Raw genomic sequence first — 144,179 nt, forward strand, 5'->3', positions numbered from 1 at the left:
ATTGATTATAATTCATTTTAATGAACATCATCTTCTCCACATTTTCTGGAAGTAACCTCGTACGCCGATTGCTGACAAGGTGAGCGGTGGCACTAAACACTCTTTCGGAGTACACACTTGTGGGAGGGCAACTTAGGTAGAATAAAGCCAGTTTGTGCAAGGGCCTCCAAATTGCCTCTTTTTCCTGCCAGTATACGTACGGACTGTCTGACGTGCCTACTTGGATGCGGTCACTCATATAATCCTCCACCATTCTTTCAATGGGGAGAGAATCATATGCAGTGACAGTAGACGACATGTCCGTAATCGTTGGCAGGTCCTTCAGTCCGGACCAGATGTCAGCATCAGCAGTCGCTCCAGACTGCCCTGCATCACCGCCAGCGGGTGGGCTCGGAATTCTGAGCCTTTTCCTCGCACCCCCAGTTGCGGGAGAATGTGAAGGAGGAGATGTTGACAGGTCGCGTTCCGCTTGACTTGACAATTTTCTCACCAGCAGTTCTTTGAACCCCTGCAGACTTGTGTCTGCCGGAAAGAGAGATCCAAGGTAGGTTTTAAATCTAGGATCGAGCACGGTGGCCAAAATGTAGTGCTCTGATTTCAACAGATTGACCACCCGTGAATCCTTGTTAAGCGAATTAAGGGCTCCATCCACAAGTCCCACATGCCTAGCGGAATCGCTCTGTTAGCTCCTCCTTCAATGTCTCCAGCTTCTTCTGCAAAAGCCTGATGAGGGGAATGACCTCACTCAGGCTGGCAGTGTCTGAACTGACTTCACGTGTGGCAAGTTCAAAAGGTTGCAGAACCTTGCACAACGTTGAAATCATTCTCCACTGCGCTTGAGACAGGTGCATTCCACCTCCTATATCGTGCTCAGTTGTATAGGCTTGAATGGCCTTTTGCTGCTCCTCCAACCTCTGAAGCATATAGAGGGTTGAATTCCACCTCGTTACCACTTCTTGCTTCAGATGATGGCAGGGCAGGTTCAGGCGTTTTTGGTGTTGCTCCAGTCTTCTGTACGTGGTGCCTGTACGCCGAAAGTGTCCCGCAATTCTTCTGGCCACCGACAGCATCTCTTGCACGCCCCTCTCGTTTTTTAAATAATTCTGCACCACCAAATTCAAGGTATGTGCAAAACATGGGACGTGCTGGAATTTGCCCATATTTAATGCACACACAATATTGCTGGCGTTGTCCGATGCCACAAATCCACAGGAGAGTCCAATTGGGGTAAGCCATTCTGCGATGATCTTCCTCAGTTGCCGTAAGAGGTTTTTAGCTGTGTGCGTATTCTGGAAAGCGGTGATACAAAGCGTAGCCTGCCTAGGAAAGAGTTGGCGTTTGCGAGATGCTGCTACTGGTGCCGCCGCTGCTGTTCTTGCGGCGGGAGTCAATACATCTACCCAGTGGGCTGTCACAGTCATATAGTCCTGAGTCTGCCCTGCTCCACTTGTCCACATGTCCGTGGTTAAGTGGACATTGGGTACAACTGCATTTTTTAGGACACTGGTGAGTCTTTTTCTGAGGTCTGTGTACATTTTCGGTATCGCCTGCCTAGAGAAATGGAACCTAGATGGTATTTGGTACCGGGGACACAGTACCTCAATCAAGTCTATAGTTGGCTCTGCAGTAATGATGGATACCGGAACCACGTTTCTCACCGCCCAGGATGCCAAGGCCTCAGTTATCCGCTTTGCAGCAGGATGACTGCTGTGATATTTCGTCTTCCTCGCAAAGGACTGTTGGACAGTCAATTGCTTGGTGGAAGTAGTAAAAGTCGTCTTACGACTTCCCCTCTGGGATGACCATCGACTCCCAGCAACAACAACAGCAGTGCCAGCAGCAGTAGGCGTTACACGCAAGGATGCATCGGAGGAATCCCAGGCAGGAGAGGACTCGTCAGAATTGCCAGTGACATGGCCTGCAGGACTATTGGCATTCCTGGGGAAGGAGGAAATTGACACTGAGGGAGTTGGTGGGGTGGTTTGCGTGAGCTTGGTTACAAGAGGAAGGGATTTACTGGTCAGTGGACTGCTTCCGCTGTCGCCCAAAGTTTTTGAACTTGTCACTGACTTATGATGAATGCGCTGCAGGTGACGTATAAGGGAGGATGTTCCGAGGTGGTTAACGTCCTTACCCCTACTTATTACAGCTTGACAAAGGCAACACACGGCTTGACAAATGTTGTCCGCATTTCTGTTGAAATACTTCCACACCGAAGAGCTGATTTTTTTGGTATTTTCACCAGGCATGTCAATGGCCATATTCCTCCCACGGACAACAGGTGTCTCCCCGGGTGCCTGACTTAAACAAACCACCTCACCATCAGAATCCTCCTTGTCAATTTCCTCCCCAGCGCCAGCAACACCCATATCCTCCTCATCCTGGTGTACTTCAACACTGACATCTTCAATCTGACTATCAGGAACTGGACTGCGGGTGCTCCTTCCAGCACTTGCAGGGGGCGTGCAAATGGTGGAAGGCGCATGCTCTTCACGTCCAGTGTTGGGAAGGTCAGGCATCGCAACCGACACAATTGGACTCTCCTTGTGGATTTGTGATTTCGAAGAACGCACAGTTCTTTGCTGTGCTTTTGCCAGCTTAAGTCTTTTAATTTTTCTAGCGAGAGGCTGAGTGCTTCCATCCTCATGTGAAGCTGAACCACTAGCCATGAACATAGGCCAGGGCCTCAGCCGTTCCTTGCCACTCCGTGTGGTAAATGGCATATTGGCAAGTTTACGCTTCTCCTCCGACGATTTGAATTTAGATTTTTGAGTCCTTTTTTTTACTGATCTTTTGTGTTTTGGATTTTACATGCTCTGTACTAGGACATTGGGCATCGGCCTTGGCAGACGACGGTAATGGAATTTCATCGTCTCTGCCATGACTAGTGGCAGCAGCTTCAGCACGAGGTGGAAGTGGATCTTGATCTTTCCCTATTTTTGGAACCTCAACATTTTTGTTCTCCATATTTTAATAGGCACAACTAAAAGGCACCTCAGGTAAACAATGGAGATGGATGGATACTAGTATACTTATGGATGACGAGTGACTGACGACACAGAGGTAGCTACAGCCGTGGACTACCGTACTGCGTCTGCTAGTATAGAGATGATAATGATATAAAAAATATATATATATATCACTACTGCAGGTATATATAATATAATATAATGACGGACCTGCTGGACACTGTCAGCAGACTCCTAAACTACTACTATGAAGAAGATAGAAAAAAAACCCCCACCACAGGTAGGTATACAATTATGGACGAGCACTGACGACACAGAGGTAGCTACAGCCGTGGACTACCGTACTGCGTCTGCTAGTATAGAGATGATAATGATATAAAAAATATATATATATATCACTACTGCAGGTATATATAATATAATGACGGACCTGCTGGACACTGTCAGCAGACTCCTAAACTACTAGTATGAAGAAGATAGAAAAAAAAACCCCACCACAGGTAGGTATACAATTATGGACGAGCACTGACGACACAGAGGTAGCTACAGCCGTGGACTACCGTACTGCGTCTGCTAGTATAGAGATGATAATGATATAAAAAATATATATATATCACTACTGCAGGTATATATAATATAATGACGGACCTGCTTGACACTGTCAGCAGACTCCTAAACTACTAGTATGAAGAATATAGAAAAAAAAAACCCACCACAGGTAGGTATACAATTATGGACGAGCACTGACGACACAGAGGTAGCTACAGCCGTGGACTACCGTACTGCGTCTGCTAGTATAGAGATGATAATGATATAAAAAATATATATATATCACTACTGCAGGTATATATAATATAATGACGGACCTGCTGGACACTGTCAGCAGACTCCTAAACTACTAGTATGAAGAAGATAGAAAAAAAAAACCCCACCACAGGTAGGTATACAATTATGGACGAGCACTGACGACACAGAGGTAGCTACAGCCGTGGACTACCGTACTGCGTCTGCTAGTATAGAGATAATGATATAAAAAATATATATATATCACTACTGCAGGTATATATATAATATAATGACGGACCTGCTGGACACTGTCAGCAGACTCCTAAACTACTAGTATGAAGAAGATAGAAAAAAACCCCCCACCACAGGTAGGTATACAATTATGGACGAGCACTGACGACACAGAGGTAGCTACAGCCGTGGACTACCGTACTGCATCTGCTAGTATAGAGATGATAATGATATAAAAAATATATATATATCACTACTGCAGGTATATATATAATATAATGACGGACCTGCTGGACACTGTCAGCAGACTCCTAAACTACTAGTATGAAGAAGATAGAAAAAAAAAACCCACCACAGGTAGGTATACAATTATGGACGAGCACTGATGACACAGAGGTAGCTACAGCCGTGGACTACCGTACTGCGTCTGCTAATATAGAGAAGATAAAGATGATAGAGATGAACAAAAAAAATATAACACTACTGCAGGTAAATATTTATATAATATAATGAATGACGGACCTGCTGGACACTGTCAGCAGAATGCGTTTATAGAATAAAAAAAAAAAACACCACAGGAGTGTTTAACTTTTTCAGGCAGACAATATACTGGTGGTCACTGGTCAGTCACACTGGCAGCAAAAGTGTGCACTGTACTCCTGCTATAACTGCACCCCAGTCTCCCCCACAATTCAGCTGTGTGAGCAGTGAGCACTCAGCACAGTCAGATATACATAGATATATCATGCAGCACACTGAGGCTGAGCACAGATATGGTATGGAGCGTTTTTTTCAGGCAGAGAACGGATTAAAAAAAACTAGCAAAACTCTGCACTGACTGTACTCCTCCTAACAGCTCTCCCCAATCCTCCCCACAATAAGCTAAGCAGCAATCAGATCAACTAACTACTAACAGTAACTATAAACGGAGAGGACGCCAGCCACGTCCTCTCCCTATCAATCTCAATGCACGTGTGAAAATGGCGGCGACGCGCGGCTCCTTATATAGAATCCGAGTCTCGCGATAGAATACGAGCCTCGCGAGAATCCGACAGCGGGATGATGACGTTCGGGCGCGCTCGCGTTAGCCGAGCAAGGCGGGAAGATCCGAGTCTGCCTCGGACCCGTGTAAAAAGGCTGAAGTTCGGGGGGGTTCGGATTCCGAGGAACCGAACCCGCTCATCTCTAGTTAAGAGCAGAGCTCAATAATGATAAATCCACTCACCTGCCCGTATAAGTACTGTAATTAGCCACAGCCCATGATGCCATGGAGGTAGGTACACATATAGCAATCCGCATCCCTCACACACCTCCAGTCTTTGGTCTTTAATGGCCACATGGACCTGCAGCTGAAAATGTTCTAATGCCTGTTGTGAGAAGCAGAAGAGGTGAACCTAGTGCTGTGTGGGTCCGGCCAATGCCATGTAGGCACGTACACCCCATACACTATCAGCCCCAATGTCTCCCTAAATATGTAAAAGTATACAAATTACACCATTTTGTAAGGAAAGGGAAATACAATTGTAATACTAGTGATTTATGGGTGACCATGTGGTCAGCAGGTGGCGGGTCACCTTCTTGCTGTCATAGTGATGGGCCTATCTTTATGTGGAGAGCTGGAGTTCCATCCACCCCATTGTTAATCTGGCGCTGCTCATAGTTTCTTCCCTACTTACACATGGAAATTCTTCAATGATCAGGATTAGTGTTTCCACATTTTTGGATTTTTTTTCCCTTGATCACAGGACATATGATACTGATCAGCAGAGGTGTCACCGGGTGTGGTGATGCCCGGTGCGCACCCCTGATATTCCAGCGCGCCTCCAGCGCGCTCACGGCAAAAATAGGGCGTGGTCAAAAATAAAGGGGGCATGGCCTCATGGGATCATCATTCCGGCCTGCCCCCGGAGACTGTCTGCAGCGCTGTCAGCTCCTCTTCTATGACAGGTGCTGTAGCAGACTTTCACACTGCAGCACCTGGCTCCTGTCACTGCGGAGGAGCCCACAGATTGGTGTCACCCAGGGCCGGACTGGCCATCTGGCACTTCTGGCAAATGCCAGAAGGGCCGATGGCCACTTGGGCTGGTCCAGCGGTCACTGAGACACGCTGCCGCTCAGTCCGGCGGCAGCATGTCTCAGCTGTCAGGAGAGGAGAACGCCCGCCAGCGCGGCTGTGTCTGGCGCGGCGGCGTATAGCGGACTTCAAACCAGCCGCCGGTTCGTGAGCCAATCAGAGCTCGCGGACCAGCAGCCAATCAGAAGCCGCCGGTCCGCGAGCTCTGATTGGCACACGAACCGGCGGCTGGTTTGAACGAAGCCGCCGCAGCACCAGACACAGCCGCGCTGGCGGGCGCTCTGCTCTCCTGATTCACCCCCGTCCCCCACAGCCCGGAGGAGCAGCAGTAGCAGTGCAGCAGCGGTAAGTAGCTGCAGCACTGGCTGCTGTGGGGACAATTGTATACCTGGCACTGTGGGGGCAATTGGCTGGCACTGTGGGGCATTTGTATACCTGGCACTGTGGGGGCAATTGTTTTTCCTGGCACTGTGGGGGCATTTGTATACCTGGCACTGTGGGGGCATTTGTATACCTGGCACTGTGGGGGCAATTGTTTACCCGGCACTGTGGGGGCATTTGTATACCTGGCACTGTGGGGGTATTTGTATACCTGGCACTGTGGGGGCAAATGTATACCTGGCACTGTGGGGGCAATTGTTTACCTGGCACTGTGGGGGCATTTGTATACCTGACACTGTGGGGGCATTTGTATACCTGGCACTGTGGGGGCAATTGTGGATCTGGCACTGCACTATTGGGGGCATATAATGTAAATTTTGGCTCATACTGGGTGCTATAATCTCAATTTCGGCTCATACTGTGTGGTATAATGTGAAAGAGGCACCAGTACTAGATAGTATAAGGGGTCCTACTATTGTGGTGCATAATGCGTATAAGGGGTGTATGGTGTGGTAAACCACACTGAAGGACACGCCCCCTTTTGAGTGGCCACGCCCCCTTTTCCGGAGCGAGCGCGCCTTCGGCGCGCGCTTATTTACAAACTTCACATTTACATACCCCCACTTAAAAATTTCCCCTTCAACCACAGGTTGTGTGTATTTTAATAGAAAATGATGTACGCTTGTATGTTGTTAGAATATTAATTATATTTGTAAGAGTATAGACTAATAAGTGGGAGGAGTCAGGAATAGTAAGGGGAGGAGTCACAGAGGTGGGCCTGTGTGCTTTAAAAATGCCAGGGCCTATTTTTAGTCCCAGTCCGGCCCTGGTGTCACCCCTTCCAGCCGTCACACCCGGGTGCCGGCCGCACCCACCTTGTGACACCACTGCTGATCAGGGTGACATTTCCCCTATCTCTTCATATTTGATATGATACTTCATAATATTTTCTGCGCTTAGTTTTGTTGCTGTCCTGTTATAAATATACCACAGCATTTTAAATGCAAATTTTGACTAGGAAAAAATACAGAGAAAAATAAATCTGGTAATATGACAATGGAAGCAGGGCACGTACTGTACAGTGTGTCTCTGTACTCAGAGCCGGCCCTAACCAATATGATGCCCTAGGCAAAATTTTGTCTGGTGCCCCCTAGCACCACCGCTGGTTCCGCCTCTGACCTTGCACCTCTTTCCCAGCACCATCACCCCTTACCCATAGCAGTCCTTATTTTGGTGTTTGTACCCCCTATATTTTAAATAGGAACAGTTCGCACATTTGGCGCACAGCCCAAAAAGGGGTGTGTTTTTGCTGGCAAGGGGCATGGCCACACAATAGTAACCCCAATTCCAATTACGCCACACAGTACTGCAACTTTATTCACATTTGATCATGCGATAGTGTCCATAATTCATATTACATCCCACAGTAGTATCACTTTACCTTATAAACGTTACTCCTCACAGTAGAGCCCCTTATTCACATTACATCACACTGAATTGCTCATTATTCACATTACACCACACCCTATTGCTCTTTATTCACATTAGATGACACAGTAGTGCCCTTTCTATATGCAACGCCACATAGTAGAGCACCTTATACACATAATGCCACACATTAGTAATGCATTTATACACATAATTCCACACAGTAATGCCCCTTACACATATGAGACACATTATTAATGTCCTTATAAATAGAATGCGCCTTACACGTTATGACAACCTTTATTAATGCCCTTTTACACATAATGTCCCTTACACATATGCCGCACATTATTAATGCCCTTATACACATAATGACACACACAGTGCCCCCTACACATTTGCTGCACATTATTAGTGCCCCTATACACATAATGATACACATACAGTAGTACCCTGTTACACATAAGCCGCACATTATTAATGCCCTTATACACATAATGACACACATAGTGTCCCTTTACACATATGTTGCACATTATTCATGACACACATAATGCTCCTTACACATATTCCGAACACTACTGCACAACGTACCCACTCACATGCACACAGCACTCACACTGCCACTAACACTGTGACCTCTGCCTCTGCTTGGATACAGATGTGTCCTCATAAAACTTGCCTCAATGCTAATGTTGGGCACCTTTTTTTAATGAAAATGCATCTTATTTGCATTGCTATGTGGTTAGGATGCACAAGCAGCTTCTGCTGATTAAACTGATATGCAGCATGCCAATATACTGTGTGAGACCGTGGCTGTATCTGCATATGAAATGCTACATACAGAATATAGGCATGTCGCATATCATTTTAATCAGCAGAAGCTGATGATGCCCCTAGGCATATCAAATGCCCTAGGCAATTGCCTAGTTTGCCTATGCCTATGGCCGCCTCTGTCTGTACTACAGCTGTTTTCCATTGCTGTGATATCACTTTTGATTCCTTTTGTACAGGGTCGGACTGGCCCACAGGGGAACAGGGGAAACCACCGGTGGGCCCCACTGCCTGTGGGCCCTCCTCCTTCTCTAGGGATCAGGTCCCAGACTCTATCCTAGTGCACTTGAATTATGCTTATACTTATGTTACATTATACTTCACAAGAATATGGTTTATTATATATTTACCAAGGGCAACAGAACATGTACTCTATAATGGTTAGCCAAACCTCTGTGGTGGCTGGCCACACCCTTAAGCATGGGCCCCTACAACAGCATCCCCCCTGGTGGGCCCTTCATGGCCCAGTCCGACACTGCTTTTGTACATGTTGTACGGGGTTTATACCAGTGCGCATACAGTAGATTTGCATGACAATATTGTTATGAATAACAATCCTGAGATGGAGATAAGAGGGCTGCAGTAGTACATGGATGGCTGTGATCCTTCTTAAATAGGTTTCCCATACTTTGCATAGGGAAGCTATCGCTGGAGGTAACAAGCGAAGGTTGGTCCTTCCAATTCACAATAATAGTTATTGCTCGCTGGGTGGCTTGTTAAAGAGATATAACCCTTGACAAAGATACAGCTGGAGACACAAAGAGTTTATGCATTATTTTATTGGTCCCAGTTACAGTATATAGGGCAGGTTGTTCTAAAAGCATAATGCGACCAAAACTCTGAAAACAGCAGTTTTATGAGTTTTGACCACATTCCCCATGTGTACCAAGCTCTGGAAAGCTTTCTGGAGAATGGACCCATTAGGCAATGGCATATATCGGATCCCTCCTAGTGTCCCTCGTTAAATGCGTGTCATTTGGCACAGGTGCAGAGGGAGTCCCAAGTCATAAACCCGGAAGTCCTACCATAGCATAGGACAGCTCTTTTCGGAAATGGACATACTGGCATTATTAATGCCTCTATGCAACCAATAAGAAGTAGCGGGATGTACCATATCCAAAATGCGATTCATAGTACATCCCGCCATTAGTGTTTTATAATTTCTCGAACGTCCTAGTGGATACTGGGGAATAGTATATTACCATGGGGTATAGATTGGGTCCACTGGAGCCTGGCACTTTAAGAAATCAATAGTGTGTGCTGGCTCCTCCCCTCTAAGCCCTTCCTAGCAGACTCAGTTTAGAAAATGTGCCCAAGGAGCCGGATGCATTCTGTTGCTCTCCAGAGAGTTTTCTTCAGAAATTTCTGTTGGTTTGTTATTTTCAGGTAGTATTGGTTGGCAACCAGTCTGCCTGCGTCGTGGGACTTAAGGGGGGGGGGGGGGGGGGAGAATCAACTTCCTAAGAGTTAATGGTTCGTAATCCCAGCTCACAGAACACTGAGCTCCTGAGTTGATGTTTCTCACACTCCCAGAGTGTGAGCCCACGCCGGCAACATGCCGCCACCTCTTAACAGATGCCGAACACAGACGCAGTGCGGTGAGTGTTACATCGGGTACCTGCTTAGCGGGTCCCCGGTGCAAATTGGTGTCAAGAAGGGACGGTGATCAGCCGGCTATGGGCCGCAGTGCCCACTGGGAACCCAGACTGGCAACATGGTAAATGGGGGTTGCGGGCTCTCGTTTTACACTTTAAATGGAGAACACCAGTATAAAGAAAATACAGGGACCCTGCGCCATTATGGGGGCGGGGCTTCCCGGAGAGCGGGACCAGAGGCTAAACAGTGCTAGTTCCTGCTGCTGCTAATACAGGCTGCATGCGGAGACTGCTCTTCCACAGGATCCACTGAATCACCATTGTAACTGGTACCAGGGGGTTATAGTGAAGGGGGAGTGCATAATCAGCGGTTATCCCGCTGTGTGAAAAATTACACATTGAAGACACCCAGCGGGGAGCTGCTCGGTCTGTGGTGTAGTGTGCTGGTTCCAACCCGCTCTGTATCGCTCCATTCAGGTTAGTCTTGGATAAGTGTGCATAGCTCACTAATACTATACTGTGTTATCATACTGTGTGTTTTTTCCGCTCAGCATGTCTGAAAATAAGTGTGTGTGTACTTTATGCAAGGCTAGGATTACACCTTCCTCACAGGGGTCCCTCATGTGTACCCAAAGCTCAGTTCCTTCACAGGGTAGTAACGTGCAGGAAACTGAGTGGATGGAATCATTTAAAACTATGATTTACAGTATTAAATCAGAGTTACTGTAGCTATGGCTAAACAAGAAAGACAAACCCTGAAACAAACTATGGGCACATTTATGGTTGCTACTGCAGACCACAGACAGGCTCTTCAGCTCCCTCTGTTGGTCTCTCACAAACGCACTCTCCCTCAATTATTACAATCTGACTCTGATTCTGAACTACCAGAGTTTGATGAAGTAGAGGCTGAGGTGGACGAGGATAATTCCCTGTCCCCAGGAGTTGAGGCCCTCATTTATACCATTAGAGAGGTGCTCGATTTTCCTGATAAGGAGGTAGAACAGAGAGAGGAATTGTATTTTAATGTGAAACCAAAGTCCTCGGCAACCTTCCTGGTTTCTAAAGAATTCGATTCCCTGGCTAAGGCAGCATTGATAAACCTTGACAAAAAGTTTATTACCCCTGAACGGGTGTTAAATTCTCTCCCTTTCCCTACAGAGGATGGGAAGGTCTGGGAAACCCCACCAACAGTGGATACTTCTGTGTCCAGGCTGTCACGTAAATTGTTTTACCTGTACCTGGGGCTGTTTCTCTTAAAGACCCAGCTGATCGCAAAATTTAAACCACTCTTAAATCAATTTACTTGGCAGCAGGCGTAGCCAAACACCCTACCATTGTATGCGGCTGGATTTCTAGAGCCATGGTAAAATGGTCTGATGAGATTCTGAAGTGGCTGCTCACACTACCTCAGGAAAAGATAGTTACAGTACATTGCTCCATCATATCCAAGATGCTGCAAACTTTCTGAGTGAGGCTGTCAAGGAATTTAGTATCATTAACAGCCGTACCATTGCTATGGCAGAATCGGCTCATAGAGCCCTGTGGTTGCGACAATGGTCAGCAGATGCTGATTCTAAAAAAGGGGTTGAGAACCTTCCTTTTACAGGTGATGCCTTGTTTGGGGAAGAGCTGAACAAGTGGATATCTCAGGCAACTGCAGGTGAATCTACATTTATTATTTATTTATTTTATTTATTAACAGTTTCTTATATAGCGCAGCAAATTCCGTTGCGCTTTACAATTTGAAATAACAATAACAAACTGGGTGATAACAGTCATAGAGGTAGGAAGGCCCTGCTCGCAAGCTTACAATCTATAGGGAAATAGCACCTTTCCTTGTGTACATATGCCTATCTATTGCATAGAATGAGAAGACGTGAGGATATGTGTGGACTGTACAGATTGGATGCAATTTGATAGGAAGGTTTATGAAAGTTATGTGGGCGGTTCTGGAATTTAATACGCTTGCCTAAAGAGGTGAGTTTTCAGGGAACGCTTGAAGGTTTGGAGACTAGAGGAGAGTCTTATTGTGCGTGGTAGGGCATTCCACAGAGTGGGTGCAGCCATATGAAAGTCCTGCAGTCGTGAGTGGGAGCGAGTAATGAGTGTGGATGAGAGACGCAGGTCTTGTGAAGAGCGAAGAGGTCGGGTTGGGAGATATTTTGTGATAAGCGAAGTGATGTATGCTGGTGTAGTTTGGTTAATGGCCTTGTGTGTGAGTAAAAGTATTTTATATTGAATGCGGTAGAGTACAGGTAACCAATGGAGGGACTGACAGAGTGGATCTGCAGGCGATGAACGTCTAGTGAGGAAGATAAGCCTCGCCGCTGCATTCAGAATGGCTTGTAGTGGTGAGAGTCTCGTTTTGGGAAGACCAGTTTGAATGTGGGGAACAAAGGACAGATCAGAGTCAATGATGACACCTAGGCAGCGAGCTTGTGGGGTAGGGTAGATAGTTGAGTTTTCTGTCATCTGCCCCGCCACCTGCCAGGTGGCCCTACCCTGGACCCTCCCTGCAGTCCTTTCGGGTGGCCAGATTCAGAGGCAAAGCCAGAGGTGCCTTTATTGCTGCTAGAGGAACTCATGGTAAGTCCCGGAAGCCAGCAGCTGCTGGACCTGCGGACCAGGCCTCAGGATCCTCTGCCATGAAGCCCTCCACGTGACGGTTGGCTCCAGCAGCAAGGCGACTTTCAGGTAGGTGTTCGCCTTCAACACTTCGCCCACCTATGGGCAGAGTCCTGCCAGGATCCTTGGGTGAGGGACCTCATATTCCAAGGATACCGGCTGTAATTTCAGGAACTCCCTCCTCTCAGATTCTTCAGGTCGGGCTTACCAGCTTCACAGGAAGCAAGAGTTTCCTTACAGCAGGCAGTGCAAAGCTGCTTTCTACAGGAGTTACTGTTCCAGTACCTCCTCAGTTACACAGAAAGGGGTTTTACTCAAGTCTCTTTGTGGTTCCGAAACAGGATGGCTCTGTATGACCGATCTTGAACCTCAAATCCCTATCTTCGGGTGTTCAAATTCAAGATGGAATCTCTAAGAGCAGTGATAGCGAATCTGGAGGAGGAGGAGTTTCTGGTGTCCCTGGATATAAAGGATGCATACCTGCATATCCCAATTTGGCCTCCTCACCAAGTGTTCCCCGGTTCGCAATTCTGGACCAGCATTTCCAGTTTCAGGCCTTACCCTTTGGTCTCTCCACAGCCCCAAGGGTATTCACAAAGGTCATAGCGGAAATTATGCTACAGCTGCGCATGAGGGGTGTTCAAATAATTCCGTACCTGGACGATCTACTGATAAAATCAGTGTCCAGGGAACAGCTGCTGCAGAGTATAGACTTGACTACTCGTTTGCTTACGGATCACAGATGGATACTTAATTTCCAGAAATCTCACTTGGAACCGTCTCAGAGAATTCAGTTCCTGCGGATGATCCTGGTTACAGTGTCTCAGAAGGTTTACCTTCCCATGGACAAGGCTTTGACTATTCAGTCTATGGTCCGGTCGGTGCTGAAACCTTGCGTGGTCTCAATTCATCTGTGCATTCGCTTGCTGGGCAAAATGGTGACCTCCTACGTGGTGATACAGTATGGCAGGTTTCATGCGTGACCGTTTCAACTGGATTTGTTGGACAAATGGTCACCGAAAGCTTGGATATCCCTACTTTGGTGGCTACAGGTCCCCCCATCTGGTGGAGGGTCAGAGTTTCAACACACAGTCATGGACATTGATGACAACAGATGGCAGCCTCCAGGGTTGGGGCGATGTGACTCAGGGAGCGTAGTTCCAGGGGACATGGTCGATTCAGGAATCTGCTCTTCCGATCAACATCCTGGAACTCAGGGAAATTTACAATGCTCTAATACAGGCCTAATACCTCCTTCGGAATCAGGCCATCCAGGTGCAGTCAGACAATGCCACGGCAGTAGCGTACATCAACCGGCAGGGAGGGCTGCAATGCAAGAGGTGGGCTGCAATGTGAGAGGTGTCAATAATACTCCTCTGGGCGGAAGCCAACACAAGGGCCATCTCATCCATTTACATTCCAGGAGTGGACAACTGGGAAGCGGACTTCCTGAGCAGGCTTGACCTCCATATGGGGGAATGGGGTCTCCACCCTCAGGTGTTTCAACAACTTGTTCACCGGTGGGGTTGTTCACAGATAGACCTGATGGCTTCTCTCTCAACAAAAAGCTCTGTCGTTACTGCTCCAGAACGAGGGACCCACAGGCGATGGCCGTAGATGCTCTGACGACGCCTTGGACTTACCAGTTCGTTTACCTGTTTCCTCCAATTCCTCTAATCCCAAGAGTTCACAAAAGACTCAAAAAGGAAAGATTTCAGGCAATTCTCTTTGCTCTGGATTGGCCTCGACGGTCCTGGTATGCGGACCTCCTGACCCTGTCGTTGGAGGATCCCTGGTCTCTCCCACTTCTCAAGAACCTTCTTCAACAAGGACCGTTCATTTATCCAGACTTACAGCGTCTACGTTTGACGGCCTGGAAGTTGAGAGGGGGATCTTGACCAGGAAGGGTCTTCCCTCCAAGGTGGTTTTCACTACCATTCAGGCCTGTAAGGTTGTTCCCTCCAAACATTACCACCGGATTTGGAAGAAATATGTTTCATGGTGTGAGGGTCGAACACGTTCTCCTGTGGAGTTTCGTTTGAGCTGGTTTCTTCTGTTCCTGCAAGCAGGAGTGGATAAGGGCCTAAGGTTAGGCTCCATCAAGTCCAGATTTCGGCTCTATCTTTTTCCAGAAACAACTGGTGGTACTTCCTGAAGTACAGATCTTTCTAAAGGTGTTGCACATTCAACCACCCTTTGTTCCTCCCACTGCTCCGTGGGACCTCAATGTGGTATTGACCTTTCTCCAATCAGATTGGTTTGAACCCTTACATACAGTAGGGTTGACTTAAAATACCTAACTTGGAAGAATGGATGTTATTGTCCTTGGCTTCAGCTCAGCGAGTGTTGGAATTGGGGGCCTTGTCCTGAAAGAGCCATTCTTGGTGTTCCATGAGGATAGGGCGGAGCTCAGAACTCGCCCACAATTTTTACCGAAAGTGGTGTTGGCCTTTCATGTGAATCAACCTATTGTGGTTCCTGTGTTATCCGACACTTCTGTTGCTCCAAAGTCCTTGGACTTTGTGAGGGCTTTGAGGATTTACATCAAATGGACTGCTCGTCACAGGAAGTCTGACTCGCTTTCGTCCTTTATGATGCTACAAAAATTTGTCATCCTGCCTTCAAGCAATCCATTGCTCGTTGGCTAAAATTGACTATCCAACAAGCCTATACTTCGGCGGCTCTGCAGCTGCTGAGTTTGGTTAAAGCCCACTCCACAAGGTCGGTGGGTTCTTCTTGGGCGGCTGCCCAGGGCATCTCGACCATACAGTTGTGCCGTGCAGCTACATGGTCTGGTGTGAACACGTTCGTTAAGTTCTACAGGTTTAACACCTTGGCCAAGGATGACCTTCAGTTTGATCAGGAGGTTTTGCAGGGGTCTTAGCACTCTCCCACCTGTTCTGGGAGCTTTGGGATGTCCCTATGGTAAAATACTATTCCCCAGTATCCACTAGGATGTTAGAGAAAATAGGAATTTAATACCTTCATTTTCCTGCTTACCTGGTTGTAAGTGTTATGGTTGGGTTTGCTGTTGCTTTCCCTGTTCCATGTTTGATTAGCCTTGCTATCCTTCTATAGTTAGCATTGCTTTCCTCTGTTCTGGTTAGCTCTACTATCCTATTGTTTGTGTGTTAGTTCATTACCTCACCGCTTTGTGTGTTATATCCTTCTTTCAAAGTATGTCCGTCTCCTCAGGCACAGTTTCCTAGACTGAGTCCTCTAGGAGGGGCATAGAGGGGAGGAGCCAGCACACACTATTGATTTCTTAAAGTGCCAGGCTCCAGTGGACCCGATCTATGCCCCATGGTAATATACTATTCCCCAGTATCCACTACGGACTATGAGAAAAGGAATTACTGATAGGTATTAAATTCCTATTTAAATTCAATTCTAATGCTCCTTCTATTATTCTAGTATGCTGTAATTATGGTCTTTATTGTATGTCCTGGCAATATATCCCTGGCCACAGGGGCCACTCTGTATCACGTGACCTAGACCACCAAAGCCATAATTATTAATTTCTTTTATTTATATGGTGCTACAAGGTACCTGCAGCGCTGAAGAGGGTTTAACAGTACAACTGAACATATAGCAAAATGATACAACCAAACACAAGGATGAAGTAACTGGAGAAAGTGAGCTACAGGGTCGATAGAGCCACTCATTATGGCTAGTGAAAGCAAGTACTGAGCGTTAGCTTGGGGAAGTAGGCATTAAACCACCATTCATTAAGCCTGTATCCAACAAGTTTCTGTATACACAAGATCAGGGTCCCTGCTGCGAGATGGGAGGCAGGTGAGATGAGGCACACTGACTGCTGACAGGGATAGTGATTGTCCAGCTCAGCAATGTACCTACGGGGTAATTCCAAGTTGACCGCAGCAGGAACTTTGTTAGCAGTTGGGCAAAACCATGTGCACTGCAGGGGAGGCAGATATAACATGTGCAGAGAGAGATAGATTTGGGTGGGTTATTTTGGGTGGAAACTCCCACTGAACTGGGAGAGGAATTTTCGAATAATCTTGGATGACTGGACGGCAGTTGTCATATATTACATTGGTTTACACATGAGAGAAAATTTCTGCAAATAATTATACTTTTAGTATCTGCTCCTGACCAGAACGTGTACAATTTACCCTACAGCCGTACCGATGCTGTTCACATTAAGCTGAGTACACACTGGCAGATATATTTGCAGTTCAATCGATCTGCAGTTATATCTGCCGATGGTGGTTGTTCATACACACAGAAAGATGCGCCAATATATCATAAAGATATATCCGCTGTTCACTCTATCTGCAGCTATATATGCAGATGGGGGGAGTTCATACACACAGAAAGATGCGCCATCTGCAGATATATTGGCCATCTACTGTGCTGTACAACAGATGCAATATATCTGTGAAGACGTCTTTCACAGACATATTGCTTGTACACACCTGCAGATCGGCAAAAGATATTTTGGCCGATCATAGATTGGCCAATATATCTGCCAGTGTGTACCCAGCATTAGTCTGCTGGATTTATGGTTCCATCTGAAGTTTCATCTTTCCTTTTTATTCAGTCGTTTCTTCTTTTTTTTTTTTTAATAAACAGGCGGCAGATGATTGATGTTGTGGGAGGAGGCTTTCCAGTTCCACCCAGAGGGATATGAGTCTACTGTTTGCCCTGGAAATCAATAACAGCAGCACAGCAGTATAGAGGCGGATAGACAGGGTATCCCAGGAGTGTCTCCCAGCTGATACACTAATCTAGCAAAATTGGAGTTTGTGTAGGATGCATCAAGAGTCTGGGAATACCCTTTAAATTACACACCCACACATTCCTTTCATAGAGAAACTGGTGCATGCATTTTATGTATTTATATAATCCAGAGCAGACTGTTAAATCCAGTGCTCTTTATATCTGTAGCATACTGCCCTGCTACAGTAACTACTAAACTGACACTGCTATATTCTCAGGGCACTTTTTGGGGGCTAGTCATCATTGTGGGGGGGCAGATTATTAAGTGACCAACTTGCGAGCTGCAGGGGTAGATACTTAATTACCTTACTAACCAGTAAAGACCACTAAACTCAATTGATAAGTATGGATGTAGTAGACTCTAGTTAATTGTGTTCATGGGTCTGCTTGGCATGCCTTATATCACCGTGCACACAGGACCACCAGTGGTGCATACATTCATCACAAGGCAGAATAATAGTTTATATAAGGTCACATTAACTGCATTATGTATTTTGCTCGAAGGTATGTACTTGCTCTGTAAACCCTGACCCTATAGAAAGTTGCTTTATTTTTCCTCATTTTCATTTACTGAATGGAATAAATTGATGATGTGGGGAATAATTATTAATGGTATTAATAATATATAAGTGAAGCATTTACTTTGCCGCAATGTGTGTATATATATATATATATATATATATATATATATATATATATATTTATTATTGGCAAGGTAAATGACACCATATGTCTTTGGACTGCATTCACTTATAAATGCTGTTGGTAGGCTACATGGTGCAATTGCAATAAGTCGAGTCAGACAGAGAACCTGACTTATCAGCTTTATATAGGGCAGACATGAGCCCTCAGACACAAAAGAAAAAGACCTGATTAGAAATTACCAATTAGAATAATGATGAGCTTTTGAAGAGATGCTGGTTGCTTCGGATGAGTCGATAAATACAGGCAATTCTGTCTGTCAGTTGGACTGTGTTCGTTTAGTGCTAGGGATTGTGAAGACAGACGTTTATGTGAAAGTTCTCTGCCATTCTGTCATTTCAAATTTACCTTGTGAGCATCATTTTAAAGGTGTCTGTGTTACAATATACTGTATGTTGGTATAATCCACAGCTTTTCCCCCAGAAGTGTTGGTAAATCCTAGCTGCCAACCTTGGTATAGAAAGAATGTTGCAGCGGAATCGGTATGGGATCCCGATGCATGGGATGCCATCTGTCACTATACCGACATTGGCATTCCATTTGCCAGAATGCTGGCAGTGGGGCAAATGCATCGAGGCCCCTTGCGGGCTCACTGTGCTCGCCATGCTGCACTTGCCACGTTGCGGGCAAGGTGGCTTGCTTCGCTCGCCACAGGTTCTATTTTTCCTCTATGGATGTCAGAGAATACCGGCGGTGGCATTGTACCCCCATCGGGATTTCAGCATAGGTATTGCGACTGCCGGGATCCCATTGGTCGGTATATTAAACACATACCATTGCAGCTGTGTATTCATTTGCATAGAAGCATGTAATGCCATATGGCATAACTGAAATGATAAATATGGGTCAGACTGTGGACAGTAAGAGTGGAATGGAAAGATCCTCGCCTCTCTATGGTAGAAGTCAGTGAGTAAGAAAACAGTCTTTCTGCAGCTTCACAACTGATCACGTACAGTATTGTTACTATTCTGATGGAGCAGGTTGCGGTGGCACGCACGTCAGGTTGGATGGGGTGGGTTATGCTGGAATGAGTGCCCTCCACTCTGGGTTCACTTTGATTACAAAATAAATGAATGTTGTACAATGGTTGCTATAGTTCTTTATTTTATTGTTAGGACACAGTCCATCAAGAAGAATGGCTAATTACTGGGGGCGTCCCAGCCTCCCTTTAGTCTGATCTCATCAATAGAGTTGAGTATCACTTAGACCACAAATAGGAAATGTACACACTTACAGCTTTATGTCAGGAAATGTACACACTTACAGCTTTATGTCAGGAAATGTACACACTTGTACACACTTACAGCTTTATGTCAGGAAATGTACACACTTACAGCTTTATGTCAGGAAATGTACACACTTACAGCTTTATGTCATTCTTGGTACACCTGTGCTATGGACTTGAGCATCAGCTCCATTTCTTCATGTACTGTATGTATTATTCAGAAATGAACATCAGTCGCTGTTAGTTATTTACCAGGCTTACTGTTTGTGGCTGTGCATATTGGTGTCCCCTTCGTGGCACTATTTGGACATTTCTTGTTGATGTTAAACCTTCTAAAGTCTCCAAAGGTCCCATAAGCCAGAAACAGTGTACAACAGATTTTTAAGAAAGTGAGTCTATATTTCTGCTTTTATTTCCAGTAGTTTATGTGAGCATAGTAAATAGTGGTGTATTTATAATGGGCAAGGTCAAGGGTGAGGTCACACACATCCTGCACCTGGAATAGAGCCTTCAACTTAATCTGCAGGTAGCGCCATCTGCCAGGTGACGTGTTCAGTGGCGTTCAGATGTTTCTTCATTCACTGGGTGTATTCACGCCATATAATGTGAGACGCCCGGCATGACTGAGTCACTCTGAGAGTTGTAGATGTATTTTTCTTTTCATGTTACATTTTCGTAGTAAGAATACAAATGTGTCTTCTAAGGTAAAAAAAAAGAAAAGACAAAAAAACACTTTGATGAGTCAGTCTCACAGAGTACGCTCTGCCTCAGTCACCTTCTTTATCACAAACAAAACAACATACAGTATATATTATGGATGCCATAGTTTAAACAGGAATGCATCTGTGGCACCTCTGACACCTGAATCTCCTTCCATACTTCTGGGCCACATAGTGGGTGATCGGTAAGTGTCAGTTCCTCTCCACATTCATTCACTCTCTACATTCAAATTCCTTCCTGATATATCCGTCTTCTCTTTTGTATACCTCGTAACTATTTAACAAAAAAAGGATCTTACGCAGGGATGTACTGTAGTTGGGATCCCGGCGTTCGAGATCCCGACTGCCATAATGCCGGTGCCGGAATCCCGACACCTGTCAGAATACCGACACCGGCATCCCAGCTGGCAGGATCTTGAATGTAGGTATCCCAGGGAGAATAGGCTACAGGGGGAGGGTTAGGTTTAGGCTGCTGGGGGTGGGGTGGGGGTGGAGATTTAGGGCTATACTGCGTAGTAGGGGGGGAAAGGGTTTGACTGCAGGAACCGAGGGTTATGTTTAGACTGTGGGGGGGTAGGGTAGGGTTATGGTGCGTAGAGGGGGGGTATGGGTTTGACTGCAGGAATCGAGGGTTAGGTTTAGACTGCAGGGAGAGAGAGTTAGGCGGAGAGAGGATTAGGCTTAGCTCACTTCTGCACCCCTGTCGACATTTAAAACAGTCGTGCAGCTGGGATCGGTATTATGACCGCCGGCATCCCGTACCCAACCCGTGGGAAGTAGGAGACAGAAAATAAATGTATCAGCCCAGCCTCTTGCTGCATGATCACTCTAATGGTGCCCATAAACTTGTGCGATGCCCCACGACGCGACATCACAGGGCATCGCACTGGCAGTTCAGGTGCGATTAAATCGCGCCAGAACTGCCAAAGTGATTACCATGTGATCATGCGATAGATCGCATAGTAATCACGTGATAGGCACATCACCGCCAAGTGCCTATCGCGCATCGGAGTGCAATATATCGCATGTGTTTTTAAAAACACATGCGATAACACTGCGATGCGATAAATATTAAGTGCAGCACATACTATCATGAGATGCGATATTCGCGCAGTGTGCCCGCGCATCGCGTCACATGGTACCTTAAATGTGCATATAATCCTCCCATTTCTCTCACAGATGCGGTCGAAATCGAAGGATTGTACCTAATATCTCACAAGTGTATGGGCTACATAACTCAGACCACCTTTATTCAGTATCACACCAACAAGTTATTAACACTGAAATGTAATTACAACCTGATGTGTGAAAGGTTTGGCTTATTATTAATCACATTGTCAAAAAGCTAAAGTTATATATTGTGCAGTTACTAAGCTACTGTACACATTATGGCTGAGTTTTATTTATAGTTCTTATGCTGCATAGTATCTGTTTTTACTATGGTGATGATAACTAAGCTACAAATAACAACCCAGCACCATGGACAGTTACACATTTTGTGTACCATTGAAAGTTAATATATGCGGATTATACACTGCTCAAAAAAATAAAGGGAACACTTAAACAACAAAATGTAACTCCAAGTCAATCACCCTTCTGTGAAATCAAACTGTCCACTTAGGAAGCAACACTGATTGACAATCAATTTCACATGCTGTTGTGCAAATGGAATAGACAACAGGTGGAAATTATAGGCAATTAGCAAGACACCCCCAATAAAGGAGTTGTTCTGCAGGTGGTGACCACAGACCACTTCTCAGCTCCTATGCTTTCTGGCTGATGTTTTGGTCACTTTTGAAAGCTGGCGGTGCTTTCACTCTAGTGGTAGCATGAGACGGAGTCTACAACCTACGCAAGTGGCTCAGGTAGTGCAGCTCATCCAGGATGGCACATCAATGCGAGCTGTGGCAAGAAGGTTTGCTGTGTCTGTCAGCGTAGTGTCCAGAGCATGGAGGCACTACCAGCAGACAGGCCAGTACATCAGGAGACGTGGAGGAGGCCGTAGGAGGGCAACAACCCAGCAGCAGGACCGCCACCTCCGCCTTTGTGCAAGGAGGAACAGGAGGAGCACTGCCAGAGCCCTGCAAAATGACATCCAGCAAGCCACAAATGTGCATGTGTCTACTCAAACGATCAGAAACAGACTCCATGAGGGTGGTATGAGGGCCTGACGTCCACAGGTGGGGGTTGTGCTTACAGCCCAATACCGTGCAGGACGTTTGGCATTTGCCAGAGAACACCAAGATTGGCAAATTCACCACTGGCGCCCTGTGCTCTTCATAGATGAAGTGGCTAGAGTGTGTCAGCAGTTCCTGCAAGACGAAGGCATTGATGCTATGGACTGGCCTGCCCGTTTCCCAGACCTGAATCCAATTAAGCACATCTGGGACATCATGTCTCGCTCCATCCACCAACGCTATGTTGCACCACAGACTGTCCAGGAGTTGGCGGATGCTTTAGTCCAGGTCTGGGAGGAGATCCCTCAGGAGACCATCTGCCACCTCATCAGGAGCATGCCCAGGCGTTGTAGGGAAGTCATACAGGCACGTGGAGGCCACACACACTACTGAGCCTCCTTTTGACTTGTTTTAAGGACATTACATCAAAGTTGGATCAGCCTGTAGTGTGTTTTTCCACTTTACTTTTGAGTGTGACTCCAAATCCAGACCTCCATGGGTTAATACATTTGATTTCCATTGATAATTTTTGTGTGATTTTGTTGTCAGCACATTCAACTATGTAAAGAACAAAGTATTTAATATTAATATTTCATTCATTCAGATCTAGGATGTGTTATTTTAGTGTTCCCTTTATTTTTTTGAGCAGTGAATTTATGTGCTATGGGAGCAGTAATTCAGGTTCTTATGATCAGTCAACACACTGGACAGCTACATATTGGGGGTGATTCAGAGTTGATCGTAGCCCTGCAAAATTTTGCAGGGCTATGATCACGACCATAGACATGCAGGGGGATGCCCAGCACAGGGCTATCTCGCCCCGCATGTCAGTGCCGGCCCTCCCCCCGCAGAAGTGCGAAAGCATCGCACAGCGGCGATGCTTTTGCACTTTAGGAGTAGCTCCCAGCTAGCGCAGATTTAGCGTGCTGGCCGGGAGCTACTCATCACTTCCCGGCCCGCAGCAGCTGCGTGTGTCGTCACGCAGCCTCTGCTCCCGCCCCCCGCACGGTCCGGCCATGCCATGCCTGCGTTCTGCCCCCCCCACAGCGACCACCTCTGCCTGTCAATCAGGCAGAGGCGATCGTAGCGCAGCGACAGCCTTCAGCCGTCTGGCATGCGCCGGCGCATGTGCATTTCTGATCCGATCGCACCGCTGCGATAAACTGCAGCGAGCGATCGGGTCAGAATGACCCGCAGTGTTGCTACAACATGTGGCCGATTCTGGGTTGGGAGCAAAACAAAAAAGAGCAAGTAACTTTGCACCTTGGTAAAACTATTTTGAACTGCAGCTGGGGCACTTTTAAAAAGTGCAGAACAATTCAAAGTTGAGAGGGGAGTATCCAAACTGAGATCTAGATCATAGTGTAAAAATAAAGATGTCCTACAGTATATGTGTGGGCTACATGCAAAAACAGCCAGTATTTACCATGTGTGCAAATATATAAATAAATAAATAAATAAATAAATGTATTTGCACCCCTTACATTGCAATATGGTTTGTTCCAGATACAAAGTGCTTGCTTTTTTATTTGTTTCCAAACTCAAAATCTGCCCCTATGTATCATGGGAATAATTACTAAGCTACAAATACACACCGTGACGATAGTTACTAAGCAACATACTGGGGTAAATTTACTAAGATGGGAGTTCTATTTAAGATGGGATGTTGCCCATAGCAACCAATCAGATTCCAGGTATTATCTTCTAGAACAGCGGTGGCCAACCTGTGGCTCTTGAGCCACATGTGGCTCTTTCTTTACTCAAATGTGGCTCCCAACACTCAAAGTCACGTGGCCACAACAGATACAGAAACCGCTGCACTCCAGCCAGACACGCAGCAACACTACAGGGACTGAAAACGGACGGAGCCAAATACTATAGGTGGCAAATAGAGGACACATAGGGGGAGCTGAAGTGTATTATGTGAATCTGGCTTTTTCAATATATTTTATATGGATTTGGCTTTTTCAATTATTTTATGTAAAAGTGACTATTTCAATGTATTTTATGTTGGATCTGGCTTTTTCAATCAAACGAGCCGCCGGTTCGTGAGCCAATCAGAGCTCGCTGACCACCAGCAGCAGCAGCTCCTGATTGGCTGCTGGTCCGTGAGCTCTGATTGGCTCACGAACCGGCGGCTGGTTTTGAGATCCTATCCGCCACTGCCGGACGTAGTAGCTGCGCTCTCCTCCCTGCTCTAACAGCTGAGACACGCCGCCGCCGGACTGAGCGGCGTCATGTCTCGCTGCCAAACAAGCGAGTGGGCCGAAACAAACGGCTTTGCGGGCCATATACGGCCCGCGGGCAGGAGGTTCCCCACCCCTGAGTTGAAGGAATGTAAAAAAACAATCAAACTTCCAAATGAAATGTTATTACAACCTAACAGGTTGCTCATACACACAGAAAGATGCACCAATATATTTGCAGATATATTGGCCGGGAGGCATTTGATATACCGGCTGTCGGGATCCCGGCGCTCAGCATACCGGTGGCGGAATGCCGACAGCCAGCATACCGACAATCCACGACCCCCCTGGAGGTAGATAAATAGTGGCACCACCGTGCCCGCAAGGGGCTCTTTTGTGCTTGACCCGCTGTCGGCATGCTGGTGGTCGGGATCCTGAGCGCCGGCATACCGTACTAGACCCATATTGGCCATCTGCTGTGTTGCACAGCAGATGCAATATATCTGTGAAAGACGTCTTTCACAGACATATTGCTTGTACACACCTGCAGATTAGCAAAAGATATACTGGCCGATCAATTGATTGGCCAATATATCTGCCAGTGTGTACCCAGCATTAGCATCTAGCCACTAGAGTACTGTAATAAGAGTTTTAATAGAAATCAATTTAATTCTTTTTTGGGAATGTTTTGTGATCTACAGCAGTTTTTGATCAGTCCAATTTGGGAAATGTGTGTGTGGTATTATAGTTGATTGGGAATAGTGCTGCATGATCCAGTAGATCTTCCGCATAGGAGGGTAATGTGGATAGCACCATGGGAGAGATTTATCAAAGCTTGGAGAGAGATAAAGTGCCTACCAATTGGCTTCTTACTGTCATTTTTAAAGCACAGCCTGTAAAATGACATTTAGAAGCGTATTTGTTAACACTTTATCTTTCTCCACTTTATCTCTCTCTTAAGCTGCATACACACGGGTAGATTACAGCCACGATGTGGGCGTGCCCGATCAGATGGAACGACACATTGTACAAATCGGTCCGTGTGTATGACTGAATGCAGCATGGCCCCTGCTCCCTTCCTTCCCGCCGTTTGTAGGAGCCAGTATCGGCGAGTGTGTATGCACTTGCCGATGCCGCCCCTTGCCGGGCACGATGTGTCATCATGCCGTGTGCAGCTACCTTAAGCTTCTATAATGCCCTCCCCATATGTCTAGAACAAACATGTTCCAACTGACCACAGAGCCCACTTCTTGTGATTCTAAAGGTGCATACACACTAGGCGATAATACTAAACGACATTGCTCATTTTGCCCTTCCTGAATGACGTTGTTTACCGCTGCCGAGTGATACCGCCACCACCAAGCGAAGCGCAGCCCCGCTGGTCATTAACGACCCTCGCTGTTGGCCGTGCATGCAGCTCAATTTGGACTGTCGTCCAAAAGCTGCATGCACGGCCCGGCCGCAGCTGTTGTCATCTTGCTCAGTGTGTACGCACTGCCGCCGACCGCCCTGGCAGGGAAGGGAACACACTAGGCAATGTCACTCATAGAGCACATCGCCTAGTGTGTACATACCGTTACTCCCAGCCTTCCCCTAACAATAAATATTGAATGTGGGAAAATGAAGACCTGCAGAACATGATGAAGTTGGTTATTGATCATATCTTCTTTATTGTACAAGACAAGATGCATATTTAAAATTGAATTTCACATTACATATAAATGTGGCAACTGTAACTTGACTTTAACTTGGATTAAGAGCTCTTCATTTTCTAGGTAACACAGGGGGTAATTCGGCTTGGATCGCTCCTGCAACCCTCAGTGCAGTTTCCCGATTATCAGGAGACTTTGTATGTGCAGGACCCGTTCTGCGCATGTGCAAAATAGGTCCTGCAGTCGCATCGCAGTATTGCGAAGCCTCTGCATGATTGACATACTGGGGTGTTCAGGGGGAGGGGCAGCAGACATTGCCGGAAACGGGGGCATGTTGCTCCCGTTTTCCAGGAGTGGCGAGGCCAAGGACTGCATCAGAAGATGCAATCTCCTTGGCCTTGCAAGCCGCCCCGCAATGGCCAACTTGAGTAAGCTGACTATCGCACCAATGGTCGCAAGGTTTGATCCAAGACTGCGACACGGTTGCAGTGCTGTGATCGCAAATGAAGCAAGGAGGTGTCTAACAACTACTGCATTTGCATTGCTAAGGATCGCATTTGCAAATGCGATCCATGCTGTATTAATCCCACAGTGCCCTGTCACAACTGAGGGCCTGAGCTGACGGAAGGCAGCCTCAGTTGTAGGGGCTGAGATGTACCGGAACCTGGGAGGTTGTATCAGACCCCTGGACATGTAAGTAACATGAATAGAAACCGCCCAAAGGCGTGACCACGACAACTTGAGTAAAAAGTCAATGATATTTATTTATGACAAACTCCATGCATCACAGTAGCAGTAAAAGGAAACCTAAAAATCAGCAGAGAAATAATAATACAGTTCCTGGGTACTACAGGGTGGCAGGGGCCACAGAGCTCTGGTGGTATGAGACAGTTCTTATTATCTGCAAGTTGGAAAGTCCTTACCAGGCTCAACTGTAGCAATGAGGAAAGCCCAGGGTCGTACCAGCTGGTGTTCCAGGGAAAGCTGGACTGCTGTAGATAAAATGCTGCTGTGGGTACTGGTTAGAACCAGACAGGTGTTGGCACGGAGTGGATACTGGCTGGAACCAGTTAAATAATAAATAAAGCTTGAGAGCGATGCAATATAGATGAAATGTAGAATTTGAGAGCGGAGAAATAATAATACCGGTGGAGAGTGGTAAACTGCAGAAAGGACACCGGCCCTTTAAGAGAAGCTGTACACTGTTGGAAGCTGAGCTGGAAGCAGGTGATGTTGTAGCTGGAAACAGGTGAGTCCAGAATGGATCGGAGAGTCAGGCTACACCGCAGATGGAATGCTGGTGCGGGTCTCTATAGCAGAAGTCTGGTGACAGGAGCTGGAACCTGGAAGACAATCACAGGAGAGAGACAAACTGGAACTAGGTTTGACAACCAAAGCACTGACGCCTTCCTTGCTCAGGCACAACCTATTTATACCTGCAGCAAGGAAGGCATTGGCTAGGCAATTATGCAAATTAATAATACTGACAACGGATTGGTAGGAATGATCAGCTGACAGAATCCAAGATGGCTGCGCCCATGCAGACACTTGGAGGGAAGTTTGGATTGTAATCCATGTGGTCTGGAAAACAGTAATGGCGGCGCCGGCCACCGTAGACAGGAGACGCCAGGCTGACAGATGCACATCCGACCACGCGGACACAGCGGAGGCCGCGGCTGACGTAATCGCCACTCTGAATGCAGAAGCTCAGGGACGGCGGCGGAGGCCGCGGGAGACGCCATGCCAGATGTATAAGGCGTTACTGTGACTGCGTCCAGAGAGACAGGAGAGGATGCGGGAATGTGCACATCAGGATAACAGATGGGATCCGGTCCTGGAGCGCTGAGCCAGCCTTAGGAGGCATCTGATAGGTAAGAAATGGCGTCCAGATACCCGGATCGTGACAGCACCCCCCCCTTTAGGAGTGGCCCCAGGACACTTCTTTGGCTTTTGAGGAAACTTGGAATGGAATCTCCGGACCAAGGCAGGAGCATGGACATCAGAAGCATTGGTCCATGAACGTTCCTCAGGGCCATAACCCTTCCAGTCAATAAGATACTGAAGTTGACCGTAACGGTGACGTGAGTCCAGGATCTTGGCTACTTCATACTCAACACCTCGTTGAGTCTGGACTTTCGGAGTTGGAGGAAGTGAGGAATGAAACCGATTCAAGATCAGCGGTTTCAACAGGGAAACATGGAATGTCCTGGGTATTTTTAAGAAGGGAGGCAACTGAAGTCTGTAAGCAACAGGATTGATGACTTGATCAATTTTAAAAGGACCGATGTAGCGAGGTGCAAACTTCATACTGGGAACTCTTAACCTCAAATTCTTCGTGGATAACCATACCCGATCACCCACCTTGAGAGCAGGAACTGCTCGACGCTTCTTATCCGCAAACTTCTTGTACCTGAACGATGCCTTGAGCAGAGCTGATCGTACGCTCTTCCAGATATTGGCAAACTGATGCAAGGTGATATCCACTGCGGGAACAGAAGTTGCTGGAAGCGGTTGGAACTCAGGGACTTTAGGGTGGAATCCAAAGTTGGTGAAGAATGGTGTTGAAGAAGATGAAGAATGATACTGGTTGTTATGACAGAACTCGGCCCAGGGAAGTAATTGAACCCAGTCATCTTGAGAGGAGGACACATAGATGCGGAGGAAGGACTCCAAGTCCTGATTCACCCTCTCAGTTTGACCATTGTTCTGAGGATGGTAAGCCGTGGAAAACTTTAGCTTGACTTGGAGGACTTGACATAAACTTCGCCAGAATTTGGCTGTGAATTGAACTCCTCGATCTGAGATAATTTCTTCTGGAAGACCGTGGAGTCGAAAGATCTCTTGTATGAATACTTGAGCCAACTTGGAAGCTGACGGAAGACCGGTGAGAGGAATGAAGTGTGCCATCTTGGTGAACCGGTCAACTACCACCCAGATGGTATTAAACTTGTTGCACATGGGCAAATCTGTAATAAAATCCATCGACAAATGGGTCCATGGTCGACGGGGAACAGATAGTGGAACCAGTTGCCCCGCGGGCGACTGGCGGGATACTTTATGTTGAGCACACTTTGGGCAAGATGCAATAAACTCCAAAACGTCCTTTTTCAGAGTTGGCCACCAATAGGACCTAGAGATAAACTCCAGGGTTTTTTGGATACCTGTATGTCCGGCAAAGCGGGAAGCATGGGCCCAATGCATGAGCTTCTTCCTTAGTGTCGGCTTTACAAAACTTTTCCCTGATGGGGGCGTAGAGTCCATCCCTACCGTGGAGAATGCCAACGGATTTATAATAGGATGCTTGTCTGAAGACTCTGCCTCATTTTCTTGCTCCCATGAGCGGGAAAGAGCATCGGCCTTGCGATTCTGAGAGCCCGGACAGAACTGGAGTTTAAAGTCGAACCTGGAAAAGAAAAGTGCCAATCTGGCCTGACGAGGGTTGAGACATTGTGCGCCTTTCAGATATAGAAGGTTATTGTGGTCTGTAAGGATGGTGATTGAATGAGAAGCTCCCTCCAACAGATATATCCACTCCTCTAGAGCGAGCTTGATGGCTAGCAACTCCTGGTCGCCAATGGCATAGTTGCGCTCCGCTGGGGAGAACTTCCGTGAGAAGAAACTGCAAGGATGTAAATGGCCATCTTTAGCCCTCTGAGATAACACCGCTCCTACTCCAACGGAGGAGGCATCCACCTCTAAGATGAAAGGAGAGTCGATGTCAGGCTGTTTCAGGACAGGCGCAGAGATGAACCTCTGTTTTAAAAGATGAAAAGCTTGCATGGCTTCTTCAGACCACTTGGACGGGTTAGCACCCTTCTTGGTGAAAGCAGTAAGAGGCGCCACAATGGTGGAAAAGTCTCGTATAAACTTTCGGTAGTAATTGGCGAACCCTAAGAACCTCTGGACCCCTTTGAGGGTTAAGGGTACCGGCCAATTCTGGATTGCTTGTAGTTTCTCAGGATCCATCTCTAGTCCGGAACCGGACACAATGTACCCTAGAAACGGAATGGACTTGACTTCAAAGACGCATTTCTCTAATTTACAATAGAGATGATTGACACGGAGACGGGACAGAACCTCCTTTACCCAAAAACGATGTTCCTCTAAATTGTTGGCAAAAATGAGGATATCATCTAGATAGACCACGACATGACGGTATAGAATGTCTCTGAAGATCTCATTGACGAAATGCTGGAAGACAGCTGGAGCATTGCTCAATCCGAAGGGCATGACGAGGTACTCATAATGTCCGTCACGGGTGTTAAATGCGGTCTTCCACTCGTCACCCTCACGGATCCGGATGAGATTGTATGCACCTCTCAAGTCCAGCTTTGTAAAGATGGTAGCTCCGCTAACTCTGTCAAAGAGCTCAGTAATCAGGGGTAAAGGATAGCGGTTCTTGATGGTAATGTCGTTCAAACCTCTGTAGTCGATGCACGGCCGCAGACCACCATCTTTCTTTTTTACAAAAAAGAAGCCTGCGCCGGCTGGAGAAGAAGAAGGTCGAATGAACCCCTTTGCTAGGTTCTCTTTAATGTATTCCTCCATAGAATGCGTCTCGGGCAGAGACAACGGATAAGTTCGGGCTCGAGGTGGAACCTTCCCTGGAACGAGATCAATCGGGCAGTCCCATTCTCTATGAGGAGGAAGGATATCAGCAGAAGCTTTACTGAACACATCCGTGAAATCTTGATATGGAGGAGGTGGAACATCAGACGACCTGGGGGAGGAAGAACAGACAGGCAACACTTTAAACAAACATGTCTCAGCACAGGAGGGACCCCATGCCAGGATTTGCGTAGTCGTCCAATCAATTGTAGGATTGTGAAGACGGAGCCATGGAAGGCCCAGGACCACAGGATGTGTGGCTCTTGGAATCACTAAAAGTGAAATAAGTTCGGAATGAAGAACTCCCACTCTCAGACGAACTGGTAGAGTCCTTAGAGCAATAACTGTATCAAAAATTTTACTGCCATCCACGGCAGTTAAGGAAAAGGAGGAAGGAAGTCTCTCGGTGGGTAGGGACCACCGTTTAACATAGGCTTCGGTAATAAAGTTCCCAGCTGCTCCGGAATCCAGGAGGGCAATGACGTTCTGATAACGTTGAGCAACTTGAAGCGAGACTGGGAGATTACAATCTTGAGGAGATGGAGAGGAGATCATTACTCCTAGCCGGCCCTCTCCTTGGCGAGCTAGGATTTGGAGTTTCCCGGACGTTTGGGACAGGCATTAATAGTGTGAGACGGAGCTGCACAATACAGACAGAGAGACTCAGAGAGACGTCTTCTGCGCTCAGCAGGAGTTAGACGGGAACGGCCAATTTGCATGGGTTCATCTTTAGTTGGTGACAGTTGGCGAGGAGGAGGAGCTGAAGATTTTGGAGCAGATGATCTTCCACGCTCAGTTGCTCTCTCTCTGAAACGTAAGTCAACTTTTGTACAAAGTGAGATTAGCTCATCTAACTTGGAGGGTAAGTCTCTGGTAGCTAACTCATCTTTAATACACTCGGATAAACCATGCCAGAATGCAGCATACAGGGCCTCATCGTTCCATGCCAGTTCAGATGCCAGGATCTGGAACTGTATAAGATATTGTCCTACAGTACGTGATCCCTGGCGTAAACTGAGAATCTCAGACGAAGCTGAAGTTACCCGGCCTGGCTCGTCGAAGATGCGCCTGAATGTTGACACGAATGCAGTGTAAGAAGATAGCAGGGTGTCGGACCTCTCCCATAACGGTGATGCCCAGTCAAGGGCTGAGCCACTGAGAAGAGAGATGATGTAGGCAATTTTTGTACGGTCACTGGGAAAATTGCCAGGTTGTAGCTCAAACTGAATCTCACACTGGTTGAGAAATCCCCTGCAGAATCTTGGAGATCCGTCAAATTTTGCTGGCGTTGGAAGATGAAGACGTGGAGCAGAAACGGGTAAGGCGGGTGGGGTTATAGTTGGAGTCACTGTGGTTGACGCCCCAGATGCGCCTGATCCACGGAGAGTTGTCTGAATCCCATCCAGCCGAGTAGAGAGATCCTGGAGACAGCGGATGATGTGGCCCTGGGCAGCCTCCTGATGTTCAAGTCGGGCTGCCAGTTCTTGCATCGGCCTGGCCGCTTGATCCTGGTCTCCGTCTGGATTCATTTGGTCAGTGCTTACTGTCACAACTGAGGGCCTGAGCTGACGGAAGGCAGCCTCAGTTGTAGGGGCTGAGATGTACCGGAACCTGGGAGGTTGTATCAGACCCCTGGACATGTAAGTAACATGAATAGAAACCACCCGAAGGCGTGACCACGACAACTTGAGTAAAAAGTCAATGATATTTATTTATGATAAACTCCATGCATCACAGTAGCAGTAAAAGGAAACATAAAAATCAGCAGAGAAATAATAATACAGTTCCTGGGTACTACAGGGTGGCAGGGGCCACAGAGCTCTGGTGGTATGAGACAGTTCTTATTATCTGCAAGTTGGAAAGTCCTTACCAGGCTCAACTGTAGCAATGAGGAAAGCCCAGGGTCGTACCAGCTGGTGTTCCAGGGAAAGCTGGACTGCTGTAGATAAAATGCTGCTGTGGGTACTGGTTAGAACCAGACAGGTGTTGGCACGGAGTGGATACTGGCTGGAACCAGTTAAATAATAAATAAAGCTTGAGAGCGATGCAATATAGATGAAATGTAGAATTTGAGAGCGGAGAAATAATAATACCGGTGGAGAGTGGTAAACTGCAGAAAGGACACCAGCCCTTTAAGAGAAGCTGTACACTGCTGGAAGCTGAGCTGGAAGCAGGTGATGTTGTAGCTGGAAACAGGTGAGTCCAGAATGGATCGGAGAGTCAGGCTACACCGCAGATGGAATGCTGGTGCGGGTCTCTATAGCAGAAGTCTGGAGACAGGAGCTGGAACCTGGAAGACAATCACAGGAGAGAGACAAACTGGAACTAGGTTTGACAACCAAAGCACTGACGCCTTCCTTGCTCAGGCACAACCTATTTATACCTGCAGCAAGGAAGGCATTGGCTAGGCAATTATGCAAATTAATAATACTGACAACGGATTGGTAGGAATGATCAGCTGACAGAATCCAAGATGGCTGCGCCCATGCAGACACTTGGAGGGAAGTTTGGATTGTAATCCATGTGGTCTGGAAAACAGTAATGGCGGCGCCGGCCACCGGAGACAGGAGACGCCAGGCTGACAGATGCACATCCGACCACGCGGACACAGCGGAGGCCGCGGCTGACGTAATCGCCACTCTGAATGCAGAAGCTCAGGGACGGCGGCGGAGGCCGCGGGAGACGCCATGCCAGATGTATAAGGCGTTACTGTGACTGCGTCCAGAGAGACAGGAGAGGATGCGGGAATGTGCACATCAGGATAACAGATGGGATCCGGTCCTGGAGCGCTGAGCCAGCCTTAGGAGGCATCTGATAGGTAAGAAATGGCGTCCAGATACCCGGATCGTGACATGCCCTTGTCATATATGTACCCATTTGTATATACTGCTTTGCTATTGGAGTAGAGTTCAGGGTTGAACTGGACCACAGGGGTACAGGAGAAAGGCCTAGTGGGCCCCAACGCCTGGGGGGGGGGGCACTCAAGTTCTAGACTGTGCACTTGAATTATACATATGTTACATTATACAGTACAGGATTATGGTGTATTTTTACACCACTGCATTGCTGTTATTAATCTGGTACATTACCATGCATATATTAGCAGTATTTACTTTATATATTTGTCAAGGGGCCCAGACCATGCATTTTCTAATGGTTAACCTCTATGGACGCTGGCCACACTCCTCTGGTGGCTCGCTACATCCATAAGAATGGGCCCCTAAAACTGCATTCCCCCGGTGGCAAGTGGCTGCTGGAGGCGCAGTTACAGTTAGGCTTCAAATAACTGTGGGTATGCTCACAATGTACTGTAATGTCAATTTAATGACTTATAAGTTAATTACACTTTGGTGAATTCAGTAACTGCTGATAGAAGAGAAACTATGATGTCCGTAATTAAATGCAGCTCACGTTACTGCTATTGTTAATGACGTGGGAAAACAGACCTGGGTCCTGGGTGGCATTTCAGGTGTATGGCATTTATTTGCATTACATGAACACTGCATGGTCACTAGGGTACTTTTTTCAAATGCTGGGTCTGTCAAATATAATGTAAATAAACTCCCGAAAAATCCCAGTATAGGAGATGTTTATTAATTATTTCAGAAACTGAAAACTATTATGAAGATTGTAAATCCAAAATTCTTTCCTCTTAAAGTGGTTAAGTATATAATCCCCTTAACAGTTCCCTGGTTTAATCAATGCTATATACCAGTTCATTTAATTGTGAATTGTTGCAATTATAGGAGTCCTGAAAATGCAAGGGCAAAAAGGTTAAAGGTTTATTAGCCAATTTCACCTTGAGGATATTTATTTACTAATGGTTATTTATATACAGTAGCGCCTACATATTATGCAGCACTTTACAGGCCAATCCATATTCCCTACCACACAGACACACTCTAGGGTTCATTTATTTTACAACCAATTCATCTACTTTCCCAGTGTACTGTATATCTTTGCAATGCGGGAAGAAACGGGAGCACCTGGATTGTCCATTATTATTCATGTGTACGCTTGTGTTTCATTGTGTATTATGTTCACATTTACAGTAGATGTTATCAGATAAATCACGTAGTCACTTTTACGTCTTATGCAAGAGACAATTTTATATTGAGATTTTGTTGCATCTATTCACATTGTTCAGCTTATTCTTTTATCAATAATACAAAGGTTCTCTCATAATATGTAATAAAATATGAAAGAAAATTTGGTTCCTATATAAGATGTTGAAGTTACTACGTGATTCATCTTATAATATGTAAATGTGTTAAACAATATGTTGGGAAAGCCTTCTGCAATCTAACAATGTTATTAAAACAAATAATATAGAAATATTGCCAGGATGAAAATGTCTAATGACTGTTTTATCTATTTGCTTTTGTATTTTGGGGAATTCCAGTTTTTTGACCCCTGAAAATGAAAGCACACTGCACACTTGTATATAATTGGTCAGGCCAGTGACGAGAAGAGGGGACATCAAATGAAACCTTCTTAAGTGAATCTAGGGGGGCCAATTGACTAGGCTACTACTATTCAGCAGCTCTAATGGAGTTTTATAAACCACTGTCAGTACACTGTTCTGTAGTGGGGGGTTTTCTGGGGTTTTGTCCAATCCACCAGACTGGGGAGACAGAAGGTGGCTGGGGAGGCAGATGGTGACTGTGGAAGCAGAGGATGACAGGAAGAACAATGGGTGACAGCGTGAGCCCATGGGGGGCATGAGGGGAGGGGGGGCAGAGGGTGACTGTGGAGGCAGAGGATGACTGGGAGAAGCAATGGGTGACAGCAGGAGGCCATGGTGGCAAGTTGGGGGCAGTGGGGAATTTCCCATTAGGCACGAGAGGCACATGCCTAGGGGCGGCACTTGTTGGGGGCCGGCACATGGATGCTTGTGTTGTTACTGTCAGCCTCAAATTTACCAATAACTGCAAATAATTTCCACTCTACTGTTGGTGGAAGGAGAAGGCATTGGGTGACTGGGGAGGCAGAGGGTGACAGATAGAGGGGCCTCTCACAGGATGAAGGAATGAACATAAGTGCCGATGGATTTGTATTTCTGAAAAGGTTCTGATACAGTGACGAGAAATTGGATAAGTGTTACACAGATAAGGTTCATCTTTACCAACCAGAAAGTACCAATGCAATTGCCTGTATGGCTGAAAAATTGTTATGAACTATCAGTGACACCATCATATATATATATATATATATATATATATATATATATATATATATATGCTAAACACTTCTCTGGCATTGTGGGAAGCTGCTAGCACTGGAGGTGTCTTGTAACTGCATGGGGGATTAGGATAGAGAGAGGACCATCGCTCTCCCTGCTAATCGGAAGCAATAACTTCACCCTAGGGAAAAGAGACCACATCCCGACGGAGAGAGAGAACGGGTCACAGCATCAGAGGAGCATGTGATGGGCTCCTTCAATCAGAGCTCAGCACATGCTCCATTACCCTTTTCTGAATCCCATGGAATTGACTCATTGGGGATCAGATCACACTTGCTCCCTGCCCCCGGACTCCTAAAGCCGGCCAGGGATAGTTTTATTGACAGGTGTAAGAAAAATAAATAAATTGTAAAGCATATCTTGTTGGTAATCCGACAATTAACTAAAAACATGTACCATATAAAAATATATTACAAGGAAGCGCATATATATATTTGATTAAAAATTGTAGATATTTTTTATTTTTTAATAATCAATTTTCTTAATAATGCATAACATAATGTAACTTTAAAACACACCAAATCTGCAGTGCAAAGAAGTACAGAAACCGTGACTATTACCGTCCAGATAACCATATACCGCTGGAGCTCCAATATGGATATTCTTTAAGCACACAAGGTGCTATTTCTGTAACTCCGCGGTGAAGAGCTGGTTATTTTAAAATGATATATGTTGTTACTTTGTATCCACAAGCCAGAACAATATACTTTTGTAGAAACTGCAGGTGTTCACAATATGCCTGCCGCACAGCAGCTAGTGTCCCCTTTCTCTCCCCACCGCCAATGATTATTGCTCACCACAGCCGTATGTTGAAGCCTCAGTACAGCTAGATCTTAAACGGTTAGTACCGAAGTTCTCCGGCGGGAGCAGCGGTAACAGCAACGTCCACGGGGGAAGGGTACACACTTTCAAAGTTGGTTTCAAGTAATTCTTCCAAAGTGTCCTCTGGCATAGAGGGATTCTGGACAGCCTGCCAGTGTTTTAAATGGATCCTTAACGCTTTTCTCCGTGCTTCCAATCTCACGGTTTCATCAGAAGGTATTAAGGTGCATTAAATTGTCCGTATTTAAAAACCAGGTACCCAATCAATGGAGAGCATTAATTAATTAAACTTTTACAGGTGTGTTGATTTTCTAAACCTGTGTTATCATTTCTCATTATTTCACACATTAAAAACTAAAGTAAACTGTAACAAAAGGCAACAAACTAATTATATTCATTGCACAAATATGGAAAACCATTTCATTTATAATATATATTACGTATTATTTATTTATTAATTATTTATTCATTTGCACAAGAGACATAGGAGTTAATTCTCATTTTAGATCTTTTTAAATGATAGCTATATTTTTGTATAGCCTAAAACAATGTGAAGCCATGTGGCTCGAGAGGCTAAGGCCTCTACCTGCAAACAGGCAGACCTGGGTTCGAATCACCCTCACAGCCCAGAAAAAAATATTTTCAATTTGTTTCAAATTCATTAAATTTTTGTTTTATTAATGTTTTTCTCATATTAATTATACTTACTAAATTTATCAAAACCAGACGTAACTTGATTCTAAAAAATCTCTCAAATATATACACTCTCTTAACATGATTATATTTCAAATCTCATATGGATGTAATAATTTAAAAGAAATACATATAAAAATCTTTATATGAACATAATTATCATATGACATCTAGACATATTATTCGGAAGAGGATCAGGCTTATCCTACCATAACATAGTTTTATAGGATTAATACATCCCTCAGATATTTGTAGTATAAGCCCTTATATAATTTTGATCTATATATACACATACCATATATTTATTTTATCTTTCCCACATTTTTTGTGTGTGTGTATGTATATATATATATAACTCTCTCTCTCATGCTCTTAAATATTATTTTTAATCTTTAATCCTTTAAAGAGGGTAGACCCGACAATGTTCCCCAGGGGTCTCTTTTCTTTTCACATTATGCAGTCAGATGTCATATCGCTCATTGAGATGTCCTATATATTATTCATCTCAATTGAATCATTCAAATAATGCTGCCGTAGGCCCCTGTGTAGCGCACCAGCTGGTAGTTCTGCCACTGAAAAACACCATAAAGCATCATCTATCTGGCCAAACAGACAATGAGGAACCACAATTCACCAATACTGCAATGAGGAGACTCATTAAGTATTACAGTGAGTCTCAAACTTTTTTGAATCACGGCTCCCTAGAGCATCAGAATTGTTATCACGGCACCCCTAGGCCAAAAGTTTTTTTATTGAGAAATTTAGAAAGAAATACTAAATTAAGTAAATAGTCATTCTTAGGTTTAATTGTATGGTGAGGGACAGGATTCACTTCTGATTGTCCACATATTTTATGATTGGCAGCTACCAGTGCTGGTTTTGTCTATTGCATTGGCCAGAAATAATTTGTATTGGTCCTGGACCACCAATCCATGGCACCCCTGCAAGTGGTGCCATGAAGAGAGGCAGAGTCAAGCTGCAGAGGATCACAGTGGAGGCAGGTTCTGTACACAAACTACATATGTAATTACTACATAATGATGATTGAATTATGTAGGATTAATTTTATGGTAGGTGTGGAGTGGACAGGATTCATTTACCAATTATTAGTACACCAATTCAGGATAATGGTTCATTTACCAATAATTTTTTATGTTATTGTGCCCAGGTACTTGTAATATAAGGCAGTCCTGTCCACTCCCACCTACCACAAAAAAAAGAAAAAATCCTTAAGTGTACTGTAAAAAAAGAGGGGGGGGGGGGGGGGGGGCGGGGGTGAGCAGGCCCAGTCGATATATTGCCCAGGGCGCCATGACGTCTAAGTGCCTAATTCAGATCTAATCACAGCAGCAAATTTGTTAGTAATGGGCAAAACCATGTGTAGTGCATGGGGGTGGAGGGGGGGTGGCAGATATAACAAGTGCAGAGAGAGTTAGATTTGGGTGGGGTGTGTTCAAACTGAAATCTAAATTGCAGTGTAAAATTAAAGCAGCCAGTATTTACCCTGCACAGAAACAAAATAATCCACCCAAATCTAACTCTCTCTGCAAATGTTATATCTGCCACACCTGCAGTGCACATGGTTTTGCCCATTAGCTAACAAATTTTCTGCTGCAATCAGATCTGAATTACCCCCTAAATCCGGCTCTGCTTGGTTTCTTTCTATGAAAACTAAACCAAGATTAGCACTCCTGCCAATCAGAGTAGGTGGTTCTGACACACCCCAACCCCCTCCTATATAAAATGGCCGTGTTCCTTGCATGTCCCCTCTCATGGCTGTCCAGTCCCCTCTCTAGTGGTTTGGGCCCCTCCCACAGCATTCCTTGGTGAGCCCTTCATACCCCAGTACGACACTGACCCTGATATATTTGCTATGTAGCTAAATAACCCCAATAGATACAGAAACTCCCAACATTTGTTTAAATAAACCTGAACACAAAGGCAGGTCTCACAACTACTGCTGGCGATTACTGCATATGAACCATACATTTACAGTAAAGAGTGTTAGCAGTTTGTTTGTTGAAATTATGACTATTACATTTTGCATAAAAATGAAAGTACTGTAATGTTAAATGACTGTGAAATATTTCTAACCTATACGGTAGTATAACTAAGTACCATAGGTTGTCACAAGTCAACCAAATGGTGTTTTAATCCAAAAAATCTATCACTGGAAATGCCGTAAGAAGGGAAAACTAGGCTGTAAAGAACGCAATACCTCTCATTTCCCTGACACATAGGAGCAGTAACATTCTGAGAGATGTGCTAAGCAGAAATTAGTGGCTCATGTTATCACATCAGTTTTTGCTTGTAGTGAGTTCATGTTGTGTAATGTAACTGTTAAATGAAATCCCTCTTTCTTTAATGAGTCATAAACAATATGCAGTACTGACCTGCCAACAACAGAAAATGGAGCTTTACATTTTCTAGCTGGCCTGCATAATAGCAAACACAGTACTTTAACAAGGTCCCCAAAGCACAATAAAGTGGGTAAAATAGACACAGATGGTTGAGGAGTAAAAGCAACAAGAAAATTGTTGTTATGCATTTAAAGCAGGTTGTCTAATAAAAGCAGGTATCACACAATAAGGATTGATGCTGTTTTGCAGAATAACTTGAAGTGTGAGTCACTAACAGGGCATTTGCAGGGGTGTAGTATGGCTGACCGGCAGTCTCCTGACCGCTGGTCAGTTTACCGATGCCGGGAACCCCGCAGGATTCTGACGCCGGGATCCCGGCGGGGAGGGGCGAGTGCAGCAAGCCCCTTGCGGGCTCGCCACGCTGCGGGCTCGGTGGCGACCTGCGGTCGCCACGGGTTCTATTCCCACTCTATGGGTGTCGTGGACACCCACGAGTGGAAATAGTCCCTGTTGGTCGGCATGCCGACCATCGGGAAAGGGAGCCGTCGGGCTCGTGGAGGAGGTCATGTGACTGTCGGTCAGCTGACCGGCGGTCACATGAATACCACCCATTTGCAGAGTAGAATACAGAACCTGCCAACTTCCCCGGCGGAAGAGACCATATTTAAGGAGAATGTTACGCTGTCCTGCACTAGGCACATTTGTTCTGATTTGTGGGAAGTTGGGATGTTTTCTTCCTGCTCACACACAGCAGCGGCAAGTACCTCCAGTGGGAATGGGAAAAATATGGTGGTCTGTGCTAAGTATGCACACAGGGGATGTGGCCCTCCCACACACACACACACACACACATTGGCATATCATGCTCCTGCATCCTTAATTTGGAATTTACCAGAATTGGGAGGTATGTAGTAGCTCCCACTTCTGTTCCTCAGCTTAGTCATCCAGCTACCTCAGTGCAACCTTTTGTCTTAAACTGGATAAAATCAATATTGGGGGTCATTCCGAGTTGTTCGCTCTGTAAATTTCTTCGCATCGCAGCGATTTTCCGCTTAGTGCGCATGCGCAATGTCCGCACTGCGACTGCGCCAAGTAAATTTTCTATGCAGTTAGGAATTTTACTCACGTTTTTTTCCTCGTTCTGGTGATCGTAATGTGATTGACAGGAAGTGGGTGTTTCTGGGCGGAAACTGGCCGTTTTATGGGTGTGTGTGAAAAAACGCTACCGTTTCTGGGAAAAACGCGGGAGTGGCTGGAGAAACGGAGGAGTGTCTGGGCGAACGCTGGGTGTGTTTGTGACGTCAAACCAGGAACGACAAGCACTGAGCTGATCGCAGATGCCGAGTAAGTCTCGAGTTACTCAGAAACTGCACAGAGATGTCTTTTCGCAATATTGCGAATCTTTCGTTCGCAATTTTAAGAAGCTAAGATTCACTCCCAGTAGTCGGCGGCTTAGCGTGTGCAAAGTTGCTAAAAGCAGCTTGCGAGCGAACAACTCGGAATGACCCCCATTGTGAGCTGTGAGGTGTTCAGAATAGACTGGAGATGAGTGGAAATGAATGTTATTGAGGTTAATAATACTGTAGGAACAAAAACACCCCCTAATTCTGTGATGCTGTTTTTATGATTTAGAAAAACATTTTTTAGAACCAAAACACACAAGGGCGGTTTTGGTAAAATCAATACAAAACCAAAACACGAAGAAGAAAAAAGAAAACCAAAACCCAAAAAATGTCCAAGCCCACATCTCTAATATCTAGCAACTATACAAGTCTGGTTTTGTATGCGTTTGTAACAATCATTAGCAGAACATCAGTAAGTGTGTTACTCTGTTACATACTGTAATCTTTTGTCTGAGACATTTGTCTTTAATACCTGCAGTTACTTAATTGAGTGTCTGAACAGTACTGAAACTGATCTCACCCTTAATACTGGATTAATTTGTGTTTTAACCCCATACATCTAAATGCTTTTTCTTTGTTATCAACTTCCGTTTTAAAAGGGCTTACAGGACTAACTCTTAGGGGTATATTTACTAAAATTCGTATATGTGTCGATTTGGAGGGAGATTAAACACGAATGACATCGAATGTGTGAATTTGCAACTTTTTGAATTTTTTACTCCTCATTTACTATGCTGCCGTATTCTGCATTTTCGTTTTTTCCGATGTCGATGTCATTTGTAATGTCGGGCAGTGTTTTACGTGAGTGATTAGTAAAACACTGCCGACATTAACACAATGAATCTCAGCCGGATCTGTGAGATCCGTGCAGGGCTTCATTGTGTACCTTAAAAAGTGTTTAAAGAATTAAAATTATTATAAAAAAATGCGTGGGATCCCCCCTCCTAAGCAAAACCAGCCTCGGGCTCTTTGAGCCGGTCCTGGTTGTAAAAATATGGGGGGGAAAAATGACTGGGGTTCCCCCATATTTAAACAACCAGCACCGGGCTCTGCGTCTGGTCCTGGTGCAAAAAATACGGGGGACAAAAAACGTAGGGGTCCCCCGCATTTTTTGAACCAGCACCGGGCTCCACTAGTCAGAGAGATAATGCCACAGCCGGGGGACACTTTTATATCGGTCCCTGCGGCCCTGGCATTAAATCACAAACTAGTTACCCCTGGCCGGGGTACCCTGGAGGAGTGGGGACCCCTTAAATCAAGGGGTCCCCCCTCCAGCCACCCAAGGGCCAGGGGTGAAGCCCGAGGCAGTCCCCCCCATCCAAGGGCTGCGGATGGGGGGCTGATAACCATGTGTAAAAATAAGAATATTGTTTTTTGTAGCAGTACTACAAGTCCCAGCAAGCCTCCCCCGCAAGCTGGTACTTGAAGAACCACAAGTACCAGCATGCGGTGGAAAAACGGGCCCGCTGGTACCTGTAGTACTACTACAAAAAAAATACCCAAATAAAAACAGAACTCACACACCTTGAAAGTAAAACTTTATTACATACATGCACACCTACATACATACAAACTTACCTATGTTCACACGAGGGTCGGTCCACTTCTCCAAGTAGAATCCATGGGGTACCTGTGAATAAAATTATACTCACAAAAATCCAGTGTAGTTCGGTCCTCTTCTGAGCTTGTAATCCACGTACTTGGCAAAAAAACAAACCGAAAAACTTGAACCACGCACTGAAAGGGGCCCCATGTTTACACATGGGACCCCTTTCCCCGACTGCCGAGACCCCCCATGACTCCTGTCACAGAGGGTCCCTTCAGCCAATCAGGGAGCGCCACGTCGTGGCACTCTCCTGATTGGCTGTGCGCTCCTGAGCTGTCAGTCAGGCAGCGCACGGCAGAGATACAATGTAGCGCCTATGCGCTCCATTGTATCCAATGGTGGGAACTTTGCGGTCAGCGGTTGACCACGAGTAACCTCACCACTGACCGCAAAGTCATGGGGGATCTCGTCAGTCGGGGAAAGGGGTCCCATGTGTAAACATGGGGCCCTTTCAGTGCGTGGTTCGGGTTTTTCGGTTTGTTTTTTTGCCAAGTAAGGTAGTTACCAAACAGCAAAGAAAGAAAAAATTAAACCATGTGTAAAATAGCAACAGCAGACATTGATGCCCCATACACAAGTGCACATGCCTATTCTCAGTGCCCAGTCTGTACCTACCATCTGTAGGCCCTGGGTAACTCTGTGCCCATGTAAAGCCCTGATCAATCAGCCATTTTGTGAAGCAGCTGGGTGCCAGCGGTGTCCTCAGTTTGGTGGTGTCGGCAGTGCAGGGGTGCCAGTGGTGTCCTCAGTGTGGTGGTGCCAGCAGTGTTGTCAGTGCAGTGGTGCCAGCTGTGTCCTCAGTCTGGTGGTGCCTGCAGTGTCGGCAATTGCAAGAGTGCCGGAGGTGTCCTCAGTACAGGAGTGCCTGCAGTGTCCTCAGTGCAGGGGTGCCGGCAGTGTTGGCAATGTGGGAGTGCCGGAGGTGTCCTCTGTGCAGAAGTGCCGGCAGTGTTGGCAATGCAGGAGTGTCGGAGGTGTCCTCAATGCAGGTGTGTCGGCAGTGTCCTCAGTGCACGGGTGCCGACAGTGTTGGCAATGTGGGAGTGCTGGAGGTGTCCTCTGTGCAAAGGTGCTGGCAGTGTTGTCAATACGGGAGTGTCGGAGGTGTCCTCGGTGCAGGAGTGCCGACAGTGTCCTCAGTGCAGGGGTACCGGCAGTGTCAGCAATGCAGGAGTTCCAGAGGTGTCCTCAGTGCAGGAGTGCCAGAGGTGTCCTCAGTGCAGAAGTGTTGGCAATGTGGGAGTGTCAGAAGTGTCCTCAGTGCAGGAGTACCGGCAGTGTCCTCAGTGCATTGGTGCCAGCAGTGTTGTCAATGCGGGAGTGCCGGAGGTGTCCTCAGTGCAGGAGTGCTGGCAGAGTCCTCAGAGCAGGGGTGCCGGAAATGTCGGCAATTGCAGGAGTGCCGGAGGTGTCCTCAGTGTGAGTGCCGGAGGTGTCCTCAGTGCAGGGGTGCCGGCAATGCGGGAGTGCTGGAGGTGTCTTCTCTGCAGGGGTGCTGGCAGTGTTGGTAATGTGCGAGTGTCGGAAGTGTCCTCAGTGCAAGAGTGCTGGCAGAGTCCTCAGTACAGGGGTGCTGGCTGTGTCAGCAATTGCAGGAGTGCCGGAGGTGTCCTCAGTGCAAGTACCGTAGGTGTCCTCAGTGTCAGCAATGCAGGAGTGTCAGAGGTGTCCTCTGTGCAGCGGTGCTGGCAGTGTTGGCAATGTGGGAGTGTTGGAGGTGTCCTCAGTGCAGGAGTGCAGGCAGTGTCCTCTGTGCAGGGGTGCCAGCAGTGTCGGCAATGTGGTAGTGCCGGAGGTGTCCACATTGCAGGAATGCTGGCAGAGTCCTCAGTGCAGGGGTGCCGGCAATGCAGGAGTGCTTGAGGTGTCCTCAGTGCAGGAGTTATCGGCAGTGTCAGCAGTATGGGAGTGTCAGATGTGTCCTCTGTGCAGAAGTGCTGGCAGTGTTGGCAATGCAGGAGTTCCGGAGGTGTCCTCAGTGCAGGAGTGCTGGCAGTGTCCTCAGTGCAGGGGTGCCGACAGTGTTGGCACTGTGGGAGTGCTGGAGGTGTCCTCTGTGCAAAGGTGCTGGCAGTGTTGTCAATGCGGGAGTGTCGGAGGTGTCCTCAGTGCAGGAGTGCCGGCAGTGTCCTCAGTGCAGGGGTACCGGCAGTGTCGGCAATGCAGGAGTTCCAGAGGTGTCCTTAGTGCAGGAGTTCCAGAGGTGTCCTTAGTGCAGGAGTGCCAGAGGTGTCCTCAGTGCAGGAGTGCCAGAGGTGTCCTCAGTGCAGGAGTGCTGGCAGTGTTGGCAATGTGGGAGTGTCAGAAGTGTCCTCAGTGCAGGAATACCGGCAGCGTCCTCAGTGCATTGGTGCCAGCAGTGTTGGCAATGCGGGAGTGCCGGAGGTGTCCTCAGTGCAGGAGTGCTGGCAGAGTCCTCAGAGCAGGGGTGCCAGAAATATCGGCAATTGCAGAAGTGCTGGAGGTGTCCTCAGTTTGAGTGCCGCAGGTGTCCTCAGTGCAGGGGTGCTGGCAATGCAGGAGTGCTGGAGGTGTCTTCTCTTCAGGGGTGCTGGCAGTGTTGGTAATGTGTGAGTGTCGGAAGTGTCCTCAGTGCAGGGGTGCCGGCAGTGTCGGCAATGTGGGAGTGCTGGAGGTGTCCTCAGTGCAGGATTGCTGGCAGAGTCCTCGGTACAGGGGTGCTGGCTGTGTCAGCAATTGCGGGAGTGCTGGAGGTATCCTCAGTGCAAGTACCGTAGGTGTCCTCAGTGTCGGCAATGCAGGAGTGTCAGAGGTGTCCTCTGTGCAGCGGTGTTGGCAATGTGGGGGTGTTGGAGGTGTCCTCAGTGCAGGAGTGCAGGCAGTGTCCTCAGTGCAGGGGTGCCAGCAGTGTCGGCAATGTGGTAGTGCCGGAGGTGTCCACATTGCAGGAATGCTGGCAGAGTCCTCAGTGCAGGGGTGCCGGCAATGCAGGAGTGCTTGAGGTGTCCTCAGTGCAGGAGTTATGGGGTGTCGGCAGTGTCAGCAGTATTGGAGTGTCAGATGTGTCCTCAGTGCAGGGGTGCCGGCAGTGATGGCAGTGCGGGAGGTGTCCTTAGTGCAGGAGAGCTGGCAGTGTCCCCAGTGCAAGGTGCCGGCAATGGTGGCAGTGTGGGGGTAGCGGCAGTGAGGGAGTGTCGGCACTGCAAGCGATGGTGTCGGTAGTGTGGGCGGCAGTGCTATTAGCGCTGTGGCGGCATCCATCTTGGGGCCATTGTAGCCTATGGGGACATGCTGATTGGCTGAGAGCTGTGACAGACAGCTCTCTCAGCCAATCAGCAGTCTTCCATAGGTTACTATGGAGACCGGTGTCCGAAGCAAAACATCAGGATCCGACAGTGGGATCCGGGGCAGGCAGGGAGATCCGAGCTGTGGCTCAAATTGCCCCGAATCCCCTAGGTGCGGGAGGGTTTGGTTTTCTGGGAACCGAACCCGCTCATCCCTAGTTCCCCCATTGTCTAATACCAAAAGCAGATCCATCTTGCTTATCTTTGAAACCTACAGTACTTTCATGAACTCTCATCAACGATTCCGGAAATAATCTACCAAATTCTAAGTGACCTACTGCCACACCACACTGTGCCCAATCTTGTCCCATCTTGGAAACTATAAAATGTAGGGCTGAGCCAGTATCTGGTGGGAGAGACCATGGGAATACTCGGTGCAGTAGGTCTAGGTTAACGCAACCACTTCCAGTCTAGCGTTGGCAGCAGATTCATCCTAAACTCTCTCTTTATCCAGCCTTTCTCTGCACTATTTACTGAGTGAATTAGCGTAATTTTCATTAGAACAGGAGGTAACATCAGGATTTTTTCTTACCACCGATAACTGCATTATAATTTTCAGGGCCGTAACTAGGTGTGTGCGGAGGGGGCACCGCACATAGCGCTGCAGGGTAGAGGGAGCTGTTGGCGGCACTTGTCAATTATCTGTTTTAATTACTTTCACTTGTAGCTTCCACCCTTTTGAAGCCCAGCATCTCCTGACCTGCTGTTTCTCCTACCCTGACCCCTTCTGTCGCTGATACCTATACAACGTTCATGAACTCAACTTGAGATTTCTTTGATATTCAGTCACACTTTCCTTTATTACATTTCAAGATGTTGACAGACCCAAGATTCAAACCCATTGCCTGTGGCATTGCAGCCAGATACTCTATTCATTGAGCTATCTGCCCTTGTATAGAAAGGTAGATAATTGTAAGCTAGAGAATTCTAACTATTTGAAGCTTACCTTGTACTTTGTGAAATAATGATTAGCATTGCAGCTGAGCAGATCTATGTAGTGTGTGGCTGCAAGAGATTGGATGTGTGGCTGCACACTACATAGATCTGCTCATGGTCAATCCTGATTATTTTTTGTCTCTACTGAAAAAATGGGGTGGGGGTGGGGGGCACCAGTTATCTCTTTGGCACAGGGCACCAAAAAGTCTAGTTACGGCTCTGATAATTTTACTTACAGGTAACCACAACCGGAGATTTTGTTTTAGGCAGGTATATACCTAAATATGCATATAGGGGGTCATTCCGAGTTGTTCGCTCGTTAATATTTTTCTTGCAACGGAGCGATTAGTCGCTAATGCGCATGCGCAATGTCCGCAGTGCGATTGCGCCAAGTAAATTTGCTATGCAGTTAGGTATTTTACTCACGGCATTACAAGGTTTTTTCTTCGTTCTGGTGATCGTAATGTGATTGACAGGAAGTGGGTGTTTCTGGGCGGAAACTGTCCGTTTTCTGGGTGTGTGCGAAAAAACGCTGCCGTTTCTGGGAAAAATGCGGGAGTGGCTGGAGAAACGGAGGAGTGTCTGGGCGAACGCTGGGAGTGTTTGTGGCGTCAAACCAGGAACGAAACTGACTGAACTGATCGCAGTTGCCGAGTAAGTGTGGAGCTTCTCAGAAACTGCTAAGAAGTGTCTATTCGCAATTTTGCTAATCTTTCGTTCGCAATTTTGATAAGCTAAGATTCACTCCCAGTAGGCGGCGGCTTAGCGTGTGCAAAGCTGCTAAAAGCAGCTTGCGAGCGAACAACTCGGAATGAGGGTCATAGTCCATCTGTCTAATCTGTGGTGCTTTGGTATGCTGATCATAGTCCAATTCCAGGACCTATAGTTTATGTTTCCCCTGCCACTTATCATCCAATTTGGGAACTGAAGTGTACATTTCCTATAACCAACACATATTTATGACCCAATGTGGGAATCAAATGGTGAATTACTTTCAATTTATTAACCTATACCATAAACCTCTAACACTAATTTTAGCGGGTAAGCTGTTTTCTTTTCTCCTGTAAAAATATCTTTTGCGGGGGATCATTTTTTATTTTAAATGTCTTCAATAAATACTATATTTTAAATACACACATGATTTGCTTCTATCCCCTTTAATGAGTGTGCCAATAAAAGGGGTTTTCTTTCTTTTCTCTTTATCCATTAGTTACCAGTAGGTAATTACTGAACCCTTGGCGCACCACCAACAGATTGAATTCAGGCATACGGCCTCTCCTTGAAAATACAAATGTTGGCATTTATCTGTTTCTTATAATAATGGACCTTTGCGGGAGCTCACCTACTAGTTAGTACAGTATATGATAGTCACCAGGCAGCCTCCTGGGCAAGCATTCTGGATCTCTCAGTGGGGAATAGTTCCAACAGTCCTTACAGACATCAGGAAGTCCGTATTAACATTTTTCAACCCCTTCTAGGGTCTTTCTCAAGGCGTAGTACTAGCTGCAAATTAGTTTGCGATGACTTCGTGGGTGCTTGTACTAGATGGCAGCTTCACTTGCTTAAATACTTAAATACTTCCATAGCTTAAAAAAGCTGCGATTGCAAATACATTTACATACAAACATGAATAAGGCCCATTGTCCTATGCCTGAGAATTATAAGGGGGTATGGCAGTGCATCATGCTCCCACTGCATGTCATGCGGGGGGTGTGCCAAGAATTTCACGAGCTGCTGGGCTGCCCACAACCTTTTTTGGATGCTGCATTCGTTCACTGCTGCTCTCATGCAGAGCAGTGATAACAGTGTCCTCTCAACCTTACCACGTGCTGGACACTAAGAAGGTATGATAACAAAGGCCTCATCGCCGGGGCCACAGGACACAAGTGGTAACTCCCTGTCAGCCATCTGCTGAATGCCTAGAAGGAAGCAGCCGCAGCCTATCAGGACTCTGCCAGCCAGTAAATGCCACCAGACACGACCCGGTCGCTAATCTCTTAAATACTGGATGAGCTCTCTCTGTCTAAAGAGCTGCCGTGCAGTGCAGCTCCAATCGTGGATGGCCATGGTGGCCTTCTCAGAACCCCACCGCCATGTGCGCCACTGCAGCTGGTAATAAGGCATTTTCCCCTACTGTCCTGAAATTTTCAGGAGACTCCTGAATTCGTAGACAACCCTCCCACGACCCACCCACCCTGCAGGAAAGTGAGCATGGCAGGAGAGGGGTTATGTGATTCGCTGTATACACTTAGCTTTATGCAATAAGGCTACAGCTATTCTTCAATACAGTAACCTTTAGTGCAGTAGAAGCTGCTGAGTCTAACTATAATTTTCTACCACAAGACAGTAAAAAGTTGAAAAACAAGATTTAGAATTTCTCCTATTTTTGAATATAAAATAAACACAAAATATTAGAGAACATCTACTCCAGTGCTCTGGTAAAATGTGCTTACAAATATACCAAAATACTTTTAATAGTGTATTTGCCAAATTACAGCACTGCATGTTGAATTCCAGAATGCAATATACTCAATATACAGATGAGTGTGTAAGAAACAAACAAATGACCCGCGTAATGGAATATTCTTGCTTTTCATGCATTCAACACCATTAGAAAAAGTAAAAATAAAATGAAAATGTTAATGTAACAACCATAGCGCATAGCAAGCTATGATTTTTTTACATTTGATTTTATTTTTATATTAAAGTTGCAACAGCTGGAGTTTTTCTGGATATGACTGTAGCCTAAAACTGTTCCAGATCTTCAGCAATACTGACATAACTCTCAGAAGAACAAAGTGAGATGCCGGCTGATATCAGACGTTTTTTTAAAGGAGCGCTCACTTACAAGCAAAACCTTGTCTTGTAGATTGTTCCGGGCACCAGAAAAGATAGAGGGCGCACTGCCGCCTGCCCCCCTCCTTCCGCCCGCTATTCCGTGGGCCGATGTGCATGCAGCCGCAGAGCAGGAGGAGGGGAAGCAGAGGGAAGCACACTGACTTGGACTCAGAGACTAGGTAGGGAACAGGGCAGGCAAGAGGTGACAGCAGGAGCCACTGACAGCCAGCACATGCCAGAGCTCTGCCGCCCTCTTCATATGTCTCACTGTCTGCTTGTAGCAGCAAGGTTACTTCTGTCCTGCTAAACCACTTTATGCTCACGCTGCTGCAGCACCTCTTTCTGCCCCGGCTACCGCAGCACCTCACTCTGCCCCAGCTGCTGCAGCACCTCACTCTGTCCAGGTGCTACAGCACCTCTTTCTACCACAGCTGCTACAGTACCTTTCTCTGCGCTGGCAGCTGCAGCACCCCTCTCTGCCCTTGCTGCTACAGCACCTCTCTCTACATTGATGCTGCAGCACCACTCTCTGCATTAGAAGTTGCAGAGTAACATGTATAAGTGGGTCTACTATGCATAATTTGTATAAGTGGCTCTACTGTGGTGTAATGTGTACAAACAGCTGTACTGTGGTGTAACATATATATACAGCTCTACTATGGTGTAACTTGTATAAGCGGCTCTAATGTGGTGTAACTTGTATAAGCAGCACTACTGTGGTGTAATATGTATAAGGGCTCTACTGTGTTGTGTAATGTGTATAAGGGGCTCTACTGTGTGGCGTAACATGTATAAGGGGCTCTACTGTGTGGCGTAACATGTATAAGGAGCTCAACTGTGTGGAGTAAAGTGTATAAGGTGCTCTACTGTGTGGTGCAAAGTGTATAAGGGCTACTACTGTGTGGTGTAATGTGAATAACGGACACTACTGTTTAGAGTAATGTGAATAACAGACACTACTATGTGGAGGAATGTGAATAACGGAAAATACTGTGCGGTGTAATGTGAATAATGGGCAATACTGTGCGGTGTAATGTGAATAATGGACAATACTGTGCAATGTAACCTGAATTGGTACTATTCTGTGGTCACGCCCCTTCCCCGTGAAGCCACGTCTTTATATTTTTGTTCCTATTTTAAACATAGGGACACTCAAAGGAGTCTTTCACCCTGCGCTCCACAAGGTCTAGAACCAGCTCTGTCGCCAATTTAGGATTTTTAAATATTTTTTATTTTCAAATGTAACATGCTCCCAATTCAGTACAGGGGTGGGGGTGCTGAAACATACCCTTGCTCCGGGCACCACGGCACCTAGCTACACCTTTGCCGGTGTCCCGCACTGGCTTTACGCCATTACATATGCCTTTACATATGCCATTACATACCGCCCATAATATCACTATTACTTCTTGGTACAGCTTATCGGTATGCAGTCACTATAACACCAGGAGGCCAACATTGATGGTGATGTTATTAAAATGATGATGTCATTGATATCAAGACTTGCAAAATGTCGACATGGACAGAATGTTGACATAGGAAATGTGAACATTGTTATAAAATTGACATTTAATTAAGTTTAGGGTTGTTGTTATGGTTAGTGTTGGCATTAGGGTCACTGTTAGGGTTAGCATTAGGGTTAGGGAGAGAATTACACACACAAAAATACATTGTCGACATTTCAGCAATGTTGACATTACATCAGTGCCAACATGCTGAATGTCGATGTGTCTAATCTCAACATACTATGTCGATAAATTCAATGTCAATATTGCAGTCATGTCAATAGTCTCATGTCGACCTAATAAATGTCAAAATTGTGTATGTAGACATACTGTAATGGTCTACACCCATCTTACCAAGTACCAACTACCAAACCCACTTCTATTATCTCACACATGGAAAGTGGCTTCTTTTCAACTTTATTAGATTGACTATTGAAGACCATGTGTAAGAGTAATGCCACTAGATGGCAGTGTTTAACCAAGGGACCACAGCCTCTCCTTTTTGGTAATGTTTAAGCTGTGATATTATCAGTGCATGGACAGTACAGTCTTTATACTAGTAGCAAGTTGTGACCTCTCCTTTTAAAGCATGCTCATACAATCAGTGAACATATTATTATTATCGTTGAGACCTAAGGACCATCAATACTAATTATACTATATTTTTAAATACGGCTGAGCAGGCATTATAATTTATTCTAGACTCCCATTTGACCTGTCTCGGGAAACGCATGAGCTAGTAAGTACTTCTATATTTAAACCTGTTCTTTTTACTAGCACAAAAGGTCAGACAGGCAACTTATTCATATTTCTGTAAAACTCTATTTTTACTTGCCAAAATAAAACACTTTAGAAAATGTTTCTCATCATTTATCAGTCATTGAAATAATCTCTGCAGTCTCCTGCTTTCTTTCATTTAAGTTTACTCTACATATTTTACATGAAAAAGTACAGAGACTGTAATATGAGGGTGATGAGGGTGCATTACTTTTTTAGATGTTTTTGAAGATGAAGTTTATATCAGGGTCAAGAAAACAGATGTGTGCAGTGGTGATAGCATACTCTCATGTAAGAGGAATAGCTCAGTCTTCCAAAGTCTCACTATTAAAAGGTCTTATAGTGTGCTTTGTTTAAAATTTATGCTCAGTGAACAGACAATCACTTTTATACTGACAACACAGTGGCACAGTGGTCGGCATTATTGCCTGACAGAACTAAGGTCATAAGTTTAATTCTGAATCTGCGTAGACCTGGATCTATATAGCATTTGCTTCTCTTGGTACTCCGGTTTCCTCCCACATGCCATAAACATATCAGTAGAATAAATGCCTGTTGACTAAAAAAGCTGTGTGCATGTATGTAACATACTTGCCGACTTTATGGCGGGAGCAGCCAGGTCAGCACAACAGGGGTGTGTGGTTACGGAGCAAGGGGCAGTCAGGGGGTGTGAGACCCGATTGCATCATCACGGTACCGCCCCCGCTGTATAATGCTCTAATTACTGGCACAGTAAAACAGGGGGTGGGGCTACGATGACGCAATTCAGAGTGAATCACATCATCACCCCGCCCACTTTTCCGCTGTGAGCAGGCGTCTGTGGGGAGTAGTGGGAAGTGCAGGTGTCTTGCCCACAGGATACGGCAGACTTGCATAATTGTCTGGGTGGCAAGTAATGCCAATGCCAACTGATTTTTGGGAGCCTCCCTTCCATTCTGTGAGTATAAGCAAGTATGGTATGTACTGTATGCTGTGTGCTAGGGAATTCAGACTAAGTTCCAGAGGGACGTCGATGATGTAAGTAGTGACATATATTCTCTGTGCAGCGCTACGTAAATTGACAGTTTTATATATATATATATATATATATATATATATATATATACATATATACACAGTTGTGCTCATAAGTTTACATACCCTAGCAGAATTTGTGATTTTCTGGCCATTTGTCAGAGAATATGAATGATAACTCGCAAACTTTTCTTTCACTCATGGTTAGTGGTTGGGTGAAGCCATTTATTGTCAAACAACTGTGTTTACTCTTTTTAAATCATAATGACAACTACCCAAATGACCCTGATCAAAAGTTTACATACCCTGGAGATTTTGGCCTGATAACATGCACACAAGTTGACACAAACGGGTTTGAATGGCTCCTAAAGGTAACCATCCTCACCTGTGATCTGTTTGCTTGTAACCAGTGTGTGTGTATAAAAGGTCAGTGAGTTTCTGGACTCCTGAAAGACCCTTGCATCTTTCATCCAGTGCTGCACTGACGTGTCTGGATTCTGAGTCATGGGGAAAGCAAAAGAATTGTCAAAGGATCTGCGGGAAAAGGTAACTGAACTGTATAAAACAGGAAAGGGATATAAAAAGATGTCCAAGCAATTGAGAATGTCAATCAGCAGTGTTCAAACCCTAATTAAGAAGTGAAAAATGAGGGATTCTGTGGAAACCAAATCACGGTCAGGTATACCAACAAAAATTTCAGCCACTTCTTAATTAGGGTTTGAACACTGCTGATTGACATTCTCAATTGCTTGGATATCTTTTTATATCCCTTTCCTGTTCGCCCTAATCGCCCCCATCGCCCCCCGCCAAATCCGTCACTGGCTAGAAGGGGAGGGGGGAGGAGACATGGCATACATTTTAGCTAGGAGGGGGGCAGACATGCTGAAACATACTGTATTTTGGAGTCCGTTAGCCCGCACACTGCAGCATGAGGAGACAGAGAAGGCACGGCAGAGGCAGCAGTGTACACAATCGCGTAGCCTGTCCCTGCCGGCCTCTGTTCTGACCACACCCCCTCCTCCCTGTACGCCGATGGACAGATTGGCTGCTGCTGCACTGTGTCAGTCTTCCGCGGCGCTCTCTCTCCCCTTACCCCGCTGTGCTGCACCGCTCTCCAGTCCGTTCCTTGCCCGCACCGGCAATAACACCAACACCGCGGTGGGACGTGGCCATCCATCCCGGTGCTGGTATGTTTAGGGGGGGGGGCGTTCGCCCTAATCGCCCCCCCCCCACTTAATCCGCCACTGCTTCTAGCGAAAGTGTCTGTGTGCCATGTCTCCCCCCTCCCCTCCTAGCTAAAGTGTCTGTGTGCCATGTCTCCCCCCTCCCCTCCTAGCTAAAGTGTCTGTGTGCCATGTCTCCCCCCTCCCCTCCTAGCTAAAGTGTCTGTGTGCCATGTCTCCCCCCTCCCCTCCTAGCTAAAGTGTCTGTGTGACATGTCTCCCCCCCTCTCCTCCTAGCTAAAGTGTCTGTGTGCCATGTCTTCCCCCTCTTCTCCTAGCTAAAGTGTATGCCATATCCCCCCTCCTAGCTAAAGTGTGTGTGTGCCATGTCTCCCCCCTCCCCTCCTAGCTAATGTGTCTTTGTGCCATGTCTCCCCCCTCTTCTCCTAGCTAAAGTGTATGCCATGTCCCCCCTCCTAGCTAAAGTGTGTGTGCCACGTCTCCCCCCCTCTCTTCCTAGCTAAAGTGCCTGTGTGCCATGCCTCCCCCCTCTTCTCCTAGCTAGAGTGTGTCTCCTCTTGTACCATCCCAGTGCCCCCCCCCCCAGCTAAAGTGTTTGTCTGCTCTAGCACCGTCCCAGGCCCCAGTATGTATGTCACCATGCCCCCCCTACCCCAGTATGTTTGTCACCAAATCCCTCTCCTGGCCCCCGTATTTGTCACTATGTCCCTTAAAGCCCAGTGTGTATGTCACCATGTCCCTCCAAGACAGGAACAGCTCAGCAGCCATTTGAGTGGAGTGGCGGGACACATGACTGATCTGGCAGAGAACCTCCAGTCCAGAAGCGGACCTCGGACAGCGAAACCTGGGACAAAGAGTGCAGCCCGAAAGCTGGTCGGAGGTGACAGAAGATCCGCAGGCCCGCAGCTTGGGGTGAGATACTGTTTAAGCCCTTCCGCTGAAATACTCTGACTAATGGAGTAAAGAAGGGTGCAGGCTCCCCTGTGTTTTTTCCCTCGCTGCCCCAGTGTACAGTTAATAAGGGCGTAGGATTCCCCTTGTCCCCAGTGCCTGCATTATTTCGGCTCATACTGTGTACTGTAATGTGAATTTCAGCTCATTCTGTGTGCAATAATGTGAATTTCGGCTCATACAGTGTGCAATAATGTGAATTTCGGCTTATACGGTGTGCTATAATGTGAATTTCGGCTCATACCGTGTGGTATAATGTGAATTTTGGCTCATTCTGTGTGCTATAATATGAATTTCGGCTCACACAGTATGCAATAATGTGGATTTCGGCTCATACAGTGTGCTAAAATGTGAATTTTAGCTCATACCGTGTTGTATAATGTGAATTTAGGCTCATTCTGTGTGCTATAATGTGAATTTCAGCTCATGCCATGTGGTATAATGTGAATTTTGGCTCATTCTGTTTGGTATAATGTGAATTTCAGCTCATACCGTGTGGTATAATGTGAATTTCAGCTCATACCATGTGGTATAATGTGAATTTCGGCTCATTCTGTATGCTATAATATGAATTTCCGCTCATACCGTGTGGTATAATGTGAATTCCGACTCATTCTGTGTGGTATAATGTGAATTTCGGCTCATTCTGTGTGCTAAGCAGGAATGGCGATTCGCCAGTCTGTATCACCAGTGCGCAGGGTTCGCACCACTAACTGGCAACATTTTATTAGTAATGGCAACAATAGGAAATTTTAGAAGCGAACGGGAAGGGCATTTCTAAGTGGGAGGAGCCATGATTAGGGGGTAGGAGTCATGATTCTTTGACCCCCCCCCACCTAAAAGTTACATCTAGATCCGCCACTGCTGAGTGATGTCACTTACTTGCATGCATCCTCTTCCCCACACTCCTGCCCCTGGCCATTCTACAACCATACTCTTCATTTAGCTGATGGTTCTTGTTTATTTTTAAAAATTTTTTACACAACTAATGTAAAATTTCAGTTACTATTTGTAATTCTTTATTGCATTTCCTGTATTTAGCTAATGTATCCAACTATGTTAAATAAAGGTGATGAGATCAGTATATTTATCAATATAAATACCTCAATATTATATAGACTGCCGAAGAATCCAGGGCTACCATATACTGTACATGATTTATATATTGTATAAAACTCACATACTGTAGGAATGCTGTAACTTCTTTTCCTTGATTGCCTAGATCGTTACATGTATATATTGTATAACAAGATGTTAAATCCCTAATTATGTTACTGAAATTAATTTTAGTTGCAGTCATTAATATATATTTATCTAATTGAATAGTATACGGATGCTGAGAATAAAATGCATTACATTGAGTAGACATCATAAGTAATAAAATATTGTTTTTTGTTTTAAAAAAACGTTTTTGCACAGAAATGGAGTGACCAGTTTTGGAATAAATGGTCTATACACATTTTTGTGTTCCATGCAATGGTTTCTTGACAATACTAGACAATGAAGCAGGGGTTAGACACTGAAAGCTGTTCCTAGGGGTTTGGATTCAAATGGCGGCGGTTGGAATGCTGGCGGGTAGAATACCGACTGCGGCATCCCGATGATCAGAATCCCAATAGTAGAAGGTAAGTATACTTACCTTCTCCCACTGGCCCCCTAACCCTCCCTTCTAGCAGCCTAAACCTAACCCTCCCACCCCCGCAGCCTAACCCTAACCTTCCCCAGGGGTGCCTATTTGTAACACATCCTCTCCGCAGCCTAAATGCAACCCCCCACAGCCTAAGCCTCCCTGGGAGTGCATACACCTAACTCCCCCCCCCCCCCGCAGCCTAAATCTACCCCCCCCCCCATGGAGCGCAGCCTAACCCTAAGCCTCCCCCGTTGGATGTTCATTCGGAGTCCCAGCAGTCGGGATTTTGGCGCTGGGCTGGTGACCCTATTCGGGATGCAGGTGTCATCATTCCGAGTAGTGTCGGGATGCCTGCATCGGTATTCTGACTGCTGGAATCCCGACTGTTCCCGTTCCTAGATGTTTTGCAAAGTGACATAGGAGCTGATTAAAAGGGGGATGCTTAATCGATATTTTCGCAGTTTGTAAAATGATATGTGATCTGCATATGGGAAGGAGCTGCACTGAGCATGTGCAGATCAGGTCCTGTGATGTCACTCGCAGGGCCACAAAAGCCACAGCATGATTGACATGCTGTTGCCAGCGTTCCAGAAAATGTGACAGTGATTGTGTCCTTGGATGCAGCATCACTGGCCCCGGCAGTGTGATTTTGCCAGACACCCTGAGTAACCTGAGGCTCACTTAGACGACCGATGTTCACCGAGTGGATCTGATGCTGCATCTTCGGATGCAGCAGTGGATCAGAGAAGCCAGTAGGTGGCGACTTTTTATTAAAGACGTCTCCTGTGGCTTTTACATATTTTTCCACAGCTGCTGCATACAAAGACTGTGCTGTAGCATCCACCCCTAAATAAGCCCCATAGTTTTCCAACAGTGGCGGTCATTCTGACCCGATCGCTCACTGCAGTTTATCACAGCACAGCGATCGGGTCGGATCTGCGCATGCTGGACGGCCAAAGTCTGTTGTACCGTAGCGATCGCCTCTGCCTGATTGACAGGCAGAGGCGGTCACTGGGCGGGAGGGGGCTGGACGGCGGCGTCAAGCCGCCGTTTAGGGGCGCGGTCCGGCCAACGCAGGCGTGGCCGGACCATTCAGGGGGTGGGCCATGGCAGTGAAGAGGTTCTCCCGGCCAGCCGCAGGAGCTGCGCTGGCTGTAAGTTACTCCTCAAATGCAAAAGCATTGCCCCCGCATGTCTGAGTGCCTGATCGTAGCTGTGCTAAATTTAGCACAGCTACGATCAACTCGGAATGACCCCCTGTGTCTTTACGCCACATAGCATCATTTTTAATAGGTGAAAATTTGTTGGCTGCACGTTATAATGTTATTAATATAGATTAACTGTACTGTTTGTTGATATGTTTATCACCACTCTTGCCAAAATCACCAAAGTCTCCTCTGATGCAGAAGAAGAGATGTTTGACTTAAAGGACAACACAAGTAAATACATTAATAAAAATCCTTAACACTCCACCTACTGTATTTGCTGGTGTGTCACAAGAATAATGGGGCAGATGTATTAACCTGGAGATGGGCTAAGGAAGTGATAAACCAGTGATATGTGCAAGGTGATAAAGGCACCAGCCAATCAGCTCCTAACTGTTAATTTACATATGGGAGCGGATTGGCTGGTGCCTTTATCACCTTGCACATATCACTGGTTTATCACTTCCTTATGCCTTCTCCAGGTTAATACATCTGCCCCAGTGTAAGATCTATTACACAAAAAGCTTAATAAATAATAGTGTTTTGTTACAGTATACTGATCACACAACCATAAAATGTACTATTTTTTAATCCAAATAAAAAGTATTAATTGATTCCATTGTTATGTCTGTGAATTACATTCAGTTGTGTTGCTCTTGTAACACATCTCTGAAAATAATTAATTATTCCACTTTTTAAGATGGGTGAGCCAAGGGCAGCGCTTCTGTTGTTGACATTTTCATGGTTTAAATAATTAGAATAACATTTGGATTTGGTTAACCTAGTTTATCCTTCCCAATGTATTTCACAGAGGTTCACAATATGTCACATTATCCACTGACCCACTTTTTATAGTGTGTCTGCACACGGATACAAGCTTCAGTAAAAGTAACATTTAAATGTCTTTTCAAGTCACAAATGGGAAACATTCATCATCTATTCTACAGTATGTGCATTTTATTTAGTGAGTACAGGGAAAGAATAGACTGTGAAAAAGATATGTACAGTAGGTGATGTTATTTGAATATCAATACACATAATTTGCACTAAACAGACAAGTAGGAACAGGTAAGTGCATGAACAACTAGCCTAGTACTGGACGAGCACACGTAACAGAATATCTGCAAGATAAAGGTAATCATAGATAATTGTGATATAGGTGTTGCTTGTTCAAGGTCAGAACATGGGACCCCCTGAGTTAGCATAACTACACTGCTTCAGAACATCATTATACTTGTTCAGAACATTAAAATGCGTACCCTCGTGGGCTCACTTCGCTCGCCTGTGTACACAGAGGGGGGGAGGGGGCTGTGTACACAGGGGGTAATTCAGATCTGATCGCAGCAGCAAATTTGTTAGCGAATGGGCAAACCCATGTGCAGTGCAGGTGGGACAGGTATAACATGTGCAGAGAGAGTTATATTTTGTGGGGGGTGTTCAAACTGAATCTAAATTGCAGTGTAAAAATAAAGCAGCCAGTATTATTTATCCTGCACAGAAACAAAATAAGTACCCACCCAAATCTAACTCTCTGCAAATGCTATATCTGCCCCCCCCCCCCCCCCCCCCCCCCTGCAGTGCACATGGGGCCTAATTCTGAGTTGATCGCAGCAGCAAATTTGTTAGCAGTTGGGCAAAACCATGTGCAGTGCAGGTGGGGCAGATGTAACATGTGCAGAGAGAGTAAATTTGGGTGGGGTGTGTTCAAACTGAAATCTAAATTGCAGTGTAAAAATAAAGCAGCCAGTATTTACCCTGCACAGAAACAAAATAACCCACCCAAATCTAACTCTCTCTGCAAATGTTATATCTGCCCCCCCTGCAGTGCACATGGTTTTGCCCAATTGCGAACAAACTTGCTGCTGCGATCAACTCAGAATTACCCCCATGGTTTTGCCAATTAGCTAACAAATTTGCTGCTGCGATCAGATCTGAATTACCCCCACAGAGTCTTCTGCTCATGTGCTATATTTATGGCACTTACCTCTCCAGCTTCTGTTCTTATGTGCCCGCTATTTTTTTCCTTGTTATCTGCCTGCTGCCCGCTTTTCCTGTTATTCTCGTATTATTAAAATGTGTTTTTTTTCCAGTAGTGTTCCTGAGAAAAGGCCATACGTTTCCTACAAGACAAATAAGTTTTACATGCGCAAAGGAATTGCACTTCAGGTCCTGAGACATTAACAGGTAGAGAGGTGGAGATGTTATAAACAAGGATGCTGAAAAGAAATATTTTGACCTTCTAATACACAGTTACAGCTTCCAAATGGAAGTTCTAAGCAGCTACATTTTTGGTGTATTCCTGGAGTCACCAGTACACAACAATTTAGTTTTGTGAGCATGAACTGCGGATAAACAAGAACACTTGTGTGGACTGGAATAATGACATGAGAGAGGTTTGTGCAGCTGCTTTTGTAATAAAGTAACTGAGCGGACCTGATTGGTGTCAGAGTTTATTGGTAGTGTTTAGGGTATGAGGTAAGTATAAGATTTTTCTTGTTTCAGTTAGGTCTATTTGGTATTACCTGTGGGCCTTTTGTTTATTTACAGATCTTTACGAGGTCACGTGGACAATCACAGAGAATATAATTGTAACCCCCCCTTAGATAGTATATTCCTAGTGGTCTCACTAAAAGATGGTTACTAATTATGTTGTGCCTCCACCCAAGCTAATTACTTAGGCTTGCCTGGGTAAGCCTCCCCTATCTAATAATGTACAATATTTATAAGTATATATATATATCCTAAATGTATAGGGGTGCACATTTTTATACAGTATAATATAGTACCTGTGATTTGTTTTTCGCCTCCAGGGTCTCCGGATGGAATACAAAGTTACTTTTACATAGGGTAAGTATAAACATGTGTATTTATTTATCACAATAACATTTAAAGGGTGAAAGTGAACATTTATTACCAGTCTAATGATTTAAATGACATTTCAATATCCCTCCTAACTATTTCCCACTCTGGAACCTATACAAGTGGTTTGCATGCAATACACAAAAATTACCTTATTATTAATATGAGAGTGACCCGGGTACTCCTGATATAATAGTGCACTTCAAAGAGTAAAAAAACCTCATGAAAATGAACCCTTAGTGGATTCTAAACATTTAACATACAGTTTTAACCAAAGAATATTCTTCTTTCCTTTCTCAGTCTGTGAGGGAAGTGATTGTCTCCAGTTAGAATGTTACTGTAGCTATTACTGACACATTTGTTGCTATGTAGTACAACCTATGTTTCCTTTTTGACTAGAGGAGAAAAGTGTCTTTTCCTCAGATGTAGCATCTCTCAGATTTCCATTAATAGACATACAATATAATTGTAACTATACCGGAACAATCCTATCTTGAACTCCTAGGAACTTTAGCCTTTCTTATTCCTGGAGGCTGAGTTCATTTAATAAACTGAAGGCTGTACCTCCTTATTGTTGATATCTGCAAGTGCCATGGTCATTAGTGCAGGCACAATTAGTCCATTCACTTTAGTTGTATAATGATAACTCAAGTTAGTTAGCTATTGTTATATGGTGTATTCCGCAGTTTAAATGTACATACACCTGTGCTACCAGCTGCTGCAGTATCAACTCACTGACTCTCCTCCTCTGACTCGCTGATAGATTTTCCAGATTGCTCCAAAAATATATATATCAGGATATTTATGGCACCAGTATTTTAGATGGCTGTAAGGTGAAGGTTACTGGATTAATTTCCATACATTTAGCTATAATAGCTCTCCCCCTTTTTAGTAATACAAGTTATGGGTCACTCCATGCACATTCTGCATATTTATAATCAGCTTAAATTGGTGCTAAAGCTTCCTATCGCTGGCCTTCCTGTGTTTAGTTTAGCTGTGAGGGATGTGCTTAGTGGAGGTATGAAAAGAGGTAAAATAATATTTCTGAGTCACTCACGCTTTTAGTTGTACAGCTGCTGTGCTTAGCGCTTCCCAGACTCCTCCTCCTTTTCAATGGCCAGCATGAGGTGGGCGTAGCTTACTTGGTTCGTTACGCCAACATCGACCCTGCTCTGTCACAGCAACCAAAGTAGCTTCCCTGGTTGCTAGGGGCCATCACTTCCGTCTCCCGCTGGCTTCGCCGCAGCGACTCTCCGCACCCCTCCTCCGCACCAGCGCCGGACCTCTGCCGCTTGTCAGCGCCGGACCTCTGCAGCTTGTCAGCGCCGGACCTCTGCAGCTTGTCAGCGCCGGACCTCTGCCGCCCGTCAGCGCCAGACCTCTGCCGCTCGCCACCCGATGGCTTCTTCAGCAACTCCGGCACAGCGGTGAGTACAGTAAACCGCACTCTTTCTGCCGCCCTTCAGCGCTCCTACGCTTGCCCTGCTCCGGTCACAACACCTGGACTCCGCTTGCCGCTGTGACCGTATACAGCTCTGTCACCAGCGCAGGAGATCCAGGTGTGCGCTCTCACAGGGGGAACAGCAGTCTGCCTCACAGCCGGCGGGGAGCTCTATTTATCCTCCCCAGATCTCCGGCTCGTGCGGCTCCCTTCCCGCCGGAGCCGCGCGCTGTCCTATAGCCGCCGCCAATCAACTCTCCTTCCCCAGGCTCGCGGTCAGCTATGTCTCTCCCCGCTCGTGGACCTGCTGTTCCCGCCCTGCAGGTTATTACTCCAGCGGCGCGCGGACCATCTAATGACCCCATCCACGGATCCTATGCTACCCTGCAGGCTATCGCTGATCCACTAAGTCCACACTATCCCTCAATCACCACCTCATGACAAACCACAATGCCAAACCCACACCCCATATCAATTTGATTACATATGTACAATTTTAACAAATAAAGTACAGATACTTATCCCCTCACAATTCATTTATACAGATATATATATAAATATACTTATTTTAATACATATATATTACATGACCCACATATATTTATTATAGAATTTCCCTTACACAATATATATATATATATATATATATATATATATATATATATATATATATTCTCCAACCATTTATTATATTATTAATAAATATTGAATTATCTCTAAACTGTCATTAATAACTATTAAACAGGTTACATAATAATAAATTAATATATGACAATATGCACCATGTGAAAGGCATTCAATTCGGTTCTACGATTATAACTGTATTACCAAAAGTAATTCAACCATAGAAGATATCAGACAACCTTACTCCATCGAGAAGCATTGAACAAAGGACAATTTTATTAAACTGGATCTGTAACCACGGCCGATATTGGTACCTGCATAAAGGTTAGTATCTCATAACGTGCATAATACATTTACACATCGATTACATTATAGCATGCAACACTGAATATGTTTATATAATGGTTTTGTTTGTTTTTTGCACTGTAATTTACCCCCTTAAGTAACACAGTTCAGCTGATTCTTCGTACGTTGGTGCACATATGTGAATAGGTCAATTGGATTTTCTATTAAAGATCTGCTGCGAATAGACTGGCAATAAATATATATATATATATATATATAGAAAAATGCTCGGATCGGCACTCACCCTCTGCTTTTAATGGTGCTCCGGTGCCATCTGGAGGAAGTCTACAAACAGTTTTCCGATAGGACAATCAGCGGCACTCGGAGGCTGTGGATATCAGGTTAAAAGTGCAAGTGCTTTTATTCCATAACGGCAGAGAAAATGGTGATCCAACGTTTCGGGGCGCAAACGCCCCTTTGTCAAGGTGAACAAACAGAGTAATGTGTACAGTGTGATAAAAGTTACCTTTATAGTGAAGGGGACCCGGACGGCGTGGGTGACAGCGGTGTTCGGGGAAGCGTGAAGCTTCCGTTCAGGTGTGTGTGACGTGCGGCCGCCTCCGTCACGTGGTTCCGGCGCGTCACGGGATTTCGGCATTGCCTGGGCAACAGAAGACGCTGTAGTCATGGTTACCCGGCATGTTGCGGCTTCCCGATCACGGGGGTCCAGTGGCGGGGCTGCGTGTGATATATGAGCTGGAATATAATCAGTAATATGTGTACAATATTAAGGAAAGCATATGTAACATAAAGAAAAAACAGTAAATGATACTAAAGCAATTAAATGAACAATGTATATAATCTATATGGCTGATATAAGCTGCTGTAGTCCATATCCTGAAGTACAGTTCATGCCGTGTGTCGTGACAGCTGGTTGGCCGTACTGTAAATGCCAAAGATGTATAGGGTTTTAAATAGAAAGTAGTGCTTGGCATTAGCAAAGAATGTGTCCCGGAGACAGATGGTGCAGTTTAGAAGATACTCCATTGTATTCTTTCGTTAAGACCGTTAGGTCGCACGGTGTTCAATTTGAACATCCAGCTTGCCTCTCTTTGGAGCAGGACACCTGCCCTGTCCCCTCCTCGCAAACTGTTGGGGATGTGGTCAATAATTTGGAACCGAAGGTCACTGATAGCGTGCTGTTCTTCAGCATAATGCCTGGCAACCGGCTGTTCAGATTTCTTGTGGATTAGGGCAGCCTTGACAGCGGATCTGTGTAAGGCGAAGCGTTCTCTGGCATTGCGGATGGTCTTACCTACGTATTGATATTTGCACGGGCAAGTTATAAGGTAAATAATGTGTGTAGTTGTGCAACTTAGCACGTGCCTTATTTTGTAGGATTTGCCAGTGGAGCTGGAAGAAAAAGTGGATCCTGGATTCATGTATTTGCATGTCTCGCAGCCAAGGCATTTATAGCATCCAGCAGTTTTAGTTAGGAAATTGGTAGCTAGCATCTGGTCGAAGCCTGTGATGTCGTTATGTACGACATGATTTTTTATACTTTTGCCCCTTGTGTGGCACATCATGGGACGTTTATTTCGCAGTGTACTGAGTTTGTCATCTGTGGTTATAATGGGCCAAAGAGCATTGAGTGCCCGTGGGACAACTGGGCTGGCGATGTTGTATCGGGAGACAAACGGTATTATTTTTTGATCACTTTTGGTTTTCTGTTGGAGAAGATCACTTCTGTTCATGCTGGCTACCAATCGTTCCTGTCGCTGGAGGGGTCCCTTCTTGTATCCTCTACTCTGAAAACGTTCGGTTACCTTGCTTAGCGCACCTTTAAGGTGGTCTGGGTCGCTGGTAATTCTTGCTGCTCTGATATATTGCGACTTCGGAAGGCCTGTTTTGAGGGCTGCCGGGTGATGGCTGTTGTACCGGAGTAGGGTATTTTTGTCGGTGGGTTTATGGTAAACTTCTGTGTGTATCTTCTGATTTTTAATAGTGACGTTTACATCCAAGTAGTTTAGTTGATTTGAATCCCATTGTGCTGTAACTTTGATTGGAGAGTTTCTACTATTGATGGTGGCAATCAGGGTGTCAAATGTTGCTTTGCCTCCAGTCCATAGAATAAAGACATCATCGATGTATCTTGAGTAGAAGGCTATGTGGTGTTTAAATTCCTCGTTATTGAAGAACATAGCACGTTCTTCAAAAAACATATAGACGTTTGCAAAGGAAGGGGATACATTGCTTCCCATAGAACACCCGCTGGCCTGGCGGTAGAATTTTCCGTCAAAAAGAAAATAGTTGCGGGTTAGCGTTAATTCTAACAGCTGGAGAAATAGTTTGTGATCCAGACTGGACATCTGTGTGTCGGTTAGAAACGCTCGCATGGCTTCCAAACCTTGCTCATGTGGAATGCTTGTGAACAAGCTGCAAATGTCCACGGTACAAATAATAGTCCCAGCCGGAACAGTATCGATGGTATTTAATTGATTGAGAAAACTGGTGGTATCCTTCGTGTAGTTGGTTTGTTGGCTGATTAAAGGCTGTAGGATACTGTCCAGAAATATGGAGATGGGCTGAAACAGTGCATTCTGTGCAGAGATGATGGGTCTGCCGGGCGGACGATCCATGCTCTTGTGAATTTTTGGTACTAGAAACAGCAGTGGTACTTTAGGAAATTCCTGTTTTAAGGAGCTGCATAGTTTAGTAGAAATCAAGCCGGTCGTGTTGGCTGCTTCAAGTATGTTGTCCAGTTCTGTTTTATATAGCTTTGTAGGGTCCCCGGTCAGTGCTTCATATACCGTGGCATCTGCCAATTGACGGTATGCCTCTGATCTGTAATCGGATAGGTTCATTACCACGATGCCCCCCCCTTTGTCGGCGGGGCGTATAACGATGTCCTTATAGGACCCTAATCTTTTCAAGGCTTGAAATTCAGAACGTGAAAGGTTATGGTGTACGCTGTGTGTGGCACCTGTATATTTGATGACGGACTGGTCCAGCAATCGGGTGAATGTTCTTATGGACGGATTGGAAGAAGTGGGATCAAATTTCGACTTGTGCATGGAATTGATAAACGTCTGGTGTACCTCTGGTCTGGAGGTGGGGGGATGCTCGTGAAAGAATTCCTGTAGGCGAAGCTTACGTGCGAATTTGTTCAGCTCAATTTGCCACGTAAATTCGTCGAACTGACTAGTAGGGACAAAAGATAAGCCGTGGTTTAGCACTTTGATTTCTAAATCACTGAGTTGGCGGTCAGAGAGGTTATAAATTACTGTTTCTTCCTTGAAGTTGTGTTTCTGGAGCCGCGAGTTCTGTTGGCCCCTGCGGGTGGGCGTCCTTTTGTTTTTGTGCCTGCCCCTGCGGCAGGCGTAGCCCCTAAAGGGAGGTCCTTTGCTTCAGTTGGGCCCTCTGAATCCGCCAGCATAAAATCGCTGTCACTGTTAGATGTGACATTGTCTCTGGTCCTTTCCTCTCTGCGGTTGCGCCAGGAATGCTTAGACCGGTAATTATACGGTTTATGATTACCGGGTTCACCGCCCGAGAGCCACCGGTATACGCGGTTGGTTTCATAGTCATCTTGCACTATGTGTAATTTGTTCCGCTTGAATTTAATGAGTTCTTTTTTATGATTGTCACATAGTGTCTGGATTTTCTGCACCATGGTCTGGTTTTCTTCTTTGGAAAGTAATGTGCGGTGTTCATGTTCCACGGCCTTGATCTTGTCCCGTGTATTCTTTAGTTCTTTTCCGGCTTCCTCCACGACTAGCAGCATCAGGTCCATACTGCACTTGTTTAAGATACCAACCCACCGGTTGCAGAATTCTGTATTGAACCGGCCTATGGTTGGGACATTGCGGATGCGGAAGCCTCTGGGGATCATTTTGTCCCGGTGGTAATTGGACAAGGATATGCCATGCATAAGAAAATCTAGTTCCCTTTTTTTCAGTTTGACGAGCTGATGGTAGATATCTTCCATATTAAGCTGTTCATCTGCTTCAGTGAGATCTTCAGTGAATAGAAGTCTTATCAAGACGAAACGCGTTGGGCGACCTTTACCTACCTCACTCCAAAGATAAGGAATATTTGATTTTAAATATTTTTGATTGTAGTTTTTAATTCATTTATATTTTATAGTCCAGCTGTGTACTTTTATTGTTGTCCCATTTTTTATGTATGTTTTTATATTCTTTTATATTAAATACAATTTTTTTCTATAGACGCCTGAAAATATTTTATTGATACAGTAGTCGCTATCTCTCTCCCCCCGTATCTTACACAATTGTATCTCAGGGTTTACCACCCTGGATTTTTGAGGGACCAAGCTGACGCCCCATTATTAGCATTTGGGGAGTATCATTAAGGGCAGTCTGTTTAACTTAAAACTACATATCTGTTTTACACCACATGTGGCGCAGTACTAATCTCTATTTTTACATATATATATATATATATATCTTAAGGAGTAGGAATTTCCTCTCTTGTACTTTTCCCTTTAAGCTCTCTGTGCGTCAGCTGGCTAAATTATTTACTTCCACTACTGTGTGTAATTCCCTATTTTGTAATCCTCTGAAAAGAATATTGGTTATAACGTTGTTGCAGTAAAGAAATTCCGATCCGGTCTGTAAGAACATCCAATATCCTCTTTATACTCTTTTGTAACCTGTGCTTGTGTAACCATATGGGTATGACAGGCTATAGTTCGTTCAGTTCCTTTACTCCTTCTGGACTACTGACTGGTTCGTGTAAATTACTCGGTTTATTAACTGACTGAGTGTAGATATCAACTCTGTTTTACTGTACTGATAGTCAGGTAGTTCAATAGACCCTTGAAGTGTTGTAGCCGAATATCAGTTCTGTGACTAACTGAAGACTCTATGTGCAGAGTTTGGTGCTGTATGCCTTAAGACTGTCTTTTCCTGAAAATATTGATAGTCTCGACTATACACTTCGTGGTGGGGTGTAACATGAAGGGGTATTACTCTCTACACGTTTCCACTGTTCTGCTCTGGTTCGCACTGGGGTTGTATGACAGAAGCCGGTTTTTATATTAAATGAGCTGATATGATACAGCCTTGACTCAGAATGGGTGGTCTGGGGCCGAAGAGTTTTTTTTACTACTCTCTCCTGACTGCCTGCAGGGAATGTCTGCCTTGCTCAGTTTCTTGCCTGATTCACTCAACCTGTCTCTGCTTACTATTCATTCCCCAGACTGGGGTTTCAGAGGTTGCTCCGCCTAGGCTTCTCACACTGGACCGGAGTCAGTCACTCACCCGCTTCGCCTGCCCTCTGGGTCGGACTTCAGTCACATGCCTCTTCCCCTGTCACTGGGGAGGATTGGTATAGGGCTTCCCGTCACTCACATTTTGGCCGCCTCCTCTCCCCCCTTCGCGTCACCGCTGAGCTCTATTATGACTGCCGGTGTCCCAGTTCACGCCGCTCTGTCCAACTCTGCTCCGCTCGATGGGTCTGCCAGCGGTAAGTCTCTCACGGCTCTCCGGCCAAACTCCGGTCTGATTGTGCGGCTCCGTTCCTCTCCCGTCACCAGCACCGCGCGTCAGTCTGTCCCTTCTCCTCACCACAGCAGCGCAGCAACCACCAACACCGCGCTCGAGCCTCTCTCCCCTTTTATCCCCTCTCTCTGGGTCCCCGTATCTGTCCCGCCAGCTCTCTGCTGTGTCCTAACGCCTTCTTTCTCCCGAGGCTTCCCCCCATTATAAGTACCACTGTAATAATAACAAGGGGGGAATGTTCAGTGATACCCATACCTAGTTAATCAGTTATGTCTCTAGTCCCGGGTATCACACTTTACTAATACCCCTTTCACACCGCACAAATAACCCGGTATCGACCCGGCATATTGCCGGGTCAGGGAAGCCTGCAGCAGCTGCCAATGCCGGATCCCACACGGGAAGAACCCATTTCCAATTCCCGGGGGGGATCCGGCGTTGGCAGTGTGAAAGGGGTATTAGGATTCCTACATTGATAGGAGGACCAGGGTTGACTATACTGTAGAAATAGATGAAAGTTCGTTTTCTAAAAGGAAAAATAATGTTGGCTGTATATTGCCAGAGCAGTAGGATTTTGGAGGAATTTAGTGTTCCAGAGGGAAATAGCTGTATTTTAATACCCATTACTAAACCGTATATTTGACCTGGCACTACGATAATGTCTGATGAATGGCGAGCATACATCTGATAAAAATGATTTACATTTGCGGGTAAATCATTCACTGGTGCCCAGACGCAGTCAGTGTAATCCCTGTTAACTAGCTAATATGGAAGAGATGTATCTCACACCTGCTATAGATTGGAGATGTGGACAAGTTGCCCATAGCAACCAATACGCTTCTACCTGTCATTTTATAGAATGTACTTGAAAAATGCTAGTGAAAAGGTGATGGTTGCTACGGGCAACTAATCCACTTGTTTTTCACTATACAGGAAATGTATCAAGCCCTGGAGAAAGATAAAGTGGAGCTTTTGCCCAAAACATCCAATCGGCTTCTGGCTGTCATTTCAAAGACTGTGCTAGATAAATGACAGCTGACTGGTTGCTTTGGGAAACTTCTCCGCTTCATCTCTCTCCAAAGTTTGTTACATCTCTCCCTATGTCTGCAATACAAGGATGTGACCTTGTGGACCAGTAAAAAGCCAGAAACATTGTAGTACAGTAGCTTCCTTGTGACCTCATAGTCACAGCACTGGACTTTGAACACTGTGACACACATGCACACCTGCAGCGCTTTTACACTGTGACACACACCTGCAGCGACTTTACACCGTGACACACACGTACACCTGCAGCACTTATACACCGTGACACACACGCACACCTGCAGTGCTTGTACACCGTGACACACACGCACACCTGCAGTGCTTGTACACCGTGACACACACGCACACCTGCAGTGCTTGTACACCGTGACACACACCTGCAGTTCTTTTACACTGTGACATACACCTGCAGCGCTTGTACACTGTGACAGACAGGTACACATGCAGCACTTGTACACCGTGACACACACGCACACCTGCAGCACTTGTACACTATGACATACACCTGCAGTGCTTGTACACTGTTACACACACCTGCAGCTCTTGTACACTGTGACACACACGCACACCTGCAGTACTTGTACACTGTGACACATATGCACACCTGCAGTGCTTGTACACCGTGACTCACACCTGCAGTTCTTTTACACTGTGACATACACCTGCAGCGCTTGTACACTGTGACAGACATGTACACATGCAGCACTTGTACACCGTGACACACACGCACACCTGCAGCACTTGTACACTGTGACATACACCTGCAGCTCTTGTACACTGTGACACACACGCACACCTGCAGCGTTTGTACACCCTGACACACATGCACACCTGCAGCACTTATACACCGTGACACACACGCACACCTGCAGTGCTTATACACTGTGACACACACGCACACCTGCAGTGCTTGTACACCGTCAGAAAAAACAATTTGTGTTCCCTAATGCACACTGAGTGAGTAATATTACTACATAATAGTCAGATAATACGGAGATCTTAGTTGCGTATATCTGCAGATATAGGGTTAAGCCCCCAGGCCGATCGACAAGGCTTCTCCGTCACTGGGGGTCCCTAATACTAGGTATGGGTCCGGGGTGCAGGACCCCATCATGATGGCACAGGTCGGCTACCCCAGGTCAGCACACAGGTGAAAGTTAATAAGGGTTAATAAGAAGCACATAGCACATATAAGTGAAGTGTGATTAAAATACAAAAATATATACAAAGTGATAGGGGAAATCCCGGACCCATACCTAGTATTAGGGACCCCCAGTGACGGAGAAGCCTTGTCGATCGGCCTGGGGGCTTAACCCTATATCTGCAGATATACGCAACTAAGATCTCCGTATTATCTGATTATTATGTAGTGTAACCCTTCCTTCAACACCGAGTGTGTTGGAGTTGATCTCCTATAGTATCAAAGGGTAATTATGTGCTATAGTTGTGCCTCCACTCAAGCTTTCTCTGATTAGATAGTGTATATGTAAGGCTCGCTTGAGTAAGCCTAAACCTAATATATAGTTAGTATTGTTGCTTTTATAATAATATGAAATATGCAAATATCTTTCTTTAATCAAGTACCTGTTCCTTCTATCTTCCAGAGTCTTCGGATTGGTATCCTCAATATGACCCAACATAGACGGTAAGTATTATATGTAGGATACTTTAATGTATTGTAAACATAACAGTTAAATTGAATAATTTATATTACTTAAACTCTACTTTACAAATACTGTATCTTGCATGCAATATACAAAAACACTCCTTTCAAAAAGGGGCACCTGAGGTGCCTGAGTGACCCGGGTACTCTTGCTATATTATACTATATACTTTAGTGCACTTTTCTGATCATGCATATGCAATATACTTTTAGTTTAGTAATAATAACACTCCCTATCCATTGAGGTAGTGAAAAAGACACAAAGTTCAGATTATTGCAATACTGCAATTATACTTTTACTATTCCTAGAGTCTTTCGGGCCGTTAGGGGGAACTGGTCTCTCTCTTTCCTGTCCCAATATCAGCTTGTTAAATAGTAGTCAAGGAGTCTTCCTTATTTAGACATAACTGAAATGGCTGAGTTTTTGGGTAATATAGAGTTTTCCAATAGAATGAACAAAGTAGTTAATCTTTCCTTTCAATAACACTTTCTTGTGTCCATTAAATCTCCTTCAAAGGCTGAATGAACTAGCTTTGTGTGATTTTACTATAAGTTGCAACTTAATATCTTTCTCTCTCTCTACTGTAATATATCAATTGTATCAAAAGTCTGCAGTGAGAGTTCACTTTTGTGCGTTATCTTCTCATTAATACTGAATGAAATACTGTGCTCTTCCTATGCTCCCCCTACTCTTCAGTACAGGTTATAGGGCACTCCCCCTTTTCAGTTACAAACTCCTGATCCTATCAATGTGCTAGGAGGGGAATAAGATGATGCGTCATTTTCTCTTTCTGACATCCCTCTGGTATTTAATGGGATTTTCAATATCAGTTGCTCCTTGAATGATGGGTTTGACAATTATTACCTAATTATTGATTGTCCCTCTGGAGCAGTGTTAATGCTCTCCATCAAAAGCCCTGTGTCCCCCAGCCGTTTCTTCCTCGGTGAGTGGGTCTCTCTCTACAGTGGTAATTACTGAGTACTGGTTTTCTTACCACCGCACTGCCAAAGCGCTGTGTCGTCGGCACCACCATCTCCGGAATCACTGTCCGCTCTCCGGTACTCCGTCCTCCTCTTCTTGCCGTCCGTAGCGTAGTGTATACTCGCTTCCTCTCGTCCCCCTGTGTCACGGCTCTCTCTCTCTCACCGCCAATTCAGGCTGGGTTGCCGCACCGCTCTGTAATCTGCTCCGTCTCCGCTCGCTCGCTCTCTGTCTCTCCTTCTCCCCGGCGGTATTGGCGGAGCTGTGCGGCGGAGACCTCTGTCACAGGTCTCTGACCGGCGGCTGCCTCCTTCTTCAGTGCCTCCTGGATGACGGCGGGGATGAACAGGGCTCGGCTCTTACCCGCTCCGTCTCCCGATTTCCTTCCCCACCAACGACCAACGGCTCTCTCCCCCTACTCACCGCCTGCGGGTGCCTCTTATAGCTGCTCCTCCTGCGGCTCGGGGCTCCTCTTCCCTTGTTCTCGCTCACCAGTCCCCCTTTGCCCGACGCGTGGCTCCCTTCTCTCCCGCGAAGGGCTCCAGAAACTTCTTTAGCCATCCTTTGTTGTAGGTTAAATTCATCCGTACTCACTCCTCTTCTGACTTGTAACAGTGTGAAATTAAACTACTATATACACACTTATCAATACCTGCTCTATATTAAATATATAATTTGTATATTAATAATAATAATAGCTACTTAGCCGGGCTACAGTAGTATTATTACTCACTCAGTGTGCATTAGGGAACACAAATTGTTTTTTCTTACACAGAATTACCCCTCCCTTTTAGCACCTGACTGATAGTACATCTGATTGAGCAGCTTTCCAATATTTGTGCATTGTATTTAGAGAGGCATGGATGGGTCAGCATTAGGAGGGATTGCTGACTCCAGAGTGCCATTGGAGAAGCCAGGGGTATCTCCAGGTAAGCTGGCTCTAAGATGCTGTAGGAGCCATTATCATGTGGCCTTACACTGGGCATTTAGACCCAGACATATATGTAATTATTTATGGGGTGGGTGTGGGTTGCGGTGGCCCCTGTGTCGGTATGGCTGGGCGGCTTCAGGTCGGCACACCCTAACACTTTATTAACACTCATGATTTTCCCTATCACTTTGTATATATTTTTGTATTTTAATCCCACTTCACTTATATAGCACTTCTGTGCTTCTTATTAACCCTTATTAATTTTCACCTGTGTGCTGACCTGGGGTAGCCGACCTGTGCCGGCATGATGGGGTCCTGCACCCCGGACCCATACCTAGTATTAGGGTCCCCCAGTGACGGAGAAGCCTTGCCGATCGACCTGGGGGCTTAACCCTATATTTGCAGATATACGCAACTAAGATCTCCGTATTATCTGATTATTATGTAGTATTATTACTCACTCAGTGTGCATTAGGGAACACAAATTGTTTTTTCTTACACAGAATTACCCCTCCCTTTTAGCACCTGACTGATAATACATCTGATTGAGCAGCTTTCCAATATTTGTGCCTTGTACACCGTCACACACATGCACTCTTGCAGTGCTTGTACACCGTGACACACACGCATACCTGCAGCGCTTATACACCATGACACACACGTACACCTGCATCGCTTGTACACCATGACACACATGCACACCTGCAGCACTTGTTCACTGTGACACATATGGGCACCTGTAAAGAAAAGAGGAAAAGGCACACACCCTTAAGAGTAGGCCCTGTCTGCTACTGGAGAGTCTTTACATTTCTTGCAGACAGACATAAAGGGATAAATGAATAGGGTGTCAGTTTTAGTGCCAGTACAAACTCGCTGCGAGTATGATTCAAGTTTGTCCTAAAAACTGCGAGTTGGAGAGTTTGAGGCTGTTACAAATGCGAGTCCATGCAATTTTTCTAACATCCTAGTGGTTCCCACCATTGAAGGTAATGGGCAAAGCGTTTACTGGCTGAGAGAGCCAGGGGCTCACCTCTCTTAGCCAATCAATGCTCTGACTAGAGATGTGCACCGGAAATTTTTCGGGTTTTGTGTTTTGGTTTTGGATTCGGACGCGTTTTGCCAAAACCTCCGTGAAATTTTTTTGTCGGATTCGGGTGTTTTTTTTTACAAAAAACCCTCAAAAACAGCTTAAATCATAGAATGTGGGGGTCATTTTGATCCCATAGTATTATTAACCTCAATAACCATAATTTACACTCATTTTCAGTCTATTCTGAACACCTCACACCTCACAATATTATTTTTAGTCCTAAAATTTGCACCGAGGTCGCTGGATGGCTAAGCTAAGCGACACAAGTGGCCGACACAAACACCTGGCCCATCTAGGAGTGGCACTGCAGTGTCAGGCAGGATGGCACTTCAAAAAATATTCCCCAAACAGCACATGATGCAAAGAAAAAAAGAGGCGCACCAAGGTCGCTGTGTGACTAAGCTAAGCGACACAAGTGGCCGACACAAACACCTGGCCCATCTAGGAGTGGCACTGCAGTGTCAGACAGGATGGCACTTCAAAAAAATTGTCCCCAAACAGCACATGATGCAAAGAAAAAAAGAGGCGCACCAAGGTCGCTGTGTGACTAAGCTAAGCGACACAAGTGGCCGACACAAACACCTGGCCCATCTAAGAGTGGCACTGCAGTGTCAGACAGGATGGCAGATTTAAAAAATAGTCCCCAAACAGCACATGATGCAAAGAAAAAAGAGGTGCAATGAGGTAGCTGTGTGACTAAGCTAAGCGACCCAAGTGGCCGACACAAACACCTGGCCCATCTAGGAGTGCTTCCATCCTCATGTGAATCTGAACCATTAGCCATGAACATAGGCCAAGGCCTCAGCCGTTCCTTGCCACTCCGTGTCGTAAATGGCATATTGGCAAGTTTACGCTTCTCATCAGACGCTTTTAATTTTGATTTTTGGGTCATTTAACTGAACTTTTGTTTTTTGGATTTTACATGCTCTCTACTATGACATTGGGCATCGGCCTTGGCAGACGACGTTGATGGCATTTCATCGTCTCGGCCATGACTAGTGGCAGCAGCTTCAGCACGAGGTGGAAGTGGATCTTGATCTTTCCCTATTTTAACCTTGCAGAGCAAGGTGAGTCCTGCACAAATGTATATTGGATTATCAGATGGGGGGGCATTTCCGGGGTGTGGGTCCCCCTGAATTGTTGTGGCTGTTTTGCCTCAGGAGCAACACATATTAACACTTATTTTCATATTTACTTTCATCCCTATCGTGTGTTTTGTTTCAATGTAATTCATTTCCTACCTTCACTTTTCACTACTTTACCTCTCACTACTTTATCTCCCCCTTCACTACCTCTCACTAATTTACCCCTGCTGTTTTCAGCAGCCTCTCTCACTAACCTATTTTCACTTTTTCACTATATATTTTTTCACTTTTGTGTTGCCCTGGGGTCACTCAGCTGCTTCATTTTGGGGGGTCCCGCACCCTAGATTTGTACCCCCCAAAATGTTAGGGACTTGCCCGACTAATGAGGTCACCTGGACGCGGTGGGCAAGCCGTTACTTATGGCCATAACTATGCGAAGAACCTCGCTTAAAATGCAAAATTTTATTGCAATTATTATTATTAATAAATTGGTAATGTTTGAATTGTGCACCTGCAACCTTTTTCTTTGTATGCAGTTCTACTGAAAGGTCTCCGCAGGGTCGCACCTCTCATTACCGGTGTGCACCCCAGGACCCCTCCCCTGTATACCAAATGCTGTGTATTCACATACACAATAGAAGGCCAGAGACCCCTTCTGCCTGGTGGTAGCACCCACGCCCACCTGTCCTATATATTGGTTTTAATTAGGTTCCTGACATTTCTTAGACTGCATGCAGAGCAAGGTGAGTCCTGCACAAATGTATATTGGATTATCAGATGGGGGGGCATTTCCGGGGTGTGGGTCCCCCTGAATTGTTGTGGCTGTTTTGCCTCAGGAGCAACACATATTAACACTTATTTTCATATTTACTTTCATCCCTATCGTGTGTTTTGTTTCAATGTAATTCATTTCCTACCTTCACTTTTCACTACTTTACCTCTCACTACTTTATCTCCCCCTTCACTACCTCTCACTAATTTACCCCTGCTGTTTTCAGCAGCCTCTCTCACTAACCTATTTTCACTTTTTCACTATATATTTTTTCACTTTTGTGTTGCCCTGGGGTCACTCAGCTGCTTCATTTTGGGGGGTCCCGCACCCTAGATTTGTACCCCCCAAAATGTTAGGGACTTGCCCGACTAATGAGGTCACCTGGACGCGGTGGGCAAGCCGTTACTTATGGCCATAACTATGCGAAGAACCTCGCTTAAAATGCAAAATTTTATTGCAATTATTATTATTAATAAATTGGTAATGTTTGAATTGTGCACCTGCAACCTTTTTCTTTGTATGCAGTTCTACTGAAAGGTCTCCGCAGGGTCGCACCTCTCATTACCGGTGTGCACCCCAGGACCCCTCCCCTGTATACCAAATGCTGTGTATTCACATACACAATAGAAGGCCAGAGACCCCTTCTGCCTGGTGGTAGCACCCACGCCCACCTGTCCTATATATTGGTTTTAATTAGGTTCCTGACATTTCTTAGACTGCATGCAGAGCAAGGTGAGTCCTGCACAAATGTATATTGGATTATCAGATGGGGGGGCATTTCCGGGGTGTGGGTCCCCCTGAATTGTTGTGGCTGTTTTGCCTCAGGAGCAACACATATTAACACTTATTTTCATATTTACTTTCATCCCTATCGTGTGTTTTGTTTCAATGTAATTCATTTCCTACCTTCACTTTTCACTACTTTACCTCTCACTACTTTATCTCCCCCTTCACTACCTCTCACTAATTTACCCCTGCTGTTTTCAGCAGCCTCTCTCACTAACCTATTTTCACTTTTTCACTATATATTTTTTCACTTTTGTGTTGCCCTGGGGTCACTCAGCTGCTTCATTTTGGGGGGTCCCGCACCCTAGATTTGTACCCCCCAAAATGTTAGGGACTTGCCCGACTAATGAGGTCACCTGGACGCGGTGGGCAAGCCGTTACTTATGGCCATAACTATGCGAAGAACCTCGCTTAAAATGCAAAATTTTATTGCAATTATTATTATTAATAAATTGGTAATGTTTGAATTGTGCACCTGCAACCTTTTTCTTTGTATGCAGTTCTACTGAAAGGTCTCCGCAGGGTCGCACCTCTCATTACCGGTGTGCACCCCAGGACCCCTCCCCTGTATACCAAATGCTGTGTATTCACATACACAATAGAAGGCCAGAGACCCCTTCTGCCTGGTGGTAGCACCCACGCCCACCTGTCCTATATATTGGTTTTAATTAGGTTCCTGACATTTCTTAGACTGCATGCAGAGCAAGGTGAGTCCTGCACAAATGTATATTGGATTATCAGATGGGGGGGCATTTCCGGGGTGTGGGTCCCCCTGAATTGTTGTGGCTGTTTTGCCTCAGGAGCAACACATATTAACACTTATTTTCATATTTACTTTCATCCCTATCGTGTGTTTTGTTTCAATGTAATTCATTTCCTACCTTCACTTTTCACTACTTTACCTCTCACTACTTTATCTCCCCCTTCACTACCTCTCACTAATTTACCCCTGCTGTTTTCAGCAGCCTCTCTCACTAACCTATTTTCACTTTTTCACTATATATTTTTTCACTTTTGTGTTGCCCTGGGGTCACTCAGCTGCTTCATTTTGGGGGGTCCCGCACCCTAGATTTGTACCCCCCAAAATGTTAGGGACTTGCCCGACTAATGAGGTCACCTGGACGCGGTGGGCAAGCCGTTACTTATGGCCATAACTATGCGAAGAACCTCGCTTAAAATGCAAAATTTTATTGCAATTATTATTATTAATAAATTGGTAATGTTTGAATTGTGCACCTGCAACCTTTTTCTTTGTATGCAGTTCTACTGAAAGGTCTCCGCAGGGTCGCACCTCTCATTACCGGTGTGCACCCCAGGACCCCTCCCCTGTATACCAAATGCTGTGTATTCACATACACAATAGAAGGCCAGAGACCCCTTCTGCCTGGTGGTAGCACCCACGCCCACCTGTCCTATATATTGGTTTTAATTAGGTTCCTGACATTTCTTAGACTGCATGCAGAGCAAGGTGAGTCCTGCACAAATGTATATTGGATTATCAGATGGGGGGGCATTTCCGGGGTGTGGGTCCCCCTGAATTGTTGTGGCTGTTTTGCCTCAGGAGCAACACATATTAACACTTATTTTCATATTTACTTTCATCCCTATCGTGTGTTTTGTTTCAATGTAATTCATTTCCTACCTTCACTTTTCACTACTTTACCTCTCACTACTTTATCTCCCCCTTCACTACCTCTCACTAATTTACCCCTGCTGTTTTCAGCAGCCTCTCTCACTAACCTATTTTCACTTTTTCACTATATATTTTTTCACTTTTGTGTTGCCCTGGGGTCACTCAGCTGCTTCATTTTGGGGGGTCCCGCACCCTAGATTTGTACCCCCCAAAATGTTAGGGACTTGCCCGACTAATGAGGTCACCTGGACGCGGTGGGCAAGCCGTTACTTATGGCCATAACTATGCGAAGAACCTCGCTTAAAATGCAAAATTTTATTGCAATTATTATTATTAATAAATTGGTAATGTTTGAATTGTGCACCTGCAACCTTTTTCTTTGTATGCAGTTCTACTGAAAGGTCTCCGCAGGGTCGCACCTCTCATTACCGGTGTGCACCCCAGGACCCCTCCCCTGTATACCAAATGCTGTGTATTCACATACACAATAGAAGGCCAGAGACCCCTTCTGCCTGGTGGTAGCACCCACGCCCACCTGTCCTATATATTGGTTTTAATTAGGTTCCTGACATTTCTTAGACTGCATGCAGAGCAAGGTGAGTCCTGCACAAATGTATATTGGATTATCAGATGGGGGGGCATTTCCGGGGTGTGGGTCCCCCTGAATTGTTGTGGCTGTTTTGCCTCAGGAGCAACACATATTAACACTTATTTTCATATTTACTTTCATCCCTATCGTGTGTTTTGTTTCAATGTAATTCATTTCCTACCTTCACTTTTCACTACTTTACCTCTCACTACTTTATCTCCCCCTTCACTACCTCTCACTAATTTACCCCTGCTGTTTTCAGCAGCCTCTCTCACTAACCTATTTTCACTTTTTCACTATATATTTTTTCACTTTTGTGTTGCCCTGGGGTCACTCAGCTGCTTCATTTTGGGGGGTCCCGCACCCTAGATTTGTACCCCCCAAAATGTTAGGGACTTGCCCGACTAATGAGGTCACCTGGACGCGGTGGGCAAGCCGTTACTTATGGCCATAACTATGCGAAGAACCTCGCTTAAAATGCAAAATTTTATTGCAATTATTATTATTAATAAATTGGTAATGTTTGAATTGTGCACCTGCAACCTTTTTCTTTGTATGCAGTTCTACTGAAAGGTCTCCGCAGGGTCGCACCTCTCATTACCGGTGTGCACCCCAGGACCCCTCCCCTGTATACCAAATGCTGTGTATTCACATACACAATAGAAGGCCAGAGACCCCTTCTGCCTGGTGGTAGCACCCACGCCCACCTGTCCTATATATTGGTTTTAATTAGGTTCCTGACATTTCTTAGACTGCATGCAGAGCAAGGTGAGTCCTGCACAAATGTATATTGGATTATCAGATGGGGGGGCATTTCCGGGGTGTGGGTCCCCCTGAATTGTTGTGGCTGTTTTGCCTCAGGAGCAACACATATTAACACTTATTTTCATATTTACTTTCATCCCTATCGTGTGTTTTGTTTCAATGTAATTCATTTCCTACCTTCACTTTTCACTACTTTACCTCTCACTACTTTATCTCCCCCTTCACTACCTCTCACTAATTTACCCCTGCTGTTTTCAGCAGCCTCTCTCACTAACCTATTTTCACTTTTTCACTATATATTTTTTCACTTTTGTGTTGCCCTGGGGTCACTCAGCTGCTTCATTTTGGGGGGTCCCGCACCCTAGATTTGTACCCCCCAAAATGTTAGGGACTTGCCCGACTAATGAGGTCACCTGGACGCGGTGGGCAAGCCGTTACTTATGGCCATAACTATGCGAAGAACCTCGCTTAAAATGCAAAATTTTATTGCAATTATTATTATTAATAAATTGGTAATGTTTGAATTGTGCACCTGCAACCTTTTTCTTTGTATGCAGTTCTACTGAAAGGTCTCCGCAGGGTCGCACCTCTCATTACCGGTGTGCACCCCAGGACCCCTCCCCTGTATACCAAATGCTGTGTATTCACATACACAATAGAAGGCCAGAGACCCCTTCTGCCTGGTGGTAGCACCCACGCCCACCTGTCCTATATATTGGTTTTAATTAGGTTCCTGACATTTCTTAGACTGCATGCAGAGCAAGGTGAGTCCTGCACAAATGTATATTGGATTATCAGATGGGGGGGCATTTCCGGGGTGTGGGTCCCCCTGAATTGTTGTGGCTGTTTTGCCTCAGGAGCAACACATATTAACACTTATTTTCATATTTACTTTCATCCCTATCGTGTGTTTTGTTTCAATGTAATTCATTTCCTACCTTCACTTTTCACTACTTTACCTCTCACTACTTTATCTCCCCCTTCACTACCTCTCACTAATTTACCCCTGCTGTTTTCAGCAGCCTCTCTCACTAACCTATTTTCACTTTTTCACTATATATTTTTTCACTTTTGTGTTGCCCTGGGGTCACTCAGCTGCTTCATTTTGGGGGGTCCCGCACCCTAGATTTGTACCCCCCAAAATGTTAGGGACTTGCCCGACTAATGAGGTCACCTGGACGCGGTGGGCAAGCCGTTACTTATGGCCATAACTATGCGAAGAACCTCGCTTAAAATGCAAAATTTTATTGCAATTATTATTATTAATAAATTGGTAATGTTTGAATTGTGCACCTGCAACCTTTTTCTTTGTATGCAGTTCTACTGAAAGGTCTCCGCAGGGTCGCACCTCTCATTACCGGTGTGCACCCCAGGACCCCTCCCCTGTATACCAAATGCTGTGTATTCACATACACAATAGAAGGCCAGAGACCCCTTCTGCCTGGTGGTAGCACCCACGCCCACCTGTCCTATATATTGGTTTTAATTAGGTTCCTGACATTTCTTAGACTGCATGCAGAGCAAGGTGAGTCCTGCACAAATGTATATTGGATTATCAGATGGGGGGGCATTTCCGGGGTGTGGGTCCCCCTGAATTGTTGTGGCTGTTTTGCCTCAGGAGCAACACATATTAACACTTATTTTCATATTTACTTTCATCCCTATCGTGTGTTTTGTTTCAATGTAATTCATTTCCTACCTTCACTTTTCACTACTTTACCTCTCACTACTTTATCTCCCCCTTCACTACCTCTCACTAATTTACCCCTGCTGTTTTCAGCAGCCTCTCTCACTAACCTATTTTCACTTTTTCACTATATATTTTTTCACTTTTGTGTTGCCCTGGGGTCACTCAGCTGCTTCATTTTGGGGGGTCCCGCACCCTAGATTTGTACCCCCCAAAATGTTAGGGACTTGCCCGACTAATGAGGTCACCTGGACGCGGTGGGCAAGCCGTTACTTATGGCCATAACTATGCGAAGAACCTCGCTTAAAATGCAAAATTTTATTGCAATTATTATTATTAATAAATTGGTAATGTTTGAATTGTGCACCTGCAACCTTTTTCTTTGTATGCAGTTCTACTGAAAGGTCTCCGCAGGGTCGCACCTCTCATTACCGGTGTGCACCCCAGGACCCCTCCCCTGTATACCAAATGCTGTGTATTCACATACACAATAGAAGGCCAGAGACCCCTTCTGCCTGGTGGTAGCACCCACGCCCACCTGTCCTATATATTGGTTTTAATTAGGTTCCTGACATTTCTTAGACTGCATGCAGAGCAAGGTGAGTCCTGCACAAATGTATATTGGATTATCAGATGGGGGGGCATTTCCGGGGTGTGGGTCCCCCTGAATTGTTGTGGCTGTTTTGCCTCAGGAGCAACACATATTAACACTTATTTTCATATTTACTTTCATCCCTATCGTGTGTTTTGTTTCAATGTAATTCATTTCCTACCTTCACTTTTCACTACTTTACCTCTCACTACTTTATCTCCCCCTTCACTACCTCTCACTAATTTACCCCTGCTGTTTTCAGCAGCCTCTCTCACTAACCTATTTTCACTTTTTCACTATATATTTTTTCACTTTTGTGTTGCCCTGGGGTCACTCAGCTGCTTCATTTTGGGGGGTCCCGCACCCTAGATTTGTACCCCCCAAAATGTTAGGGACTTGCCCGACTAATGAGGTCACCTGGACGCGGTGGGCAAGCCGTTACTTATGGCCATAACTATGCGAAGAACCTCGCTTAAAATGCAAAATTTTATTGCAATTATTATTATTAATAAATTGGTAATGTTTGAATTGTGCACCTGCAACCTTTTTCCTATTTTAACCTCCACATTTTTGTTCTCCATTTTTTAATGTGTGGAATTATATGCCAGTATCAATAGCAATGGCCTACTACTACTGTATATATACTGCGCACAACTGAAATGCACCACAGGTATGGATGGATCGTATACTTGATGACACAGAGGTAGGTAGAGCAGTGGCCTTCCGTACCGTACTGCTATATATACTGGTGGTCACTGTCAGCAAACTGCAAAACTAAAATGCACCACAGGTATAGAATCTAGATGGATAGTATACTTGACGACACAGAGGTAGGTAGAGCAGTGGCCTTCCGTACCGTACTACTATATATACTGGTGGTCACTGTCAGCAAACTGCAAAACTAAAATGCACCACAGGTATAGAATCTAGATGGATAGTATACTTGACGACACAGAGGTAGGTAGAGCAGTGGCCTTCCGTACCGTACTGCTATATATACTGGTGGTCACTGTCAGCAAACTGCAAAACTAAAATGCACCACAGGTATAGAATCTAGATGGATAGTATACTTGACGACACAGAGGTAGGTAGAGCTGTGGCCTTCCGTACCGTACTGCTATATATACTGGTGGTCACTGTCAGCAAAACTCTGCACTGTACTCCTCCTATATAATACTGCTGGTCCCCAGTCCCCACAATAAAGCAGTGTGAGCACAGATATATGCAGCACACTGAGCACAAATATGGAGCGTTTTTCAGGCAGACAACGTATAATACTGGTGGTCACTGGTCAGCAAAACTCTGCACTGTACTCCTCCTATATAATACTGCTGGTCCCCAGTCCCCACAATAAAGCAGTGTGAGCACAGCTATATGCAGCACACTGAGCACAGATATGGAGCGTTTTTCAGGCAGACAATGTATAATACTGGTGGTCAATGGTCAGCAAAACTCTGCACTGTACTCCTCCTATATAATACTGCTGGTCCCCAGTCCCCACAATAAAGCAGTGTGAGCACAGATATATGCAGCACACTGAGCACAGATATGGAGCGTTTTTCAGGCAGACAACGTATAATACTGGTGGTCACTGGTCAGCAAAACTCTGCACTGTACTCCTCCTATATAATACTGCTGGTCCCCAGTCCCCACAATAAAGCAGTGTGAGCACAGATATATGCAGCACACTGAGCACAGATATGGAGCGTTTTTCAGGCAGAGAACGGATAAAACTGGTGGTCACTGATCAGCAAAACTCTGCACTGTACTCCTCCTATATAATACAGCTGCTCCCCAGTCCCCACAATTAAGCAATAAGCACAAATATTTGCAGCAACATTAATAAACGGAGAGGACACCAGCCACGTCCTCTCCCTAACATTTCCAATGCACGAGTGAAAATGGCGGCGACGCGCGGCTCCTTATATAGAATCCTGATCTCGCGAGAATCCGACAGCGGGATGATGACGTTCGGGCGCGCTCGGATTAACCGAGCCATACGGGAGAATCCGAGTATGCCTCGGACCCGTGTAAAATGGGTCAAGTTCGGGGGGGTTCGGTTTCCGAGGAACCGAACCCGCTCATCACTAACTCTGACCATTATTTTCAATAGGCGATACTCCCAATTACCAGTGAATTGGGTACAGATAAAGGTCACTACTTTGTCCGCTGAGTCTGCAATTTTCAAGAAGATCTACATGGCCAGCCGAAGAGGGCATGACACAAGGGGTATGTGAATATGTGTTTTTCTTTTATTACAGCAATCGGGTATGCTAAACGGACAAGTGGACGCGAGCGACACCAGGAAAAGGTGAGTAAGGGGGTAATTCTGAGTTGATCGCATCAGCAAATTTGTTAGCAGTTGGGCAAAACCATGTGCAGTGCAGGTGGGGCAGATATAACACGTGCAGAGAGAGTTAGATTTGGATGGGTTATTTTGCTTCTGTGCAGGGTAAATACTGGCTGCTTTATTTTTAAACTGCAATTTAGATTTCAGTTCGAACACACCCCACCCAAATCTAACTCTCTCTGCACATGTTATATCTGCTCCCCTGCAGTGCACATGGGGGGTCATTCCGAGTTGTTCGCTCGTTATTTTGTTCTCGCAACGGAGCGATTAGTCGCTAATGCGCATGCGCAATGTCCGCAGTGCGACTGCGCCAAGTAAATTTGCTATGCAGTTAGGAATTTTACTCACGGCATTACGAGGTTTTTTCTTCGTTCTGGTGATCGGAGTGTGATTGACAGGAAGTGGGTGTTTCTGGGCGGAAACTGTCCGTTTTATGGGTGTGTGTGAAAAAACGCTACCGTTTCTGGGAAAAATGCGGGAGTGGCTGTAGAAACGGAGGAGTGTCTGGGCGAACGCTGGGTGTGTTTGTGACGTCAAACCAGGAACGACAAGCACTGAACTGATCGCAGATGCCGAGTAAGTCTCGAGCTACTCAGAAACTGCACAGAGATGTCTTTTCGCTATATTGCGAATCTTTCGTTCGCAATTTTAAGAAGCTAAGATTCACTCCCAGTAGGCGGCGGCTTAGCGTGTGTAAAGCTGCTAAAAGCAGCTTGCGAGCGAACAACTCGGAATGAGGGCCATGGTTTTGCCCAACTGCTAACAAATTTGCTGATGCGATCAACTCTGAATTAGGCCCTAAGTGTGAGTCTGCATGCGTGTATGTATTAAATTTGTACTATCTGAGGTGTGTTTTGACTTGTTTTATATTTCTCTCACAGGAGGACTACAGGTGCCAGTGGGCCCTTTAACGCTGCGCATGCTGATACTTGTGGTTCGCCAAGTGTCCGCATGCTGACGGTGGGGGGGAGGCTTGCTGGGATCTGTAGTCCATCCCCCTGTAAAAGATAAACTGAATCTAATTTTAGCAAATGGACTATGGACTCACCGAACTTCAGCCCTGGCCTTGGGTGTCCTGGAAGGGGGACCCCTTTATTTGGGGGGTGGGGTCCACAAAGTTTTTTTTCTGTTTTATTATTTTTAAATCTTTCTTCATTTTGTCACACAGAAGCATGCATGGATCTTGCTGATCTGTGCATGCTTCTGTACAACTTGCCTATCTGAAACAGGTCTGTTATTTTGCAAGTTTTTTATACCTACTTCCATGTGAGTTTACAAATCGCATCCCATTACATTGGGCGAGTTGTATGTTTTCCATGGGAAAACATCTGAATGCAAGTTTCAGCAATGCAAGTAGTGGATTTGCGAGTTTGCATGTTCTCGCAGTCTATTACATGGGTAAGTTGTAAGAAGGTGCGAGTTTAGCGCTAAACTCGCACTTTTTTTCAACTCGCACCGTATTATATTTAGCCCAAAGTCTCTAAACACATATTAAATATGTTTTCTAACTTTCAGACAATGTTAATATTCTGGTCTATAAAGGTGTTTATTTTCATTGCACTGTGATATTATCAAAATTGCTATAGATTCATGGCTGAAAAGCATAGTAGAAAATAAAAAGGATAAGACAACTTATTTAGTAAAGGTTATAGGAGGACATGCACCAGGCAACATATTAAAGTTATCTGAAGGTAAATAGCACCATGACATTAACAGTCCTTAAAAAAATATCTGTCTTCATTGGAATATAATTACTAATTACATGCAATACGGTACGTTACAATAAGTAGTTAAATCCATTAAGTAGTTATGGTTTACAAATAAAACCTTAGCTGCTGCAATAGATTTGTAGTCCCTGCAACCAGGGGCTAAATTGGGGGGGGAGGGGGGGGGGAGGAGACAAGGTGGAACTGAGTTCCACCACCTGTAATGGTAGGGGAACTAGTTCCACCTCCTCCATTGACTTGCACAGTAATTCCAACAGAAAAACCATCAATAGATGATGCAGGTGACACTAGTGTTACTGATGAGCTGCAGCCACCTCCTCCTTCCTCAGGTCCTGGTGGCTCCATGGTCCTCCTCCATTTACAGTCCACCCCTCCTGGTACTCACACATGCTGTGTATGTTGGACAGCATTCATTCCCTCCTCAGATCCCAGTGGCTTCCTTTTCCAGCACAGCATATGTGATCTCATGCTGTCACTGCTGCTGAATTTAAGAGGAGCCATGAAGAGGAGCAGGCTCTGTGCATCATGAAGACAAGATGAGAGGGGGCTGGAGGGACAAGAGAGGTGGGGAAGCTGCTGAAGGGATACAGGGCATGGAGCTGCTGGAGGGACACAGGCAGTGAGCTGCTGGAGTGACAGAGGCAGAGATGTGTATAAGGGGCACTACTGTGAGCATTCTGTGTATAAGCGGCACTACTGCGGTCATTATGTGTAAGGAGCACTACTATTGAGGGCATTATGTGTAAGGGGCAATACTACTGTAATTTGAATTGGGGGTACTGTTATGTGACCGCGCTGCTTCTTTGTAAGATCAATGTCCCTTTATAAAGTATGGGAAGTAAGGCACTAAGTTATAGTTTGCAGGAGGGTGCTGAAAACAGTAGCACTTGCCCTGTCTCCATTTAATGTTGGGGCGGTAGGTTGCGGGATAAATGAGTTCCACCACCTCTCCAGGACCACTTTAAGCTCTACCTGCAACCATATAACACATCTACTGTATGTAAATACGAATACCATGAGGAAATACTCTCATTCTTCCTGGCTAAAACTCTAGATTTTGTGCCATACAGTTATTGAAGCCGAGACTGTGTGCTTAAGGACCTTCAGCAGGGAAACGTGATGCATTATTTCTCCATATACTGTAGGCAAACTGTTTATTCCCCATTCTTATGAGAACAAAAAATTAAAATTCAAAGAAAGTATACTATAAAGGGAAGGAGTCCATAGTATATATCCATTAATGTGGGACTTATTAAGACCTCAGGGGCAGCGTTATAGATGACTGTATAAGTGACGGAGCTTTCAGCCTTGCACTTCAGGTTATTCTAGCTCCAAGGTTATTTATATGTAAATTAAATTGCTGTCAGAGTGACTGAATTCTGCAGTATCTTTGTGATTTTACTACACATGGAGGCTGTCATTAAGTAATAATCCCCGTTTTATTCATTGCATAACGTAGGGATTGTATATTTCTGTAAATATTGCTGCAGTACGTATGAAATACAGAGGGATACTTCTGAAATGACCAGTAGCTGAAATCATTTCTGTAACAGGTCCAGAGAGTGGATACAGAGAGATTTACATCAAAATCAATGATATTGTTTAATGACTTTATGCAATAATATTTGCAGCTACTGTATATAAATAACATCATTCTTTATATTTAGAAGAATACAGTATGTGAGAGCTTTAGCTACTGTACATCAGCGACGTACCAGTAGTTCATATTTTGACTTATCAGCTTTCTATGTATTGTGATGCATAGTAAATAATTATACAAACAATATATATATATATATATACACATATAAAAAACAATCAATCAACCAATCCATGAATCAATCAATCAATCAATCAATCACATCAGCATGTGTCAGTCTTATTTCTAAGTTACAGTATAACCCACTGAGACATTTTAAAAAAAGAGGCTAAACAGCTGTCAACTAGAAGAAGTAACCATCATCATCATCGTTTATATGAAAGACACCACAAATCTCTGCAGTACCAGACAGACTTTTTAAAAATATAAAATACAATTACAAATACAGTCAAAAACAAAGAACAAGTAGAGACAAGGTTGATGAATGAGATGCAGATGTGAGATGAAGGGTACAGAGAGTCTGGCTTGTCAGAGCTTACAGTCTAGAGCAGTGTTCTCAAACTCAGTCCTCAGGGAATCCTAACATTGCGTGTTTTCAAGGTATCCTCATGAATAATTAGTGTCACCTGTAGAACTACTGGGCTTCAGCTAGGACCGCATTTGAGAAACACTGGTCTAGAGAGAGAGAGAACAATGCTGAAACAAAGAGATAGTGGGAAACAGAGTTGGCATGGGACTGAAGCCGGTAGAATATGCACAGGGAGTAGAGTCAGGTGGCATAAACAAGGCAATAGTGAAAGATTGAAGGTTGGGGGATAGTCTGGTCAGGTAGAGTAGGTAGATCCACAACTGGGGAACAGCACACAAGAAGTCTTGGAGGCAAGCGAGAAAGGTGGTTCCCAAGAAGGGCAACAGGCATAGGTCAGAGGCAGATCAAAGAAGGTGAGAGATAGTGTATCTTGAGGCAGGATCAGAGTGATACATATAATGGAGTGCTGTTGAGGGTTTTGAAGGTGATGCTTAGAGCTGGAGTTGAAATCGGAAGGGAAATGGGGAGACAGGGCAGGGATTAGCAGAGTGGTACAGGGATGTATGCAAATGCTATGGAAGCTGCAGATTTGTATGCATCAGCTGTGTGAACATATGCAAATGTCGCTGCCACCTGGATTTGTATTGAGAGTCCACATGCAGCTTTGCAAATCCCAACAGCCACTTACAAAGATGCAGCATCCGTCACGATCAGTCTAGTATAAACATTGCAGCTGCATACGGAATTGCAGTCGCAGTCTCATATCCCCCCCCCCCCCCCACCATAATGGTTGCAACACACCTAAGTTTTTGCTGCCACTCCCCCTTACCTCAACTCAAACATTCTCTGACTGTCAACAGCTTTGTGAATAAATCCTCTCTGGGACCACTATTGCAAGACCGTCTTGGCACATGAATAACTGCTGATAACGGGTGTGCGTTCAGTACATCTCTAAATAAGGCCCAGTGTAGGTGGAGTAGCGAGCAGGGAATACTAGTCTAGTCCCAGGATTTAGGATGCATTGTAGAGGGGAAAGACAGGTGGGGCGAAGACTAAATTGTGGGTGCTAGACATAGGGGATAATTCAGAGTTGACCGCAGCAGCAAATTTGTTAGCAGTGGGGCAAAATCATGTGCACTGCAGGGGGGGGGCAGATATAACATGTGCAGAGAGAGTTAGATTTGGGTGGGTTATTTTGTTTCTGTGCAGGGTAAATACTGGCTGCTTTATTTTTACACTGCATTTCGATTTCAGTTTGAACACGCCCCACTCAAATCTAACTCTCTCCGCACATGTTACATCTGCCCCCCGTGCAGTGCACATGGCTTTGCCCAACTGCTAACAAATTTGCTGCTGCGATCAACTCTGAATTAGGCCCATAGTCAAGACAGGAGTTAGTGAGAATGGAAAAGGGTTCTGCAAGGACCAAAGAAAGGGACATATTCTGGTAATCTTTCAAAGGAACAGGCAACAAAACAGCACAAGGGACTAGATGTGTTGAGTGAAGCTGGGATGGAGTCAAGGATGACAACAAGACAGTGGGTTTGGGGGGGGGGAAAGATAGTGATATTGTCAGCTGTGGTGGATTTGTGTAAATGTAAAGGACAAGGGGTTGATTGACTTGATCAAAAGTGTCAGATACTGTATGTCAAGGATGATGAGCGATGAGAAATTAACCTTCAACTTAAGTAGATCATTGGTCACTTGCAGACAGTTGCAGCATTCCAGAGGGCACAGGAAAAGAGGAGATGGGAAAATGAAGAAATGAGAATGAGGTTGGAGAAGTTGGAGGTATGTGGTGGGTCGAAAGTTCTGTTTTTGAGGAACAACATGAACAGATATTGGGGATTATTTGGGGCCAGAGTTGGAAGAAATGTCACCAGTTTCCAGGAGGAATATGCAACCAAGAAAGATGAATAGGGAAGGAACCGTATTGGTGAGCGGGTAGTTGCAGTTACTGTAGGCTATGCAGCAATATTAATACAGGTTGAGTATCCCTTATCCAAAATGCTTGGGACCAGAGGTATTTTGGATATGGGATTTTTCCGTATTTTGGAATAATTGCATACCATAATGAGATGTCATGGTGATGGGACCTAAATCTAAGCACAGAATGCATTTATGTTTCATATACACCTTATACACACAGCCTGAAGGTCATTTTAGCCAATATTTTTTATAACTTTGTGCATTAAACAAAGTGTGTGTATATTCACACAATTCATTTATGTTTCATATACACCTTATACACACAGCCTGAAGGTCATTTAATCCAATATTTTTTTATAACTTTGTGTATTAAACAAAGTTTGTGTACATTGAGCCATCAAAAAACAAAGGTTTCACTATCTCACTCTCACTCAAAAAAGTTTGTATTTCGGAATATTTGGATATGGGATACTCAACCTGTACTGGGAAATAAAGAAGGGTAGGGTCAGGAGGGATATAAATATTGGAGCTGAATCTGAGTAATAAAACAAGTTTCTTTGCAATTTGGGAAAACCATGTTGCACTGCAGGTGGGGCAGACTTCAAAAATGCAGAGAGATTTAGATTTGGGAGAGGTGAGTCCTAGCTCAAATCTACAAAGTAAATATAAAACTATCCACCTTGTGTGATCTACATGCAAAAGCAGCCAGTATTTATTTTACAGTATGCACTCCTTGCATTGCAACATGGTTAGTCGTCGTGCATAGTTACTGTTTTTGCAATCTCTGATATCTGCCATGGTCCCTTCATTTTCAACAGCAGAAGCTGCCCACAATTGTCGGACTTACTTACTGTAGCTTCAGAATGCAAAGCAAAGAGTATGAAAGGGGATCCTACTTACATTGTGGTATGCTGAGACCAGTGGCTGTGTGCCTAAGGCAACAGGTAGCACATCCCAGACTATAATTATGTGAGCCCAAATAATTTGATTTGTTACTGGAACACCAAACTGCTGTAGACCTGCAAGTGCCTTGTGGCATCCAGGGATGCCACAACACTCAATCTGGGAACCACTGCTGTGAGCTATTGGAATACATACTGGAGACCGGCAGACGGGATGCCGGCTGTCACTATACCAACAGCAGCATCCCGCACCACATCTTAAGCTGTTGTGTTAAAGAACCTCTTTCCTAATGTTCTGTAACAAATACTTTGTTTGCCATACTGTACATGCTATGAGGTGTAGAATATATTGTATAATTCCATATCAATAAACTTTACATATATACATACTTGGCTTCTTCTCAAGTCGTTTACAATGTGATATATAATATACCATTGTAGCTGTTCTCAAACTATTTGCCTATGCACCCGGGAGGTGCCTCGAGACACTTGCAGGGGTGCCTTGGGTTGGTGGTCCAAGACCAATTCAAATTATTTATGGTTAATATAATAGACAAAACCAGTGCTGGTGGCTGTCAATCATAAAATACATGGATATACAGAAGCAAATCTTGTCCCTCATCACATAATTGAACGTAAGAATGACATATAAACACAATATACTTAATTTAAGATTTTTTTTCTTAATTTCTCAATAAGAAACTTTTGGCGTAGGGGTGCCGTGAATAAAAATCTGATGCTCTAGGGCGCTGTGATTCAAAAAAGTTTGGGAACCACTGTAATATACTAAGTGGGAGACCATGGGTTTGCATCTTCTCTTTGTACTCAAGTGAGTTTTCTAAAGGTGGTCTGGTTTCCTTTGGGTGGTCTGGTTTACTTTGGGTGGTCTGGGTTCCTCTTGGTGGTCTGGGTTGCTCTGGGTGGTCTGGTTACCTTTGGATGGTCAGGTTTCCTCTGGGTGGTCTGGTTTTCTTTGGGTAGTCTGATTTCCTCTGGGTGGTCTGGTTTCCTTTTGGTGATCTGGTTTCCTCCAGGTGGTCTGGTTTCCTTTGGGTTGTCTGGGTTCCTCTGGGTGGTCTGGTTACCTTTGGATGGTCAGGTTTCCTCCGGGTGGTCTCATTTCCTTTTGGTGATCTGGTTTCCTCCAGGTGGTCTGGTTTTCACTGGGTGGTCTGGTTTCCTTCGGGTGGTCTGGTTTCCTTTGGGTGGTCTGGTTTCTGTTGGGTGGTCTGGTTTCCTTCGGCTGGTCTGGTTTTCTTTGGGTGGTCTGGTTTCCTCTGGATGGTCTAGTTTCCTCCCACAGTCCAAAAATACTCTTAGGTAGCTGGCACTTACACGTGTGCACGTGTGTGTGTGTATTTATGCAGTAGCTCATTTATACAGTAATTCCATGGGGAAGGTGGTGATGTGAATGGTTAATAAGATCCTTTGTAAAGCATTGCATAAAATGTAGTCACATTATAAAATACAGGTTAATAATCATAATATTAAGAATACAAAGAATGCTGATAAATGGTGCTCACTAAATAAAAAGGTGGACAGCTGCAATTTTGAGCCTCTGGCAAGTCTGTTATAATAATGGAGAATCTTTTGCTCTAAGGCGTCAATATATTTACCTAACCCAGATGGTACTTGATCAATGCTGTACACTATAGGTCTGCCTGAAGGGATAGAGCTATTTCTATTTACCCACAGTAAATAATACTGTAAATAACTGGCATATTTGAAGTCTCCAAATAAATGTTTTTGTGTCCTTGCTATAACATTACCTTTTGAAAACTTACAAAGTATACTTGAAAACTCTTTCAAACGTGCACTCGTGCAGTCTTTACAATCAATTCTGGTATCTTTTGCAATTCTAATAAAACTTTTCCCTCTTATGCTTTTTCAAAGTGGATACAGGAAATGAGTACTCTTAGTCTCAGTGTGCTTACAAGTTACAACTGAAGAACAAGGATACCTGAAGGTATTATAGCTGAGAGCTGCACTGCTCTCCCGGATCTAACATTCTAGTAGATATACAGTAATCCAGTGTATTTTCATTAACTGTTTCACAAGCTGTATTCTGCAACTATTGCTGGCGGTAAGTTTGTGTACTCATTTGGAGGTTTTGTTGACATCCAGAAGTTCTGCCAGAAAAAAATATGACATATATGTACTTTTTCGGGTTTTGTGTTTTGGTTTTGGATTCGGTTCCGCGGCCGTGTTTTGGATTCGGACGCGTTTTGGCAAAACCTCACCGAAATTTTTTTGTCGGATTCGGGTGTGTTTTGGATTCGGGTGTTTTTTTCAAAAAACCCTAAAAAACAGCTTAAATCATAGAATTTGGGGGTCATTTTGATCCCATAATATTATTAACCTCAATAACCATAATTTACACTCATTTCCAGTCTATTCTGAACACCTCACACCTCACAATATTATTTTTAGTCCTAAAATTTGCACAGAGGTCGCTGGATGGCTAAGCTAAGCGACACAAGTGGCCGACACAAACACCTGGCCCATCTAGGAGTGGCACTGCAGTGTCAGGCAGTATGGCACTTCAAAAAAATAGTCCCCAAACAGCACATGATGCAAAGAAAAAAAGAGGCGCACCAAGGTCGCTGTGTGACTAAGATAAGCGACACAAGTGGCCGACACAAACACCTGGCCCATCTAGGAGTGGCACTGCAGTGTCAGACAGGATGGCACTTCAAAAAAATAGTCCCCAAACAGCACATGATGCAAAGAAAAAAAGAGGCGCACCAAGGTCGCTGTGTGACTAAGCTAAGCGACACAAGTGGCCGACACAAACACCTGGCCCATCTAGGAGTGGCACTGCAGTGTCAGACAGGATGGCACTTCAAAAAAATAGTCCCCAAACAGCACATGATGCAAAGAAAAATGAAAGAAAAAAGAGGTGCAAGATGGAATTGTCCTTGGGCCCTCCCACCCACCCTTATGTTGTATAAACAGGACATGCACACTTTAACGAACCCATCATTTTAGCGACAGGGTCTGCCACACGACTGTGACTGAAATGACTGGTTGGTTTGGGCCCCCACCAAAAAAGAAGCAATCAATCTCTCCTTGCACAAACTGGCTCTACAGAGGCAAGATGTCCACCTCATCATCATCCTCCGATTCCTCACCCCTTTCACTGTGTACATCCCCCTCCTCACAGATTATTAATTCGTCCTCACTGGAATCCACCATCTCAGATCCCTGTGTAAATCTGATATATAATATAATGTACATAATGTAATATAAAGTACATTCAAGAAACTATATATGAGAGGTAACAAATGACTTTATGCACCAGCAACCCCGGTAACTCAAAATTGCTCAGCACATAATACACCAATGTCAGTGCATTGCCAACAGCTTTCTATAGACTTAATTGATCACAGGTGTCATCACCTGCAGTTCAGATGTTCCTGTGGGAAATACCTGTTCAGTGATCCCCTGAAGTATAAAGTGAATTTAATTCTGTTTGCAGAACTGACTTGTGAGTTGCAGACTCATCTGGTTACCATGGAGTATGAATTGGAGCCCTTGCATAATCTCTCTGTATTCAGATTGGTAATGTAGTGCAGAACAGTCTAGGTTACTGTAACATGTATGATATTGACCCATCAGCCCTTAGCCCTTGGTTATGTACATCGCAAGTTTCTTTGACATTGCTCCTATGGTACTAAGCAAAGCACATATACAGCCGGATGGCATGCATTCACAGTTGTGTGGCCACATCCACACCCAGAAGCCACGGGGATAGCTGTGCATCAGCAAAGGACCCATGATACATAGGAGGAGAGTAATCAAAGCTTGGAGAGAGATAAAGTGAAGAGAGACAAAGTACCAACCAATCTGCTCTCCCTTACAGTATATACTGTATATTGTTATTTGCTTCCATACATTAGCTGATTTTTGTTCCAACCAGCTAACTAGTTGGATGGTTGAAAAGATGATATTTAGGTGTATGGCCAGTTTAAGGACCTGACTCAGAGGTAGACGCTGCTGCACCTGTCGTGAGTGTGATAGTATGCAAATGCTAGTTTTAGCCTGACTCTTACTAGTGTGCGTCTTAAAGTTCAAGCCTTTATAAACCTATGTGGGCTGAGGGCTACTTTGAAAACAAAAACTTGGGATTGCAGCGGAACTCTCTGACATCTGTTGCGTTAGCCTGTACATACATTCCAGGGATCCTGTTTTTGAGAGAAATCTTGTAAATATTTTTTGGCAAACATACCCCAGCTTTAAATGTTATTTAGTAAGTTGTAAAGATGTAAGGCGGAAACTTTTCGTGCTTTGTGTTTTGGTTCTAATTCCCCGCTCGTGTTTTGGTTTTGGGTTGGTTTTGCCAAAACCACCCCTTCTGAACACCTCAAACCTCACAATATTGTTTTTAGGCCAAAAGGTTGCACCGAGGTAGCTGGATGACTAAGCTAAGCGACACAAGTGGGTGGCAAAATCAGTGTCACCTGGCCCATCTAGGAGTGGCACTGAAGTGTCAGACAGGATGGCAGTTTTAAAAACTAGGCACCCAAGAGTACATAATGCAAAGAAAAAAAAGAGGTGCACCGAGATCGATGGATGACTAAGCTAAGCGACACAAGTGGATGGCACAAACACCTGGCCCATCTAGGAGTGGCACTGCAGTGGCAGAAAGTATGGCACTTAAAAAAACTAGTCCCCAAACAGCACATGATGCAAAGAAGAAAAAGAGGTGCAAGATGGAATTGTCCTTGGGCACTCCCACCCACCCTTATTTTGTATAAACAGGACATGCACACTTTAACAAACCCATCATTTCAGCGACAGGGTCTGCCACACGACTGTGGCTGAAATGGCTGGTTTGTTTGGGCCCCCAACAAAAATGAAGCAATCAATCTCTCCTTGCACAAACAGGCTCTATAGAGGAAAGATGTCGACCTCATCCTCATCCTCCGATTCCTCACCCCTTTCACTGTGTACATCCTCCTCCTCACAGAGTATTCATTTGTCCCCATTGAAATCCACCATCACAGCTCCCTGTGTACTTTCTGGAGGCAATTGCTGGTTAAGGTCTTCCAGGAGGAATTTAAAATTCATTTTGATGAACATCATCTTCTCCACATTTTGTGGAAGTAACCTCGTACGCTGATCGCTGACAAGGTTATCAGCTGCACTAAACACTCTTTCGTAGTACACACTGGAAGGGGAGCAACTTAGGTAAAATAAAGCCAGTTTGTGCAAGGGCATCCAAATTGCCTCTTTTTCCTGCCAATATACGTACGGACTGTCTGACATGCCTACTTGGATGCTTTCACTCATATGGTGACAGAATCATATGCAGTGACAGTAGACATGTCAGTAATCATTGGCAGATCCTCAGTCCGGACCAGATGTCAGCACTCGCTCCTTACTGCCCTGCCTCACCGCCAGCGGGTGGGATAGGAAATCTTATCCTTTTCCTTGCAGCCCCAGTTGCGGGAGAAAATTCTCACCAGCGGGTCTTTGAACCTCTGCAGACTTGTGTCTGCCGGAAAGAGAGATACAACGTAGGCTTTAAACCTTACATCGAGCACAGTGGCCAAAATGTAGTGCTCTGATTTCAACAGATTGACCACCCTTGAATCCTGGCAAAGCGAATAAGGGCTCCATCCACAAGTCCCACATACTTTGCAGAATCGCTCCGTCTTAGCTCCTCCTTTAAATTTCTCCAGCTCCTTCTGCAAAAGCCTGATGAGGGGAATGACCTGATTCAAGCTGGCAGTGTCTGAACTGACTTCACCTGTGGCAAGTTTGAAGGGTTGGAGAACCTTGCACAAGACGGAAATCATTCTCCACTGCACTTGAGTCAGGTGCATTCCCCCTCCTTTGCCTATATCATAGGTGGATGTATAGGCGTGAATGGCCTTTTGCTGCTCCTCCATCCTCTGAAGCATATAGAGTGTTGAATTCCACCTCGTTACCACCTCTTGCTTCAGGTGATGGCAGGGCAGGTTCAGGAGTGTTTGATGGCGCTCCAGTCTTCGGCACGCGGTGTCTGAATGCCCAAAGTGGCCCGCAATTTTTCGGGCCACCGACAGCATCTCCTGCATGCCCCTGTCATTTTTCACAAAATTCTGCACCACCAAATTCATTGTATGTGCAAAACATGGGACGTGCTGGAATTTGCCCAGATGTAATGCACGCAAAATATTGGTGGCGTTGTCCGATATCACAAATCCCCAGGAGAGTCTAATTGGGGTAAGCCATTGTGCAATGTTGTCCCTCAGTTTCCGTAAGAGGTTGTCAGTGAACCAAGCCTTTGGAACGTAGCAGCAGGCACTCTTACAGTAACAATAGCGCCAGACTATCTCTATATATTTCTGTCAGTGGTTTGCTTCTTATGGAAAGTGGTGATACATAGCGTAGCCTGCCTAGGAACGAGTTGGCATTTGCGAGATGCTGCTACTGGTGCCGCTGCTGTTGTTGCTGCGGGAGGCCATACATCTACCCAGTGGGCTAGTCTGCCCTGTTTAACTTGTCCACATGTCCGTGGTTAAGTGGACAGTGGGTACAACTGCATTTTTTTGGACACTGAGGACACTTTTTCTAACGTCTCTGTACATTCTCGGTATCGCCTGCCTAGTGAAGTGGAACCTAGATGGGATTTGATACCGGGTACACAGTACCTCAAACAATTCTCTAAGTCCCACTGAACTAATGGCGGATACCGGACGCATGTCTAACACCAACATAGCTGTCAAGGCCTCAGTTATCCGCTTTGCAAAAGTATGACTGCTGTCATATTTCAGCTTCCTCACAAAGGACTGTTGGACAGTCAATTGCTTAGTTGAAGTAGTACAAGTGGTCTTCCGACTTCCCCTCTGGGATGAGGATCATTTCCCAGCAGCAACAAAAGCAGCATCAGCAACAACAGGCGTACCACTCAAGGATCCTCCGGAGAAATCACGGTTAGGAGAGGACTCTTCAGTCTTGCCAGTGACATGGCCTGCAGGACTACTGACGATCCTGACTGAGGAGGAGTTGACGTTGAGGGAGTTGGTGGTGTGGCTTGCAGGAGCTTGGGTACAAAAGGAAGAAGGGATTTAGGTGTCAGTGGACTGCTTGCGCTCTTACCCAAAGTTTCACAACTTGACACTGACTCCTGATGAATGCGCAGCAGATGACGTGTAAGGGAGGATGTTCCTAGGTGGTTAACATCCTTCCCCCTCTTATTACAGATTGACAAAAGGCAACAGACGGCTTGACACCTGTTTTCCGGATTTGTGGAGAAATAATTCCACACCAAAGAGGTGGCTTTTTTGGTATTTTGCCAAGGCATCGCAATGGGCTTCTTCATCCCACGGACAACAGGTGTCTCCCCGGTGCCTGATTTAAACAAACCACATCACCATCAGTATCTTCATCGTCAACTTCCTCCTCAGCGCCAGCAATACCCATATCCTCATCCTGGTGTACTTCAACAGTGACATCTTCAATTTAATGTCAGAAACTGGACTGTGGCAAGTTTACGTTTCTCCTCAGAACATTTAAAAAAAAATTTCTTTTAAATTTACATTTCTTTTTACTGAACTGTGGCTTTTTGGATTTTACATGCCCTCTACTATCACATTGGGCATGGGCATCGGCCTTGGCAGACGACGTTGATGGGATTTCATTGTCTATGTCATGACTAGTGGCATCAGCTTCAGCACTAGGAGGAAGTGGTTCTTGATCTTTCCCTATGTTATCCTCCAAGTTTTTGTTCTCCATTATTTTTCTGGAGTTATATAACACAATATGCGGCACAAGAGAGCGTACCCCTCCACCTCACAGGGCAAACCCTGTAAAAATTATTTGGATTAAATATCAATAACCCCTTTATTTGTAGTAAATAATTTACAGCACAGGACAGCACCATATACAGAATTATATGGACTTATATAGAATTATACGGCAGGATCACTGGAATTATATGGCAGGATCACTAGACTTATACGGCAGGATCACTGGATTTATACGGCAGTACAGCTGGACATATACGGCATGATCAATGGACATATATGGCAGGATCACTAGACTTATACGGCAGGATCACTGGATTTATACACCAGTGCCACTGGAATTATACGGCAGGATCACTGGATTTATACGGCAGTACCGCTAAACATATACGGCAGTATCAATAGACATATACGGCAGTATCACTGGACATATACGGCAGTATCACTGGACTGGATTTATATGCCAGTACCACTGTAATTATACGGCAGAATCACTGGACTTATACGCCAGTACCACTGGAATTATACGGCAGGATCACTGCAGTTATATGGCAGGATCACTGCAATTATACTGAAGGATCACTGGAATTATACGGCAGGATCACTGGATTTATACACCAGTACCACAGGAATTATATGGCAGGATCACTGGATTTATACGGCAATACCGCTGGACATATACGGCAGTATCAATGGACATATATGGCAGTATCACTGGACTGGACTTATACGCCAGTACCACTGTAATTATACGGCAGGATCACTGGAATTATACTGCAGGATCACTGGATTTATACGGCAGGATCACTGGAATTATACGGCAGTACCGCTGGACATATACAGCACGATCACTGGACATATACGGCAGCACAGGGACACCACCAGTGGACTGATGCAGGACAACACAGCACCACTGCAATGGACTGTAATTATACAGCAGCACTGGACATATGGCAGCAGAGGACACCACCACTGTGACTGGAGTGATGCAGCACAACACACCACCACTGGACTGATGCATCACACAGCACCACTGGACTGGACTTATACATTAGCACTGGACATATGGCAGCAGAGGACACCACCACTGTGACTGGACTGATGCAGCACAACACACCACCACTGGACTGATGCAGCACAACACAGCACCACTGAACTGTCCTTGTAATACCCTGGTTATTTTAGCCAGTTTATTGGGAAATTCTAAATTAATTACTAAAGTGTGTGTGTATGTATGTATATATATATATATATATATATATATATATCTATATAATAGCCCAGATCTGTGACTTGGTGCCTCATTTGCTAACGCTGGGCGGAGTCACAACACTGGGCGGAGTTAGTCAAATGAGTCACAGATCTGGGCAAATCTATAGGAGACTAGGAGCAGAAGCAGATGGTATGGGCATGGCACAGGCAGGGGTGCATACCTCCCAGCTTTCTTCAGGCAGACAGGGGTGCATACCTCCCAGCTTTCTTCAGGCAGAAGGAGGGACACACGTGCGACGGAAAGGGGGCGTGACCAACAAAGGGGGCGTGGTTTCGCGGAGGTCCCGCGGTCGCGAGCCACGCCCCGTTTTCATCAGTGAGGGGGCATGCCCAACGCTCTGTGAGCTGCTGGCATGCCCCAGGGGTGGATTATGAGTCCGGGGGGCCCAGGACACTTGAGACAGGGGTCCCTATCTCATTGCTGTGCCTGCTGTGGGTTTGGGGGCGTGGCCTAATTGCGGGTTGCATGGCCACGCCCCCTTATGCAAATTCCAGGAATGTTTTTTTTTTAATGGGATTTTGGCCCCTCAGCTAGTGGTAAATCCAGAGGGGGTGGTCGCTCTCCCCTACACACCCGCACAGGCAGAAGAAAGCAGGGAGGCAGCAACACCACAGACCTGCCAACACGCAGCAGCGTGTGCTGACTGTAGCACAATGCTGCTGCTGTTGCTGGCAGGACGGGGGAGCTTCAGAGCTGGGACAGAGCTACTCCAGCCGGGGGCTCCCTAAAACTGTTGGGCCCGGGGTACGTACCCCCTGGGCCCCCCCCTTAATCCGGCTCTGCTGCCGGACCCCCCCCCCAATCCTTACCCCCTGATGCCCCCTCTCCCTCTGTCTCCACTATGTGCACAGCGTCTATTCACCGCTGCCCTGCTAAGCAGAACAGCGAGTACAGGAGCTTCCCAACTGCCCCCCCCACCGCGGGACACTGCGGCCTGCGGGTGGGACAGCAGGACAGACCCAAAAAATGGGACTGTCCCGCGAAAATCGGGACAGTTGGGAGGTATGGGGTTGTGTGAGGGGGTATGCCGTACAGACAGATGGGCACCGGCTCACTGTGTGCTTGACCACCCACATCGGCAAACTCAGCAGGGTCTCTCTGGTGCAGAGGAGCGTCACTTTCTGGCACACTCCACGCTTCTTAGCTCCAGTTTTGTGGGGCACCTGCCGCTGTGCAGGTTCCATACTGCGTCTGTTATCTCCAGCCCCGACAACCCCACCGCTAGCTGCAGCGCTGCCACCCGCAGTGAGGTGCACCCAGCTCCTTCACACACTTTAGCCGGCGGGCAGCACTGCAGAAGTCCGCGCTGCTTGCAGGCTCCGACCCCCTCCTCCCTCCAGCCGCAGCGTCTCCTGGGGGCTAACCAGTCTCTCCCAGTCTCCCCTTACCACAGTGCCGGGCAGACGCGATGTCCACGCCGCGTGCATGCTGTGACCCCCTCCTCCCTCCAGCCGCAGCGGCTCCTGGGGGCTAACCAGTCACTCCCAGTCTCCCCTTACCACAGTGCCCGTCAGCCGCGCGAGGTCCGCGGTGTGTGATTGAGGAGTGGGGGGGGAGGGGGGAGGGAGGCGGATGAGCAGAGGAATCAGGACTCCAGCCTGAGAGAGTCAGCCATGCCAAGTTTCCACCAGCAGCAGATCCCAACAGGTTGGAGTGGAACAGCAGCAGCCAGTGACTCTGGTAAGACACATCTGTCTGACACCACTGTTTTGTCCCTAATAGCAATCTCTCCCGTGCCCCGTTGCCCCTGTCCTGGCCCCATCGCCCCTGTCCTGGCCCTGTTACTGCATACCCTCCAACTACCTTTTTGGCAGGTACAGTACCCGCAGCGCCTCCTGACCCCTCCCCAATGCACCACACCTCCGCACCTTGCCCTCCACCACATGTGGCACTCCACCCCTAGCCCACATGCTGTGCCTCCAGACCCCCTACACCACCCACGGCTCCCACCCCCCCACCACCCACAGCACCTACAGACCCCCTCCACCATCCACCCCCCATATATGTCTCCCCCCACACCTGCCCCCCCTCCACCCGCAGCATTTGCAGACACCCTCCTCCATCTGTGGTCCCCCCCTCCTTCACCCACGGCACCCCCGCACCTGCCCCTCCACCACCTGCAGCGCCTCCGGACCCCCTTCCCCATCCGCCGCACCACCCGCACATGCCCCTTCCCCACCCGCGGCACCTCCGTACCCCCTACCCCACCCCCGCCCCTTCCAATCCCACAGCACCTCCGGAACCCTTCACCCATCCCCAACATCCCCGCACCTGCCCCTCCCCCACCCGTGGCACCCCTGCCCCTCCCCCACCTGCAGTGCCTCCGGACCCCTCCTCCATTTGCAGCCCCCACCCCTCTGCCCCTCCCCCACCCACAACACCTCCCGACCCTTCCCCATCCACCCCCCCCTGCATCCGCCCCCCCCCCTCCACCCGCAGCATCTACAGACACCCTCCCCCATCCGCAGTCCTTCTCGCACCTGCTACATTCTGTACATCGTGCTCTGCAGGTGCTGTTCACGCCGTCACGAGGGGCTGCGCCTCCTTCACCATCGCACGCCCTTTCATTGTGCAATATTTAACCACTAACAAAGGAATGCAGGTAATACTCCATATAATAAAATATTGAACCCCAGAAAGGGTTAAGGGGGCGTAGCCCCTTGCGACGGTGTGAAGAGCGCCCGCAGGGCGCGATGAAGCACTTAGTATATATATAATTAGAGATGTGCACCGGACATTTTTCGGGTTTTGTGTTTTGGTTTTGGATTCGGTTCCGCGGCCGCATTTTGGATTCGGACCCGTTTTGGCAAAACCTCCCTGAAATTTTTTTGTCGGATTCGGGTGTTTTTTTTCCAAAAACCCCTCAAAAACAGCTTAAATCATCGAATTTGGGGGTCATTTTGATCCCATAGTATTATTAACCTCAATAACCATAATTTCCAATCATTTCCAGTCTTTTCTCAACACCTCACACCTCACAATATTATTTTTAGTCCTAAAATTTGCACCGAGGTTGCTAGATGACTAAGCTAAGCGACCCAAGTGACCGGCACAAACACCTGGCCCATCTAGGAGTGGCACTGCAGTGTCAGACAGGATGGCACTTAAAAAAAATTGGCCCCAAACATCACATGATGCAAAGATAAATTAAAGAAAAAAGAGGTGCAAGATGGATTTGTCCTTGGGCCCTCCCACCCACCCCTATGTTGTATAAACAGGACATGCACACTTTAACAAACCCATCATTTCAGCGACAGGGTCTGCCACATGACTGTGACTGAAATGACTGGTTGGTTTGGGCCCCCACCAAAAAAGAAGCAATCAATCTCTCCTTTCACAAACTGGCTCTACAGAGGCAAGATGCAGAGGCGTATCTACCACTTGGCCAGGATGGCACTCGCCAGGGGCGCCCGTAGAAGGGGGGCGCCACCCGGAGGTGCCACCTGCGGCCAAGTGGTAGAGCGCTACAGTGGGCATGGAGTGAAGCAGGTTGCACAAATTAATAACAGCGGGGTTAATTAGCGGCGAGGGGAGGAGACAGAAGCTGTGTGCTGCTGGCTCCTGACTAAAGTCCTGGCTGCAGCAGAGCAGTTCCTGTTACAGCATAACGCTCCCCTCAGCTGCTGCACACCCAAGTCACTCCCTCCTCTGTCCCTTTGAACGTAGTTAGCCCCACCCCCCTGGAGGCGGAGATCCGGCCCAGGGCCATGCTCACCACGGCAGCGTGAGGAGGTGTCTGCAAGGAATCACACCGCGGAAGGAGGAGAGAGTGAGGCTGGAGACTGATGGACAGCCCCCTGCTGAGACACCATGGTGAGTCCATGGCCCAAGAAGTTTGTGGCAGCCGTCTGTGTGGAGGAGGGGTGATTTGTGTAGGTGACATACACACTACTGTACATCAGTACCTGCAATTATCCCACATTTACAGTATGTGTGCGGTTAGTGTGTGTGTGTGTGTGTGTGGGGGGGGTCTGTATCAGTTTGGGGAGTGGGCATGTGTATATGGGAGCTGTCAGTGTGGAGGGGAGGAAGGGGGGATTGGTGTGATAGAGCTGTCAGTGTGGAGGGGAGGAAGGGGGGATTGGTGTGATGGAGCTGTCAGTGTGGAGGGGAGGAAGGGGGGATTGGTGTGATGGAGCTGTCAGTGTGGAGGGGAGGAAGGGGGGATTGGTGTGATGGAGCTGTCAGTGTGGAGTGGAGGAAGGGGGATTAGTGTGATGGAGCTGTCAGTATGGAGGGGAGGAAGGGGGGATTGGTGTGATGGAGCTGTCAGTGTGGAGGGGAGGAAGGGGGGATTGGTGTGATGGAGCTGTCAGTGTGGAGGGGAGGAAGGGGGGATTAGTGAGATGGAGCTGTCAGTGGGGAGGGGAGGAATGGGGGGATTAGTGTGATGGAGCTGTCAGTGTGGAGGGAGGAAGGGGGGGTTGGTGTGATGGAGCTGTCAGTGTGGAGGGGAGGAAGGGGGGATTGGTGTGATGGAGCTGTCAGTGTGGAGGGGAGGAAGGGGGGATTAGTGTGATGGAGCTATCAGTGGGGAGGGGAGGAATGGGGGGATTGGTGTGATGGAGCTGTCAGTGTGGAGGGGAGGAAGGGGGATTGGTGTGATGGAGCTGTCAGTGTGGAGGGGAGGAAGGGGGGATTGGTGTGATGGAGCTGTCAGTTTGGAGGGGAGGAAGAGTGGATTGGTGTGATGGAGCTGTCAGTGTGGAGGGGAGGAAGGGGGGATTCGTGTGATGGAGCTGTCAGTGTGGAGGGGAGGAAGGGGGGGATTGGTGTGATGGAGGTATCGGTGTGGAGGGGAGGAATGGGGGATTGGTGTGATGGAGCTGTCAGTGTGGGAGTGGGAAGAGTTGTCAGTGGGGGAGATATGTGTCTGTTTAGATTTGTGAGTATGAGGGTAACGTGTGTTTGAGAGTTTTCGGGGGGGCACATTGTTTATAATTAAGTGTTTTGACAAGGAGAACTACATCTCCCAGCATCTGCAGCGTGCTGGAGATGCTAATAAGCTTTATCAAAAAGTTAAGAACGCTTATTGCTTGTAAGACTGGCTGGTAATAAGGGAGAGCTGTACAGTACTGCATTTTTCCAGTGCATATGCTTGCTGGTTGAGCTGCCACATTTCACTGAACCGTCCCCAGATGTAATTGTACCCACCTCCATCCTTAGAGGTAGAAAGTTACAGCTGTTATACTGTACTAATAGTGAATTGAACGTAGTCAGCAAGTCAACAGTCCTTATGTCGACACTACAATGCCAGCACCAGTTTCCCAACTCAGTTAGGCTGCTTAAAGCATTTTTTCCCTATCCTACCACTCACTACTAGACACCTACCCCCCCCTCCTCCTCCTCACACACACACACACACACACACACACACACACACACACACACACACACACACACACACACACACACACACACACACACACACACACTTTTTGTGTGTCTTTCAGTATACTTTGCCCACTTTCCCATTTGTTTTACTTTTTCTGGTATTTCTATCTCTCCTCCCTCCCTCTATAGTTTATCAATTGGCCACTTTCCCTGGTGCTTTGCTGTTCTTAGACTCTCTCCTCTGTCTAGACTGCAATGGTTCCCAAACTCGGTCCTCGACAGTTCATGTTTTCCAGGTCGCCTGTGGATTTTAAAAATGTGGCAGTTGGTGATAACACAGTGCAGCTGCCGTGTGAGATGGAAAACATGACCAGTTAGGTATCCTTGAGGACCGAGTTTGGGAACCACTGGTCTAAAGCGTCAGTGTCTGTTGTCCACTTTGCCCTATGTCTTATTTTTCACAGTATTTCCTTTCTCTGATGTAGTGCGGAGAGGTAGTACAGTAATGTTTTACAGTGTAGTGTAACCTATAGAAGGGTCAGCAATGTAGTGTAGGGTATAGAGGTGTCAGTAATGTAGTGTACGGCAAAGAGGGGTGAGTAATTTAGTGTAGGGTGTAGCGATGACAGAGATGTATCGTTGGGTGCAGAGCGGTCAGTGATGTAGTGCAGAGGGGTCAGTGATGTAGTGTAGAGTATAGATGGGCCAGTGATAAGAGGCGTCAGTGATGTAGTGTAGGGTGTAGAGGGGTCAGTGATGTAGTGTAGGGTGTAGAGGGGTCAGTGATGTAGAGTAGGTTGTAGAGGGGTCAGTGATGTAGCGAAGGGTGTAGAGGGGTCAGTGATGTAGCGTAGGGTGTAGAGGGGTCAGTGATGTAGCGTAGGGTGTAGAGGGGTCAGTGATGTAGCGTAGGGTGTAGGGGGGGTCAGTGATGTAGCGTAGGGTGTAGACGGGTCAGTGATGTAGCGTAGGGTGTAGAGGGGTCAGTGATGTAGCGTAGGGTGTAGGGGGGGTCAGTGATGTAGCGTAGGGTGTAGAGGGGTCAGTGATGTAGCGTAGAGTGTAGGGGGGTCAGTGATGTAGAGTAGGGTATAGATAGACCAGCGATATAGCGTAGGGTGTAGAGGGGTCAGTGATGTAGTGTAGATTATAGAGGGGTCAGTAAAGATACTAATCCCAGGTACTTACTACACTTATGCTGCATTCAGATCGCAAATGCCGGATCCTACCCGGTAAGAGAAACGTGTACTTACCGGGTGGGATCAGGCATTTGCGCTCCGTTGCTGGCTTTCCGACCCGGCAATATACCGGGTCGGTTGCCATAGCAGCGGAGGACGCAGCAGCGGCTGGGGCGGGGGTGGAGGCGGCGCTGGGAGATGAGCTCATCTCCTGCGCCGCCTCTCCCTATGCTGTTAATGGGAGCCGTGTCGCATCGAAACGGCTCCCATTCACACTGCGCCTGACCCGGTAATCAACCCGGTAATAACCCTTCTTTTTTACCAGGTTGAATTACCGGGTCAGGCGACCCGCTAATTCTGAAAAGGAGCTTTCACATCGCACACTGACCCGTTTCGACACGGCAATATGCCGGGTTTTTAGTGCGATGTGAAAGGGGTATTATTGAATGAAAACACAAACTGCAGGAAAAAGTATGCAATCTGGCTCAAAGAAAAAAAGCAAAGGTCAGAGGTTAATACGAGTGACCAGCGCGATGCCTTGCGCCACATAGCATTATGTTAAACTGAGATGTAAATTTTGGATATGGGGGGTGGGGACACCAAGGAAAAATTTCGCTGGACTGATCCAGTGACTTGCAGTAAGGGTAGGCAGGGGAGGCAGAGCCTCAACTGTTATATCGAGTGTACCCGAGTTTTTTTTTACTATAAAAATTAATAGAATAATACAAAAAAGATATTTATAACTATGTAGGGTAACAAAATATGTACAACCTTGTATAATGCCCACATGAACCCTACGATTCATATGGGATGCGGTCAACACTACAAGAGGGGTTAGCAGAGTCTTAGCAGTCACCCCCTGCGATTAGCCATAGCTGCCCCCCTGAGCTTTAGCCCTAGCCACCACCCCAGGGGGGTTAGGGTAGGGGGCAGAGGAGGGGTAAATTAATTACCCTATCTGCATTCTAAATATTATAATGTCGCAGTTGGTCATGTGACTGCCAGTATCCTGAACGCCAGCATTTCCTAACACACCCGTTCATATATGTGTATGTAACTCTGGCTCTGATACTAGCCCATGCCTCCTCAGCCACTGACCTCACTGCACCACACTTGGCTGTTCAAGATCCATTGCTGCTCAGTTTCCTGTCTGCTGCTGCTACTGGCCAGTTCCTATTGACAGTGAGTCCCGAACAGCAATGTTTGGCAGTGTTTGGGGTGCGCAGTTGGTGCAGCCCCCCCTATTTCAAATGTGGTCTCCACTGCAGCTCAACCCCTGCAACTGCCACTGGCTTGCTGTGCTCTCTCTCTGGAGGTCAGGGGGGGGCGCCAGGCCCTATTTTGCCAGGGGCGCTCGGACCCCTAGATACACCACTGGCAAGATGTCCACCTCCTCATCGTCCAATTCCTCACCCCTTTCACTGTGTACATCCCCCTCCTCACAGATTATTAATTCATCCCCACTGGAATCCACCATCTCAGGTCCCTGTGTACTTTGTGGAGGCAATTGCTGGTGAATGTCTCCACGGAGTAATTGATTATAATTCATTTTGATGAACATCATCTTCTCCACATTTTCTAGAAGTAACCTCGTACGCCGATTGCTGACTCATATAATCCTCCACCATTCTTTCAATGGTGACAGAATCATATGCAGTGACAGTAGACATGTCAGTAATCGTTGGCAGGTACTTCAGTCCGGACCAGATGTCAGCACTCGCTGCAGACTGCCCTGCATCATTGCCAGCGGGTGGGCTCGGAATTCTTAGCCGTTTCCTCGCAGCCCCAGTTGCGGGAGAATGTGAAGGAGGAGCTGTTGACGGATCACGTTCCGCTTGACTTGACAAGTGTCTCACCAGCAGGTCTTTGCACCTCTGCAGACTTGTGTCTGCCGGAAAGAGAGATACAACGTAGGCTTTAAACCTAGGATTGAGCACGGTGGCCAAAATGTAGTGCTCTGATTTCAACAGATTGACCACCCGTGAATCCTGGTTAAGCGAATTAAGGGCTCCATCCACAAGTCCCACATGCCTAGCGGAATCGCTCCGTCTTAGCTCCTCCTTTAAATTTCTCCAGCTCCTTCTGCAAAAGCCTGATGAGGGGAATGACCTGATTCAAGCTGGCAGTGTCTGAACTGACTTCACGTGTGGCAAGTTCAAAGGGTTGCAGAACCTTGCACAACGTTGAAATCATTCTCTACTGCGCTTGAGTCACGTGCATTCCCCCTCCTTTGCCTATATCGTAGGTAGATGTATAGGCTTGAATGGCCTTTTGCTGCTCCTCCATCCTCTGAAGCATATAGAGGGTTGAATTCCACCTCGTTACCATCTCTTGCTTCAGGTGATGGCGGGGCAGGTTCAGGAGTGTTTGCTGGTGCTCCAGTCTTCGGCACGCGGTGGCTGAATGCCGAAAGTGGCCCGCAATTCTTCGGGCCACCGACAGCATCTCTTGCATGCCCCTGTCGTTTTTTAAATAATTCTGCACCACCAAATTCAATGTATGTGCAAAACAGGGGACATGCTGGAATTTGCCCACATATAATGCACGCACAATATTGGTGGCGTTGTCCGATGTCACAAATCCCCAGGAGAGTCCAATTGGGGTAAGCCATTCTGCAATGATGTTCCTCAGTTTCCGTAAGAGGTTGTCAGCTCTGTGCCTCTTATGGAAAGCGGTGATACAAAGCGTAGCCTGCCTAGGAACGAGTTGGCGTTTGCGAGATGCTGCTACTGGTGCCGCCGCTGCTGTTCCTGCTGCGGGAGGAAATACATTTACCCAGTGGGCTGTCACAGTCATATAGTCCCGAGTCTGCCCTACTCCACTTGTCCACATGTCCGTGGTTAAGTGGACATTGGGTACAACTGCATTTTTTAGGACACTGGTGTCTCTTTTTCTGAGGTCTGTGTACATTCTCGGTATCGCCTGCCTAGAGAAATGGAACCTAGATGGTATTTGGTACCGGGAACACAGTACCTCAATCAATTCTCTAATTCCCTGTGAATTAACGGTGGATACCGGACACACGTTTAACACCACCGCAGCTGCCAAGACCTGAGTTATCCACTTTGCAGCAGGATGACTGCTGTGATATTTCGTCTTCCTCGCAAAGGACTGTTGGACAGTCAATTGCTTACTGGAAGTAGTACAAGTGGTGTTCCAACTTCCCCTCTGGGATGACGATCGACTCCCAGCAGCAACAACAGCAGCGCCAGCAGCAGTAGGCGTTACACTCAAGGATGCATCGGAGGAATCCCAGGCAGGAGAGGACTCGTCAGACTTGCCAGTGACATGGCCTGCAGGACTATTGGCTTTCCTGTCTAAGGAGGAAATTGACACTGAGGGAGTTGGTGGTGTGGTTTGCAGGAGCTTGGTTACAAGACGACGGGATTTAGTTGTCAGTAGACTGCTTCCGCTGTCACCCAAAGTTTTTGAACTTGTCAATGACTTCTGATGAATGTGTTCCAGGAGACGTATAAGGGAGGATGTTCCTAGGTGGTTAACGTCCTTACCCCTACTTATTACAGCTTGACAAAGGCAACACACGGCTTGACACCTGTTGTCCGCATTTCTGTTAAAATAATTCCACACCGAAGAGGTGATTTTTTTTGTAATTTGACCAGGCATGTCAATGGCCATATTCGTCCCATGGACAACAGGTGTCTCCCTGGGTGTCTGACTTAAACAAACCACCTCACCATCAGAATCCTCCTTGTCAATTTCTTCCTCAGCGCCAGCAACACCCATATCCTCATACTGGTGTACTTCAACAGTGACATCTTCAATTTGACTATCAGGAACTGGAATGTGGGTGCTCCTTCCAGCACTTGCAGGGGGCGTGCAAATGGTGGAAGGTGCCACCTCTGCCCGTCCAGTGTTGGGAAGGTCAGGCATCACAACAGACACAATTGGACTCTCCTTGGGGATTTGTGATTTAGAAGAACGTACAGTTCTTTGCTGTGCTTTTGCCAGCTAAAGTCTTTTCATTATTCTAGCGGGAGGATGAGTGCTTCCATCCTCATGTGAAGCTGAACCACTAGCCATGAACATAGGCCAGGGCCTCAGCCGTTCCTTGTCACTCCGTCGTAAATGGCATATTGGCAAGTTTACGCTTCTCATCAGACGCTTTTAATTTTGATTTTTGGGTCATTTTACTGAACTTTTGTTTTTTGGATTTTATATGCTCTCTACTATGACATTGGGCATCGGCCTTGGCAGACGACGTTGATGGCATTTCATCGTCTCGGCCATGACTAGTGGCAGCAGCTTCAGCACGAGGTGGAAGTGGATCTTGATCTTTCCCTATTTTACCCTTCACATTTTTGTTCTCCATTTTTTAATGTGTGGAATTATATGCCAGTAATATATCAATAGCAATGGCCTACTGTACCGTACTGCTATATATATATATATATATATATACATACATATATATATATATATATATATATATATATATATATATATATATACTGGTGGTCAGCAAAATTCTGCACTGTCCTCCTACTATATACTGCGCACAACTACAATGCAGCACAGATATGGATAGTATACTTGACGACACAGAGGTAGAGCAATGGACTACTGTACCGTACTGCTATATATATATATATACTGGTGGTCAGCAAAATTCTGCACTGTCCTCATACTATATACTGCGCACAACTACAATGCAGCACAGATATGGATAGTATACTTGACGACACAGAGGTAGAGCAATGGACTACTGTACCGTACTGCTATATATATACTGGTGGTCAGCAAAATTCTGCACTGTCCTCCTACTATATACTGCGCACAACTACAATGCAGCACAGATATGGATAGTATACTTGACGACACAGAGGTAGAGCAATGGACTACTGTACCGTACTGCTATATATATATATATATATATATATATACTGGTGGTCAGCAAAATTCTGCACTGTCATCCTACTATATTCTGCGCACAACTACAATGAGCACAGATATGGATAGTATACTTGACGACACAGAGGTAGAGCAATGGACTACTGTACCGTACTGCTATATATATACTGGTGGTCAGCAAAATTCTGCACTGTCCTCCTGCTATATACTGCACACAACTACAATGCAGCACAGATATGGATAGTATACTTGACGACATAGAGGTAGAGCAATGGACTACTGTACCATACTGCTATATATATACTGGTGGTCAGCAAAATTCTGCACTGTCGTCCTACTATATACTATGCACAGCTACAATGCAGCACAGATATGGATAGTATACTTGATGACACAGAGGTAGAGCAATGGACTACTGTACCGTACTGCTATATATATACTGGTGGTCAGCAAAATTCTGCACTGTCCTCCTACTATATACTGTGCACAACTACAATGCAGCACAGATATGGATAGTATACTTGATGACACAGAGGTAGAGCAATGCACTACTGTACCGTATTGCTATATATATACTGGTGGTCAGAAAAATTCTGCACTGTCCTCCTACTATATACTGCGCGCAACTACAATGCAGCACAGATATGGATAGTATACTTGACGACACAGAGGTAGAGCAATGGACTACTGTACCGTACTGCTATATATATATATATATATATATATATATATATACTGGTGGTCAGCAAAATTCTGCACTGTCCTTCTACTATATACTGCGCACAACTACAATGCAGCACAGATATGGATAGTATACTTGACGACACAGAGGTAGAGCAATGGACTACTGTACCGTACTGCTATATATATACTGGTGGTCAACAAAATTCTGAAAAGTCCTCCTGCTATATACTGCGCACATCTACATGCAGCACAGATATGGATAGTATACTTGACGACACAGAGGTAGAGCAATGGACTACTGTACCGTACTGCTATATATATATACTGGTGGTCAGCAAAATTCTGCACTGTCCTTCTACTATATACTGCGCACAACTACAATGCAGCACAGATATGGATAGTATACTTGATGACACAGAGGTAGAGCAATGCACTACTGTACCGTACGATGACTACGTTCGGGCGCCTTCGTGTTAACCGAGCAAGGCGGGAAGATCCGAGGCTGCCTCGGAACCGTGTAAAATGGGTGAAGTTCGGGGGGGGGGGGGGGGGTTCGGATCTCGAGGAACCGAACCCGCTCATATCTAATATATATATATATATATATATATATAGATTAGTGGTATAGCCTGCCGCACACAGTATTGTCCATGTTAGGAGTGCTGGATACATAATATGTTGCAATAGTCCCAGAAGAAAAGAAACCAGCACCTCCAAATTACTGCATAATAAAATCTTTATCAAAAGATTAAGTAGTGCAAGCCTACCTGTTTGTTGCTGGAGGCTTGCACTACTTACCACGTTGAAATGGTGATATGATATTTTGCAGTTTTTTGAAACCCCATGTGCTTCTACTAATGTTTCTTGCCTCTGGTGCTTTTAAGATCTTATTTTTTGATAAAGATTTTATTATGCAGTAATTTGGAGGTGCTGGTTTCTTTTCTTCTGGGACTATATATATATATATATATATATATATATATATATATATATATTGTATAAATATGTAGAAAAATAAACTATAATAGTTGATAATATATATGTAACCCTCACAGAGGGGCGTTAGAGCCGACCAGACTGACAGCGCCATTAAACTCAATGGGCGCATGGCAACGGCACATTCTCATGCAGGAGACAGAAAGTTAACTGCCTGCTAACGTGCCGCTGGCTGGACACAACCGAGGACCCCTAGAAGAGGAGATAAAAAGGGGGTACCCTTCAGACCGTTGGTGGAGTAGCCTGAGGTAACTGCACGAGAAGTATATTGTGCAGTATGGCAGCGTGAACTGGCTCCTAAGTGCGGGGAGACACCGAGGAGAAGCTGACACGCCGGGGCACAACTTCGTTTAAAAGAGACCGCAGCCGCAGTGACCTCCGGTGCTCGGAGAAAGGAGACCGTTAAGGTACTTACGAGCACTGATCTCTGGTGAGCAGCGGCGGACCGGGAGGATCGTACACGGCAGAGGTCCCAGTGAACGGCGCCGGATGAAGGAGTGGCCACCGTGGTGAGGGCTCCGACTGGACAGCGGCGAGAGGCCCTTCCCCGCACACGTCCTGGAGGATGGCTAGAAAAGGCTCCACCAATCCGACCAGTGAGTGCCTTTGTAAGGGAGAGTGGGAGGAGGCTCCGGGCACACTATAAAAGGTGAGGGTTGGTATTGTAGAGACTGCATCAGAGGAGGGGCACCCCACTGAAGGGAAAATTGCTATATTGATCCCTTAGAGACTATACAGCAGAGGCATCCCACTGAAGGGAAAGTTAACACTGTAGTAGATTTGTCAGTAAGAGCCCCACAGTGAAGGGGATTTATTGCAGCACCTGCTAATTCCACCTTTGCCCAGCAGACAGTGACACTTAGCAATCAGAACAATGAGACAAGCTGAGTGAATAAAATCAACAGAGGATTTTCACATATTATGAATATCCTTATTCAGCAAAGGGTTATAGTTTGTGACAACGCGAGAGATAGACTTACCGCTGCAGTGGCACTGATGCAGTAGTAGATAAGGAGCTTCCATTAGCTCTTCGGGGTGCGTTAACCACACACAGAAAGTCTTCTTCTGCACGTAGGAGTCAGCTAAATTTGACAGATAATTATCGTCAGTCTTACAGAACCATCTAAGGAAGGACAGCGCAGTATAATTCAACAGAGTTCACTAAAGGAAAGGTTTTCTCTATTTAACTCCCCAAAAGATACAGTTGAGATAGGGGTCTCGCCATATGCATGGTTAATTCTAGCGGTACCGCACTGTTGAGATTATTGGAAGTTGAGGACTTCATGTGCACCAACGGTATGGCCATTAGAAACTGCGCAGCGTAGACTTTGAGGGCAAAGGTAATCTTATTCGATATAGGGACTCAACTAGAAACAAGAGTACTCCGTTTCAGAGTCTGTTGTATTTATGATTGCTGTCGTTCAGTGGCTACAATTCATTATATTCAATTGAGTCTACTGATATTGATACTTTCGTTGCATATAATAGAAGAAATGTTTTAACCCTTCAAGACGGAAAACAACGGAGATCTTCAGTTGCCGAGAAATAAAATTTATTTATTTCTTTGTTGTGTAATTACCTATTGAAATATATTGTTGTATTCTTGAGTTAATTGAGGTTAGTGTGATGTAATATTCCTAAGGACTTCTTAGAACGCTAGTGATCATAGAGAATAAAGTGAAGTGTTCTTGATAAAAAGTAAACTTACTCTTGTCTGGGGTGCTTTAAGAATACTCTCTTCTCTGCAAAGGACCGGACAACTGCGACTAGAAGGTACGATTACCAAGTCATACAGTTTACTTATGTGGCACTATCCTGTGGTGTTCCCACTGCAGCACAGGCCCATGCCTAGCAACACAGCACTGCATAGGTTAACAATCCCCTAACTTTTAGTGATGTCAGCAGGAGCTGACATGGGGGGCACTAGGACCCAGGGGAGTCAAGTCTAGAATCAGAGGAGCCCAACTGTCACAGCCAGAGAGCTGGAAGAAAAGTACCCTGCGATTGGCTGACCCCATGACCTTTACAGAGCGGGAAGCTGAGGAGGCAGGGTTACTGCTCTGAGGAGAGTGTGTGAGGCTGCAGTGTGGAGAGTTGTCGTCCAGAGAGCCCTAAAAGGGGTGACCAGCGGCGAAAGGTGAGCGGTCGCAAGTGGAGCCGTCTGCGCCCGACAACTGAGTGAGACGCTAGGGAAGGAAGCGTCGCAGCTGCTGAGAGAGAAGTGCTGACAGGAATCATATCAGCGTGTGAGCCGCAAGTGAAGCAGCATGGAGTCTCTGTCATCACAGCTGGGAAGCACTGAAGAGGCTGCCTGACAGTGAGAGGATGGAGTGCAGCTGCGGGGAACAGTGAGTAACCTTGCCCCTTCACATTGTGTCTGTGACAGTGCCTCAGCACAGCCAGCCATACCCCAGTGACAGTGCCTCAGCACAGCCAGCCATACCCCAGTGACAGCCAGGACCCCTTTTTGTATCATCCTCCAGTCAGCCCTGTATAAGTCTGTCAGCACAGCCTAAGACCCCTGTCACCCATCACCTGAGGCTGCCAGGGTCAGACAGACAGTTAGAGGTGTTGTCAGTCAGTGAGGCCATTTCAGCAGCAGCTCAGTGTGGCAGCCAGCCAACCCTTGCCAACTCAGCCAGGCGCTTCCCTCATGCAGCAATATTCCCATTTGTTACTACAGACAGAGAGGGGAAGAGCCCTGAGATATATGACATCTATCAGCCAACCAGTACTGCAGCAGCACAGCCGTGTCCGACAGGCAGAGCCCAGGCAGAGGATGTGATGCTTTTAATCTGCGCAAGGTCACCCGGGGACAGCGACAGTGTTGCGTTCAAGGAACAAGGAAAAGAGGTTACTGCCTATTAGGAGTTACCTTAAAGAGGGTGATATTAGTTAGCACTAGTACCGACAGAACCAGCCCGTGCGAACAGTATTGATCCCCCCTTACCCTAGATAGTGAGTGGCTATCTGACAGAATTGCATCCAGTTATTTTAGTCCGTATTTACCTCAGGATTTGTACTGAAAGCCTTCCTATAAGATATCTGAGATAATATACAAAACTCAGTTATTAGTCACTGCCGGATTGTACTCCTACACCCTCTAGTGGACACTTGAGATACTGTAAGGAACACTACGGTTAATAGTAATTCTACAGCAACTGTGTGGACACTTGGGACACTAATTTGGACACCGTTCCTGGTTACTTGCTGCCAGTCAATTGGTAGACATTTAAGGTTATGGTTAATAGTGACGTAATAGTATACGATAAATAATTTGTGAGAAGTTCATTTACGAGTATATTGAAGAAATACTTGCAATTGTGAGTTCTCCTAAAAGCCGCGAATTTGTTATATGTAACTAAAATGTTTAATGCTTGACTATATTACCTGTGATACCATATGATCTCGAACTGCTGATCTGCATATTGATCTGTTCCTATATATAGTGACATTGCTTAATTTCAATTCTACCCTACTAAACAGTTTAACACAATAGTAGTGACACCTTATTGGTGATAATAAAATACCAGTCACTGTCCAAAAGTGTGGTGACTTGTTTGTCTGGGGTCTATTTGGGGGTCCTCATCCTTCTGCTGGGTATCCAGAGGTGACAAGAAAGCAAAGTCCAAGAAGACTGGTACTGACATCATCAGGGGAAATTAAGGTACGAAACACCGCCACTTCACCACCCGGTGGCTTGTGACACTTACTCTTACTATTACTCTTACAAAAAGGTCTCTTATTGATAGCGCATTTAAGTTACATACTTATACAGCAGCACTGGACATATGGCAGCAGAGGACACAACCACTGTGACTGGACAGATGCAGCACAAGACACGGACACTGAGGATGGAGACACATCTCTCTACACTCTCCAATGTCGGAGTGAAAATGGCGGTGACGCGCGGCTCCTTATATGGAACCAAAATTCCGCGAGAATCCGACAGCGGGATAATGACGTTTTGCCTCGTTCTGGTTTCCGAGTCATGCGGGAAAACCCGAGCCTGACTCGGATCTTGGCTCGGGTGGTGAAGTCCGGTAGGGTTCGGTTCTCTGAGAACCGAACCCGCTCATCTCTATTAAGTTGTAAGACTAGCATTGTAGATTTAATTGTGACACCTCTAACTAGTCTAGAAACTAAACATGAAATCTGGAAACTAAACATGAAATGTATAAAATAAAACATTAATAGTGGCATGAAGGTAAGAGTCTACATAAATACCCTATAACCCCAACATCACAATCATCATTGATGACTGTTTAGGTGTATTTTGACTTTTTCCTTTATCCTCTTGTTTCCCCTATCTATTGTATCGATGCGACCTGGCACCTGTTCACTGCATAAACAGAGGTGGCACTTGGAGATCATCTGATCTTAAAACACCGCCTACACACGCTTCGGTGGTGATTTCACCAACCTGGCATATTGCCAGATCGGGCTGCATCCGGGAAGGAGCCATATACAAATAATGGGTGTGACAAGGCATTTAGATATAAAAGCAGTAAAAGTGTCACATATAGGGTGAGGAAGTGGCGTTATGGGATGATCCTGTGAAGAATCTAGGGCCTGATTCAGTGGAGTACAGTGCATCCAGAAAGTACTGTATTCACAGTGCTTCACTTTTTCCACATTTTATATTACAGCCTTATTCCAAATGGAATAAATTTATTTTTCCCCTCAAAATTCTACACACAATGGGGGTCATTCCGACCAGTTCGCACGCAGCGGTTTGTCGCTGCGGTGCGAACGGGTCCGGAATGTGCATGCACAGCGTGCGTACTGCGCACACGCACTGTTGCCCGGCGACAGGGGTCTGTGAATACTTATGTACATGTGATTTCTTCGTTTTTTACTTGTAATAAATTAGCAAAACTCACAAAAACCTTTTTTTCACATTGTCATTATGTGGTATTGGGGGTCATTCCGACCCGTTCGCTCACTGCATTTTCACGCAGCAGAGCGAACGGGTCCCTGCTGCACATGCACCTTTGTGTGCCTGCACATGCGGTACGGCCGACGGCCGTAGCAGGGCAGTGATCGCCTCTGCTTGATTGACAGGCAGAGGCGATCAATGGGCGGGAGGTGGTGAAACGGCGGCGTTTGGCCGCTGTTTCATAGGCGCGGTCCGGCCAACGCAGGCGTGGATGGACCGAATGGGGGGCGGGCCGCAGCGGCTGCAGGACGTCATACGCAGCCGCTGCGGGCCAGGGAGCGAGGAGTAGCTACTCCTGAAGTGCAAAGGCATCGCCCCCCTTGCCACTACTGCGAGGGGGGGCCGGACTGACATGCGGGGTGGGCTAGCCCCGTGCTGGGCGTCCCCCCGCATGTCAGTAAAGTTGATCGTAGCTGTGCAAAATTTTGCACAGCTACGATCAACTCGGAATAACCCCCATTGTGTGTAGAATTTTGAGTGAAAAAATTAATTTATTCCAATTTGAAATAAGGCTGTAACATAACAATGTGGAAAAAGTGAAGCGCTGTGAATACTTTCCGGATGCACTCTGTCTATAATGGGTGCAGTGTGTGCAGTGTAGACAGGTCACCAGGTCCAGGGAGCCCACACCACACACCCTGCACCCATATTTTCAATACTTGCCTCTCCGAGTCTCCCATCAGCAGCATCTCCTCTCCACAAATCACCGTGAAAATGGTGCTGCGGACATTTTCCCGACATTTTGCACATGCGCGTAAAGAAATCTTCAGGAAAATGTCTGCCGCGCCAATACCCCAGGGTTCTGCGCATGCGCAATATACTGTTTGCCCCCTAGTGCTCAGACTATTGTGCTGCCGGCTAAAGAGGAGTGGGCCCGGGCGGAGGAGGAGGATGCCGATGGGCCTCCTCCACTGTTAATATGCCCCATGCCTGATTCATGTTTGTAAATAAAGCATAAAAGTAAGTAACTTTGTGGGTGGGATGTAATAAAGTATGAGTTTGGCGGATGTGCAGGATGGCGGCTGAACTTGGACATTTTTTTAAAGGGGCAATCATGTATCATGTAAAAGGCATGGTTTCAACCTTGTATATGATTGCCCCTAAAAAAAAAATTTCCAAGTTCAGCTGTCATCCAGGATAGCCGCTGATAAAGCTAATTATTTATCTTATAACATTCACTATATACTGGTAAGAGACTCAGTACGCAATGGGCATACGGGGTACCGTAAGGGTACGCACTTAGCGTAGCAGACGCTAGGCCGTGGTCGAGATGCACGAGCGGCACGTTCGCTCACGGCTTACGCTGGGTATCGAGCACGCTATAGGCGGTCCGAGTACCGTAATGCTACGCTACTAGCGTAGCGGACGCTGTGCCCACAAGAGGAACACGAGCGGCGCAGACGCTCACAGGATGACACACAGTAAATCTTGTATGCAACACAATGTAACGCTGATTAACCTCCGTTGTATAAAAGCCGCTTGAGCGATTGAGACGCTCCGAATACCCTTAGCAATGTAATGATAAACACACAATACCTTGTAAGGTTCCAAAACCTTTATCTAGATGATTTTAGTATATAAAAGGGGAAAACAGTTACAGCTTATACACTACAGCACTAACATAACACACCTAAACAGAATAACTGAACTTATACAATATACAACAGCGTAACAATAACAGAGAGAGAGAGAGAGTATGGCAAATACAAACAGAGAATAAGTTGGTTACAGAGAATAACTTACACACTGGGGAATGATCGCTGCGCAGTCCTGGTACCAGCTCTCTAGTTAGTTAATGATGAAAACCGTTGTGGAGAGTAGACTGAGCTGGCCCAGACTGGCTGTCTTATATACACTACATACAGTACACTACAAAGGGGCATACAATCTCAGTGTTCATTGGACACAGGAATCTGTCTTCACATTATAACAAAAGGTCATAGGTTGATTCAAACAGGTGGGCTGTGACTATTTCATACTGCTCAGGTGGGAGGGAATCTCAGGATTCCCGCCGCATGGATAATGAATTGCAAATACAGTAAATGTCCATAAACTTCTTATAACCATAACTATTCGCAGCAGCGATTAATCTCTTTCAAACCAACACCGGAATGTTACTAATAATATACTCTACCGTTGCATACTAAACACCACTGCTCAAAACCTGTCTGACCCTTCGTATCATGTAAAGAGGGATCTCTCTGTCCATGAACCAGTTACATTAAACAAACTTACTGATATTATTAAGGATACCATAACCTATAAAATACACTATTTGGATTAATTATGTAATGATCGAGTCGCCCGCCAGACGCACACAAACTCTACCGTAAATGCACATACCACGCGCCTGAGCGCATGACCGTGGAGGCGCCGTCACGCAACTGCGAATATGCGCACGCACGGGAGAGAATGTGCACGTGCAGCGGGCAAGCGCATGGGGTTAGTACAAGGCATGAGAATAACGATATTTTTCGACTTTGACAGTCCACCCTTTGGCAGTCACCAATAACTGCCACTTCCTAAAGAAAACAGAAAAATATATGTCATCATGTAAACACCGTAAATGCACATACCACGCGCCTGAGCGCATGACCGTGGAGGCGCCGTCACGCAACTGCGAATATGCGCACGCACGGGAGAGAATGTGCACGTGCAGCGGGCAAGCGCATGGGGTTAGTACAAGGCATGAGAATAACGATATTTTTCGACTTTGACAGTCCACCCTTTGGCAGTCACCAATAACTGCCACTTCCTAAAGAAAACAGAAAAATATATGTCATCATGTAAACACCTTTTTATGATTGGGTAAGGGAGGAGAGGAGAAGATGGGAAAAGTATGACCTAGTGAGACAGTACAAGCATGTGTGTATGAGATCCATGTTTGAGGGGTCATGTATCATCGTGCCGTATGTGTTCTAAATCAAGCTTCGAGGTATTGCGAAGTATACATTTAAATCCTTCTTATCCCATATCAAGGGTCTGTGGATGGGCTGTCAAACTCTACCGAGCTCTTTTCGGCTTTTGGTTGCAACAAATGGGGGAGCACATTTAGTTGATGATACATGAAGGGGGGGAACATGTGAATGCTAATATGTGAGAATCACCTGTCGACTATGTTAGTTACTACCTGGAGGTTGTAGAGATGAAGATAAGAAACAATTGTTATAAATGCAGTCGTAAACTATGTGAGTTTAAATAAACAGTCACCGATTGAGGTCTTGTCTGATGTACATGTTGTCTGATGTCTCTCAGTGCTTTTGCTATAAATAGCGAGCAAAAGCTGTTCCATTGTCCATAAAATTACAGTCTCTAAAGTATTGGGCTTTCGTAAAAAGTTAAAGTCACTAGGGATATTGGGGGTCTGTGGCATAGCTCATCAATGGTCTGTATAAAAGAGGTTGTCAAATTCTTCTTCCAAGCGGATGTCTTTGTACCTTGGAGGAAAACAAAGGAGAAACGGGTGAAAGAAACGGACCGTGGAATCACATTTTCATCACAACATTGTCTCTATCGTTGGGTCATAAATCAAATTAGTTGTTATTACAGTGTCCTCGCTCCTCAGGCTCATCACTCTAGTACTACCTTTACACTTCGTTAAAGCCCGAACGCATCTAAATATCAGACCAACCAATATGACGACTCCCAGAATACACAAGATAAATTTCCCTATGTCCATTATAATACCTTGGGTCCATTCTCCTAAACCAGAGAACCAATTTCGTGGGTTCAACCATGGTACCCAACTGGTCAGCTCATTACTCACAGCAGCGAGAGTGAGATTATGTCTCCTTCGGAACTCCCACTTTAATTGTAAAATGTCATCCATCTTTTGGTCTATGACCTCGACCGGGTCCTCCGTGCTGTTTGTAATGTACGTGCAGCACTTTATTCCATACTGAGTTGCTAGGGTAACACAATACCCGCCTGTCACTGCTGTGAGATAATTGAGAATCATCCTATGCTGAACCAGCTCTGTTTTGTAGGCTTGTAACTCTTTCCCAGTGTACCTGAACGTGTCGTCATACATTTCGGTGATATTGTCTAACAAGTTTGCTAGCGCAGATATATATTTATAATTTATCACTCCTCTGGCGGTACGAGTGATATCTAACGCGAGTAAGAATTGAATCCTGGTGGATTCATGGATCAGATCAGAGGCCGGATGCTCTGTCCTCTCAATCAGGTGCCGTTTAACGACGTGCTCGTAATGAGTGTGAGTATAAGGAGCTTGGGCACCGCGGTGAATGTCTTTCATTTTGATATGGGATACAGTCATTACTTCAGGCAGTACCTTTCCAATGTAACACAATCCCTCTGAGTTTGGGGCAAGCCACTTATACGCCTTTCTCCCGCATATGAAATATGCATCATCGGGGAGAACATATGGGACGGAGTATGACATAACCATGTTGCAAATTTTCCATGTGAAATCTCCTAATCCTAACTCTCCCATCTGTCTAGTACACGTATCAGGTTGTACGATATGTGCACAGTATCCTGGTGATACTTCTCCAACTCGCATGGTCCTACTTCCTAGAGTGTACCTATACCGGAAATATTTTCCACTGTCGGCTATCTGGCGTATAAGCTCTGTTTCTATGGGCATTCTATCGGCTCTATATGAAAATGTCATGGTTTGATTACTCCATGACACTTCCCAATTTCCCGGCTTTCAGGGATTGGAAATGTTAAAGCATACTAACGACCTATCCACATGATACTGGTGGAGCTTCAAACTAGGAGGACTAGAGATATTAAACCTCTTGTCCACCGGCCTCCCACCACTTAGCTCAAGTACCTCTCCTACAGTTAAAGGGAATGGTACTAGTCCTGATTTGCTATGACCTTGAGGTACTTGAGAGCATACCCAACAGTCTGTCTGGTTTAACACTTTACCCACTAAGGAGTGATAGTCACCCAATGGATGCCGGTCCATGTGGACATTAAAACTGGACTGACATTTCTCGATGCACCCATCCTCAACTATATTGTCACAATGCCTACAGATGCAGTTCTCTTCAGCTAACAATCCTTCGCAATTCCTTCTATTGTCAATGCTACCAGATCGTTTTCTGATACTCGCCTTTACTCGGTGATTATGTTGCTCTTGGAAAACTACGCCTCCATCCTGGTCATCAGAACCCATTCCAGATCCTTTCTCGACCTCCATGGTACTCTCACCGAAACAGACTGCTCTGGTCAACATCATGGTCAACAGGAAAATCTGGATCACAGTCTCTTGGGACAAGTCCATCTTATAGGAGGAAAAGGAGAAAAATAAGAAGGGGGAAGGAGAATAGGAGGGAGATGGGAACTGGAGAAAATAACAAAAGGGAAAAAGAAATCTGGCTCGACAAACGCCTCCGGTCTTATTATTCTCAGCGCTCAGGTGTCGTCTGAACCTTCCCGGAACAGACACTCTAGTGATACAACCTCTACCGTCTGTTCTTTATCACGGGACCTCTCTTGGTCAGCAACCTTTTTACAATGAGACGAATGGACCCAAGTCTCTCTCTCGGCAACCTTCAATGCTGTCGTGCTGGTCAATAAGACTTGATATGGTCCTTCCCATCTGTCAATAAGGCAACCTGAGAGTAGAAAATTCCGTATCATTACATAATCTCCAGGTTAAATGTCATGACAATTACTGTCTGGCAAATCAGGAATCACCAACTTTAGATTATCATTCTGATTCCTCAATTGCTTACTCATTTTTACCAAATACTTTACAGTTACTTCATTGTTACATTTCAAATCATCCTGGGGGTTAATCATAACATGGGGTTGTCGACCAAACAGAATTTCAAAAGGAGACAGATTAAGAGGGGACCTGGGAGTGGTTCTGATGCTGTATAATACGATTGGCAAAGCTTCGGGCCACAACAATCCTGTTTCAGCCATTACCTTGCTTAATTTGTTTTTAATAGTGCTGTTTACTCTTTCCACTTTCGCACTCGCCTGGGGGCGGTACGGAGTGTGTAGCTTACTATTAATTCTCATCAACTTACACATTGCTTGAAAAACTTCACCTGTAAAATGGGTACCCCTATCACTCTCAATGATTCTAGGGATACCGTACCTACACACAAATTCCTGCACAATTTTCTTTGCAGTAAACACAGCGGTATTTGTGGCCGCGGGAAATGCTTCAACCCAATTTGAGAACACGTCAATACAAACCAATACATATTTTAAATTTCTACAAGGTGGCAATTGTATGAAATCAATTTGTATTACCTGGAAAGGACCATCTGTAGGAGGGATATGGGATGGCTCTGTTGGTATTGCCTTTCCGATATTCTTCCTCAAGCAGGTGAGACATGTCATCGCTCTTTTACCCGCATGGGAAGAAAAACCTGGGGCGCACCAATAAGCTCTTACCAACTTACACATTCCTTCTTTGCCTAGATGAGTCAGCCCATGTGCCGCTTCCGCTAGACTTGGAAGGTATGCTCTGGGTGCCACTGGCTTACCCTGTCCATCTGTCCAGAGTCCTGAGGACTCCTGGCCATATCCTTTTGACCTCCAAACTGCCTTTTCTTGTGGTGAACACAAATTTTGCATTTCATATAAGTTCTGTGTGTTTACAGTATTAAATACCATCAATTGTGTGCTGTCTGTCTGTATGGGGGTACTGGCTGCTGATTTAGCAGCTTCGTCTGCTCGGCTGTTACCAAGTGATACCGGGTCTTGGCTATACGTGTGAGCTTTACACTTGATAACAGCCACTCTGTCGGGTTACTGTATCGCTGTTAGAAGTCTTTTGATGTGGGCTGCATGTGCTACGGGTGTGCCAGCTGCCGTCATGAAATTTCTGAGGCGCCATAGGGCCCCGAAATCATGGACTACTCCGAAGGCGTACCTAGAATCTGTGTAGATATTGGCTGACTTGCCTTTAGCCAATTCGCATGCTCTGGTTAGGGCAACCAGTTCAGCAACTTGTGCTGAGTGTGGTGGGCCTAGGGGTTCCGCTTCTATGGTACCTTGGTCATCTACGACTGCGTATCCAGTACACAAGTCTCCCGAGTCCGTCTGTCTGTGACAACTGCCGTCAGTGTAGAAAGTAAAATCTACATCTTCCAGTGGGTTGTCACTGATGTCAGGCCTTGCCATGAAATTTTGGGTCAAACATTCCATACAATCATGTGTGTCATTTTCCTTACTAAATCCTCCTTCACCATCACTCTCATCCTCCACCCTTTGTGCCTGTCCAGGCACACCTGGGAGATATGTTGCAGGATTTAATGCACTGCATCTCCTTATGGTGATGTTTACGGGGGCCATCAACGCCAATTCCCATCTTGTAAACCGCGCTGATGAGACGTGTCTGGTTTGGGCAGAATTTAGTAAAGCTGACACTGCATGTGGTGTATGAATTGTGAGGTTGTGTCCTAGCACTACATCTTCGCTTTTACTTACTAGCAATGCTATTGCTGCAACACTTCGCAAGCATGTGGGGAGGGATCGCGCTACCGTGTCTAGCTGAGCGCTATAGTAGGCTACCGGCCTGCTGGCATCACCATGCTTCTGGGTTAAGACTCCTGCCGCGCACCCAGCACTCTCTGTTCCATACAGCTCAAAGGGTTTTCCATAATCTGGCATGCCTAATGCTGGTGCCTGCGTTAGGCACTGTTTAAGTCTCTCAAATGCCATCTCAGACTCGTCTGTGTGCAAAATCCGATCAGGTTTGTTTGAGGAGACCATCTCCTGCAAAGGCAGGGCCAGTATTGAAAACCCTGGGATCCAGTTACGGCAATACCCACACATTCCTAAAAACGTTCTAATCTGTTGCTGGGTTTGTGGCAGGGTCATGTCACGAATTGCTTGAATTCTATCAGCGGTGAGGTGTCTCAGTCCTTGTGTCAGACAGTGTCCCAAATATTTTACCTTGGTCTGGCATAATTGTAACTTGTCTTTGGAAACCTTGTGTCCGGTGTCTGAAAGATGAAACTGTTATGCACACCAATGCCAGCAGGAATGTACTGGTGTCTGAACGGTGAGGGATGCAAAACAAATGAACTCACAGACAGACTGGGGAATATAAAAACACTCCTAATGCAGTGCCTAATGTATATAAAAATGTAAATAAAAAATAGATAAAAATAAAAAACTACTGAGACACTGCGCTTGCCATGACCACTATGTATGAATGGAAAAACAGACTAAAACAACAAAAATGGCTGCGCTGTGTGTCAGTAGTAAAGTAAAAAGAGAGCAAACGTGTACTGTATAAATGAATAATTTAATAGAAATTACATAAGTTTAAGAACTATAAACAAAAAGATAATATGAACACACCTGTACTGTCTCAAGGATATTATACTGATAGTTGAGAAAATATGTGTTTAAAAGAGAAGTTCCGATTCTACAGTTCAGAGAGAAATTTCATTCAAGTGCAATTCCCAAAAATGGTTATCTCACATAACGTCACCAGGCAAGTTGTTGAAAGTGTATGATACCTCTCCGAATGGGCTGGTAAAGAATTAGCCGGGCGTCCCCAGCTAAAACGATCCTGCTTTGCCCAGAGTGCTGCACAGCGGAGGGAAAATCTGCAAACTGCCTGATGATGATCACTCAGCGCAGCCATTTTTGTTGTTTTAGACTGGGGAATATGACATTACATACACAGAAGGTGACAGGGTAACAAAATAAACACAAAGTGAGCAGAGAAGCCCAAAGGCTAAGAAACTGGGTGTCTCCCTAGTATTAGGAATGCTCAGATGGAAAGAAGCGAGATGTAGTGATTTAATACGTAGAGAACCCGAAATGCTGTTGCTAAGGGCAACAGCAAAACCCTAAAGGGTTACCAACGGGTGTGGCAGTAAACTCCTTGGTCAGAGATGGAATAATAGACACAAGGAGAGTCTCCACAATCCTAGTCCTCACTTGCAGTGCACTGGTTCAGCTTACTGCCACTAAACTGACACCTGAACACCTTGCACAGTGAGAAAGGATTTTGGCAGGCAAGTCTGAGAATACAGCCGCAAACTTGCTAGGTTCACAGAGTAGCAAAAGAACCCCAGCAGGTTAAACGACTGACTCCAGTCTTACTGCTAGGTCTGGATTGGCAGAGTGTAATACCAAATCCCAAGGCCTATTTGCAGTAAGCAACAAACAAATACAAAGTTTACACAGTACTAGCTAGCTTTCAGGAACTGACTAACCAACAAAGATTCAGCAGCATCTGCCTAACCTTAGAAGAGGGTTTATATAGCAGGTGCTTTCCACGCCCCACTCAGACCTCACAGACTGTGAGCACAAAAACCAGCACCGGATCCCCTGCCGTGCACAGAGCCTGTAACCACTGCACAGCAAAAGACCTGAACCGGAGTATCAGCTACGCTCAGGTTACTCCGCTAGCACTTGTCTCCCGGTTGCCATGACGACGTGGCAGCACAGAGCAGGAGACCCTAACAGTACCCCCCTCTGATGAGGGGTCAAAGAACCCCTACCACCGGGTTTATCGGGGAACTGCGAGAAGAAAGAGCGTAACAGTCTGGGGGCATGAAGATCACAACTGCGCACCCACGACCGCTCCTCCGGGCCATACCCCTTCCAGTGCACCAAAAATGACAGCCGACCCCGAACCATCTTGGAGTCAAGAATCCTTTCAACAACAAACTCCCTCTGGCCACGTATCAGAAGAGGGGAAGGTCTTCCACTGGAAGAAGGATTACTAATCGCCCGTTTTAAAAGGGAACAATTAAATGTTTTATTGATACCCAAAGAACGGGGTAGATCTAACTGAAATGCCACCGGATTGATAACCCTAGTGATCTTATAAGGACCGATGAACCGGGGGCCTAACTTATGAGATGGCTTTCTCAACTTCAAATTCTTGGTAGACAACCAGACGAAGTCTCCTAATTTGAAGCTGCAGGGTCTTTTCCGCTTATCAAAAACCCTTTTGGTCACTAATGACACAGACACAAGGGCTTTCTTCACTTTCCTCCAAATACCTCTAAGGACCGAAACCACAGAGGAACCACCAGGCGTGGAATCCAGGGGGTCAAAAGAATTGGCCTTAGGATGATGCCCATACACACAAAGGAAGGGAGAGATCCCTGTAGCAGAGTGAGCCGCGTTGTTATAGGCAAACTCCGCCATGGACAGGTGAGCCACCCAGTCAGTCTGACACTTGGAGACATAACACCTGAGGAACTGCTCCAAGGACTGGTTCACCCTTTCAGTCTGCCCATTAGACTGCGGATGGTAGCCTGACGACAAGCTGACAGAAATCTGAAGATCGGAACAAAATGCCCTCCAGAATTTGGCCACAAACTGGGATCCGCGGTCAGAGACCACATCAAGTGGCAACCCGTGGAGGCGCACAACATGCAGCATAAATAATTCAGACAGGCGTCTGGCCGATGGCAGCCCAACCAATGGAACGAAGTGCACCATCTTCGAAAACCTGTCAACGACAACCCAGATGGCTGTCATCCCCGAGGATTTGGGCAAGTCCACCACAAAATCCATTGAAATGTGGGTCCATGGCTTAGATGGAATAGAGAGTGGATGTAATGGGCCAACAGGAACCCCTCTAGGAGTCTTATTTCGGGCACAGATGTCACATGCCCGAACCCACTGATCCACATCCCTAGCCACCGAGGGCCACCACACCACACTGCCCTAGATAGCAACTCCCGAGTTCTGGCAATACCCGGGTGACCTGCCGACTTCTTGGCATGGAATTCCAGGAACACCCGCTGTCTTAACCTAGGAGGCACAAACAAAAGACCTACCGGAAGGTCTGGAGGAGCCTGCTCCTGTGCTCTAAGGACTAATGACAAGAGATCCTGGGTAATGCCCACTTGATGGGGACACAATGGGCAATGGCTCCTCGGTGGTCTCCTGGATTGGAGCAAAACTCCGCGAGAGCGCATCAGCCTTGATGTTTTTTGACCCAGGGCGATATGTTATCAAAAAATTAAAGCGAGCGAAAAACAAAGCCCATCGTGCCTGCCTGGCATTGAGGCGCTTCGCTGACTCTAAATATGCCAAATTCTTATGGTCGGTGAGAATTGAGACCACAAACTTAGCCCCCTCAAGCCAGTGTCTCCACTCCTCGAGTGCATCCTTAATAGCCAACAATTCCCGGTTACCCACGTCATAATTCATCTCGGCAGGCGAAAATTTACGGGAAAAGTAAGCACAGGGATGAAGGCGATTATCAGACACCCCCATCTGAGAGAGCACTGCCCCAATACCCATCTCAGAGGCATCCACCTCCACCACAAAAGGACGCTCTGGATCTGGGTGTCGCAGCACCTTGGCCGAGACAAATGCCCTTTTGAGACGGGCAAAAGCCGCTTTGGCCTCACAAGACCAGTGAGCAACATCCGCCCCTTTCTTAGTGAGTGCCACCAAGGGCGCCACTATAGACGAAAATCCAGCGATAAATCGTCTATAAAAATTTGCAAAGTCCAGAAAACGCTGAAGCGCCTTCAAACTAGTGGGCTGCACCCAATCCAGGACTGCCTGTACCTTGGAACCCTCCATTTGGAAACCTTCTGGGGAGATAATATATCCTAGAAATGCGATTTGCTGAACTTCAAATTCGCACTTCTCCAGCTTCGCCCCAAGCCGGTGGTCTCTGAGTTTCTGGAGGACTAAGCGTACATGCTTCCGATGTTCCTCCAGGGAATGGGAGAAGATTAGGATGTCATCTAAGTATACAACTAAGAATCTATCCAAATATTCCCTGAGCACATCGTTCATGAAGTCCTGGAATACTGCCGGGGCATTACAGAGCCCAAAAGGCATCACCAAATATTCATAATGCCCTAAGTGGGTATTAAAGGCAGTCTTCCATTCATCCCCCTCTCTTATTCGGATTAGATTGTACGCACCGCGTAGGTCAATCTTAGAAAAAATGGTGGCAGTACGAAGCTGGTCAAACAAGACCGAAATGAGAGGCAGTGGGTATGAGTTTTTAATCGTGATACGGTTCAATTCCCTGAAGTCGATGCAGGGTCGCAACGAACCATCCTTTTTACCCACGAAGAAGAACCCCGACCCAACTGGAGACTGTGAAGGTCTGATAAATCCCTTAGCCAAGTTCTCCTGAATGTACTCTGCCATAGCCTGAGTCTCAGGACGTGACAGGGAGTACAACCTGCTCTTGGGAAGCTTAACATTCGGCAACAAATCAATGGCACAGTCATAGGGGCGATGGGGAGGTAGTACCTCTGCAACTCTTTTGGAGAACACGTCCGCAAAATCTGCATAACTTCCTGGCAATCCTGGCAAAATTAGCTGCGAAAGCCTGACTGGAAGGCTCAAGCAACTCCTGAAACAATCAGTACCCCAACTAAGAATCTCCCCAGAGACCCAGTCAAATTGAGGATTGTGGGCCCTTAACCAGGGTAACCCCAACACCAATGGGGCAAAAGTACAGACAGTCACATAAAAGGACAATTTTTCAGAGTGTGTGGCTCCAATAAACAAAGAAATCTGGCTAGTGCAAGAGGTAATTTTACCCTGGGATAATGGTTCCCCGTTTAACCCACAAATCTCAATTTCCGATGCCAAGGGTACTAAGGGAACAGAGTGTTTCAGGGCGAATTGGCGGTCCATAAAAACCCCGTCGGCCCCACTGTCCACAAAGGCCTCAGTCTTGACAGTTTGACCAAGGATCTTCAAGGTCACCGGAATGATAAGTCTTCTTGGGAAATTCCGACTTCTGACCTGACAGGATATTTCCCATCACCCTCAGGCCCTGAAGTTTTCCGGCTTTTCTGGGCATGATACTACCACATGACCTTTATTCCCACAGTACAAACATAACCCCTGCTGTCTCCTCCGCGTCTTCTCACGCGAGGAGAGGCGGGTAGCCCCAATCTGCATAGGCTCCTCGGAAAATTCCTCAGAGTCTGAGGTTCCCTTGGGAAAGAAGGAAACCTCGGTCTCCCTTTCAAGCCTGCGCTCTCTCAGCCGTCTATCCACCCGAATGGATAACTGCATGAGCTGATCCAAGCTATCAGGCAAGGGATATTGTACCAGTTGGTCTTTTAACTGGTTAGAAAGACCTCTTCGGTACTGGTGTCTCAGGGCTGGGTCATTCCACTGGGTATCATGGGCCAACTTCCGAAACTCCGTACAATAAACCTCAACTGGCCTTCGCCCTTGCTTAAGGATCGAAATCTGAGCCTCGGCTGAGGCCGTCTTGTCAGGGTCATCATACAACATGCCCAGTGCCGTAAAAAAAGCATCAACACTTTTAAGCGACGGACAGTCAGGCTGCAACCCATATGCCCAGACCTGTGGGTCTCCTTGTAGCAAGGAAATCACTATGCCCACCCGCTGAATCTCCGACCCAGAAGACTGAGGCCTAAGCTGGAAATATAGCTTGCAGCTCTCCTTGAAACAAAAGAACTGCGAGCGATCTCCAGAAAAACGATCCGGGAGATTTACTTTCGGCTCCTTAACCCCTGAAGGTACTGCTGCTGCGGGAGCTCCGCCAGCGGCCTGCGAGGTGTGCATTTTAATGGACAAATCATTAAATTGTCGAGTCAGGACCTGCACCTGATCGACAACCTGTTGCAAAGTATTTTGTGGGGTATGCTCCATATTCCCACAAAATTTCAACAGGAGTATTAGGCTGCTGAATATGTTATGCACACCAGTGCCAGCAGGAATGTACTGGTGTCTGAACGGTGAGGGATGCAAAACAAATGAACTCACAGACAGACTGGGGAATATGACATTACATACACAGAAGGTGACAGGGTAACAAAATAAACACAAAGTGAACAGAGAAGCCCAAAGGCTAAGAAACTGGGTGTCTCCCTAGTATTAGGAATGCTCAGATGGAAAGAAGCGAGATGTAGTGATTTAATACGTAGAGAACCCGAAATGCTGTTGCTAAGGGCAACAGCAAAACCCTAAAGGGTTACCAATGGGTGTGGCAGTAAACTCCTTGGTCAGAGATGGAATAATAGACACAAGGAGAGTCTCCACAATCCTAGTCCTCACTTGCAGTGCACTGGTTCAGCTTACTGCCACTAAACTGACACCTGAACACCTTGCACAGTGAGAGAGGATTTTGGCAGGCAAGTCTGAGAATACAGCCGCAAACTTGCTAGGTTCACAGAGTAGCAAAAGAACCCCAGCAGGTTAAACGACTGACCCCAGTCTTACTGCTAGGTCTGGATTGGCAGAGTGTAATACCAAATCCCAAGGCCTATTTGCAGTAAGCAACAAACAAATACAACGTTTACACAGTACTAGCTAGCTTTCAGGAACTGACTAACCAACAAAGATTCAGCAGCATCTGCCTAACCTGAGAAGAGGGTTTATATAGCAGGTGCTGTCCACGCCCCACTCAGACCTCACAGACTGTGAGCACAAAAACCAGCACCGGATCCCCTGCCGTGCACAGAGCCTGTAACCACTGCACAGCAAAAGACCCGAACCGGAGTATCAGCTACGCTCAGGTTACTCCGCTAGCACTTGTCTCCCGGTTGCCATGACGACGTGGCAGCACAGAGCAGGAGACCCTAACAGAAACAGGAGTTGTTTCGTATCTCTCAGGGGCGACTCAAGTGAATCTGAACACAGCAGTAGGTCATCTACGTACTGTATTAATATTGATCCACTCTCAGGTTGAAAAGACTGTAAACAGTCATGCAAGGCCTGTGAGAAAATACTTGGACTGTCAATGAAACCTTGTGGTAAGCGAGTCCAGGTGTACTGAACTCCTCTGTATGTAAATGCGAATAAGTATTGACTGTCAGGGTGCAGAGGTACCGAGAAGAAGGCGGAGCAGAGGTCAATCACAGTGAAAAATTTGGCAGTGGGAGGGATTTGCATACGGATGACAGCTGGATTTGGCACTACGGGGAATTGACTCTCAACTATTTTGTTGATCCCTCTTAGATCCTGCACTAATCTGTAACCCCTCCCCCCACTCTTTTTAACAGGGAAGATGGGACTATTGGCAGTGCTGGACGTCCTTACCAGAATGCCCTGTTGTAGCAAGCGCTCTATTACAGGGTAAACTCCTAACTCCACCTCTGACTTCAGAGGGTATTGTGGGATTTTTGGAGCTATCCTACCATCTTTTACTTGTACAACTACTGGGGCTACGTTTGCCATTAATCCAGTGTCTTGTCCATCCTTAGTCCAAAGTGATTCCGGTATCTGGGAAATCATTTCCTCTACCTTGGACGGACACCTATTTACAATAACAGTTTGTGACATTAATCTTGTTGGGGAGTCTAGCATATCCTGCACTTCCTGAGCGTGGTTTTCGGGTATGTCCAAGAACACACCTTCAGGAGTACAATATATAACACATCCCATTTTGCACAGTAAATCTCTCCCTAGGAGATTAGTCGGAGCCGATGCAGCCAGCAGAAAAGAATGCTTGGTATGCAAAGGCCCTATCGTAATCTCTGCAGGTTTGCTTAAAGGGTAGTGTTGTACTACTCCTGTTACTCCCATGGCTGGAATTGTTTTACCAGTGGTTCTCATGCCCACGGTCGAATTTATCACTGACTTGGCCGCCCCCGTATCTACAAGGAAATTTAGAGATTTACCAGCTACATCAATTGTGACCTCGGGTTCACTTCCAAGGCTCGCAATTAATTTCACTGGCTGCAGACTACAGGTGTGGCCCCACCCCTATTGTATGTGGTGACCTCCCTGCATTGCGCTGGCAGCTATTACCTGTGAGGGGGGTAAATGGGAGCTGTCAGAGACTTGCCAGTCTCTTCTTGGGGGATACCTTTTTGTTTCCCCTGTGTGTGGCTCATAACTCCGTCTCTGCGGTCCTTGATCCCAATTTCGTGTGTCATGTCGTTGTCTAGGGGGTTGATATGATTTCTGTGCACTTTTCAATCTACAGTCTCGTGCAAAATGTCCCTCTTTATGACAGTAATAACAAGTTACCACATTTGACTTACCCACAGAGGTCTGAGACTTATGCTGAGTTGGCCTTGTGGTAAGGGCCTGTATACTTACGGCCATCAGCTTATCACTCTGCGACTCCCTGTGTCTGGTGATGTTCCGATCATGATCAATAGCGGCCTCTCTCAAAGTAGCCACCGACAAACCTCGCCAACATGGTTGGGTGGTCTGTACCCTCGTCCTCAATACTTCCTTTAAACCATCCATTAACACAGATACTGCTACTTCTCTATGATTCACATTTGTCTTAATGTCTTCTATCCCTGTATACTTAGCCATTTCCTGTAGTGCCCGATGAAAATAATCAGCAGCTATTTCTCCCTCTTTTTGCTTGATGGAGAAAATTTTGTTCCATTTAGCAACAGCTGGGAAATATACTCCCAGCTGCAAATTAATTCTTTTCACATTATCTTGATTGTACTCCTCAGTAAGGGGTACCTCTTCATCTAGTCTACAGTCAGCTATAAATCTCGCTGAGTCGACATTGGAGGGTAAACATGCCCTCAGCAATGTCCGCCAATCTTTGTTATTGGGCTCCACAGTATTTCCTAGCTCTCTAATGTACTTCTGGCTTGCAACTAGATCTTTCCTAGGATCAGGGAATTCAGACACCATTGATCTTAATTCCGTTCGGGAAAAGGGGCAGTGCATGGCGATGTTTCTGACAGGAGTGACTCCTGAAGTTTCCGTTTTCCCATTTGGTACTGCAATTACCCTAACAGGATTAAGTTCAATAACATCATTCTGAGTAGATTCTACAACATGTGGTGTAACGGTTTCAGCATAGTGTACAGTGCCGTACTTACCAGTTAATACGACCTCACCTGTCCCTCCACTAGGGGCCTTTGATACTGCTCTTACTGGTTGGGACGTGCCCACTGTTGTTTCTGCTATGGTGGCTGCTAGAGAGAGTGCCGATATTGTTGTGGGTTCATCCTCTTGGTCACAATCCTGGGGAAAGTTTAAAACAGGGTACAGCTTGCACGAGTTAGTATTAGCATCAACAATCTTAGTTACATTATTCTTAACATCTATGCAGTTACTAAGTGCATGTTTATCATACACCAGTGTGCCATTCTCTGTAACCACTTTCTCTCCTGTTATGTATGGTGGTGGTGGTGCGGTGGCTATCAGTTTCCTGATAGGGTTAGATCCAGCCGCTTGAGCCAATCCTCTTTGTATTTCACCTTCCTGTTGCCATAATTGTAAATAATCATAATGTTTGATCCGTCTCTTTGCAGATTTAATGAGACATATCCTTCTCCTTAGATTTTGTAACACCTCGGGGCTGAAACTGCCTACCCGTGGGAACTTTTCCCCGTCATGCACAGTCATTCTTTCCCATTCATCGCACAAAACCTGTGTGTGTGAACCGTATTTCTCACACATGATATACCTTGCCGACCCGATTGGCCGGTTTACTAAATCAACCTGAACCAGGGTTGATCGCCCCCTACCTGAACAACTGGCCCCCATCTTTGCAGGTGTTGCTTTCACTACCTCTGACCTTCAAATCAGGGTCTTCAGCGAACCCTTACAAAAACCAAGATGTCCGGGGTAGGCCGACGGTGAAAGTTTACCGAGTACCTTCACTCACTCGCCCACGTCGATCAATACGCCCACACACTGCCTTAGCGCTGGCGTACTCAACCTAGGGCCCCTGCAACCTGAACCTCTATTTACTGGAACGTGTTGGTGTGATCCGAAGAGCACTTACCCTTCCCAGTAAATATCAGTTGCTGGAGAATTCCTGAGTGACCAGCGAACCTCCCTTAAAATAAAAAAAATTACACAAATCACGTTAGAATGTACAAATAGCGTTTATGACCCCTCTAGCGTACGCAAATGGTACTGGGTCAAGTTACAAACTAATGCACACAATTACATGCGGTACAATCGTTCTGCACATAAGCAACTAATCTTATGTGCGGAACGACCAGTGGAATCGAAAATTGTGGCTGCGAATTCCTTCAGCCAGAGCTTAATGGCCTATATTGGTATTGCACCAACCCTCCTGGGGTTGTGCTTCTTGACTCTGTCTATAGCGGACTTCCTAGTCCGCTGTACCTAGACCTCCTGGTCTGTCTCTGGACCTCCTGGTCCGTGACCTCCTGGTCTGCTATACTCTAATGCTCTTATTTTAATATGTTTAACAAGGGATGCCTCCCAAGCCACCGCGCTGTCACTTTCACGAATGTACCTCACGAGAACTCGATTTCCTGTGGTTCCACCCAAAAATGGGAAACTTATATATATGTATACACACTCTTTCACCTCATATACTCTTTACTTTCGTTTCTGCGCAGAAATCCCTTTCATTCAGTATCGCAGTCTAGTCCCGAAAGGAGTTACAACTAGAGAAGGATTATTTACGCTAAAATTTAGGACACTGAGATTGACTTGCGCTATTATCGCGTTGCTTTCGTATCGCCTACTAAAACAATACTATCGTGTGATTTGTATTACGTGGGCGTACCCACACGCTCTGTTGCGTAATATACTCTACGTGCGTCGGCCCTTGCGTCGCGTACGCTTGTCCCGCCCTTTGTTAGGGACACGTGTACACAGGCCAGACACGTCCACAGTAACACAAGTAACACGTTTCTATCAATGCAAATGATATTTAACTGTAATCATCTACCGAACACCACACAGATTTCCCTTGTATCTTAGGCAAAGCCGTGTGCGTGTTTTACAAATTACTTCCTTACGTATTAATTTTACTTTTAACTACCAATAGCAACAAATCTTTCTTAGCACGTTATCAATGATAATATGGCAAACAGGAGAGTGAGATGTGAAATTACACAAATGAAAAATGCAGGTGTGTGCGTGTGTTGCATACGCAATGCGTATCAAACAGGAATAAAACAGTTTTAAAAGACAATAGCTTACTGTTCTTACCTTCCGGTTCCGGATTCCACCAGCACTCCTACAGCGTAGCGATGCAGACGCTTATCTAGTCAGCACTACCGTATCCCTCACCACCAACACGGATACGAAGGGATACGCCTTCCTGCCCTTTGCTGACAGATAAAGTCTGCTTGTGTTCGCTAGAGCGGATATGTGGAGGACGGACGAGCCGCCAATTGATAAAGCTAATTATTTATCTTATAACATTCACTATATACTGGTAAGAGACTCAGTACGCAATGGGCGTACGGGGTACCGTAAGGGTACGCACTTAGCGTAGCAGACGCTAGGCCGTGGTCGAGACGCACGAGCGGCACGTTCGCTCACGGCTTACGCTGGGTATCGAGCACGCTATAGGCGGTCCGAGTACCGTAATGCTACGCTACTAGCGTAGCGGACGCTGTGCCCACAAGAGGAACACGAGCGGCGCAGACGCTCACAGGATGACACACAGTAAACCTTGTATGCAACACAATGTAACGCTGATTAACCTCCGTTGTATAAAAGCCGCTTGAGCGATTGAGACGCTCCGAATACCCTTAGCAATGTAATGATAAACACACAATACCTTGTAAGGTTCCAAAACCTTTATCTAGATGATTTTAGTATATAAAAGGGGAAAACAGTTACAGCTTATACATTACAGCACTAACATAACACACCTAAACAGAATAACTGAACTTATACAATATACAACAGCGTAACAATAACAGAGAGAGAGAGAGAGTATGGCAAATACAAACAGAGAATAAGTTGGTTACAGAGAATAACTTACACACTGGGGAATGATCGCTGCGCAGTCCTGGTACCAGCTCTCTAGTTAGTCAATGATGAAAACCGTTGTGGAGAGTAGACTGAGCTGGCCCAGACTGGCTGTCTTATATACACTACATACAGTACACTACAAAGGGGCCTACAATCTCAGTGTTCATTGGACACAGGAATCTGTCTTCACATTATAACAAAAGGTCATAGGTTGATTCAAACAGGTGGGCTGTGACTATTTCATACTGCTCAGGTGGGAGGGAATCTCAGGATTCCCGCCGCATGGATAATGAATTGCAAATACAGTAAATGTCCATAAACTTCTTATAACCATAACTATTCGCAGGAGCGATTAATCTCTTTCAAACCAACACCGGAATGTTACTAATAATATACTCTACCGTTGCATACTAAACACCACTGCTCAAAACCTGTCTGACCCTTCGTATCATGTAAAGAGGGATCTCTCTGTCCATGAACCAGTTACACTAAACAAACTTACTGATATTATTAAGGAGACCATAACCTATAAAATACACTATTTGGATTAATTATGTAACGATCGAGTCGCCCGCCAGACGCACACAAACTCTACCGTAAATGCACATACCATGCGCCTGAGCGCATGACCGTGGAGGCGCCGTCACGCAACTGCGAATATGCGCACGCACGGGAGAGAATGTGCACGTGCAGCGAGCAAGCGCATGGGGTTAGTACAAGGCATGAGAATAACGATATTTTTCGACTTTGACACCGCTGCACTCGGACTTCACTACATCTCGCCCCATGTCTGGAACAAACCATGTTGCCATGCAAGGGGAGCAGATACATTTAGATTTTTTCTGTGCAGGGTAAATACTAGCTGCTTTAGTATGTAGCCCACAAATGTTAGCTAGCGTTATTTTAACTCTACAATCTAGATTTCAGTTTGAATACAGCCCACCAGGCCCGACGACAGGGGGTACAAAGGGGACACTTGTGCAGGGCCCCGATGTTCAGGGGAGGCCCCAAGCATTAAGAACGGAAGTAATGGGGCCACAGTGCCAATATTGCTTTTTAAAGAGTATGCTCCAACTGCTCAATTTAAGCAGGAAAACTATTAACAGGTCACCTAAACCCTCACCCCTCCTTTTACCCCATCCCTTTGTCCAGTCCCTGTGGTCCATACTGTATTGCCATCATTATGCATGTCGCTGAGCTGGTGCTTTTCTGCATGACCCTGCCCCCTGCCACCGAAGTGCCGGGTAGCCCATTATGAAAACCACCTGCCGGGCTCACTGACAGTCTGAGTCAAAGGTTCCATTTTTTTTTAAAGATCCCCTCTGTCAAGTTATGGGGGGGTTGAGGGGCCCCAGAGATATCAGTGTACTGGGCCCCAAGATTTCTGTTGGTGGCCCTGACCCTAACCCATACCCATAAACTAACCCTAATGCCTGCAGTAAAAATCAATGTTTCTATGTACTGTATATAGTGAATTGCAAGAAAATATCTGCAAATCCAATGGTAACGTAAGTGCGGTGTATACTTGCACTTTTTTGCGGGGCGAGAACTTCCCCCCTAAGTGAATTCAGCCCTATGAATAGAGGCTGTGTGATTCCTGTGCAGCAGTTACAGAAAGGGTTAATCTCTGCAGTTTGTCACTCAAATTACATTGTTGCATTTTTTCCAGAAGTGGATCTGGGAGATGTAACCCACAGACCAGCTGCAATAATTACGCTGGGTACGCACTAGACCAGTGGTTCTCAAACTGTACCCTGGGGTGCCTCAGGACACTTGTAGGGGTGCCTTGGATCGGTGGTCCAGGACCAATTAAAAATATTTATAGTTAGTGTTATAGGCAAAACCAGTGCTCGTGGGTGGCAATCATAACATATGTGCATAAACAGAAGGCAAATCCTGTCCCCTACCACAGGACCAGTGCTAGGGTGTTTGGCGCCTCCCTGCAAACTATAAATTTGCACCCTCTCTCCATAAAGGGACAGCGTGCACCTTCAAAAAGAAGATGTGGTATCACAAAGAAGGGGCATGGCCGCACAATAGCACCCCTATTCAAAATACGCCACACAGAAGCACAATCTTATTATCATTACACCGCATGTAGTAATAGTAATAATGCCCACAGTAGAAGTGCCCTTTATACACATGCCCACCATATCAGTGCTGCTTATGCACATAATAATGCCAAAAGTAGCACTGCCGCTTATACTTATGCCCATGGTAGCAGTGTCACTTATACACATGCCCATGGTAGCAGTGCCACTTATACACATGGCAATGATAGCAGTGATGCTTATACACATGCCCACAGTAGCAGTGCCAGTAATACACATGCCCACAGTAGCAATGCCACTTATACACATACCAATGGTATCTGTACCACTTATATACATGCCCATGTTAGCAGTGCTACTTATACACATACCCATGGTAGCAGTGCCACTTATATACATGCCCACGGTTGCAGTGCTGCTTATATACATGCCCACGGTAGCACTGCCACTTATACACATACCCACGGTATCTGTGCCGCTTATCTAAATGCCCACAGTAGCAGTGCCACTTATACACATACCCACTGAGCAGTGCCATTTATACACATACCCACGGTAGCAGTGCCACTTATATACATGCCCACGGTAGCAGCGGTGCTTAAAAAAATATTCAGAAAAAATTGGAAGCACACACTTGCAACAGAAGGATTCATAAAATTCCTGTAGAGAACAAGGTTTTCAATAGTTAAACTCACTGTTGTGTTGGGCTGCCCTGAACACAGAGAAATGCATCAGCATGTAGAGGGGGAAGATCTCAAAAACCCGAGTGCAGGGAGAACTGTTCCTTGCTTAAAACACCAGCAGCAGGAAGAGAAACAAGGCAGCCCGTGCGGACGGATGGAGCTACAGACTGTTATGTAACCCCTCCTGCTGCTACGTGCTCTACTCTACTGGGAGGGAAGAATGGAGGGGAAATCAGTGGGTGGTCTGGACTGGAGCTTCATTCTGCCGGCACCGCTGAAGCGCTGTCTGTCACAGAATCTGACTGGCGCAGCGGAGCCAGCAGCAGCGCACAGCAGCAGAGTCACAGATCAGGGAGAGCGCCTCTCTAGCCCAGCACCTCCCTGCTTTGCAGACTCTGCTGAGCGGGTAGCGTCGGCTCTGCCCTACCATATAACTGAACCTAAAGATGAGAGAGAGTGAGAGAGAAAGAGAAATATACTATTTTTTTAAAGCTTACCTCTGCCAAGTTAAGGGGGGTTGAGGGGGCCCCAGAGATATCAGTGTACTGGACCCCAAAGATTTCTGTTGCTGGGCCTGCACCTGAGCCACATCTGAGAAAGCCAGAAGAGCCCAACACTGCCCGGGCCCAAAATTAGAACTGGCTCTGCAACCACTAAACCCACCAGTATTGACAGAGCCAGCCTTAGGCATAGGCAAACTAGGCAAATGCCTAGGGCATTTGGTATGCTTAGGGGCACCAGCAGCTTCTGCGGATTAAAATTATATGCGGCATGCCTATATTCTGTGTGTGACTGCGGCTGTATCTGCATACGAAATGCAACGTTGCAGTGTATTCCTGGAAATCACTGTAATGTAGCATTTCGTATGCAGATACAGCCACAGTCACACACAGAATATAGGCATGCTGCATCTGATTTTAATCCTTATAGGACAAGTTTGTAAGATTACTGGACCAATCTTACTCCGAAATTCCATATTTTAAAATGCAGAGAAAATAATAATATTAAGTATTACAAAATAATAGTAATCATCATCATCATCATCATCATCATCATCAGAAGACAAAGAGGAAAAAGAAGAACAGGCTAAATTTTACTTAAAATAAAAATAGACATTAATTTTTTAAATATATTTTGCTTGAAGTTGTCTTTATTAATAAATTCTCTGAAAAGGTGAAGAAATGACACATATTTGGGGAGACAAATATATTAGGAGAGTTCAGAACCATGCATTGTTTATTCTACACAAGAGAGTACCAGACGAGGCAGCCATGTTGGGTGCACTACAAAGGTTACACTGTGCGATAAGCAAAACATGGCAGTAAGGCATACAAGGGTAGTTCTGCAGCTTACACAGTAAGGAAAATGGTATTACTCTATAATTACTCTATAATTGCTTTTAGATCATTTTCTCCTTTATAACAATTTTAAAGTGTATAGTTAGGTGAGAGGCATGTAGCCTTGTAGACTATGCACAGGTATATCTAGGAAAATATACAATCTAATCTTTAACCAACCAATACAAGAAAGTATTTAATGTGAAAATACGAAACATTGGACTAATTAGGTTGGAGGTGCGCCCTAAAGCAAATTACAATATTAGGGTTAGGGGGTTCGGCAAGACATCTAGTGGGTCTAAACCAAAGAAGCAGTGGCGTATCTATAATGGGTGCAGTGTGTGCAGTGCACACGGGCCCCTGGGCCCACACCGCACACACTACACCCATTTCATCTATACTTACCTTTCTGGTGTCCATCGGCATCTATGCGTGTGGGCCCCCTCCTCCTCCGTAGCAGGCAGTGCAGTTAGTGCTCTGAGCACTAGAGAGACTCTGGCACTGTGTCAGAATCTAAAGCGCTTGTGCAAGTCTCCAGAAAAATGTCTGCAGCGCCATTTTCCCGGACACCTGCGCAAGTGCTGTTGTCTCTGGCACTGTGCCAGAGTCTCTCTAGTGCTCAGAGCACTAACTGCACTGCCTGCTACGGAGGAGAAGGGGGCCCACACGTAGAGACTGCACACGGGTCCCCTCCTCCGTAGATATGCCCCTGTAAAGAAGGCTTCCTTGGTGCGTCACCAATGAAGCCTTCTTTGGTTTAGACCCACTAGAGGTCTTGCCGAACCCCCTAACCCTAACAATTTTAAAGTGAGCTCAGTGATAATAACAAAAGAGGGTTCAGTTACATTTTGAACTAATAATAATAAAAAAAAATATCTAACCAAAAAACTGCTCCGAAATTGATTGATTTAGGTATAGAATAGTTTAATAAATTAACCAAAATTATTTTCTTTAAAAAAAAAGTGAAAAAGTAAAAATGAAAAAACATCGATGATCGAAAACATCATGACCATCGATGTTCGAGACATCGGGAACATCGCGACTTCCTGTTTTAGGCATGCAGCCCCCAGAGCCCTTCAGGAAAGTGAGGGGCTGTGGATGATTTACATTTCAACAGCGGCTGCTAGTGTCTGCGGGTGACACTTGGGTGCGGGACTGACCCATGGGAAGCTTTACGTGGCTTACCCACATGTCAGTAGCCCCAAGCATCTTTTGTGTTAATCCCTGAAGAAAAACTGCAAATATTGGCGTATCTATATTGGCGTATCTATATTGGGTGCAATGTGTGCAGTGCACATGGGCCCCTGGGCCCACACCGCACACACTACACCCATTTCATCTATACTTACCTTTCTGGTGTCCATCGGCATCTATGCGTGTGGGCTCCATCCTCCTCCGTAGCAGGCAGCGCAGTTAGTGCTCTGAGCACTAGAGAGACTCTGGCCCTGTGCCAGAATCTAAAGCGCTTGTGCAGGTCTCCAGAAAAATGTCTGCAGCGCCATTTTCCTGGACACCTGCGTAAGCGCTGTTGTCTCTGGCACTGTGCCAGAGTCTCTCTAGTGCTCAGAGCACTAACTGCGCTGCCTGCTCTGGAGGAGAAGGGGGCCCACGGGTGGTATTCATGTGACCGCTGGTCAGCTGACCGACAGTCACATGACCTCCTCCACCAGCCAGACGGGTCACTATCCCGATGGTCGGCATGCCGACCAACAGGGA

At 45.9% G+C, this 144,179-nt stretch overlaps 1 long non-coding RNA gene across 3 annotated transcripts; it reads right to left on the bottom strand.

The window, feature by feature from the left end:
* Positions 1–19,459: 19,459 nt before the first annotated feature.
* On the bottom strand, positions 19,460–69,445 carry LOC135062571 (uncharacterized). Of its 3 annotated transcripts, XR_010248930.1 has the most exons (5): positions 68,898–69,442; positions 64,142–64,371; positions 63,920–64,003; positions 60,391–60,526; positions 19,460–20,292 (listed from the first exon to the last, which is right to left on the bottom strand). It is a non-coding gene; the product is annotated as an uncharacterized LOC135062571 (long non-coding RNA). The 3 variants fall into 3 exon arrangements; XR_010248924.1 differs by having other exon boundaries at positions 63,920–64,371; positions 68,898–69,445; XR_010248936.1 differs by lacking the exons at positions 63,920–64,003; positions 64,142–64,371 and having other exon boundaries at positions 68,898–69,420.
* Positions 69,446–144,179: the final 74,734 nt, after the last annotated feature.

This window comes from Pseudophryne corroboree, chromosome 1, assembly GCF_028390025.1.
Source record: "Pseudophryne corroboree isolate aPseCor3 chromosome 1, aPseCor3.hap2, whole genome shotgun sequence".
Classification (NCBI taxonomy): Eukaryota; Metazoa; Chordata; class Amphibia; order Anura; family Myobatrachidae; genus Pseudophryne; species Pseudophryne corroboree.